General features: G+C 33.3%; 10 protein-coding genes and 2 pseudogenes across 22 annotated transcripts in view; 7 read left to right on the top strand and 5 right to left on the bottom strand.

Annotated features, from left to right (window-relative positions):
- The window catches only part of LOC114176665 (protein LIGHT-DEPENDENT SHORT HYPOCOTYLS 10 pseudogene), a 6,714-nt pseudogene extending 5,093 nt beyond the window's left edge, over positions 1-1,621 (top strand). Inside the window, exon 2 of one of the 2 annotated variants that reach the window (XR_014994061.1) lies at positions 1,332-1,621. The product of XR_014994061.1 is annotated as a protein LIGHT-DEPENDENT SHORT HYPOCOTYLS 10 pseudogene, transcript variant X1 (transcript). The other variant, XR_014994062.1, reaches the window with a different exon arrangement.
- A 7,034-nt stretch (positions 1,622-8,655) lies between these two features.
- On the bottom strand, positions 8,656-10,926 carry LOC114176623 (uncharacterized). Its single transcript, XM_028061719.2, has one exon. The coding sequence runs from the start codon at positions 10,608-10,610 to the stop codon at positions 10,092-10,094; it is 519 nt and encodes a 172-aa protein (XP_027917520.1). The 5' UTR covers positions 10,611-10,926; the 3' UTR covers positions 8,656-10,091.
- A 16,417-nt stretch (positions 10,927-27,343) lies between these two features.
- LOC114176928 (P34 probable thiol protease-like) lies at positions 27,344-28,958 on the bottom strand. Its single transcript, XM_028062131.2, has 4 exons — positions 28,433-28,958; positions 28,087-28,319; positions 27,820-27,972; positions 27,344-27,744 (listed from the first exon to the last, which is right to left on the bottom strand). Exons 1-4 carry the CDS (start codon positions 28,899-28,901, stop codon positions 27,487-27,489), a joined length of 1,113 nt encoding a protein of 370 aa, XP_027917932.1. The 5' UTR covers positions 28,902-28,958; the 3' UTR covers positions 27,344-27,486.
- A 2,161-nt stretch (positions 28,959-31,119) lies between these two features.
- LOC114176879 (P34 probable thiol protease-like) lies at positions 31,120-32,791 on the bottom strand. Its single transcript, XM_028062065.2, has 4 exons — positions 32,237-32,791; positions 31,897-32,129; positions 31,639-31,791; positions 31,120-31,574 (listed from the first exon to the last, which is right to left on the bottom strand). The coding sequence occupies exons 1-4, from the start codon at positions 32,736-32,738 to the stop codon at positions 31,299-31,301; spliced, it is 1,164 nt and encodes a 387-aa protein (XP_027917866.1). The 5' UTR covers positions 32,739-32,791; the 3' UTR covers positions 31,120-31,298.
- Positions 32,792-40,341: 7,550 nt separating this feature from the next.
- Positions 40,342-42,387, top strand: LOC114178443 (CBL-interacting serine/threonine-protein kinase 12 pseudogene; annotated as a pseudogene). The gene has a single exon (XR_014993914.1). The product of XR_014993914.1 is annotated as a CBL-interacting serine/threonine-protein kinase 12 pseudogene (transcript).
- A 6,427-nt stretch (positions 42,388-48,814) lies between these two features.
- LOC114178069 (protein MALE DISCOVERER 2) lies at positions 48,815-55,237 on the bottom strand. Of its 3 annotated transcripts, XM_028063758.2 has the most exons (15): positions 54,914-55,237; positions 54,538-54,679; positions 54,270-54,408; positions 54,024-54,156; positions 53,757-53,828; positions 52,950-53,093; positions 52,744-52,875; positions 51,503-51,601; positions 51,348-51,409; positions 50,837-51,256; positions 50,265-50,455; positions 50,016-50,148; positions 49,776-49,933; positions 49,504-49,692; positions 48,815-49,419 (listed from the first exon to the last, which is right to left on the bottom strand). In XM_028063758.2, exons 3-15 carry the CDS (start codon positions 54,367-54,369, stop codon positions 49,159-49,161), a joined length of 2,094 nt encoding a protein of 697 aa, XP_027919559.1. In that variant the 5' UTR covers positions 54,370-54,408; positions 54,538-54,679; positions 54,914-55,237; the 3' UTR covers positions 48,815-49,158. The 3 variants fall into 3 exon arrangements, with proteins under 3 accessions (XP_027919559.1, XP_027919560.1, XP_027919561.1); XM_028063759.2 differs by having other exon boundaries at positions 54,270-54,679; XM_028063760.2 differs by lacking the exon at positions 51,503-51,601 and having other exon boundaries at positions 54,270-54,679.
- A 13,500-nt stretch (positions 55,238-68,737) lies between these two features.
- On the top strand, positions 68,738-75,852 carry LOC114176684 (uncharacterized). 2 transcript variants are annotated; one of them, XM_028061796.2, is made up of 8 exons: positions 68,740-69,054; positions 69,377-69,444; positions 70,305-70,684; positions 70,884-70,960; positions 71,065-71,101; positions 74,232-74,421; positions 74,502-74,889; positions 74,993-75,852. In XM_028061796.2, exons 3-8 carry the CDS (start codon positions 70,369-70,371, stop codon positions 75,134-75,136), a joined length of 1,152 nt encoding a protein of 383 aa, XP_027917597.2. In that variant the 5' UTR covers positions 68,740-69,054; positions 69,377-69,444; positions 70,305-70,368; the 3' UTR covers positions 75,137-75,852. The 2 variants fall into 2 exon arrangements, with proteins under 2 accessions (XP_027917598.2, XP_027917597.2); XM_028061797.2 differs by lacking the exon at positions 69,377-69,444 and having other exon boundaries at positions 68,738-69,054.
- A 19,325-nt stretch (positions 75,853-95,177) lies between these two features.
- LOC114179764 (uncharacterized) lies at positions 95,178-98,810 on the bottom strand. Of its 3 annotated transcripts, XR_014993323.1 has the most exons (5): positions 98,474-98,810; positions 96,827-97,998; positions 95,821-96,753; positions 95,579-95,724; positions 95,178-95,457 (listed from the first exon to the last, which is right to left on the bottom strand). XR_014993323.1 is itself a non-coding variant. In XM_085670508.1 (4 exons), exons 2-4 carry the CDS (start codon positions 97,856-97,858, stop codon positions 95,686-95,688), a joined length of 2,004 nt encoding a protein of 667 aa, XP_085526634.1. In that variant the 5' UTR covers positions 97,859-97,998; positions 98,474-98,810; the 3' UTR covers positions 95,470-95,685. The 3 variants fall into 3 exon arrangements, 1 of the variants encoding a protein (XP_085526634.1); XR_014993324.1 differs by lacking the exon at positions 98,474-98,810 and having other exon boundaries at positions 96,827-98,443; XM_085670508.1 differs by lacking the exon at positions 95,178-95,457 and having other exon boundaries at positions 95,470-95,724.
- A 4,407-nt stretch (positions 98,811-103,217) lies between these two features.
- Positions 103,218-104,945, top strand: LOC114177061 (P34 probable thiol protease-like). The gene is made up of 4 exons (XM_028062292.2): positions 103,218-103,747; positions 103,885-104,108; positions 104,202-104,336; positions 104,519-104,945. The coding sequence occupies exons 1-4, from the start codon at positions 103,273-103,275 to the stop codon at positions 104,783-104,785; spliced, it is 1,101 nt and encodes a 366-aa protein (XP_027918093.2). The 5' UTR covers positions 103,218-103,272; the 3' UTR covers positions 104,786-104,945.
- A 2,365-nt stretch (positions 104,946-107,310) lies between these two features.
- Positions 107,311-110,681, top strand: LOC114179392 (calmodulin-binding receptor kinase CaMRLK-like). Its single transcript, XM_028065718.2, has 2 exons — positions 107,311-109,108; positions 109,806-110,681. The coding sequence occupies exons 1-2, from the start codon at positions 107,716-107,718 to the stop codon at positions 110,441-110,443; spliced, it is 2,031 nt and encodes a 676-aa protein (XP_027921519.2). The 5' UTR covers positions 107,311-107,715; the 3' UTR covers positions 110,444-110,681.
- A 17,327-nt stretch (positions 110,682-128,008) lies between these two features.
- On the top strand, positions 128,009-131,879 carry LOC114176260 (nucleobase-ascorbate transporter 2-like). 2 transcript variants are annotated; one of them, XM_028061238.2, is made up of 13 exons: positions 128,009-128,398; positions 128,512-128,609; positions 128,897-129,073; positions 129,435-129,535; positions 129,636-129,711; positions 129,826-129,885; positions 130,019-130,203; positions 130,339-130,435; positions 130,629-130,774; positions 130,858-130,949; positions 131,028-131,105; positions 131,183-131,343; positions 131,462-131,879. In XM_028061238.2, the coding sequence occupies exons 1-13, from the start codon at positions 128,308-128,310 to the stop codon at positions 131,672-131,674; spliced, it is 1,575 nt and encodes a 524-aa protein (XP_027917039.1). In that variant the 5' UTR covers positions 128,009-128,307; the 3' UTR covers positions 131,675-131,879. The 2 variants fall into 2 exon arrangements, with proteins under 2 accessions (XP_027917039.1, XP_027917038.1); XM_028061237.2 differs by having other exon boundaries at positions 129,826-129,894.
- Positions 131,880-137,301: 5,422 nt separating this feature from the next.
- On the top strand, positions 137,302-142,539 carry LOC114175207 (shaggy-related protein kinase eta-like). 4 transcript variants are annotated; one of them, XM_085671276.1, is made up of 13 exons: positions 137,302-137,489; positions 138,482-138,571; positions 138,739-138,798; positions 138,872-138,932; positions 139,023-139,144; positions 139,228-139,302; positions 139,399-139,455; positions 141,132-141,272; positions 141,381-141,431; positions 141,509-141,580; positions 141,666-141,749; positions 141,874-141,975; positions 142,128-142,539. In XM_085671276.1, the coding sequence occupies exons 2-13, from the start codon at positions 138,482-138,484 to the stop codon at positions 142,221-142,223; spliced, it is 1,011 nt and encodes a 336-aa protein (XP_085527402.1). In that variant the 5' UTR covers positions 137,302-137,489; the 3' UTR covers positions 142,224-142,539. The 4 variants fall into 4 exon arrangements, with proteins under 4 accessions (XP_085527402.1, XP_027915771.1, XP_027915773.1 ...); XM_028059970.1 differs by having other exon boundaries at positions 138,872-139,144; XM_028059972.1 differs by lacking the exon at positions 138,739-138,798 and having other exon boundaries at positions 137,308-137,489; positions 138,471-138,571; positions 138,845-139,144.
- The last annotated feature ends 1,640 nt before the right edge of the window (positions 142,540-144,179 follow it).

Here is a 144,179-nt window from a genome sequence, read left to right as displayed (position 1 = left end):
GGTTCTGATACCTGTGTTAGGTGTTTAGAGGAGAGAGGTTCACTGAGAAATATAACACTAGTAAACCTTGAGCTCAACCACATAAAGATTAGTATCACTCTCAACCCAAAACCTTAAATCGAAATTTATGGGTCTTCATCTTTATATGGTATTCCACTTTCTAATTTTTATCTAATGTGAAACTTAGACTCACATATAAATTATTAATATATATATATATATATATATATAATATAATATAATATAACAATTTATTCTACAGCCAATTTCATATAAAAAAAAACTACGATGCAAAATATAAAATATCAATGTTCAAGAATGTCAATCCTTTCTTATCTTCTTATACATGCGCTGTGTGATTTTCTAACAAAATTAATCTTCTTTCAAGATTTCTCTCTTCCTTCTCATTATTGCCTCCCTCAACACCACAACAAAAGTAAAATTCTCTGGTACTCAAACTAAGGTCCAAATATCCAAAATTAATAAATAAAATCCACATAGAAAAAATATCCAAAACTAAAAGAAGATCCACGTTCTATGATTCAAGAATTTCAACCTTTTTACCTATCACAAAGTGTTTGTATGTGTCTGTTGTTGTTTAAAATAATTAATAACCTCCACTTTTGTTTGCGTGTGTCTGAGCATGAATTCTGAGCACCTTTCTTTTTTGAATAAAATTGAAGGCTTTTCTCCATCTTGTTCACGTGTGTGTAGCTTGCAGTTTTAGCCTTTTTGTCATTCTAGTATGATCAGAATGGATCTGACGGCATTTTTCTGTTGTCAGAAATATAAAGTATCGGTGTGAGACTTAAAAAATGAATAATATTTGATGACACCATAGATCAACAAATAACAATTTTTTATTAAAATATGTCTTGTTTAACTTTAATATATATTAAGAAGTAAAATTAAAATCTAATTTAGCTTTATAAAATTAATTTATAAAATAAAATTTATATCACTTGTATATTATAAATTTATTATATTTTTAATTGATATAGATCTCCAATAATATTAAATATTGTTGTTTTTGATTTGTAATTGACCCACAAAAAATTCATTTTGAAATTTTATTTTGGAACTTGAAACAGCAGACCTTTCCATGTTGCTTTTAGAGTCTTTCCCCAAATTTTTACCTGTGATGTTAGAAAGGTTAATTATTTTGATGTTGGAACTTGAAACTTGAAACTTCAACTAGCATATGCATGAATCATGATAAGGGTAATAAAGGTATTGGAAATGGCTACGATTATGAAAGACATGTGGATAACAATATATTTTTGTTGCTTAACCATTTGACTTTGTTTTGAATTAATGTTGTTTGCATGCAGGGCCATAGGAAGAACAGATTTGGCACTTTGAAAACAGCATGCACGTCCTAAGTAAGAAGTATGATCTCTCTTGGACCAAAAATTATTACAGAAAATCGCTGTGATATTAACAGAATAATCATTTTTAGCAATCTTAAATATGTGTTAGAGATGTACAACCTTGTAACTTTTCTAACATTATGAGATCTCTTCCCCAAAATAGAAACTTAGAAAATGGATACCTTTATAGTGTTGCATTAGTTTTGAAATACCTGGAATTTGAACATTTGGATACTATGAACTTTCTTGGACTTCGAATACAGAAAACGCGAAATGTAACCTTAAGCAGAGTACAAAATGTGATGCTTTCAAACAAAGTGGTTAAGTTGAAACTTAGAACACCACAAACAATACAATTTGTCATTATGCATGAATGTAGGGTCAAATCTTTATTAAATCAGAAGTAAGACCTAGATGGTGCAGATATCAAATTTAATTTCACACTGAAATTTTTTGCAAATTAATGTTTATAAAATTTTATAAGCAATTGCATTATAATTAATATCTTTTAGCTTATTATATGCCAACTATAAACTTTTGCATATTTATGTATTGAATTTATCAAAAACTTAATTAATAAAAAATATATAAATAGTCAATTACATTCTTTCGTTATCATTTTAAGACAAATGCTTAAAACAAATGGAACATATGAATTGTAATTTTGAGAACAAGAAAATATATGAAGACAAGAAGAGATTAAAGGAAATGAAAAAGAAGAGAGATTTTTTTCTATGGATGAACAATAAATGCGCAAAAAATACAACACATTATCTTGTTAAAATTATAATCACTTGTGTTTTTTTTTATTATTCACTGGGATACCATATACAATTATGAATGTATTTTTCTTTCTTTCTGTTACTGTAATTTAAAAATAATATTAAAAATAATAATAAATAAATTATATTTCCCCTCTACCACTTTTAACATAAAACTTGGAATTCCTTGAACTCTTTGATGGATTTGGCTCTCTAATTTAGCTACACAATCAAAAAATTGTAAGTGCTAAATTCCATATTAGCATAACTATTTTTATTTTATTTTTAACTTTTTATTTTAATTCCATGTCTTAAAACGTTGTTTGCTTCAATTTTCGTGGGGAACGATATAAGAAAATAAAGTGGAGAAAATATATCAATTGGAATAATAGTCATCTTTTGCGAACCATTTTAACTCCTATTTACTCTTTGCCATTTTCTAGATCTTAAAGGATACAAATAGATTCAAATATATCAATTGTAATAATAGAAAGAAAAAAAAAAGATAATTGGACCAATAGAAAACAGCATAAGGTACAAAAACAATATATAATCTCTGGAATTCGTTGGTGTTTGAACTAATAATATCAAAGAATTATTAATTAGTGTGTTATTCGAATTGAAATAGATATTTCTGTAAAACAATAATAATCCAAATAGTTTCTTCATTTTTTTACTGGTGGTTTTTGGTGAAGATTAAATTTTGTTGGATATTTTTTAATAGAAAAAGCTTTTTGTTGGAATATTTTGGATAAAATAGTATCTTTATTTTTTTAATATGCACTTTATTTTACTTTAGTACAATGCATTTTTCTTGTAAATGAATTGATATACCCAAGTACACTCACGTCACTAATAAAAGAAAAATTCGCTACCTCTTCACTTCTTTCCTTTCTACAATTGTCATTTCACTGTTTAACAATCACAAAAAGAATCGAATTAACTTTTAAATACCCAGAGCAAATTTTACATTCTACTATCACAAATCCACATTATCATATACACATTCAAATTTTAACATTTAATTGATCCACGTAAAGCTATAAATTTTCACAAGGAAAAATGCAACAACATAAGGGTGTTGTATTCTAAATTTCCCAAAATTACAAACAATACACATATAACACATCTTATTTTCCACATTAATTTCTCTGTTCTCTAAATGTCTTATTGATTGCTTATATATATGTCTTAGGTAGTAGGTTGATGATCTCAAAGGTAAATCCTAGTTTAATAATTTACTTTACCACGTAAGAACATTCATAATTCAGTGTCTGTCAAAATTAGCTATTGATAACATTTATGCCGTGGGCTTTATTCAACAATTACTTACAAAATTGGAAAACACAGGTTGTCTCACTGTCCAAACTATTAATGCAAAATTCTCAAACAAGTTAATGATATCAATCAAGAATAATTGATCCACAAGATTGAAACTGTTTACAACAAGTTTTTGAATACTGAAAAAACAAGTTTTTTTTGTGTGTAAATTATATAATTCTTTTGGTGAATTTAAAATCATGGATGTTGGAAATCCTAAATCGACTAGAGATAAGATAATCTCATAATAAATGGATGGAAACTGCACTTTACAAGTCGGTTTTATATAGGATTGAGTTAAGCTTAAAGTCCATTCTTATCGTAGTTAATTTCACAGTCTTAGTTAATCTATGTAATGAGATTTGTGTTTTTCGGAAATATAATTTTATTATCAAACTTAAAATTAACTCTTAACAATTGATAAATTTTAAAATTTGGGAGCAAAACTTAAAAACATGTTTTTAAGGCACTTCATGTCTGTTGATACAGTTCTTCCATTTGAACTGACAATTATTTACTTTACTTCCAGGTTAGAGTCGAAGTAATCTACGTGGTTGGTGAAGATGATGATGAATGAGTTGGTGGTGGGAGTGAAATAAGTGATGCTGCAATGTGGGAAACTGTTATGATGATGAAATGGAAGTACTTGAAGATTTCAGAAAGGTTTGACATGAGCATCCATCACCATCACCAGTAGTTAATGATGAATCTAGTTAGCAGAAACATGTTGCCGTTCATGTTCATAATTCAGACACTGAAAATTGAAGATACGAGGAGGTTGTTTCAGAATTTGAGACACATTAACTTTTATACCAAAAATATTTATAACTATGTTTCTTACTAAATAATTACCCATCTTAATTATATAAAGTTCATACTATATATGAATTTTGCTTTCAATTCTTTAATATTTTCACTAATTATCTTGGACATTAGTTAGAATTGTTGTAACAAAATTTCCAATTATCCATTCATGTATACCTGTGTAATGCAAATCTCTCAACCATAGTTTATGATCAACCTTTTCTTTCTTTAACTTCACTCTTAGAGCATAAAATCATTCCATCAAAGCTTTTCAAAGCACAAATCTATATAATGTTAAAATAACATTAGTTTATTTTCTTATATATAAACCAAAGTGAAAGAGACAGAGAACTTTTAGGTTCCATCTTAATAATCATCAATGTAAAAGTGTGAGGCGCCGCTTGAATCTATGATTGCATTCTTTTTCTGCATTTTTCGATTCTTTTCCTTCATTACGCACCACAAAAAAGAAGAGGAAATTTTATATTTTTCAACTTTTCATATTATTTTTTAATTACAAGAATCCACTCAATCTTGATTAGTGGTCAGCCTCATTTATTTGAAAATATCTCCATATTGATTTTGTCCCGATCGATCTGGAAAAAGATAAAGACACATGAATTGTTATGAATACTATTCATCATTCTATTTTTAATTTTACTCTTTAATAAATATATTTTTTAAATTAAAAAAATTATTTTATTATTTTTATTTTTTAAGAAATCGTTTTGATAAATTTAATTATTTCATTTATTTAATTTTATTAAATTAATTATTTTTAAACTAAAATAAGTATTTTTAATAAATAAATTATCTATAAAATAAATAAAAAATTATCTATAATAAAATGTATTCGTTTTCAATAGTTCATATGAAAATGGATGTTTTAGTAATTAAATTTTGCATGATAAGTGAAATTTTACATGATAAGTTTAAGCAAAATTGAATTCCGAAGAAAGAAATTCCATTGATGGTACAATATTCGTAGTTTACTGATGGTGGTCGTCCTCTATTCCTCTAGCGATGTGGTGCTCCCAAGCTTAGGTGATGCTTTGCTGAGGTTGCATGTCTTGATCAAAAGGTTGTCGTCGTAGCTAGCTAAGGTTGTGGTGCCCCGAAGGTCGTGCGATGCTTCATTGTGGTTGTGGTGTGTTGGTTCGAAGGTTTTTTGTTGTGGTGTGATTTGTTGTCTCATTATTTGATGTTATTTTCCTTATTTATTGTATTCTAACTACATCTTTTGTTAGGTTTTATGAGAGGATTTCACTGGGGAGAACAACACCAATGAGATCTGAGCTTAATCACATAAGACACTAACACCACTCTCAACCCAAAATTTTAAGGGAATATGTTTATGGGTCTTGATTCTTATATAGTGTTCTACTTTCTCAATTCTGATCAATATATATTCCACAAATATTGAATAAATGACATTGAAATGAATTCCACAAATATTAAAATCAAAGTACTGATTAAACCAATATATTTTATATTATGTATGATATAAGAAACCTAAAGTACAAGGTTTTTTTTTTTTTTAAAGCACACATCTTTAAGTTTGTCTTTCACCTATCTTTAAAGTGGTTCATGTTATTTCTTTTAAGGCAATTTGTTATGCATTAAGGAGGTGACTTGGGCTAGAAAACCTAAATTATGAAAAATGTTAAATTATGTCTTTGGTCTCTTTTTCTGTGGAAAAATATCAGTTTGGTTTTTTTTTATTATTTGTCTCAATTTGGTCTTTATTTTGAAAAATTTAATACAATCAGGTCTTTTCCATCAGTAATGTACTAACAAAGAGGTGTTACATGTAAGTTCGTGGTTTTTTTGATTTTTTTTTAATTTTTTAATTTATAGAAAAAATAAAAATATGTCACATGTCAAACTAACGATGTGTCATGTGGTAATGATAGTGTGATGTGCCAGCAATAATGCCACATGTCACTGTCATACCATGTGTCATTATCTCAGTCTCACTTTGGTCTTGTATTTTTTTTTTCCAATTTAGTCCTAATTTTTTTTAAAATTGAACAATTTTGTCCCTTACCAAATTGAAAAAAAAAATTTGTATAAATGTTAAACAAATATTTTTATTAAAATTGATATTTTTATTGTATATTTTTAACAAAATTAAGTTTATTTAAATTTGCATTTCACATTCAACTTTATTTTAAAAAAATTCAAAATTCAAAATTATTTATTTTAAATTATTATAAAATTGTTTAAAATTATTTTGAATTTTACATTTAAATTTATATAATTGTTATTTTTAAACCAACTCAAACATTTGTATAGAAATTATTAAATTTTATATATTTTAAAAATATACAATTATTTGAAATATAAATTTAAATAGAAAAACAAAATTAAAGTATGATATAATAAAATATTAGTACAAATAAAGTTCAATGTAAAATATAAATTTAAAAAAATTGAAAATGTTGATAAATTTATTTTATTTTATGAAATGGAATTGATAAATAGGTGTAACATATTTGTTAGTTGAAATTAATTTTGATTTTTTTTTTCTATTAACATTACTACCTACTAACAACTTTAAAACAATTTAAAATAAAGTTAGATATAAAATATAAATGTAAGTAAATTTAATCTTATTAAAAATATTTAATAAAAATATTAATTTTAATAAAATTATTTGTATATCTTTTATATAAAAATTAAATTTGATGTTAATTTAAAAATGAGCGTAATTGTTTTTATAAACCTATAACTCTTCATTGTTTTTAATTGATTTTAAAAAGTAATTACATTCGTTTTTTTTATATTTCACTTTCACTCCAAAATTTCATTTTTTACATTAATATTCTAGAAAGACATTAATACTTTTTTAGTAAACTCCTCAACTAATAGTGAATTCGAGTGTAAACAAACGTATTTGTGAGTAGTTTTTCTAATGTTCTTAATTTTAATTTACATTTTATATAAAATTTAAATATTAATTATTTTTTATTTAATTGAGCTTTAGTGTCTCTAATTTAGTGTGACAAATTAATTTTGCCCTTATAGTTTTAGTTACTCAATAATTTAGTTATATATTTACTTGATTTCTTTTATAATTTCAATTACTCGATTTGGATCAACAAACATATTTCAAAAATAAATTTTTTTAGTGAAATTATTATTTTTAATTCACTATTTAACAAAAAAAAATCTGTTGTTAGTTAAAACTTATTAGAAATTTTTAAATCTGCATGTTATAAAAAAAATTTAATGTATGTTATATAGTTTTTTCTTATATGATATAGTTTTTTTATGCGTGGTTGTAAATACTTAGTATTTATATTTAACTTTATCAAAATTTGACTCTTTATACAAAAATGATAATCATCATAGTTGGGTAAAATATTGTTCAAAAGTCTCCAAGTTACTTAATAGAAATACAAAAAGATAAAATATAATAGAAGCAAGATATGACAAGGCAACAATTTACCTACTAAGTATTCTATTAAAGGAAATTCTGTCATTTGATGGTGTTTTCAAGAAGTTATTATATTATTTGTATGACTAGATTCTTTTATGATAGGTATTGAAATAAGATTCCTGTTAGCTGAATATAATATTTTAGTTCAATTTTTAAAGAACATCACGTAATTTGAAGATATGATAAAATTATAATGGTATAATAGCACTTAAAAAATGTGGAGCTAAAGTTCAATGATTTCATATATGTCTTAGCTTACAAACTCATTACCAAAAAAAGTAAGACAAAGGTACCCAATAGTTTATCATCAGACCACTGATACTAGAAATAACAAAGATACATCAGACCACTCATGTGTCTTTTAGTATGTATAAGTTTATTTCGTTAAATTATTTAAGTGTAAATTAAAGAGTATTTTAAACTTAAATTATTATATATTGATGTGAAAATTTTGTTTAAAAGAAGAAAATGTGATGTAAAACAGAAAACAAATAACAATATAAGAATTCTCTTATATCTATAAAGTCCTACACTTTCTTATATCACATTCCTTCATATTTTTATCCTTACCAAAAGAAAGATTCCTTTTAACGAGTCCTTTTGTTTTTTCTCTTTCTCTTTCCATTCTTAATCAAATCACATTAAAAAAAAAAAAACACACTTTTTCTCTCTAGTCTTTTTCACTCCTCAGAATCAAAGAAAGTGTTAATCAATGAGTCTCAACATGGTTACCAGTTATTTGTTCCCATGTCAATTCGTTTCCATATAAACAAAAGCACGATAATTTTCCCCATAAAATTTTAGGACAATAAATCCTGTGGTTAGGAGAGCAAAAAAATGGTTAGTTTTCATCCCCAAACCACCGATGACACTGACATATCACGAGATGAACAGAAAATTCTGTTAGTCCATAAAGATTTAGTTGTCGCACACCGATTTCCAACCAATAACAAAACAATTTAGGAACTTTATATTATTACTCTACTCTACACATCAACTTACACAACAACTCCAAAAAAAATAAACTTACTGCATAATAAAATAAGAATCAAAATTCAGAATCAGAACCAGAAACAAACTCGAATAGGCTTAGCTCAAGGCTCATTTCATGCAGCAAATCCTAGAAGTCAAACTCTACTGTGCTAATCACTTTTGCAGGATGCCTCTGCCACTAACCTAATCAGTTTTTAATCATACCCAAAAGAACAAAATGCTTAAACTAAAGCCATATCCTCTCCTTTATGCAAACTTAGCATAACAATGCATTATTAGAATATAATGGGAAACCAGAGTGGGGACTTTCAATTGTTTTTACCACAAATTTATCCCTTTCGACTTTTCTTGATCCAACCACACTTTTCCTTTTACTTCTTTTTCCACCCTCACTTGTAGTGGGGTGAAGTACAACATGGCTTTGCACTGCATAGACACTGATGATGATGAATGAATCTGTCCTCCCCCATTTGAGGGTCCAAAAGAATTTCTTTCTCTTTTTTCCCACTTCAGAAAAAAAAAAGAGAGGAGAAAAAGCTGTCAACGTGAATTTAATTCTGCCATGATAACAACTTAAAAATGTATAGAAAGTGATTGCATTTGCAGCATCATGTCACTGTCTTCCCTTAAAGGATGAGTGACACCGACGAACTACTGTGTCATTTTCCCCAGTGAAACCATAGGAATAGTGGTAAATAAAATACTCCACTGCTACTACCAAAAGCATAATATCTATCAAGTCGCAATCACCTTCCATTGTCATCCACTACAGAATTACACATGACACTGTCACACAGTAGAAGTAGGAATGTGGCATCGTTCATTCTGTATCTCAATCATAGTTTATCTTTGTTCCCCGCACTGTATTCTAAATTCCAAGCTTCAACAATTTAAACCCGTATAAAGTTCTACGTTTGCTTCACCTCTTTCCAGAAAATTACAAAATTATACCTCTGTTTGATCAATTCCATGCCCCCACCAACTGAAGCACAACCATGAAAAACTCAAAATTATACTATAAAAACTGAGATTACATGGTATCCTCAAATATTGCCAGAAAACTACAGATGAATACGGCCCACATAGGTGTAGAACAATTTGTATCGGAAATCTCGAAAACCTTTATGTTGTGTGACCCAAATCATGGTTTTTTAAAAGCTTGTACAAAACATACCCAATTATGGTCTAACATAACTTCAATTCTCGAACTCATTAACAATCCCCATATTAATATGGACAACCTATGTACACAGCAGCCTTTGCAGAAGCAAAGTAAAACACAAAAAAAGAGGAAGAAGAAGAAGAAGAAAATTATATATTTTTTTAAAGAAATTGGGTTGGAAGCCTGTAATACGAGAATTATAACTATATAGACATGACAAACATAAAGAAGAAGAGGTGTTACAGATCAGAAGGTGACTCAGAAATGCTCTCCAAGTGAGGTCTCCACACTGCAACACGCCCTCTTCTTCTGTCTCTCTGCGTTGACGCTTTCTCTGAGAGTATATCAGTCAAGTAGCGATCAGAGACAAGCAAACTAGTCATCGTCACGGAGACGTTGGCGTTGTTCCTACTTCTCTCTCTCTGTTCCTTCTTCTTCCTCCTTCTCTGCTGGTTCTTCTCCGGTGGAGGAGGAGAGGGAGGGAGCGGCATGAGGAAGTAAATCTTGCCACGTTGGAGGTCTGCATCGGGTGGCACCACCACGATCTTGTGGACAGCGGTGGCGTTGGCAGCGTCGGCGTCTGCGGCGGCGGAGCAGGGCTTCTTCAGGACGTGTTTGGGGTGTGCCTTCATGACATCCCTGGCCTTGACGGTGCCTGTGATTTCCTCAACTCGGCCATTGGAGTGCACTATGCGAATGACGTCGAGAGCCCCACATGGGAGGATGCAAGAGATGCAACACCTTATGCAGTTTAGCATGGCTTTCTCCCTCCCTTTTTTAGCATTGGTTTCTTCTCCACCCAGGAGATGCTACAAAGCGTAAATAATATACTGTGGGGGATGAAAACCGATTTCAGATTTTCTTTCCTCCTTTCTCCATTTCACCAAACCTTTAATAATTACACAAGGGGAATCAATTCTATACATGTATTGCCATCAAAATTCTCCTTTTCTCTGTCATCATCTTTTTACTACTCTTACATCAATGTATAGTTTAGTTTGTATGGAGAACTTATATACTTGGATCATGCTCTTACACTAGAATCTCATTATACTTTATGGTTAAAAGAATACGTAGAAATGAAAATATTGTAATCTAATAAATAAATAAGAATGGTGTATGTATATTAAATTAAAGATTTCCTACCTGTTTTGAAAATTTGTTAATTTTTGTTTGGCTGGTGTTGAATCGGTGAGAGAAATTCATGGGACGAATAATTGGATAACACCCTGTAGTTTGGCTTTTGACACATTATTTAGGGACCCTACCCTAATCCCTGGAGCTAACACTCTCTTCCCTTTATTAGTTCAATAATATTGGGTCGGGACTGAAAGATTGGGATACTAATGGTATATTGAGGGATGAGACTTAGGTTAGGACCCTTTTGGATGTGTGATGAAAGAAAAGACGTATGTTTTTGAATAAAAGGTTGACACATGTAACCTCTTGAATGAGTATTATTAATTAATTATTTGAGACTAAAGGTGGTTGAGAAGGGTGGTGAAGTAGGGTCAGTGGATGAGAGAAAGAGAATGTGTTATAAAGAGGAGTTTGATGATAGTTGAATATCCCGAAGCAAAAGCATGTGGATTGTGGTTTTCATTGGAAAGTGAAGTGAAGTGGGTTTTGGGTTTGTGAATTGTGAATTGTGAATTGTGAATTGTGAATTGTGAATTGTGAAGTGCTTTGACTATGGCCAATGTGTTTGTCTACTAGCCACAACTCCAAGAGCAACCCTTCCAAATGCTTTATCCTTTTCCATTTCTTTCTTTTCATACATGGAATTTCACCATTTTAGTCATCTATCATACATTATATACATTGAATTAAAGTCAAGTACCTCCACTTTTCCATTCTGTCCATTAGTAGCATATTGATGAGGTAATCATGGCAACGCATGAACATTATTAACACAGTACAAAACTCAACCGAACCTTCACTAGTAATTAATCACCACTTTCTTAGAGCTAATGAGATAATGATTGTTAAATTGTCCTATATTGACTCATATGGGATCCATGCAAAATTTAATGAGACAGCTCAAACCAAACAAAAACCGTAGTACTACCTACGTACCTCACAAAGATACCTAATACTATCGATACTAGTGGGCTATACGACAAGGGATCACGTTACTCTCATTTTCACTTCAAAATAACACATGCACAGTCACAAACACGTTATTTTGTGATGATGAATGGCACCAAAATTGTGATTGGGTGGTGTGGTTTTATTCCTTGTTATGTAGCGGTTGCTACAAAGTTCAAAGAGGGTTTAAGTAAAAAAGTAGAATTCAAAAGCAAGATAATGACATGGAAGAAAGTGATTTAGGGTGATTGATATGATTTAGTAGAGTATGTGGTGTTGAGGTTTTAATTTAATAGGGAAGGTAGGTTGTGAGATTTGGGAAAAAGAAGAAAGTAGTATTTAATTAGAGGTTAATTTGAGTTATGTCACATCCATAATGTGGGTCCAATATTTAATGTGTTAGTGGGAATCATGTGAAGCAGTGAGGGAGGGTCCAAAGAGGGGTTTGATATTCTATTTGCTCTGTTCGATGCCAAGTTAACTTCCTTTTATTCTGCGGATAAGACTCTCACTTCACAAATTTACATCTCATGATGCCAAAGTTATATTCCCCACTAGTCACTCGCAAATTTTTTTTTAATAATCCTTAAATATATAAATAAGTTACAATTTAGTTATTGAACAACCAAAAATTATAATTTAATTTCTGAATGTGTAAAACAGAATCACGTCTGATGTTAAGTTTCAATGAATTGCTTTATCAAAAAATGTGTGATTCAACCCCATAAAGTATAGAAATGCGATTTTTCATAAAAGTGATTCTTATCTACAATCAGAAAAAATCTTCTGTTTATTTATGCTACACAAAATTAACTCCTGTTATATATCAAGAACGTAGGTTGAGAATCCAAACAACTTAAGAGGAATATATAAAAGGTTAAAATACCTTTTTATCTCAATTTTCTTCAAGTTTTTTTAAATAAGTCTTAATTTTGATTTTGTGTTTAAATAGGTCTTAATTTTTGTCAATTTTATTTAATTGGGTCTTTTTTTTGCTAACACCGTTTAAATTATTAACGGCCATGAACAGTGACGGTCACGTGTCACTTCGTAATTTTTCTGAATTTTTTTATTTATTTTTCTTTTAAATTTTTTTTATTTTTAAAAATTTTTTTAAGTTTTTTTAAATTTTTTTAAAATGTACATGTGTCAACCCAGTAGTGTGCCACATGTCACTTCGTGTTTTTTTTTTAATTTTTTTTAATTTTTATTAAAAAAAAATTAAATGTCCACGTGTCAATCCAGTAGTGTGCCACGTGTCAAAGTCAATGTTTTATATTCAATTTGATCCCTATATTTGTTATTTTTGTTCAATTTAGTCCCAATTTTTGTTAACATTAACCAATTTGGTCCCTATCAAAGATGTGATCAAATTTATTTTTTATATCAAAGTTATAATGATGTGAATTTTAATATATTATATAAAAATATTTAATAAAAATGTGAATTTTAATATAAAAATTAAATTTAGTTTCTATTTGGTTTGGTGAGGGACCAAATAGGTTAATTTTAACAAAATTTGGGACTCAATTGAACAAAAATAACAAATATAGGGACCAAATTGAATATAAAACATTGACTTTGACACGTGGCACACTACTGGATTGACACGTGGACATTTTAAAAAAATTTTAAAAAAAATTCAAAAAAAAATAATAAAAAAATTCAAAAAAAACCACGAAGTGACACGTGGTACGCTACTGGGTTGACATGTACATTTAAAAAAAATTAAAAAATAAAAAAAATTAAAATAAAAATTTAAAAGAAATTCAAAAAAACCACAAAATGACACGTGGTTGTTCATGCCGTTAATGATTTAAACTATGTTAGCAAAAAAAGACCCAATTGAACAAAATTGATAAAAATTGAGACTTATTTGAACATGAAACCAAAATTAGGACTTATTTGAAAATATTTGACGAAAATTGGGACAAAAAAGTATTTTAACCTATATAAAAACAATTTAAAAGTAAAAATGGAATAGGACGTGAAATCAAGAATGCACTATAAAATAATACATTTTCTATTAGTGTAACGTCCCATTTAATTTATAAACGCAATTAAAGGAAACGCCACACATAAGATAGTATAACCACGTAGTCCTGGGGTTTCCAACATCACCCCTACAAAACTAGGCACACCACGATGCCAACAAAAGCAGAAAACTGTTCAACTAAGAGTTTACAATCTAATAACCACGAATACAGGGGCCATAGCCCTAAAGAAAACATGACAGAAAGAAGTCTAAGGTACAACCCAGATGGCTAGGTAGCAGAATCGCCGTTCCCTTGGTGACCACGAGAACCTCGCCCATCTGCTCCCATCAACCAAGTTGATGATCATCGCAAGGGAGAACAGCCACATACAACACAACCATGCAACGAAACGGGTAAGCTAGAGCCAACACATATTCATCATACAGTTAAATATATTTTCATCATTTCATATCCATATAACAACCAAACATGTTATGACTCTTCATTCAATACACTACGACTCGACTCGACTAATCCGGATACGTATAACTTAGTCGGATTCAGCGGATGCTTGCACTTGTGGTGGATACCCCTGCTCGACTCTGAGCTGCTCATCTCCGAGCTATGTGTTACATGTGTTACAATGAATCAAATCTCCCTCACCACAAGGTTAGCCCTTAATGAATTTCAGGCCTCCTGCTACTCTCACCACAGGAGTCTGTCTGCTCTAAGTGAGACTAACTGGCCCCTTAGAGTGTCAGGATGCAGTCCTTACCTTGAATCCTTACCTAGTTATACAGATAGGGCACCACCATGGGCACCCACTAACAGGGGCCATGGAATTACGTCCCGTCCACTGAAGCGCAACCCTGAAAGTCTCGCCTAAAGACCCCAAGGAATTTACACGCTAACACGGACCAACATTCATAACTCAGCAATAGGAGAACATTAAATCATGTTTACATTTCTATAGCAACCCTTGAGATTAATTCCTCATACGCATCATATTTCGAATCCATACCTCGGATCATCACCACCCCATGAATCTAGGGCCTCATCTCACATCAATAACGTGTTCCTTTAGTTCCAAACCTTTCATTCATTTCACATGCCAATAACATACCCAACCCGTCATATGCAATTCATAAATCATGCCAAACATACCTTATGCTCCATTATATACATATCACTCATCATACAATCATACTCAACCAAGACAGATCATTTAGGAATAGACCGACATCCAATCACAGCACTGTCTCGCCCAGTACCTCGCTCAGGCGAGGCAGTCTCGCTCAGGCGAGTTCCCCCTCCGCCTAGGCGAGGGCACAAAAAAACACGAGTATGGACAACGCGGGATCTCGCTTAGGCGAGACCCCTCTCGCCTGGGCGAGTTGTCTGCTCGCTCAAAAGTCGAGCTGATCGCCTGGGCGACCTTTCGCGCAAAAGCTCTGAGCGAGCTCCCTGTTCATCTCGCCTAGGCGAGTCTGGCTCGCTTGGGCGAGATTAACAGGTCTCGCCACTGTTTCACCTGCAGCAGCCAAGTTCTTCACCCAAACAGTTCATACAATATGCTCTCACGCATCAAAACGAAATATCACGCCATCAAATTAACAACCAACTCATACACGGTTCAGAAGCATGACCCGAAATTAAAACCCTAACTTCCCGTACCTGGAAAAGGGTTAACAGAACTTCGACGCGGGACCTCGGAGCATAGCAACTTGAAAGGCGGACTTGCAAAACTGGCGAAACAGTGGAGGACACAATTATATTCGGACTTTAATCGGTGGAAAACGAATGTAAAACTTTATAAGGTAAGTACAATAGGTTTAGAGTTACTTACGTGGAGTAGAAATCACTAGTTGAGCTCTTGGGATGGACTGGTTCGAGACAAGGACAAACCCTAGTAGAGCTCTAGTGTACCAGTTAGGGAAAACGGCTGTGGTTTCTGTGAATGCAAAGAAGTGAAGCGTTAGGGCAACTGAAACGGGTTTTTATCAGTTGGGCCAACTCTAGCCCAAGCACAAGGGCAGCCCTTTACTCTAAGACAGAAAAATAGTAAGCCAAAATTAATGGGCCTTACATTCTTCCCAACAAGAAAATTTTCGACCTCGAAAATAAAGACTCACCAGGTAAACAGATGTGGATGTGATTTTCTCATGTCCTCCTCTAACTCCCAAGTCTAGTCACCCGTCCTCCGATCCCAGATGACTTTAACAAGACTAACGGTCTTTTCACGACGTTCCTCAACCTTGCTATCCTCAAGAGCTATAGGTGGTACTTCCTCTGTGAGGTCCTCCCTGATCTGTATATCCTCAACTTCCAACACGTGGGCTGGGTCGAATACATATTTCCTCAGCTGTGACACATGAAACACCAGATGAAGGTTCGCCAACTACGGAGGTAAGGCTATCTCATAAGCCACTGGCCCAATTCTCCTCGTGATCTGATACGGGCCAAGGAATTTAGGAGAGAGCTTCCTTGAGCGGAGAGCCCTTCCCACGCCCGTGGTTCGGGTCACCCTCAAGAATACATGATCTCCCGCTGCAAACTCCAAAGGCCTCCTCCTACGATCAGCATAGGCCTTCTGCCTACTCTGAGAAGCCAGCATCCTATCTCTCACCATCCTCACCTTCTCGGTGGTCTGCTCTAACAACTCTGGTCCAACCAACACTGCCTCTCCATCCTGATACCAGCAAAGAGGAGTCCTACACCTTCTGCCATAAAGAGCCTCGTATGGCGCCATGCCAATGCTCGCATGAAAACTGTTGTTGTAGGTGAACTCAATCAAAGGCAATACTTCATCCCAAGCTCCCAGGTGGTCCAATATGCAAGTTCTCAACAAATCCTCTAACGACTGGATCGTCCTCTCAGACTGACCATCGGTCTGAAGGTGATAAGCTGAACTCATGGTGAGCTTACTACCCATAGCACCCTGCAGCGTCTGCCAAAACCGGGATGTGAATCGCGGGTCTCTGTCGGAAACTATGCTCGAGGGCACCCCATGAAGTCTTACTATCTCCCTAATGTACAACTGGGCCAGCTTGGCCATGGACATCCTCAAGTTCATCGCCAAAAAGTGAGCACTCTTGGTCAACCGATCCACTATCACCCAGATAGTGTCATGTCCTCTAAAAGTCCATGGAAGATGAGTCACGAAGTCCATGGAGATGTTGTCCCATTTCCACACCGGTACCTCCAACGACTGTAGAATGCCACCGGGCCTCTGATGCTCCACCTTCGCCTTCTGACATGTTAAACAAGCTGATACAAATCGAGCCACATCTTTCTTCATCCCCTGCCACCAGAAAGTTTCCTTGAGGTCCTGGTACATCTTAGTCATGCTAGGGTGCAAGCTAAGACGACTCTTGTGTCCTTCCTCAAGAATCAACTTTCTCACCTCTGCGTCATCAGGTACGCATACTCTGCCTCGAAACCTCAGTATGCCATCATCACTCACGGCAAAGTCTCTGGCTTCCTCTGATCCAAGTTGTTCCCTAACTCTATTCAGACTAGCATCCAACAACTGCCTCTCTCTGATCGAGCCCAAGAAGTCACTAGATATAGTAAGGGTACTACACCTAATGGACTCGGACCCCAACTCCACATGTATCCTCATGTCTCTGAATTTCTCTAGTAGTTCCACCTCCTTAATCATAAGGTGTGCAGTGTGTACCGTCTTCCTGCTCAGAGCATCTGCCACTACATTTGCCTTCCCCGGGTGGTATAGGAGCTCGAAGTCATAATCCTTGAGGAATTCCATCCACCTCCTCTGCCTCATGTTAAGCTCCTTCTGATCAAACAAGTACTTGAGGCTCTTATGGTCGCTGAACACTCGGAACTGAGCACCATACAGATAGTGCCTCCAGATCTTCAAGGCAAAAACTATCGCTGCTAACTCAAGGTCATGAGTGGGGTAGTTACGCTCATATACCTTAAGCTGTCGCGAAGCATACGCCACTGCCTTCTTTTCTTGCATCAAGACGCAACCCAGTCCAAGATGAGACGCGTCGCAGTAGACCTCAAACGGTTTCCCCACATCTGGAATTACCAATATAGGAGCACTCGTCAATCTCCTCTTTAGCTCTTGAAAGCTCTCCTCACACTTGTCTGTCCAAGTGAAAGATTGGTCCTTCCGAGTAAGCAAAGTCAGAGGCGCCACTATCTTGGAGAATCCCTCTATAAATTTCCTATAGTAGCCCGCTAAACCCACAAAGCTCCTGATCTCTATGGCCGACTTAGGACTTTCCCACTTTACCACTGCCTCGACCTTTGCCGGGTCCACTGCAATCCCCTGGGCGGATATCACATGCCCCAAAAACTAAACCTCATCCATCCAGAACTCGCACTTGGACAACTTGCCATACAACTGTATCTCTCTCAAAACACCAAGCACCAATCTAAGGTGTTCTGCATGTTCCTCCTGCGTCCGGGAGTAGATAAGGATGTCGTCTATGAAGACCACGACAAATTTATCTAGGAAAGGTCGGAAGATCCTGTTCATGTAGTCCATGAACACCGCTGGGGCGTTGGTCACGCCAAAAGGCATAACCACATACTCGTAGTGGCCATACCTGGATCTGAAGGCTGTCTTCTGTACATCATCAGCCTTTACCAAAATCTGGTGGTAACCTGATCGCAGATCTATCTTCGAGAACACTGATGACCCATGTAACTGATCCATCAAGTCGTCAATCCTCGGGAGCGGATACTTGTTCTTGATAGTCATCTTGTTCAGTTGCTTGTAATCCACACACAGGCGTGAACTCCCGTCCTTCTTCTTCACCAACAACACTGGTGCTCCCCAAGGTGAAGTGCTGGGTCGGATGAACTGTTTCTCCATCAGATCTTCTATCTATTTCTTGAGCTCTACCAACTCTACCGGAGCCATGCGATACGGGACCATCGAGACCGGGCCTGTTCCTGGGGCTAGATCAATAGAGAACTCCACCTCTCTACTGGGAGGCAACCCTGGTACCTCCTCCGGGAATACATCCCCAAAATCCTGCACAACTGGTATCACCGACGTCGCCTCTCCTCTCTCCACCTCCATATGTGTGAAGATCATGTAGCACTGCGCACCGTCCTGTAGTTCCCTCATAACACCCTGAGACGACACCAACTCAGGCTCCTCCGCATCGGGAAAAAGTAGCTTCTTCTCCCGACAATCTATCAGGATGCGATTGGCAGAGAGCCAATCCATCCCTAAGATCACCTCCAACTCCTGTAGAGGTAGGCAGATTAAGTTCACCCTGTACCTGCGCCCCTCTACCTCCACTGGAAGCCTAGCACACAAGGACGACGTCTTGACCAAACCCGACGCCGGAGTAGACACCGCAAGCTCACACTACAGCTCGCGCACCGGCAGACCCAACCGTTCCACACATGCATCTGACACAAAAGAGTGTGTCGCTCCAGAATCATATAGCACACAACATCTCATCCCATAAATCACACAATAACCCATAACAAGGTTACCTGAACCTGTAGCCTCTGCTCCGGTCATGGCATATACTCTGCCTGTCGCCTGAGGTCGGTTGCCTCTATCTCTCCGCTGGTGCTGGTTAGGAGTCTGAACTGGAGGGCGTGCTGATGCCCTAGCAAGGGTAGGACAATCCTTCCCAAAGTGGCCCTCCTTGCCACAGTTGTTGCATCTGTGGTAGCCCTCCATACGCGGACAAGCGTACCTCGGGTGGGGTCCTCCACATGTGTAACACTGCACTCGACCCTGCTGAGGAGGAAGACCCCTAGACCCCTGAGACTGATGGTGGGGCCTATCGTACGGTCTCCTCCGCTCCTCATGCCTGGGCTTGGACCCAGATGGTCCACCGATCCTCTGAGGCGGCTGTGGCTGCTGTGGGCGCTGGCCTTCCACCTCGCGCTTCATCTTCTCCATCACCCTGGCCTTCTCTACCAGAGCGGCAAAATCTTTGATGGACAAGGGTGCCACCATCAAGCGAATGTCTCCGCGGAGCCCATTCTCGAACTTCCTGCATCGCCACTCCTCATCGAGTGGTAGGGTGTAGAAACGGCTGAGGTGTTTGAACCTCTCAGCATACTCTGCCACTGTCTTCCCTCCCTGGGTCAACTGGAGGAATTCCACCTCCTTGGCGTACCGGATGTTGTCAGGAAAGTACTATGAGAGGAATCTCTCCCTGAAAGTCTCCCATGTCACTGGCTCATCCCTCTTCTCTAGGATGGATCTAGTGCTGCTCCACCAATGCTCTGCCTCCCCCGTGAGCATGTACACAGAGAACGCCAATCTGTTCTCTGTAGGGCACATCTTTGCATCATAGATGCGCTCCAGGTCCTTCAGCCATTGGTCTGCGGCATCAGGACTAGTCTTCCCGTCAAACTTCGCCGGGTGGTGCTTCAGAAAGTCCTCCAAGCTCCACTCCCTGACTGCAGGTCGTGGTTCAGGACCAAACACAGGGGCAGCCGCCCTGTTCTCCTCCAACTGGCGGAGGGCCTCCATGTGCTGTCGATGAGCATCCTCAGCAGCTACTCTCGCAGCCTCCATCTGCTGCATCACAGCCTGCTGCTGCTCAAGCGACGCCGCCTGTCGCTGCATGGATGCCTCATGCTGCTGCATCATCGCAGCACTCTACTGCGCCATAGCTGCTACCATCGCCTCTATGGCTCTGGCGATATCTGGTGTGTCCCCCTGGGATGATTGAGTAGCTCGACGAGGAGGTGCCATAGTCCACTGGCACACAGAAAATCACTTGGTTAGGTTCGATAAAGGCAAGAATTTAACTAAGAACACTCAGAAGACACACAGAGAAAGCTAAGCGGACATCCAAGTCCACAGACCTAAGGAATGACCGCTCTGATACCATAAATGTAACGTCCCATTTAATTTATAAACGCAATTAAAGGAAACGCAATTAAAGGAAACGCCACACATAAGATAGTATAACCACGTAGTTCTGGGGTTTCCAACATCACCCCTACAAAACTAGGCACACCACGATGCCAACAAAAGCAGAAAACTGTTCAACTAAGAGTTTACAATCTAATAACCACGAATACAGGGGCCATAGCCCTAAAGAAAACATGACAGAAAGAAGTCTAAGGTACAGCCCAGATGGCTAGGTAGCAGAATCGTCGTTCCCTTGGTGACCACGAGAACCTCGCCCATCTGCTCCCATCAACCAAGTTGATGATCATCGCAAGGGAGAACAGCCACATACAACACAACCATGCAACGAAACGGGTAAGCTAGAGCCAACACATATTCATCATACAATTAAATATATTTTCATCATTTCATATCCATATAACAACCAAACATGTTATGACTCTTCATTCAATACACTACGACTCGACTCGACTAATCCGGATACGTATAACTTAGTCCGATTCAGCGGATGCTTGCACTTGTGGTGGATACCCCTGCTCGACTCTGAGCTGCTCATCTCCGAGCTATGTGTTACATGTGTTACAATGAATCAAATCTCCCTCACCACAAGGTTAGCCCTTAATGAATTTCAGGCCTCCTGCTACTCTCACCACAGGAGTCTGTCTGCTCTAAGTGAGACTAACTGGCCTCTTAGAGTGTCAGGATGCAGTCCTTACCTTGAATCCTTACCTAGTTATACAGATGGGGCACCACCATGGGCACCCACTAACAGGGGCCATGGAATTACGTCCCGACCACTGAAGCGCAACCCTGAAAGTCTCGCCTAAAGACCCCAAGGAATTTACACGCTAACACGGACCAACATTCATAACTCAGCAATAGGAGAACATTAAATCATGTTTACATTTCTATAGCAACCCTTGAGATTAATTCCTCATACGCATCATATTTCAAATCCATACCTCGGATCATCACCACCCCATGAATCTAGGGCCTCATCTCACATCAATAACGTGTTCCTTTAGTTCCAAACCTTTCATTCATTTCACATGCCAATAACATACCCAACCCGTCATACGCAATTCATAAATCATGCCAAACATACCTTATGCTCCATTATATACATATCACTCATCATACAATCATACTCAACCAAGACAGATCATTTAGGAATAGACCGACATCCAATCACAGCACTGTCTCGCCCAGCACCTCGCTCAGGCGAGGCAGTCTCGCTCAGGCGAGTTCCCCCTCCGCCTAGGCGAGGGCACAAAAAAACACGAGTATGGACAACGCGGGATCTCGCTTAGGCGAGACCCCTCTCGCCTGGGCGAGTTGTCTGCTCACTCAAAAGTCGAGCTGATCGCCTGGGCGACCTTTCGCACAAAAGCTCTGGGCGAGCTCCCTGTTCATCTCACCTAGGCGAGTCTGGCTCGCTTGGGCGAGATTAACAGGTCTCGCCACTGTTTCACCTGCAGCAGCCAAGTTCTTCACCCAAACAGTTCATACAATATGCTCTCACGCATCAAAACGAAATATCACGCCATCAAATTAACAACCAACTCATACACGGTTCAGAAGCATGACCCGAAATTAAAACCCTAACTTCCCGTACCTGGAAAAGGGTTAACAGAACTTCGACGCGGGACCTCGGAGCATAGCAACTTGAAAGGCGGACTTGCAAAACTGGCGAAACAGCGGAGGACACGATTATATTCGGACTTTAATCGGTGGAAAACGAATGTAAAACGAATGTAAAACTTTATAAGGTAAGTACAGTAGGTTTAGAGTTACTTACGTGGAGTAGAAATCACTAGTTGAGCTCTTGGGATGGACTGGTTCGAGACAAGGACAAACCCTAGTAGAGCTCTAGTGTACCAGTTAGGGAAAACGGCTGTAGTTTCTGTGAATGCAAAGAAGTGAAGCATTAGGACAACTGAAACGGGTTTTTATCAGTTGGGCCAACTCTAGGCCCAAGCACAAAGGCAGCCTTTACTCTAAGACAGAAAAATAGTAAGCCAAAATTAATGGGCCTTACAATTAGTACTGTATTTTTAACAGTTATATTAAATTGTTAAAAGATAAAATCTTTTCTATCAATTATATTCAATGCTACAATTTTTATGGGATGGATTCAGTAACTTCTTTTTTCTATAATTTTAGTTTATTTTTTATATGTTCAATGACTCTAACTTCATTTTTTTACTAAAGAAAAATTAGTTAAAATTAAGTAAAGTTAATTACAGTGATGTAACTTTTTTCATCGTTTCCAAAGTTTATATTATTTAAATATTTTTATTTTAATAGTGTAAATACTATGTGATTTTGAATTTTGGATTATTTTTCAAAAGTTTTCAAATTTGCTTGGGATCAGAATTTAGGTCAGTTGTGTGATATTTTCTATTAAAGCAATTTCAAATATTGCAGCTAGGTGAGGAATTTCGAATTCGCTACACACTCCATATTGCAAAATAACTTTGAAATTGATTTGCAATAATTTGGGGGAGGAATTTCAAATTGGCTGCACACTCAAACTTGATAGTGATTCCGTGGTTTCTGATTTTCATGTTTATATAATTTTCTTTGTTGACCAGTGTCTCATAAGATACGTGACTAAGATATTCTCTTTCACTGAACCATAGTTTGTGTTCATCCCTGTTAATTATTGAATGAATCCCTTCACTTGCCTAAAATATATTTTAGGTATATTTTGGAAAATGAATAAAGTTCTCACATTCTTATTTTAATTTACATGTAAATTTGATTTAATGTTATTTTTTTGGAGACATTTTATCGGTAATAATGTGATGATTTTATATTTGACTAAATATTTTCATTTAATTACTTAAAAAAATCAAAGTAATAATTTATAGATTCTTACATTGTATGCGTTAAATGTTTTTGGTCCCTTAAATTTTAGTGAATTTTGGAATTAGTCCCTCTTCAAAACTTGATACCAATTAAGTCCTTTATCTTTAAAAAAATATGTGAATTTAATCATTTTTACCAAATTTTGTTAAGTTTATTTGACATTTTAAATGCATTTTATGATCATATTTAAGTTAATATTGAAGCAAAAGTGTGTTAAACGGGGTAAACAATTCAAATATTATCATGAAATGCGCTTGAAACGTCTGATAAACTTAATAAAATTTGGTAATAAGGATTAAATTCACACATTTATAAAGATAAAGGACTAAATTGATATCAAGTTTCGAAAAAGGACTAATTTCAAAATTCACTGAAACTTGAGGGACCAAAAACATATTTAGCCCTTTATTTATTAGATTGGTTATTCTAAAATAACTAATTATAATTATTATATGATACAATTAGGCTATTGATTTTTTCCAAAATGGTAAAATTATTAACACTATTATTATCGTCTCTTAAAATAGATAATTAAATTATTTATTATAAAACTTATGATACACAAATATTATACATGGATACATATTTAATACATCAATATGTTATTTGTCAATGTGTTTATTTTAAAAGTATTACAACACGATACATAATATATATGTATATTAAAAAAATATAAAATAATTATTAAAAACATGATAAATATGTAATTATTATTGTGTGAATTTAAATTAAAATCACATGTATTAAATGTTGTCAATATCAAAATTTATAAATTATTGTCATCATTCAAGTACTGCTGCTTTATAGATTAGATGTTTCATTGATAAGTATCGGTAAAATATCATAGAGTGTATCAGACACGGATATGTGATTCAAATTGAAGTATTCGTGCATCATAAAACTAATGACAAATAATTTTTATAATTTTAAAAATTAAAAAATATATATTGGAAATATTGTTGGTTTAAAACTTTTAATAGATGTTAAATGATAATAAAATATGACATATTTTTGTGACAATTTTTAATTATTAAAGTATTATATAATAAAATTAATTTTTGTGATATTTTTTAAATGCTAGTAAAAAAAAAAAATCTTTTTAATACCAGCATTTTTTCAAATTTTGTTAATTAAAACTTTTCCAAAATTTAATTGAAAGGTTTGTTAGGTTTCTTGGTCAATGATGGTCAATAATTATTATTTTTCATTTAGCAGGCCTTAGACTTTCAAAGTAGAGTATTTCTTTCTGCACTTTCATACTTTGTTCTACAGTTCCATAAGCAAAGTGAAAGGACAAGTTTGTCCTCATCTTCTTCCAACTCCTTCCTCCTTACACCACTGCACCTTCATAGTTTCTTCCACTGGCAGTGCTTCATGAAGGTTATTTCTCACCTCCCTCAATGCAACACTCATAATTGAAGATATTTAATTACAACCATCACTCCCCACTTTTTCTCAATGTCTTTCTTCTCCACTGCTTTCTTTCAAGTTTGGTCTTCAACTACATTCTTCCTTTCAATCTACTCATCATATAGCTCTCACGTGCCAATAACACCACATCTCTGCCATTTTATCCTAACACCTTTCACAAGATACGACTAACAACATTAATAAATGGGATAATTGTTCTTTGCATCAGGGATTGTATACACATTCTATAACATGAAATTTTTTTTTTTGTTATAAATTATGTAATGTAAATTTTTATTATGAATTGTATAATCAAAAATTTATTTTTTGTTTTATATTGCCTTTTAAATTTGTATTACAAATTCAGAATGTAAATTTATATTATAGATATAATTTGGAATGTAAATTTGAAAGACAATCAAAGATGTAAAGTAAATTTTAGATTTTATAATCTAAAATTATAACTGTAACAGAGATATAATTGAAATTTAAAAAAAAATAAGGAGTGTAGGATGAAAATACGAGAGTATACGAAGAAATTCCTTTCAAACCATTTAATAAAAAATAATGTTACCTACACTCCTTTTTTTCTATTAGGATACCTTTTTTTTTTTATTCTTTTTCTCTCTCTTATCAATGTCCTTCTTCCTACTAACATCACCTTCCTTTCTCCGTCAATGACAATCAAAGTACATAAATTGAAACAATTCATTTTCATCGAGAAAGTCAAAATTTTATTTTCACTAAGAAGGACATTGGAAATAGAGCGTTTGGATTTGGAACCTAACTTTGAGGGACTAAAATTCATCTAACAAATGGTCATAGTTTTAGAGAGGAGTGTCCTGATACTTGAAATTGAAAGAAAAATGAGAATGGTGTCTTTTTGGTGAGATTAACCTATAATAAGCTGCAAGAAATCTTTGAACATAAAGAGGACATAGTGTTTCAAATATACTCTAATTTAAATTAAAAAGAATTGAAAAACATGATTAATATATTATCACATTAATTTTAAATATGGGTTACTTTTTATTTAACGATTTTAATTTTTTTTTATTTCTTTATAAATTGTCATTCAACACTATTTAAATGGATTATTAGAACTTTGTTTGAATTTAAGTATTGTATTTTATTTAAATTAATAATTAAAATATATTGTTAAATATTTTAATTTTTTGTAAATACCTACGAATATTAGAAAAATATATAGATACTTTACCCACACAAATATAAAGATAAATACAAAATGAATATTTATTCAATAAATAGGATACGAAAGAGATATTACTCATACCTTGTCTGTCTCATTGACATCTCTACCCCTGCATACCAAATGAGAAAAAATTGATCCGTAGATGTATATATTCTTCCTTTTGTTTTCTCTCGGTGATTGATATGTGAACATCACAAACGTAATCGACAAACAATGGGAAATGAAAGAATATTTCTTTAAGGACAATGATATTTTAACTACTAAATTTTGACAACTTTCTCTTACAAGATAAGGTAGCATTTTCTAAGTTGTTTTGAAATATTAAGAATTAGAAAATAAAAAAATGGAAAACTACTTGGATGATGACACATAAGGTTGTAAGAGAGAGTGGTCAAAATTTAGCAGTAAAAAATCATTTTCCATTCTTTAATTTTGGAATGCACTTTTAGAATATGTGATAAGTTTTACCATAAAAAAAAATTTATACATTTTTATTGAGGAAGTCATTAACATAAATACATATCATATGATTATAGTACTTAAGAAAAGGTAAAATTACAATTACTATAAATATCTATCAAATAATATTCATAAATATAATAATAATTGTGCTCATAAATTAATTAAGAAAATATATCTCTTAATTAATAATAAAATAAAATAAATAGTCATAATTACAATATTTCAAAAATATATATAAAAAAAGTTGATAATTTTGTAATTTTAGTTTGTTCGATAACAAATGCATAAAAATGTTCGATTTTGGTCCAATTAATCAGTATACAAGTTATCATAATGCATTATTGGGAACACATTATTTATACCAGTGATTGATAACCAATTCATTCCCACCCCTATTTTTTAATCATAAAAATACTAATCCCTTGACTATGGCATCATAAATTTTAACTACAACAACACTATTTAACATTATTATTTGAAAGCATATTCTTTTATTTAAACTTGAACATCATTTAAACATAATTAAGGATGATTGAAATTTTTTTTTTACTATATATCATCACTGATATTAAATGAACTTAATCATCATTTTGAAAGCACATGCAATGATGCAACAAAGACACGCATGGTTCCATTTATTACTTTCATATTATTTGTGGAAAAACACTTAATTCATCGTCACACAGAATCATAGAGATGCGATGCTTCTCTGAAAGAAAACAAGGCTTCGTTGATTTGACCTTCATGGATCAGAGAGAAGAAGAATCCAGTCTTGGAGTTTCTGAATTCTCTTTGGTTGGGTAAGATGCGAAAAAGTTCATCCCACACACTCCTAATAGATTACCCGTGTTTCTTTGGATCCAAATGTAACCATCCATTCCCCAATCTTTTCCCCATGAATTTTTTGCTATCCAATAATCTACACCATCCACTGAACCATAACCCACAATTAACACAAAGTGGTTTACTCCATACGGACTTGAACAATTTCCTCCATCATATATACCCTGCACAAACCAATCAATTTATAATAAGATAACTTCCAAATACTAAGATATTAATTGGTCTTATATATTACTTACGCCACTGTAGAAATGAAAATCTTTTGCATCAATGGACACACTAATTGGTTGCTCAAGGGTGGCACACAACAATGCTTTCTCTGTCTCTGATTCTGTACTATCATTTGACAGTATTAGAGTTTCATACCCGTCTATCGTAACCGGTTCTTGTATCTAATTCCAGAAAAAGGTTCACAAAAGAAAGGGATCAAGAGAAGTTATTTATCAAAAGATGGTAGAAGAAAGAGAGAATGGATTATGGAATCACATATTAATTCACACACAGACCTTATTGGCTTTGCAGGTACCCTCTTTGGCTTTATAAGGATAATCATCTTCAGTGGCAATCCCACCATTATCTTTTACCCATTGGAATGACTGAAAGTGCCATCCATTGTAACAACCTTTACTTGCTTCGACACAATCTACGAGTTCTTGTTCGGAAAGGCTAACGAGGTTTCCTGTTGTTATTGCATGTATTGCTTCTATGGCTCCCGTGGCAGAAAATGCCCAACCACTTCCTATGCTTTCACTCTCCACAAGTCATTTTCGAAAAAAAATAGGACAATGATCATATTAATGTTACCAAGTACTACTAACTACTAATATGCACTAAAGATAACTAAGCACATACCACACTGCCCTTGGTACTTTACTTCTGTGATGACACCCTTTTTGCTCCAATCCCAGGATTCTGGTGCGTGATCACAAGAATGCTGTTCCTTCTTCATTTTGTTGTTGACCATGTTGATGGACTGTGACACATCCTTCGGATCTTGCAGGTACTTTTTGCTGAAATCTTCAGGACTGATGTCAGCAAAGTTGTTCAACCCCAAACGATGCGAATGGGGTGATTTTCTGTTTGCATTCATGTCCCTGATATAGTTCAAGTTATTCTTGAAAATCTCGAGTCTTTTTGCCTTTTCTTCTTTGTTCCTATAGACCCGTCCGTGCTCCTTCTTCCATAGTTGGAATAGTGAAGACACATGTTCCTGTGTGGTGTACTTGGCTAGGTCAAGGTCCAATATGGAACGTTCACTTGAGATCGCTGAACCAGAAGAGAGACCCAAGAGGGAGAAAAGAAGAAACACAAGAAAAGCCATAACTTGGAGAAATTTTTTGATGTGTTGTTGATTACGATGGTCACTTCACTTGAGTACCATCGCGTTTATATAGTAATACATAGTAATTAGTGAGCTATTAATGATCACTGAAATTTCCCACTTGGTTAATTTTTGTTGTCTGATTTAAACTGTTGTGTTCTCTTGACTATTAGTGGCATTTTTCAAATTACAGCATCATTAACCATGAAATATTTTGGTTCATGATGGCAAAAAAGACTTTATCTAGATTATTTGGCAGAGTAAGAAAAACAATAGCATACTGCAATAATGGATATACATATGAAAAATCAGAAAACCGTGGAATATTGCAAGCCTGCCACTGAAATGGTCCATATCGACACTGCATTGATAATGATGCGTATAATTGTGGCCGTTCGTTTACATAGAGAATCTGCACTGTTATTGTTGTGTAGTCAAAGCCATGTTTTAATCTGCGTACACGTGGAATCCTTCAAAATCAGCACATCACCCTCATCGGTGCCTAACGTGTTGTTATCATAACCATCCACATCTGCTACATGTGCTATAAAAATTATTATATTTTATACACTATAATAAGTATAAGTATCATATCGAAAAAGTTTCTGTCATTTAACAGCAATATCCCAAAAACATATATTTTTCAAATAAAGTTCGTAATTAGCTTTTATAACCAAATTAATGTTTACACAGTGATTCACTTAACATATTTTAATCTAAATTTTTACAATAAGTTTCAATAAATTATAGAATAACAGTATACTTTTACTTAATTTAAATATTCACAATCTTAATATTTTTGATAAATTATAAAACTCAACTAACCATAAAAAAATGAGTGTTAAGTTTTACTGTTTTATCCCGCAATTATGTTTGAATAATAAATATTTTAATCAACTTGTCGTAAAATAATTTTATGAAAGCGTCTCCCTTGCCTCCTTGCGCGAAAGAAGGCATAATTCTATTATTATCCTTTGATATAAATTTGAATTAATTATAATTTTAATTTTTTAAATATGATTAGGTAGTTTAACATTTACAAAGCGATATAACCATAAATCATATTGATTTCCAGGTTATATATAGATTTGCCCTTACCATCAACTCGTCTATAATCGAACATACTTTTCATTCTAAATTTTTACACTTACATGTTCTACGTATAAATCTTACATTTTTCAATATTACAATTTTTTTATTTTATAATAATAAGCAGTGAAATTACTTCATATATATTTATTTATAACTCGCACTACATCCAAGTCAATAGTTTCTAGTTGGAAAATAATACTTTAACACTCTTAAAAAAAATAGACTCACTTAACAACTCTCTTTAATAATATAATAATATATATTGAAAATTTTAAATTAGAAAATAAAATAAATATAATTAAAATATCATTATTTTGAGTTGTAACATATGTATTTTTTGTTTTGTTTTTAGTGATGTCACCTCATCACCAATCTTTCTCTCTAGTTATTGTAATTGAAATGGTATAAAAAGGGAGAGAGGGAAATGAGAATTGAGAAAAAGAAGGATAAAGATAGGAGAAAAAGAAAGAATATTATAAATAAGAATGAAAAAAATTATTTTAGATTGATTTTCATCCATAGTTAATTTGCTGATTTATTGGATTTGAAAATAGAAATGGATGAAATATTTATAATTTATCTCACACATAAATAGGAATTTTTTGTCAAATGTTTTGGATCAAGAGAGGTTATAAGCATTACAATACTACTTTTGTGTTAGGAGAGTTAAATTTTATTTGTGATGTGTTTTTTGAAATTATTTTTGTAGACAGATTGGTGTATCTTAACGTCTCATTCTTTTAGGTATATATATTCGTTAATGATGATAATAAAAAAACATTCTCATCTTTAATATATTGTGTAAAGATGTACCACGAGGCCTGCAAATGCAATATTAAATGATTTCTGGATTTTTCGTATGTGAGACAAAAGTGTTATCATGCAAGTAAATTAAGGATAACATAGTTTATACCTTATTTTTTATATATAAAAATAATAAACTATACATATGCATTATTGCAATTGATGCTAAGAATACTCACGAAACTTATCCGAAAGCAAAGAATAATATGTAAACCTGACTCGTACTATAGAATCAATGTGTAATGAAACACCTATTTAACATCTAAAATCATGGTACGAGTTTAACTAGATGACCTCAAAACTTCATACATAAAAGCAACAGTGCCAGAAATTGTTCCATTCCATTATTGACATTATTTAACATTCGAAGAAAAACAAGTTGTGTGTTTTATTTTTGCCTTTCACATTACAAGTAGAATGCGTAAGACTTATGGTCACACATTAAACATACGATGCTTGTTCTAAGAAAACAAGCACACTGATGAATACGAAGTTCATAGTTCAAAGAGGAGAGTAATCCAATCTTTTTTTATCAGGTTTAACGCGAATAGCTGGTTTCTCTTTGATTGGGAAAGCAACAAAAAAGTTGATCGCACAAACTCCCGCCTCATTGCCTGTATTTCTTTGAATCCAAATGTAACCATCCATTCCCCAATCTTTTCCCCATGAATTTTTCACGATCCAATAATCTACACCATCCACTGAATCATAACCCACAATTAAAACAAAGTGGTTTATCCCATATGGGCTTGAACAATTTCCTCCCTCATATATACCCTGCACAAATCAATGAAATTAATAACAATAACAACATTGAAACTATATTACTGTCACTACTTACGTCAGTGTAGAAAAAGAAATCCCTTCCGTCCATGGCCGCACTAATTGGTTGCTCAAAGGTGGCGCACAACAGTGCTTCGTCTGCCTCTGCTGCTGAACTATAATTTGTTATTAAATATCCGTCAAAACTGTCAATTGTAACCGCGTTTTGTGCCTACTTCCAGAAAAGATGCACAAACAAAAAGAGATGAAAGGGTAATTAATGGTTATATCAACACAATTTGTCAAAAGGTAAAAAATGATAATCACATTCAGAAACCTTATTGGATTTGCAGGTGCCATTTTCTGCCCTATAAGGATAATCAACTTCTGTGGCAATCCCACCATTTTCTATAACCCATTCGAATGCATGGAAGTGATATCCACCCTCACAACCGCTGGCTTTAGACACACAATCTATGATTTCTTGTTCAGAAACACTAACAAGGTTGCCTGTAACTATTGCGTTTGTTGCTTCTATGGCTCCAGTGGCAGAAAAGGCCCATCCACTTCCTATATCAACATGGTTTCGTACTCCAAAGTCATTTCAATGGAAAAAAAAAAATTAAAAAAATTGTTCTTTTAGAAATTAAAGTAAGGTAAGTTAATTAATTGCGTACCGCAGTGCGCTTGGTTCTTTACTTCTGTGATGACACCCTTGTTTCTCCAGTCCCATGATGCTGGTGCATCGTCACAAGAGAATTTATCCTTCTTCATTTTCTTGTTGGCCATGTTGACGTGCTGTGACACATCCTTGGGATCTTGCAAGTACATTTTGCTCAACTCTTCAGGAGTGATGTCAGCGAACTTGTTCAACCCCAAACGATGGGAATGGGTTGATTTTCTGTTTGCATTCACGTGCCTGATATAGTTCAAATTCTTATGGAAAACCTCAAACCTTTCTGCATCTTCTTCTTGGTTCTGGTAGACACGTCCATGCTCCTTCTTCCACAGTTGGAACAGTGTTGACACCTGTTCCTGTGTGGTAAACTTGGCTAGGTCAAGGTCCAATATGGAACTAGAAGAAGAGAGACCCAAGAGGGAGAAAAGAAGAAACACAAAGAAAGCCATGATCGACCTGGTTGAAAATTTCATGTTAGTGAAGAGGGTTACTTGCACCATCTCGTATATATAGAGGTTATATTGTAATGATGAAGTTCCTACTGGGTATATGTTTTTGGTTTGGATTTCTGATATTATTCAATGAATTGTGAGGCTTATACAAGCCAGAAAGGATTGACAGAGACCACATAACAAAGGATTATCTTTTAATAACTTTCTTTCTTTAGGATTTGGCTGTTTCTCTAGTTTTTGGTAATATGATAAACGTGTATAATTCTATGGTTGTGTACAAGTATACCGCGAATAATTAGATATTATACAATGCACCGGTAATTACAATACAACCCTTACGTTCTAATGGTGAGTTTATAAGTTTGTTAATAATTTTCAAAATTATTTCTAATTTACACTACTTCAATTCAAGCATATAGGTTAGTTTTGCTTGTCATTTTCTTTCTTCAATGTGACATATATATAAGTTTCTTATTAATTTATTTATTTTTAAAATGTGGATTTTTCACGGCGTGGCTTTTTTATGATAATGAACCGGAAAAAATTAGCATTGTTTGCTGATAGCGGAGACTTTCAAGACGTTGCAAATTTTAGATAAAATGAATCTGATAAATAAAGATAACGAAGAGTTTAATACCGAAACAACTAGCATTACAAAAATGTTTCAAATTAGTTGAAAAAAAATTCATCTCCATCAAATATGACGCTAATAGTGTCGGCCATACGTATTGTGTCTGCATCAAGTATTACTTAAGAAATACAATAAAAGTAAAGATGAAGATAATGAAGATGTGGTTTGTGTTCTTACTTCACCATTCGTGCACACATAGCTACGGTGTTCCTTGCCACATATTTTGAATACAATAATCTCCACGATTTTTGAATGTTAAATTATTTTCATATCTATCTATCCTTTTTCTAATTTTGGTATTGTCTGTTTCCCTGCATACATCCTTGTATTCTTGTTGAACTATGCTCTTACAAGGGGTTTAGATGTCAACAAGATCCTCCTCAGTCTTGTTGTCAATCTTGTAGTACGTGATGTGCTCGTTGTGATGTTAAGATGAGGTTGTTTGGTTTTGGCGAGATGTGATGCGGATGAAACATGTAAAGATATTTCCATCCTCAAGTCATTAATTGTCAAATATAATAATTATAAAAAATATACTACAACAATTAAATTTTGAAAACTTTTTTTACAACCGGCTGATATCCTCTAAATCATTTTCTATTTTCTTATTTCTCTACATTTCAAAATCATTAAAAGGATGTTCATGTTGTAAAAAAAAATTATCAAAATTAGTTGATATAGTAACATTTTCCAATAACTATAACAATAAATGAGTCAACATTTTTACTTGGGAAACAATATCTCATTTTTACACTTTGTCACATGGAATTATTTTTTGTCCTGAACGAGCATTTATTAAAGGATAATGATATTTTAATTCACTTTTTTTTATCTATGCTTAACCCACTACTTCAAACACCCTTAGATCATCACATTACACCACTACAAAAAATTAAAATAAATTGAAGGGTGTTTGAAGTGATGAGTTAAAAGTGAGTTAAAAAAAGTTGATCAAATTATCATTATCCTTTATTAAATCTAATATTGGGATACCTACTAATATTGGGATACCTACATAATTATCTGTTTAGAGTGTTTAATCTTCTGACTATCTTAATCATGTTTGATAATTGACCTTATCATGTTTTTTATTATATTTATTTTTATCTGTTATTGATATTTTTATTATTATATTTTTAAATGATTAAAGGTTTAGTTAATAAGTTTAGAAAAGATAAATTTTTTATCTTTCATTAGATAATTAAGATTTTATTAGATAATTTTTGAAAAGATAAGTATTTTATCTTTTATTAGATAATAAGATTTTATTAGATAATTTTGGAAATGATAAGTATTTGGATTTTATTTGTGAAATATTTTCTAGATAATAAGTGGAAATCTCATAAGATTTGAAGAATATATTCAAGAAATGAGAATCTCAAAAGATGAAAGATATATCAATTACAAGTTATTCAAGTACAAATTTCAGACCTAGTCTAATTTTGAAAAGTTTATGAATAGAAAGTTTTAAAAAGTTACAATTTATTCTTGAAATTCTTTGATGATCTTTGGAGGCAGAGGTGGTGCATTTTGGAGGCTGTGGAAGCATTCAACATTATTTTTTTGTTTTAATGCTTAGAATGTATAGGAGTAATTAACTTCCGTATTCACGAGGGTTGAAAATAATGTATCTTAACTATTTATGATTTTAGCTATTTAATATACTTATTTTCCATACTCTTGTATTCTATTCTCAATATTAACGACATGAGTTGATTAATTGCATATTTGTGGGTAGCTAATCATTAGACACGATATTAAAACCTAAACTAGAATCGAGCAACTAAATGATTGTGGTTGTGCATCTAGACATAGAGTACATTATTAGTCATTCTTAACATCTAATCTATATGACTAACGTGAACTTTTAATAAGAAAAAGATCTAAGGCATTAGGGTTCTTAATAATAAGTTTAGACTTGTCTATAAGACATTAGAACTTGTTAAATAGTGGTATGAATGCTAGAGTAGGAATTAGAAGTATATTGTTTACTCTTTTACATATTGATTTGATGCATGAAATTTAGCCCACTGAACTATTTACCACATAAGAACTTTCACCAATTTAATTCCTTGATAGATTTTAAAATTTTCCGAACATTCAATATTCAATATTTATTTTATCATTCAAAATTTTTGTCTAAATTAGTAAAGAATCATGGTTTTCTAAACAATTACTACTAAGTTTTTCTTCTAATGTTTCCTTGTTTTGTACGAGAGGTAAGATTCTTGTAGATCAATAATTATACAATCCTGAAATTGAAAGAACAATACAAGGGAACAACAATATACAAAGGATACTTTTCAAGGAAGCACGTGAAGTCCCATCAAGAGAAGCAGAAAGCATTTCATATTTTTCATATTTCTCTCATTCAACCATTAGATATGGCTAGAGCAAGTCAAGGACAATGTACTCTAGGAGAATATTCAACATTCACAGGCTATTAAATTTCAACAATATTGTCAAACCAATTGTGAATGTAACTAATATGAAGATGAGCCGCTCTTATTCAACTGGTGCAAAGTAATCAGTTTCATGGGTTATCTTATGAAAATCCACACACTCACTTGGTCACATTCTTGGAAATATACAGCATGGTCAAGATTAACCAGGTACCTGACAAACCTATTCGTCTAAATTTGTTTCCTTTTTCATTGGTAGGTAACGCAAAGTTGTGGTTACACTCTTTTCATGAGAATAGCTTAAATGTTTAGGATGATGTTGTTACAAAGTTTCTACACAATTTTTTTCCTCAAAGGTTAACCAATGGAAACAAGAAATATCTTCATCAATGACGATAAAAAGGAAGAACAACAACACAAAAGCAAAATTATGAATACTGAATATGGTTTTCCCTTCCATGAAATCAAAAGAAATGCTAAGAGGGTTGTGGCAGAGTATGAAATCACATAGTGGAATAGTAATTGCAACAATGAAGAAAGATCCTAAGAGAGAATGGATCGTAACAAATTCTTCTTTTTCCCCTTCCCCTCTCTCTTCTATCAATCTATATTTAGCCTACTTTTTTAGCCAATGAAAATCCTTCATTCTTGAATTAGTTATTTTAGGCCTTGAGCTCCTCCTTGGTTTCACTTGTCCCTGACTCACGTATGATGACTCTTTTACCCCTTCTAATATTGTTACATAATCCTAGTAAACCGAAGCTATTATATGTTTAAGGTTTTCAAGGATGATGAAGGGTTTAAAGTTGCATGGTTCACAACCAATATTTTGAGTTTGAAGGATGGTAAAGCATATGTGTATTACGCAACAAGAAAGAGACACAAAGCTGCTATGAGAGATTATGCTTCGTTTGTTGTGCACTTATGTTGTTGTAATTAGTAGGATTGTAAGGTTTAGAGAGGTTATATAAAGTTCAAAAACTGATTAGAGATTAAAATGTTGAAGTGAACATGAGTTTAGCTTTTGAACAAGTTTAGATAGGTTATAGGCCAATATGATTGACAATTTAACTAAACAACAACAAAAAAGAAATCCAATAGACATAGATCACAAAAGCAGGCTAGCTTGCGGGCTAGAATGTATGCGGCGGGCCAGATTTGAAGAAGAAGAAAAGGATAAAAAAAAAAGGTTTAGATTAAAATTCCCATAAGGTTAATTTGATATTTCATATATTTGATGGAGTGTGGGCTGAAATTTGAGAGAGTGCAAGAAGCAATTGCGGTTGGTTAAAAATGTTAAAAAGAGAGAAGTTAGATCAATGGGCTGGGCCTTGGAAATTGGACCGTATCACAATGATAGGTTGTTTCTTTCTGAAAGAAAATAAAGTAATTTTCTTTACTCATTCCCCGTTAGCACAGCGAATCAGAATCTTACTAACTATAATACCTCACCATTGATTTTTCTAAACCAATTGATCAGCATACTAATCATTATTACTTGTTATTAACTTTTTTATTATACTATTTTATTATATAAATAACTACTTTACCAATATATGAAACAGTTTATTCAAAATATTTAATAGTCCTATAGACTATATGTCCCAACAACCAGACAACAGACCTTTGAAAATGATTAGATTGGCTGTTGCGGTGTCGTTTAAACACATCTACAAACACAAAGAAAGGACAACTAGTAAATCTAGGTTAACACTCTTTTTATTCTATAAATAAATATACAGTACTGTTACATTAATTTTAAAATTAAAAAAATTTATTAAAGTGTTTAAAATATAATTTCTCAATTATCTTACCTCACTTTAAAGGTATATGTTAGGTTTAATTAATCGTAAGGTACCCAGTTTGGTACGAGTGTCAAATTGGTACCCGCTTTTAAAAAAGTGTCAATTGCATCCCAACTTTTGAAAATTGCTTCAATTAGGTCCCTTTCAGACAGAGTTGACTAACGTCGTTAGTCAACGTGCCACGTGTCAATCTGTGGTTTTTTTGATTTTTTAAAAAAAAAAATTTAATTTTTTTTTTTAATTTTAAATTTTTTTTTTAAATTTTTTTTTTAAATTTTTTTTTTAAATTTTTTTTTAAAAAAATAAAAAATGCCACGTGTCAAGTCCCTGTGTGTGACACATGGCATTGTCAGTGCCACGTGGCATTGTAATGCCACGTGTCAGTGTCACTATTAGATGTCATTGTGTTGATTTCGATTTGGTCCCCACATATGTCTTTTTTATTTCAATTTAGTACCTAAGTATGTGTATCTGATTCAATTTTGTCCCAATTTTTTTTTAATAATTAAAATATTTTTGTAATCCATTTTTTATAAGATTAAAAATAATTAAGTATAAATATTTTTACAAAATTAAGTACTAATATTTATAATGTTTCTCTCAATTTCAGACCAAATTTATTATTTGTATGAATGTTATGCTATTTATAAGTACTAAAATGACTTTTACCACTAAATTTTAATATAAATATCAAATACTTAATTTTTTTTAAACTTTTATACTTAATTATTTTTAATTTTATTAAAAAATATTTTAATTATTAAAAATTACTAGGTCAAAATTGAATCAAATACACATAAGTAGGTACTAAATTGAAACGAAAAAACATAAATGGGGACTAAATCGAAATCATCACAATGGCATCTGATAGTGACACTGACACGTGGCATTACTATGCCACGTGGCACACATAGGGACTTGACACGTGGCATTTTTAATTTTTTTTAAAAAAAAATTAAAAAAAAATTAAAAAATTAAAAAAAAATCAAAAAAACCACATATTGACACGTGGCACGTTGACTAACGGCGTTAGTCAACTCTGTCTGAAAGGGACCTAATTGAAGCAATTTTCAAAAGTTGGGATGCAATTGACACTCTTTTGAAAGCGGATACCAATTTGACACTCTAGTACCAAACTGGGTACCTTACGATTAATTAAACCTTTCAATATAGTTTAACCAATCCAATAGCCATCACAGTACCAGAAATATACCAACCTCGATTTCACCACAATCATCAATACTAATTAATCTCATACACAATAATAAAAATCCAACATTTCTAAGCAAGAAAATTTTAGACCTAAATTCCAAAATTTCATACATCACATATCATTCCATAACTCGGATACACAACAAATCACAATATACCATACAAGTTACTAATTCAGGATTTTTACAATTAAAAGCAGTGTAATTAGCTTATGTTATCTGACAAAGCGACTCCGCAAACCCAAACCGCTATAGGACCACAAAAAACGCTTCTAACTCCAGAGAATGCTTTATTTACACATAGAAACATCACAAAAACGATCTGATCACTAATTAGCAGAGACTCATAATGACGACTAAAAAGGTGCATGCAAGTGAAAGAAGGCTCACATGCCACGGTAAACATAAAGAGACCAAGAAATGAGGTTGAAACTCAACTTATGCAAACAGATAAATTAATCGATCCAAATTGAAGAGCTCACATTGAGGATCACTCTTATGATCTCAGATCTTCAATCATACGAGTTTAGAGAAAAAAATCCTTAAAAGTCAAAGAATTCTAGAGAAGTAATTTTTTAGAGAAATAATATATTTTAAAATAATGAAACGTTTATAACAATTTTATTTATATTAAAGCATGCCTTTTAATATTAAAATAATTGAATGTCACTATTTTTAAACCATTATCACTTCTAAAATATCATTTTTTAAAATTTTATATTTATTTTATTAAATCACGGGAAAATTAATTTCATTTATTAAATTAAAAAATACAGAAAAGACAAATATATATTTAAGTTAAAAGTTAAAGGAGATATGACTATCATTATTATTATTTTTTTTTAAAAGTAAGTGTTTATTTTAAAATTAGAAAAATATGAAGATAAGTAAATGCATTTATTCTTATACTATTTATGCTATTTTTCGATCTTTGGTCACTTATTATAAACTTAAATTAATAAGAAAATATCATTCAACGCCTGGATTTGAAATATCCATTCTATTAATTGTGAACTTGAAATACTTGTCAAACAAAAATATGTAAATGACTTGTTGTGAAGACCAACATTTAAGTATTTTTGTCCAATTTTAGACATTTGTTTAATTTAATTAAACTTTAGCTAATTTACCTAATAAAAATAAATTTTATTTTTTTCATTCATAAAACGAGCTTAAGAAATTTAAATAAAACTTAAGATAAAGGAAAAAATTGATTAGATAAAGTTTTGAAGACTAAAACTAGAGCATATTTGAAAAAAAAAACAAGTATTATAATTCTTTCTCTCAAGAAACTAAAATTGAATTTTTTTAATAATTAATATTGGTCGTGTTCTAATAGTATTTTGAATCTCTTAATGAATTACAATTTCTAGTGACATTACTTTATGTTTAAATAAGGAATAAAGTATATATGAAGGGATTATAAAGAAAATGTATTTTATATATTTTAGGGTTGAGCGTTTCTAAAATGATATTTCACCCTCTTTATAATTTGACCTACCTATCAGGTATCTGGAAGAAGCCTCAGCTGGAACCGTGCTGTTCGTTGGCAGGGTCAATGATTAAGAAACTACGTCACACACACAACCAAAAATATCAATTACTAAAATACATTATTTATTTACTTTAATTTTCCTACACACAACACAAAATTACCATGAAATGCAAGGAATTTAATAATAGAGAGCAGAACAAAGACTTGAGAGCTTCAATGGAGGTCCATCACTAAACAACACTTCCATTGTTTTGGCGATAGGATCAACGAACGCCATGGCAGAGCTCACTCCGAAGAAGGAAAACCCGAACCTTCTGCTGGGCCGGTTCGAGCTGGGAAAACTCCTGGGGCACGGAACCTTCGCGAAGGTTCACCACGCCAGGAACATCAAAACCGGGGAAGGAGTGGCCATCAAGATCATAAACAAGGAGAAGATCCTGAAGGGCGGTTTGGTGTCCCACATCAAGCGCGAGATCTCCATCCTCCGCCGCGTCCGCCACCCCAACATCGTCCAACTCTTCGAAGTCATGGCCACCAAAACCAAGATCTACTTCGTCATGGAGTTCGTGCGCGGCGGGGAGCTCTTCAACAAGGTCGCCAAGGGAAGGTTGAAGGAAGAAGTTGCCAGAAAGTACTTCCAGCAGCTGGTTTCCGCGGTGGAGTTTTGCCATGCGCGCGGGGTGTTCCACAGGGACATCAAGCCCGAGAATTTGCTGCTGGATGAGGATGGGAACCTTAAAGTCTCCGACTTCGGACTCAGTGCTGTGTCGGATCAGATTAGGCAGGACGGGCTATTCCACACGTTTTGTGGGACACCCGCGTATGTTGCTCCTGAGGTTTTGGCGCGGAAAGGGTACGATGGTGCCAAGGTTGATATTTGGTCTTGTGGGGTTGTTTTGTTTGTTTTGATGGCGGGGTATTTGCCTTTCCATGACCGTAATGTTATGGCCATGTATAAGAAGATTTACAGGGGCGAGTTTCGGTGTCCCAGGTGGTTCTCTCCTGAACTTACTAGACTTCTCTGTGGGCTTCTTGATACCAACCCTCAGACCAGGATTTCTATTCCTGAAATCATGGAAAATCGGTGGTTCAAGAAGGGTTTCAAGCAGATAAAGTTCTATGTGGAGGATGATAGAGTTTGTAGTTTTGATGATAAGTTGCAGTTCCATGATGGCGGTGGGGATGATGATTTGGCAACATCGGATTCTGAGGTTGAAATTAGGAGGAAGAATAGTCATAATCATAATGCTTCCTTGCCAAGGCCTGCTAGTTTGAATGCATTTGACATCATATCGTTTTCTCAGGGCTTTGATCTCTCTGGGTTGTTTGAGGAAAAAGGGGATGAGGCCAGGTTTGTTTCTTCTGCTCCAGTGTCTAAGATTATATCCAAATTGGAGGAGGTTGCTCAGTTGGTTAGCTTCACGGTGAGGAAGAAAGATTGCAGGGTGAGCTTGGAGGGCTCTAGAGAAGGCGTGAAGGGTCCTTTGACCATTGCAGCTGAGATTTTCGAGTTGACACCTTCCTTGGTGGTTGTGGAGGTCAAGAAAAAGGGAGGGGATAAGGCAGAGTATGATAGGTTTTGTAACTCTGAGTTGAGACCCGCTTTGGAGAATTTGGTTAAGGAGGAATCTGCTTCTTCGTCTCACCATTCTACACACATTGATTCTGAACTGCATCAACGAACATTCTCTGACTCTGCCCTTAACATTCTTTCAGACAGTGAAAGTTTGTATCGACGACAAGACTTGCCTGAAGTAGAAAAAACTAGTATCCGAAAACATGGTGAATCAATATTTGAAATCTCATAGAAAAAGATACTAACATTTAGTATCTGACTGTCTTTGGGAAGAGATTGTTTTTTAAGATTGAAACATGAGAGAAAAAAAAAATGTATGTTTGTATCAGCTAAGGTTTCCAGAAGAATGACAGATGATAATAGGATACTACTTTTTTTCTTGTAATTTTAGGTTGTGTGCATGTTTTAATTTTCTTCTTTTGCCTCAAGAATTGTCCATGTTCGTTTAGGTTTGCTCCTTGACTGGAGTATTAGATGCTACTGTATTTGTATGTCCAAATGTTATGTTGTATTGCAAAAAGCTAATTTGATTTACACACAGTGAATGAAAAAATGTACATGTTCACATGTCTTGCTACATTACTGTGTAATTTGTATGGACTTGTTTTATTTCTTTATTGCGAGCAATGAGAAAATAAGAATGCAGATTTCTTATGAACAAGAGAATAAGATTCCGAGCATAAAACAGAATGTCACAACAACACAGATACGCTGTGTTTTTTGCGTTTCGTCACATTGAACATATGAGAGAATGATTGACTCAACATGTTTGGGAAAGTGGGATTTTTGTGTTATAAACTAAATACATGAAACTTAATGAGGCTTAGATTTCAGAGATCTTTTCTCCCACAATTTACAGATGTAGAGAGAAATGAAAGTATACTAAGTTTTATTGTTTAAATTAGTGCCTATTTCCCCTGAATCATGCTGGTTTTCAGCAACTACATGTTGATATTACATTTTAAGCAAGGGGACTGATTATGCTACGGATGATATTCACTAAAATCTGGAAGCATTTCACATCATTGATAAACTGATAAATGCTCTGAAAAACCTATATACAAAAATAAGCTTGTTAATTTCACACTGGCCCTACACATACACAAGTGGTGCCTATTATTTGACCCAAAATGCTTCAGCAAAACAGACACCATAAGTTGTTTGGAGCGTGGTCCTAACACTGAACATATATTGGTGTTATGTCTACAGATTAAAAAGATGTAACAAAAACGTTTGTGGTTTTAGGTTCATTTTGAGTTGAACTTTGTTATTACATGGTGGATAGAGTTTTTAGGTGTAAATTGACTAGTTAGAAAATGTAATATTAAGTAGGTGTCAACATCTATGGTTTCTGGATCATTTGGTACTTTATGCCGATGCAACCAATTCGCAATTATCTATTCGTGTTTCAACGAGTAGGTTAAATTGTGACTTTGCTTTTTATTTTTTATAAGAAAATATCAATTTGGTTTTCTATTTCTGTTTTAATTTGGTTTTTATTTTGATACAATTAAGTTATTTTTGATAATATTATATTAATTTCACTATGTGTTATTTCGTAATTTTTTTTCCAATTTTTTAAAAAGAAATAAAATTTTGTCACCTATCAATATCAAAGTTAAGTTGCTTTATTTTTATTTTTATTTCAATTTAGTTTTAATTTTTTTTTAAATTATACAATTATATTCCTCTAAAAATTGAAATAAAAATGATTTTTTATATGAATATTATACAAATATTTTCATTAAAATTAATATTTTTATTCAAATTGATAATTTTAATGATATTAAGTTAATCCAAATTTATATTTTATAATGAATTTTATTTAAAATAGTTTTCAAAATTTAAATTTATTTATATTAAATTGTTATAATATTGTTTAAATTTATATTAAAATTTTATATTTGAATTTATATAATTGTTATTTTTAAAACAGCTCAAATATTTATATTAAAATTATTAAGTTATACACATTTTAAAAATATATAATTATTTAAAATATAAATTTTTTAAAAAATTATATTAAAGTATGGTGTGATCAAATATCAACACAAATAAAATATAAAGTTTAAAAGAATTAAAAAAGTTGATAAATTTTTTTTATTTTATGAAATGCGATAAAGAAGGTCAATATATTTGTTAAATTAATTTTTAATTTTTTCTATTAATATTACTTTCTATTAACTATTTTAAAATAATTTTAAATAAAGTTTAATGTAAAATATAAATTTAAATAAACTTTATCTTGTTAAAAAAATATTTAATAAGAATACTTATATATCATTTCTATAAAATTTAAATTTGGTTTCAATTTAGAGAAAAATAAAATTGTTCAATTTTTAAAATATTTATGATTGAATTGAGACAAAATAAAAATAGAGAGATCAAATTAAGATTAAGTTAATGACACCTGGTGTAACCGTGATACGTGACATTATCATTGTCACGTCACAGTTCCACTACCATGTGGTACAATGTCAGCTTGACAATGTGACAAATTTTTAAGGGTTAAGTATCTTTTTAGTCTTTGAACTTTTACCCAAAATTGTAATTCGTCCTTATCTGAAATTTCGATACATTTTGATCCCTAAAGTTTAAAACTGAATTAGTATAATCCTTTTAATCCAATTACATCAACTTTGTTTAACGTGTCAAACACGTTTCATGTTGGTATTGAAATTGTTTATACGGTTTTATACATTCCCGATTTAATATTTGTTAGAAAATGTGTTAGACATCTTAAAAAAAATTAACATAATTGGGTTAAAATAATTATATTTATTCATTTTAAAGTCTAGAAACTAAAATATATCAAAATTTAGAATAAAAACAAATGTCAAATGTAGATCAAAATTCAAAAAGCTAAAAATATACTTAAATAAAATTAACAAATTGACACGTCACATAACAAATTGACACGTCATATATTATTAACAAAAAAGGTCTCGTTACCTCAAATATCCTAAAATAAATACCAAATTAAAACACATAAAAAATACTAAATTAATATTTTTCAACAGGGACAACAAAAACATAATTTAACCTGTAAGCATAATATCTCATCCTTTACCCATTTCAAACCTTGTTCCTTTGTGTGGTTCAGAACAAATGGAAAAGAGTGGTTCTAAATAATTCAAATTGAAGGGGCCCCGGTGCCTAATGGTGACAACTGTTGGGGACTATTTCGATGTTCAAACACTTTTTGCTGTCTCTTTTTCTGCTCTGCCTTTTTATATATATATAAAATTAAAACCAACCTATGAAGTGGAAGGCTGAAAAAGATGCTTAATTTGGGATTTTTATTTATTTTCATCCGTAGGGAATCATCTCAAACATAAAATTTTCCCTGATTGATGAGGATTTGAATAAAGAAGAACAATATATGCCTAAATTATATAAATGATCTTTAATTTTTATCTTTTTTGTTTTTATTCTATTTATCTTTTATCTTTTAAAAGGTTCAAATATTTTGCTTTTTAAAAGTGATTCGCAAGTTCACATCTAAAATTAATTATTTATCCCATACTTCATTTTTCTTCACCACTCATTTTCTTCTTCCTTCGAATTTCAATTGCATTCTCTCCCTTTTCTACCGTATCACATTATTAGAAAAAATAACCTATTTTCTTTACTAGGATATTCTATATTACTTATATTACCGTAGAAAATGAAAGAATTTTTATATCGATTGTCGACCATATAGAATGTGGATATACCACATTGTTTGACTTCTAAAACTGATGTAATGCATTTCATGTTTGATTTAAATATATTGTAAAACGACATTTCTTTTTTAAAATTTGAAGTTAGCCAAAATCAATATAAAAAGTGGATATACCACATTCTTTGGTAGAGAACCAATGTGGTATATCATTTTTGTATCAGTCAAAATCTAATGTGAAAAATACATTTTTTAGTTTATCTTATATCACACTTGTGTAATTGTAAAAAGAATTAAATATAGCTGCACAGGATACCCAATATATATTATCCTCAATTATATCAATTCAAAAAATTCTCTTAAATCAATTCTAAAGAAACAAGTGTGATGAAATAATAAGTTAAGAAGAAGGTGTGTCTACGATAATTGTTCTAAAATCATGTAATTGAATCCTAAGAAAGACAAAACCAAAATTCACTCTCTAATAATAAAGAAAATTGCTCAATAAATCTGAAAAATAGAAATAAAAACTTGTAGAAAATGGTATTTTTTTTTTTAAGTTCGATTCCAATCCAATATTCCACTTCATGAATTGGACCCACATGGACTTTTTATACTATAAAACAAATATAATAGTCTTTTTTATAAAAGAAAAATTATAATACTTTCAAGTTTTTATTCAGTATTAATTATTTTCGTTGTATTTTTTTATCAAACTAAGTGATTCTAACGTCTATATTATTTGATTTTTAATTAGAGTAACATGTGTACAAAATATAAACTTAAGATCTTAATGTCGCTACAACATACAAAGCAAAACAACACTGAACCCTAATTCAACAAAAATAATGACATCAAAATACTCTCCGACTAACATAAACAAAAGAAAGAATCCTTATTTTTCGAACAGAGTTTTCTAGTTAAAATCTCCTCGCTGAGCCAAAGATTCTAACCATAATACTAAATTTCAGTTTTTCTAGTAAAGTATAAATTTTGTTGTTCTTTTTGTTAAAAATACAAGTGTGAGTATATAGTGTCAATGACTTGTGTAATTAGACTCAGATTTCATTTATGTTATATCTTTCCATTGAAATTTCATGTATAGATCCATTACTCTTAACTATTTAAAGTATATTTTCTTGTAATTGTTTCCCATTTGCGGTGCCTATGCTCCTTACATTTCAGCAATATTTTAATGTTTCTATTTTTATGGGATTTCTCTTTACAGTGGAGATTTACTGTAGCTATGAAAGGAAGGCGCAGAAAGGTTGTGTTTGTATTTAGTGATGTGAAAAAAAGAAAAATACAGCACAAAGATGATTTTTGGCACAACTTTAGTAACTAATGAAAAGTAAAATAAAGTTCCGCTGTAGATTTATATTTTACATATTTACCTACAATACAACCTCATAAATTGATTATGTTTAATTATTATATTGTATAATACAATAAAGTAACAATACTAAAAATAAACAATAATTATAATGATAATTATAGTAATAAATAAGTTCATATAATAATAATAAATAATAACTTAAATACTCTTTTAATCATTTAGTTTGGTCGTATTTATTTAGTTGATTCTCCTTTAATTTAAGTGTTCAATTGGATCTTAATTATATATTTTTTGTGCATGAGTTTTGTTCGATCCTTTCATTTTTTTTGTTATTATTTTTTAATTTTAATAATAATTTTCGTGAGATAACAAATTATTAGAATGCTTTTATATATCGGTCTAACCGAAGATGTTATAGTACATAATAATGTTTATCATAACTTATAAATGACAAATAACACTTAGTACTTGCACAAAAGAAAAATGACACATAAGATATTGAAAACAATAATAATCTTTTTATAGTAGTGTTCATAAATTTTGTGTAAATAATATACTTGGTAGTTGGATATTCTCTTAGCATTTTCTTTTTCTCATCAAACGTGGGTTGCTTGAATAATTAATTTAGTACTTGTTCGATAAAATCTTATTATACAAGAGTTTGTGATTAGTTGTAGAGCTTATAATGAACATGGTAACCTAGACATTTGAACTTATCGTCACATCCACCATTTTTATTTTTTTATTTTTTCCTTCTGAGAATAAAGTTAATGGTGGATGTTATTGGAAACGGGTAGAGAATGAATTATAATAGCTTCAAATGAGGATTATAAATTAAAATTACGCTTAAATTGAATGTATTATTTTGATCCCAAAATTATTAATATATATTATATTTTACTATTTTTGGCTGGTATTATCTGATAATGAAGGAGATTGTCGTTTGAATTGTTCAAACTTTTTTCATCAATTGGGTTGACGAGTTGAATGAGTTATTGAAAACGTCATCACTATCTTTGTGCATTTCGTATATATTTTCCCACTTTGTAAATTAACTGTGATGCTTGAAAGCACACGGATTTTTAATGACATATGTGAAAAGGTCAACAAAAGTTAAAATAAAATGTGATAAATTAAGAATTAAAGTTTCAAATTCAAAGTGACCATCCATGGCATCGATTACATAATAAACAAAGTGACAAGACAACACTAAATATTTTAAGGTGGGTTCAGCAGAATATCTCTTGAAGCAACCAAATTGCTTATTATATACTACAAGTGGTTTTTTCTTACTGTTAAATAATTTAGTCAGTACCAGAAAAAAATACACAACTGTAAACTGATTTTATTTTATTTTTAATTTAATTAAACAATACTATTTTTTTTCAAATAATATTAAGCATATAAATACATATAAGTTAGTGCACAATTTGTTCTATAGAAGAGTTGTACAATTTGAAAATTCACCAAACTAAAACAATTTAAAGTTGAAAGATGAAAATTGTCCGGGCATACTAAATATATATGCGTAAACAAAAGTATATTATAATAAATTTTGGGCTTAGTATAATAAATTTTGGGCTTAGTAGTAAACATAAACTGAAAAAAAAAAAATTCATTAGTGATTGACCTCATTAACTTAATTTGAACTAACAAAGCAAATTCAACTGACGGTCCAATTTAACTTTGTGTTGGAAGTCCCACATATATTATAGATAAGGTTAATTTATAATATACAATCCAATTTTGTGTGGTTGAATTATATTCAAAATTCATTTCTTAACATTGTATCAGAAGTTATCCTAACAAAGTTTGTTATTTATTAAGTTTATTGTTTCATCCGTTATTAGATCACTCGTTAATGTCTAGTACACATTTGAGATATATATGTCTTGATGTGAGATATTATATTATATGTCCCATATATACTAGACATAAAATCAATTTACAATATATATAAGTAGATACAAACTTCACCTTACAAACTGATTTGGTAGACTTTCTAAATCAAGGAACAGAAACAAGTTTGATTGATAATTGTATATTTGTATAGAACTTGCATGTTCATTGCGACTTGGATATTAATATTGCCAACACTCTTTACATCCCAATCTTCATCAACAAAGTACAATTTACAACAACCCACCTTCAAAATGACAACACTATTCCATTGGGACAAGAATTGCTATGGTATTAATCATAAGAACTTATAAAAGAACAAATAGAATTAAAGAATTTGAGCAGCAAATACCACATAGCATTATCTGAAAGACTTGCTCTGGTAGCAGCATGTTAAAGGTTGGCGAGAGAGACTTGGCATGCAACACAGAGATGAGAGTGAGGTACAACTTTTAAGAGGTCTCCAATGATAAGATCTCCAGTTCAGCCCACCAGAGAGGAGAGAGTCTTGGAACAGCTTGCTCAGGTGATACATGAAGCACTTCCCTCAATCTGGGAGCTAGGTCCTTCATCGTTGGTCTTAGTCTTGCATCAGATTGAAGACATTCTTTGATCACCTCGCATATCACATCAAGTTCTTCTTCTTTGAACGACTCCAGCGAGGGATCAATCAGATTGCTCACGCTTTGCTTATTATTCAAGTGCTCACCAGCCTGAAAGGTTTATCAGGATTTATCTTTTAAGTCTCACATACATGAGAACTTGAAACTACTAGGAACCACAAATTTCAAACTTACCCAGTCAGTAATGTTGCCATGTTCTTCAGAGTAGGGTAGTTTTCCAGAAATGATTTCAAGCAACAACACTCCAAAGTTGTAGACATCGGTTTCAGGATCAGCATGGGGTGGCAAGTCACCTTTCTGTGACTCATGTCCAGGTGTGTTGGCTTGTGATGATACATTCTTGCCAAAAGCTATTTCTGATATCTGATAGCAATAAAATGGAGATATGTTACTTGATTGATACCTAAAACATTAAAAGGAAAGAAGGAATAGAAATGTGCATATACCTTAGCAGCAAAGTCATCTGTCAATAATATAGCAATTGAATTGAGGTTGGAATGAGCCACTGGTGGATTCAGATCATGGTGCATATACTGAAGACAATATGCTGTGCCCATAATAACTCTCATTCTTGCGCTCCAATCAAGATGTTCAACTTCCTTAACTGAAAAGAAACAAATACACAAAACTTAGCATTTGTTTTTTGTAAAGAGAACTTAAGCCTTCAATCAGATTCGCTGTGTTACCATGCAGATGCTCAAATAAGCTTCCATTCGGAGCATACTCAAATACCATCATCCTGGTGAATGGTTCTTCTTCATCACAGTACCCAATAAGATTGGTAAAGTTCTTGTGGTTAACACGGGATAATGTGGCAATCTGAAGAATACAAGGGACAAAATTAGCAACAGGTAATTAAGAATTGAAAGTCACTCAATTAAGTTGGGACTCTCAATTCAACTTTTTCCTCTGCATTGACTTGGAAAAGAGAAAACCTTTTTGCGATAGGCCGTCTCCATTGTCTTTGACCAATCACGCGCCGACTTAACAATAGTTGAATCAACAGCAATCTCGACTCCACTGGATAGTGTTCCCTTATATATGGTGCATTCATCAAAAGTATTAATAATATTGCTGAAATCTTCACAGGCTGTCTCCAGCTCTGCCTGATTCAACTTGGGGACCCCTACATTACATACAAGGACAAAACACAGTCAACATATGATAACATTAATTTTGGATTGACCTAATAACTTAAGGAAGAGATTAGACATAATTGATTCATAGTTTGACACTTCGCATTATTACATACTAAAGAACATACACGAGGGAAGTATGAGGCGTTTAAAATTTGGTAAGCTGACAATAGCCAAGTTAAACCTTCCTTTTCAAATCAATAATTTATTTCCGCCAAGTTCATTTAAGGAATCTCAAATTCTTTGGTGCATACTAATAATGCTGTTCTAAGTTGTGCTCAAAAAATTAAACATGCCCTAGCTTCCCTTGAACAGGGTTAAAGAATGAAGTGAAACCAAGATAAATTAGGCTTACAAAACTGATATATTACCTGTTATAAATGCTTTCTGCAGCTGTCCACTTATTCCTGTTTTCCATGGCTTTATTACTTTTGCTGCTCGTTTTCGCCAAATGCAAAGCATGATAAAAATAATAATGACCAAGACAGCTACACCTGCTATTATAATAATATACTCCCATAATTTTCCAGAAGCAACATTAGCTGAAGTTGGTTGACTTGGTTGATCTGTAGAAGGTGAAGGCAATTGTGCAGGTGAGTGATTTTGATTCTTATTGGTGTCTGGGTAGGCTGGAAAAGCTCCACTGCTCTGGGTAATTGGAATAGAACTGATCTGTATAGTAGGTCCATTGAAAGGTGCAGCTGCAAGGTTACTGGACTCATCAAGCAACTTCCGCCGTGCTGAATTGACTAGATTTTCTACATTTTGGTCAATCTCTGAATCATCAGAGCCTACATGAGGGAAGGTATGTCTTCAAAGTCAGTTAAAATCATAGATATCAATTTCTCACAGGCCATAAATCAATCAAGGATCTCCACTCACCACTCAGAATGCCACACCATTTCTCTACATAGGCATGAGGGGTGGCCTTTACTAGCTTGAGCCTTCAAATAACAGCACACTATTTTAGTAACATGATGCAAGAACAAAATATAAGTAAATATTCAGATTGAGAAGGTAGAAAGTTATCTACACACAGTGGCAGTGCCACAGCAAGGACAGCATTGGCGTATTTTTTTAGCGCTACTTTAAGTGGAATAAAAGATGAATCTGCCTCATTCCATTGCTTATAATTTCTGTGACATAAACTTTTCACATCATGTTATTGTATACTTTTCAGATCATGCATCGAAATGTCAAAAAAAAAACAGAAACTCATCCCTTCTTGTTAAACATAAAGGATGAAGCAAATTAGGAATACGATGCCGTAGGATGGTACTGTTAAAGTTTGATACTGCAAAATCTAATCTTACCAGCATAAAACAGAGCCATAAGACGACACTAAAATTTCAGTTGCTCATATAACAATAAAATAACCATGGTGTTCAAATTTAAGAAAATCAAATAAAATAAAACCACTCAACACATGTAATTCTGCAAGTCTCTCTTGAGTTTATATGCTAAAGTACACCGAGAATTTCCAATAGACAACAAAATGATTAAAAGTTTTCTTTTGACCAACCATTAGGATATCAAATGACAAATGATAAAGAGGTTGCTTTTATTGTTTGTTAGATGAATTTTAATCTTTGCAGCACATGCAATTTCACAAGAGCCAATCATAACTAAAGATAGTGTGACTCCTGCTATCAACATGTAACCAGAAACAAAGTAAAAAACTGGGTTTTTAGGAGTTAAAACAATAAATTAAAAAACTGAAAAAACAAACACATTTCAGTTTGTCTTTACCAACCATAGACCTCCATTCAAGAAAGAATATACACTGTCACTCTGTTGATGCATAACAGATCAATGAGATGCACCATGAGAAGTTCAGAATGAATATTTGTATTTGTATCCACTGAAGACAATATACAGAAACTCTATGTGAACAGAATTAATTATTTGAATTATGACAATTGAGATCTCAGATTGATTATTGGAACATCTTAAACCAATAAAATAATGGCATCATAAAGAAATCATCACTATGCCCCATCGTTCATATATTTCTAAAGGATGCCTGGAAAAAGGATATGCACATGAAGAGTTTGGCTAACTACGTGGAATATATTTCATATAATGCCTGACCTTGTGGAAATAATTTTGCAGTGATTGTCAAAAAGGATTCATTGTTGGCAAAAGAATAAAATTTGTAACACAAAGGTTGTTATGACTCAATAACTTGCCCTACCTTTAAGTGAAGCTAAAGGAAAGAAAGCATGCCATGAAATTACTAGGGTCACTAGATCAGGGATAAAAATGAAGATACAGTTACCTGGGTGCAACCTTTCGGTTCTTTCCAAGTGATAAAGTTGTCAAAGGAGTTGAACGACTGATACTACAGAGCAATCTGACCTTTCCAACCTCTTTAGAATCACTGCCTTCACATTTCTTGTCACAAATTAACCTAGGGAAAAATTAAATTCATTGTAGGTAACCCACAAATGTAACCAAATAGAAAAAAAAATAGAGTTAACCTACAATTGTTCTGACAACAACAAATGGCCAATTTCTGCTGGGACACATCCAGTCATGTTATTCCCCCTTAGATCAAATAACTCCAGCTTGTTTAGATCACCAAGTTCTTCGGGAATAGTACCAGCAAAACTGTTCTTGTATAATATACTATTTCAAAGAAACAACGGTTTATCTGAATGAGAAATGTATTTTAATATAAATTACAATATTAAGTAAAATGAACTGTTGGATTTTTAAACTTTTGGAGAAATGGCCCATAGTTTAGTCTTCCAGTAAGACACACATTTAAAAACAACATAAAATTAAGTTACAACATAACAAGAGGTAAAATAATCATACAGAAGGGCTCATCATAATCTGTCCAACAGAGGCAAAGAATCACGATGGACACTAACATGGCCTAATAATGCAGCTGAGAGGAAACTAACTGCAAATACTTGAGAATATAGTCACTTTCAGAGTTTTTTATGGAAAGCGAAGTACTATCTTGAAGGCAAGCTTACAAAATTAACATTGCATAGAAGATGGGAGAAGAAAAGAAAAGAGTGATAAAAATCATACACAGAGAGACAGAACATTTATTGCTACCAGTCTCTTGAATTATTGGATGCATTCCAGACAATAACAACATACAAGTATCATCATTTCATTCTTCAAGCATATCCTGAAATTTAAGAATGACCTCTCTATATGACAAATATTGAGCTCTTAGATTAAGGTACATTATTACAAGATAAAGTTCAATCAGCGCTTTTACCAGTATAACGTGTTTTACTTTTGACATAATGGTAACATGGCAAGAACCCTTACAGGGATTTTAGATGACTAAGTTTCCCAAGCTCAGGAGCCAATGTGCCTTCCAAAGATAGTTCAGGTAGGACCCTACGAGAAACATTGGAACGTACAAAGGCGTATAAGCATAAAAATTCTGCACTCACGTCAATCAAAATGGTTGTTTTCTTTAGGCGTCAAGAACAGTTATATCATTATATGTATTATAGTTTGCCTTGGCAAAATAAAAGTAAAAATAATACAGCTCAATGGAAGATTAGAAAGAGGAAACGAAAAGGAACTTACAGCTTTCGCACTTTACCACCTACACAACGAACACCAAACCACTGGCAAGGGTTACAATCATTTGGATTCCAATTTGCCAGAGCATGAAAAGGATCAGAAGTTATTCTTCCCCGAAATTCCAACAAGGACAATCCTGTAATGTCCATTCCAAATGCAACAACAAAAATCAAACACCAAGATACAAGGAATCCATTAAACGATTGTCTGCAAATTAGGGAGACTAAAAGAACAATCCATGCAAATCACCTTCATCGTTTAGAGACAAACACAGTTGAGTTCCCCATAGAGAAATCAATCCAACATAAATTCTGAGCCACAATCCATATGGGCCCCATATGCTTTCCATTGCTATATGAAGGCAATGTCGCTTTGGTAGAGACAAGACCTATATTTCGTTACGAGCAATACATATCATTTGTACAAAATAGGAAGGTTTTTTCTGACATAGAAACTCTTCCACCTATGTGGATGAAGCTGAGGAAATTTCACTAACTAGAAAAAACTTGTATATTACAATCAAAAGCTCTTGGGTCCAAAGGTCACTGGAGGGTCTCCCATTTTCTGTTCAATCTTTTCCTCACAACCCTTTGCTCAATAACGGCATACCCGGCTCATGATCTTCCTGGCAAATGATTTCCCAGCAATGTGGGCTGGGGCTGTAAGAAATTACATCCAAGGAAACAAAAAAAAAAAAGTTTTTATTCCAACAATAAAAGAATCAATGAAAAATGACAAAGTTGACAGACAATCAAAACCATAATAAAGAAGAAACAAGGAATAACCCCATCAGCAAGCAAACTTTGTGGGTGTCTGGCATCTCACCAATGTTAAAAAAAAAAAAAAAAAAAAAAAAAAAAAAAAAAAAGAGGGTTAAAAGGGCATTGAATTACCATGCAGATGGGAGAAAAGGGTGTAGGAAAAGATGCCCTTTGTTGGATGTAAGCGAACGATCAAGAATGGTTGATGATGAAATCCAATGCAAGTTGGTGGTGATAGGTGGGGGGGGTTAAACTGAGACAGGGAATCTGATAAAGGCAGCAAAAGATTCAACGATTTGATGTATGGAATATGGAATGTTTCGCTCAATTGCTACCTTTGAGAGGAGTCTCAGATGACCCTCTCTCCGACCACCTTCATCCTCTTACAATGTTGAGGTTGTTTTGTCTCTTGTCTCAGTTTCTCTCTCATCACCCCCCACCACCCACACACACAATCCCCCCCTCTCATATTTTCCTTTTTCCTAAAATTCGCTGTAGGCCCCATTGGCCACCACTTCCGAATTACTCGCACGCGCTTTTTGTTTCTGCCGGTTCACTATTAATGATAAATGTATCTGTTTTTCCATTTTCTGTTATCCAAGTTTATATTTTTACAATATCATCAAAATTATCTTTGAATAGATTGTCTTCTTAATATGTGCAATGTATTCTTCTGTTATTAAAAAATAGATACTATTATCAACAAAATCAGAATAAATTAAAATGGTCCAGGAATTGCTTGTCACGATCTGTAGCAGAGACAAATCAACAAAAACATAATATTGGTGTCTGACTAGTAGATTGGTGTCTGACTATGAAAAATTGACCTCTTACCAACATTTCTGAAATCATAAATGTCTTGCTATTGGTTGCATTTTGGTCATGCTATTTATTCCTTTTCAGGCTGTGTCCAAACTTCAATAAGAAAATTAAAAAAATTAGCTAATGTACTATATGTATATAAAATAATAAATACGAAAAGAAACTTTAGTTAACCGTGTAAACTTATTGCTAACATTTTTTTACAAAATATTTTTTCTTTTGATCCTATATTTATTTACAAAACTTAAGTTTTATACTAATTTAACAGTTTCCTTTTAGATGGAGAGGAACAATTTGAAATACACATAGACTATCTTCATACCTTTTTAAAATAAACCATAATATGTACATATTTTGAGACATGTTCGTAAAAATAAAAATAATAGAAGATAATAAATCATTTCAACAAAAGTGATATATCATATGACTGTTTAAATCAATAATAAATATTTTTGAGACATAAAATATTTTGAAGTCTTAACTAATTACCACTCGCATGTTCTTTCTGATGACTAGTGAGTGAAGGTGTTGGAATCTTTAGCGTGAGTTAGGGAAACACGACAAGGATCTTAGATGGAATTTATACGTCTTTTTTTCTTCAACATTATTCACAAAAACTGCCAAAAACTCTCTTTACTAAGCTCTGCAAACGAATATACTTTGCCCTGAAAAAGATGAACATTTTTTAGGACTAAGGTCATATCTTAAAGGTAAAATATAAATTTAATTTATTAATTCACAAAACAGTTTGTAAAATAACTTTTGTTGTATTTATTTATATATTTGACATTATTATTAATTAGATTTGTCATTGCACATAATCATAAAAACCATTAAACAAAGTGTTATAGATGTAGAAGTTAGTGTTTCTTAAGAATGTGAGAGGGTTGTTCACTGTTACATTGTTGCCATGAAAGGAGGAAGAAGTTTATACAATCTTTATGATGTATGATGTTCTGATTAGTTTCTTTTGTTGGTGTCAATTGATTCGTTGTAATGCTCTTAATATGTAATAATCTGAGAAGACAGAGTCATATATTTTTCCTAAGAAATCCGTGAACGTGCATCCCATTTTGCATTGAAGTGGATACTCAAGATAAATAATAAAAAGAAGAAGAAGAAGAAGAAAATTTTGGAAAGTGATATAATGAAATAAAAAGAAATAAAGGTGGCAACATATTCTTTTTAAATATTTTATCATTCTAGATTGAAAATATAAAACAGAGTAAATGATAATTTTTCAAATAAGACTTAAACCTCATTTTTTGTTTTCCAAAATTCTATCCAAATGTCTATCTATTTTAAAATATTGCATCATCATTCATTTTTATATTACACATATTTCTCGTTAAATTTTAATATAATTATATTTTTTATACTGAAAAACAAAATATATTAAATGGTTAATTCATTACATAGCACAATATTAGTTAATTAATCATTATTCTCGTTTTTTTTAGTCAGTTTTTATTATGCACATAAATTATACTTTTTTCTGAAAGATATATTTAGTTAAATATATTATGTACGTATTTAATAGTATAAAATTTAAATAGATGTACTATATATAATGACTTATAAATGAAATATTTTAAATTACTGTTATTATATTTAATATATAACTAATCATTTTATTCAATAATATTTTTAAGGCTTAATTACTCGGATCATACCCATTTTGGTTCGAAAATTTCAAAATGGTACCCACTTTGAACTTTGTCTCAATTTAGTACCCAATTTTGATTATTGCATCAATGTAGTACCTTCCGTTAAGTCTTCATAAACGTCGTTAACTACCTTGTCACGTGTCAGTCTTTGGATTTTTTAATTTTTTATAATTTTTATAATTTTTTTTAATTTTTTTTTTTGAATTTTTTTTTTGAATTTTTTTTTTGAATTTTTTTTGCCACGTGTCAAATCCTTGATGTGACACGTGCCACTGTCTGTGACACGTGGCAAGGTATCGCCATGTGGCAAGATACTTGTTGTCTTCATTTCAACTTAGTCCCCATATATGTCTATTTGTTTCAATTTAGTACCCATATATGTTTATTTGTTTCAATTTAGTACCCAATTTATTTGTTTGAATTTTATTCAAATATATATTTTTTTTTAAATGGAGAAATATTGTATCTCTTTTAAGACAAAATTTATTATTTATACAAATGTTATATTGATATTTGTTACTAAAAATGAGTTATAAAATTAAGTATTGAAATTTATATTAAAGTTAATGGTAAAAGTCATGAATAACATATTTGTAAGTCATTTTTAATAACAAATATAAATATAACATTTATATAAATAATAAATTTGATCTTAAGGGAGACACAATATTTCTCTATTTTGTAAAAAAATACTCAGACAAAATTGAAACAAATAATTTGGGTACTAAATTGAAACCAATAAACATATATGGGTACTAAATTGAAACAAATAGACACATGTGTGGACTAAGTTGAAATGAAGACCATAACTCTTGCCAGGTACCTTGCCACGTGGCGATACCTTGTCACATGTCACATCAAAAATAAAAATAAAAATTTAAAAAAATTAAAAAAATTAAAAAAATTAAAAAAATTAAAAAAATTAAAAAAAAATAAAAAAAAATAAATAAATCCAGAGTTTGACACGTGATAAGGTAGTTAACGCCGTTTGTGAAGACTTAACGGAGGGTCCTACATTAATGCAATAATCAAAATTGGATACTAAATTGAGACAAAGTTCAAAATGGGTACCATTTTGAAATTTTCGAACCAAAATGGGTATGATCCGAGTAATTAAGCCTATTTTTAAATTAAGACAAAAACCCAAAATTAATATAGTCCAAACGGCTTTAAAATGGAATAGACTAAAACAACACCGGACGATGAATTAAGAAAATAAAAATTAGTGAGCGGAATGATTTTTCGTATAAACCAATCAAATTCAACTACAACGAAACTATTTTAGTATACGACACCGAAGCATGATAAAAAAATCAAATTCTAAATTAAATTCATAATTATCTAAATTTAATATTTAAATAGATTATTTTAAATGTATATTATTTTTGGATTTTAAATCTAATTTATTTAATTAGATTTGAATCATATCGGATATTTTTTAAAATTCTGAAAATTCAAATTTAAAGGGTATCTATGTCAAGTCAATTTAGACACAGATAAATCAGAGTTGATCAAGATCTAAATTTGAGTTTAGTCCGTTTGATTCTAAGGTCTACTTGAGTTGACCCATGTTAAAGGTCAAGTGAAGTCAGTTTAGACCTAGCACTAACACCAAAAAGGTTTTAACCTTTACTATTTTAGACTTTTGACATCAGTTGAAGGTCCGTTGTCAGTCGTCATAATAAGAGACATTAAATTGACGTATATTGTAGAGACAATAAATGTCAATTTGACAATTTTTTTCTAATTTTTCGTAATATTTTCCTCCACTGAAACCAAGAAAAAAATTAATATACAATTCAAGAATACACCACAAAAATTTGTAGAATTTTCTAAGTCATGTAAGTATCTCAAATAAAGTTATAAAGTATGAAAAAATTGATGAAAAATACTACGAAAATAAAAAAACATACTTTAGAATTTGTGACTAATTTGAAGTTTTTCACCCCAAATCTTTATGACTATGAATCTGTGAACAATATCTTAGATCTAAATACTCTATATTTGAATACAAAATAATTGAGTCAAAATGCAAAATTTCGAGGAGTGTTAGGTTTTTAGAGGGAGGGGAGGTGGTTCATTTGAGAGATAGAACATTAATGAGACATGAGCCTAACTACATAATATTAACAACACTCTCAACCCAAAACCTTAAAGTAATGAGTTTATGGGTCTTCGTCCTTATATGGTATTCCACTCTCTCATTTCTATCCAAGTAGGGTTTAGACTCACACTTGAATTCCCAATAAGGATAATAAAAGCTTGAATTCAAACGAGTACCACAACAATAAGATGGAGTGAAAACAAAAAGATGGAGTGAAATAGGTCGAAGAAATTCCTCCTACAAATTTGTCATTATGACTACATCTTGGAGATGTTTGCAAATAAGAAAGAGAAAGGAGAAGTCAGTGATGCTATTTTTTAAAATTTTAAAATAAATAAAAAAATATAATTGAGTTATAAATTGATCATTAAATTATTTATCATAAAAAATATTAATGAACACTTCAAACTATATATTTATATTCATTCAATTTATTGATTACAGTTAATGAATTAATTCTCCTTTTTTCATACAGTTCGAAATTGAAATGAGATGAAACATAATACAATATTAAAAAAAAGATAATTATTAATAGTTTTCTTTTCAATATTTCATTCTAAATTTATTAATAGTAACTATATACACAATATATGTTCATATCTTTTATCTGTATATTATTTATTTTACGAAGTGATCAAATTGAAAATATTGAGGAGAAAAACATAAATATAATAAGATTTTGATTTTTATTAGAATTGTTTCTGAAATTATTTATATTTGAATTATATTTAAATGTATGTTTTAAACTATTAATTTGAACTTACATTTTAACTTTTATTTAGCTATTCTTCGAATTTATATTTTTTGGTTGTAGTAATTTTATTTAGATCAAATTTTAAAAACTTGCAAATATATATATATATATATATATATATATATATATATATATTATTTATTTTTCCTTTTTTTAAATTTTGGATACCCATAAGTACCAATAAATTTTAAAAAAAAACTTGGAATTTTATTAACATTCTTCACTCAAATTTTAATTAATATTTTCTAAAATGTAATTGAATGCATAAAAAATACTAATCTTCATTATTTAGTACCTTACATACTTCCAGATTTAAGTAAAAATTGTGCAACAAATTCTTCTCTCACTTAAATAACTCATTCTTCAAGTTAGTCTCAACTATTTGATTTAGCATTGAAGAATTGATTTCAGTTAAATCAAATCAATTTTTTAACACAAAAATAAAAATGAGTTGTTTCTTAACATAAATTTTTATTATTTAATTGATTCTGAAAATCAAACTCATATTAATTTTACGTTATAAAATCAATTTTAATCAATTTTACTAAGTAACCAAACACGCACTCAAACCCAAAATTTACCCGCCATTCAACTACTTTCTTAAACTCCTCATCTTTCTCTTCAAATATCAGAAGAAACCACTGTACCTGACTTCAAAGCTTTTACGAACAAACTTTTCAAACCATTTACATTCATTTTCCTTCTTCCCTAATCCTCAAATCTCTCTCTCCACCATTCCACACACTTTCAACTGGGATCAATCAAATATGTTTTATTTTATTTTTCTTTATTCTATCTCTTCTTCAGCTAGAATTGAAATTGTAAGAGTTACTGGTTAGCATTTTACGAGTACTTGGCTTAATTTGTCAACTGTTTCGAAACAGTTCACGCAACCAATCATAAAATTTCTTATTTAGGTAAAATTGTTTGCTTTTTATTATCTTGTTATAGAGCAATCAAAGCTGGGTTTAACTAAACAGCTACATGAGCAATGTTACGTAATTAATTAATAATTTTTTGAAAATTTTAGTCAAGGAGTTAGTTGAACACACAGTAAAAGAGTTTAAATTGATGCAGGATATTCAATAATTGTTGGCAGCAGCAATCTCTCTTTAATATTGGTGAATGTAAGCGTATCAATTTAAATTCTCACTAGATCTGTCTGTTTCTCTCAAGGAGGTATATATCTTTTAAAAACCAATAAGATATTTTACCAAAGAGACTTTGAATTGAGTTGTTTATATGTAACCTGAAAATACATTATAAATCAAACAAATCAAAAGTTAAAAAACAAAAAAAAAAAATATTCTGGACAGAATAATCTTGAAAGTTTTAATAGACTAAGTGATTTAAAAAAGTCAACCAAGTTAAAGCAATCTAAAATGTATTGTATTTTTTAGTGGATTTGTATGAAGAACATTAGACCATTAGGCTATTTTAGTGGATTTCCATGTTATCTATCTGGGTACATTCACAAGGGAACTTGTGTACATTTTTCATCTCATGGAATGTGTATTGCACTACTGCAAGTACATGCACACCGTCCCTTAACCCCTCTTTATGTTGTGTTTTCATGCACAATTGAATAACCAATATATATTGTCGAGATCATGTTGCAACTTAATTGTTCACAAAAATTTAAGTACAATTTTTTGTTTAAAGAAAAGTCAACCGTACGCAAGGTTAGTATTCCGGTACACCTAATAAAGTCTTACATCATTTAGGATTCGAGGTCAAACGCAGTTTAAATACTCCTACCTCCCTCCACTCTCTGAGGTGTCTGTCGTCATCATCCAAGAAAAATTTTGCATCCAAACAATATAAAATAAAGACTGCGAAAATCTTGGTGTTATCACGATTGTGTGTTCACATGTTTTACTTTTTGTAGAAAGTTAAGATCAATAAAAAATATATAATTAATTTTTAAAATAGTTGTTAAATGTAAAATTAAAAAAAATAAAATATGTATATAAAAAAGGTTTTTAAAATAATTGTTAAAGACAAAAGATGCTTTTAGAATAAACTTATGCGTAAAATAATTAATTTTTAAAATAATAATTAGAGGTAAAACTGAAATAATGTGGAGATAAAAAATGATATATCTTTATATATTGTTATAACTTAAAAGTATTTTGAGGTAGTTTGATCTTGCTCTTGGACTTAAGATGAACTTTTCTGAAAGCAAATTAGGTGGAGTGAGAGTAGTTGTAAACATGATATTGAGATATGCAAAAATGTTAAATTGCAAGGTTATGAATATGTCGTCACTACTAGAAATTTTTATATTACATGAGATTTTTCTTCCAAATTTGTTAAAAAAATTTGCAAGAAAAGATTTTTTTGTCATTTTTTCTAATTGGCAGGTAATTCCTTTGTGAGGAATCATTTCTTACGAAATTATAAAATTTGCAAGTATTTCCTACAAAATTTGTTGCGAAAAGTGTTTTATACAAAATATTTTGCAAGAAAATTGGTAGCAATTTCTTGCAAATTTTTTTTCTCAACAAAATTTATAAATATTTCCTATTAAAAAATTTTCAAAATAAAATTGGCAGAAAATATAAATTTTTTTAGTAGTGCGTTTACTTACTTGAAAATGGTGAAAATGGTTATAAACACTAGAAGGTATAATATGTGAAAAGGGGTAATGAATAAAGTATCACACTCATTACTAAGTATTTTAAAATTGAAAGCAAGAACTAAACCAATTAGATAAATATTCTAATCAATAAATAAAAAGAACGTACATACTACAAAAACAAGATGACAGAAAAAAAAAATCATTAAATTAAAGACGAAAGAATATATTAGTTAAAACACTTGAGCATCCATATACTCACATTTAGTCATTTATAATTATAATAGATTTAGTCTCTAACAATTGAAAGTTAATTTTGAAATTATTTTTATTTTAATTAAAATTAATTGATTTTTTTTTATTTTATTTTATAACAGATAGAATAGTTGTTTTCGAAGTTATACGATCTCATTAGGAGGAATCCGAACAATCCCATTCTCTTTTGTATTAACATCCTTAAATTTTTTCCGAAAGGACTTAGACAAAATGTCGGCATAAGAACTAAGTAATTTTAGTAAAAAGTTCCATTTATGTTATGATATATTAGTACACAATAATGTTTTCAATTACATTTGTTAGTTAAAAGTTATAATAATTTATGTGTTTGTTTGAATATCTTCAATGCCTTCCAACAATAATGGGTTGTGCATTCTTACTAATGACCCAACGTTAGGTTGAGTATGAATTTGTGTGGTTGTAAGAGAGTTCAATATAATGTTATGTACTTTAGGAAGCTATATTATTCAATTAAGTATGAAATAAAAGGTTCACGTGAATTTAATTATAATTTAAAAAATACACTTTCACTTGCCAGGTCAGTGACTTTAAAGTGGTTTATGGTGAAGGGAAAAACATGTGATTTATAAAGAATAGGAATTAAATATAAAATTTTTAAAATATATTTATGGTGACTAATTTTTTATAATATAGAGACCCCAACCATTTTTTCCATTTAAATATAATCTTCCAATTATCCATACTTATTTTACTAATTAAAACAAAGGAACAAACAGTTGTCTCTAATAGATGCATGACACGCCTCTTACAATCAAAGGTATCCATGCATTTTTTTGTTTTAGGATTAAATATATTATTTTATCCTTCAACTTTCAGTGAAAATTAGAATCAGCTCTCAATTTTGTAAATGTGTGAATTTAATCATTTTAATTAAATTTGTTTAAATTTGACGTTTCAAGATGTGTTTAAAACGTCAACTAAACTTTAAAAAAATTGATTTAAATGATTAAATCGACCCATTCTTAAAAATAAATGACTAAATTGATTTTCAAGATTTATAAGAAGGATTAATTCTAATTTTCACTACAAGTTAAAGAATATAAACATATTTAAACATTTTTTTTAATCTAAAATTGAAAAGGAGAAACCTAGAAAAAACTTACAACATACCCAACCATCTTCACAAAAGTAAGCAATTATATTAATCAAATAACACCACACACACAAAAAAAATGCACAAAAGCTAGATTTAAAGTCTTTAAACGTGTATATATACACAATCTGAATTTCACTATACGAAGGCCTTTAAAGTTTGCATAAAGTACAATTTAAAATTGATTTTCATACTACACATTAATTTCAATTGGTAATTTTATCCTATTTTTCTCTATATTCATTTTACTTGACTCTACATCAAGTCCAATTTACTCTAATAAGAAAAACTAAATGGTTTTCTAAAATTCGGGAAACCAAAATTAGATGTACTTTAGATTCTAAGAATTAAAATCATAAGTTAACATTGAAAAATGATATGCCCGTGTGGAACTTCTGTAAACTATTATCCCCCATTTTATTTATAAGTTGTTTTGTGTCATGAAATATTTTCTTAAAATTAAATTCCACCAAAACCAAAACTAACCCTAAAGGCGTATTTATGGATTTAAGAGCTGAGGACTAATCCAACTAAATCCAAAAAATAAAATAAAATAATACACGTTTCTTTATAAAACAAATACCTTAAAAGGTTTTGAGTTAGAAAACTCCCAGATTGAACCGTAAAAGTATATACCTCACTTTTCGACGGTTTCTTTTAAATATTGATTATTCAGATAAAAACATAAAACAGAGATAAGATGGAAAGTATACTCTAAAAATCAAATATATAAAGTTGATTTTTTTTTGACCCCATATAATAAAATAACGTTGATTGAAATGTTTAAATTTTTTTGTGTACATTTCAATCTCCTTAATTAACATGTGCTTGAAACTACCAAGGGACCGCCATAATTGTAGTTACTTGCCATACTTACAAGTTTCAACAACTATATAGTTGGATTTATTCGAAACACAATGCTTTTAAGAAGAACTTTCTTCACCAATATAAATTATTGCAAAATAACTAGTAGACTTCTGTATTTTTATAAAATGTACTCTTAACAATTCACTTAAGATTAATAAACAAAATGATCTCTTCCTTTATGCATCATTGAATACTATTAGAAACACTAATTTAATGATCTTGCAAGTTATTTTTTTATGGATATGGTTTAAAATAAAAAGATAAAAAATTTAAATTACAGAAAGAGTTGATATACGTCGGAAGTTTCACATCGACTAGAGATAAGACCAAATTAAAATATAAAAATAAGCACAAATATCATATTACAAGTCAGTTTTGTAAAATTGAATTAGGTTTAAAATCTAATTCTCATAATATATTTTAACAGCCTTTTTCAATTAACTATTTGCCAAATTAACAAATTTCGATATAAAAATTCAAGGAGTGAGTTTAACTATTAAATAATATAGATTATCTCAATCTATGTGTATATATATGCCATGTGTGGATTTAAATATTTGTAAAATTGATCTCAATAGCAAGTAATAATAAGTCTAACTTTGATAAGATAAAATATAATATTAGAAGAGAGTTTAAACTTAATTAATCCTTCGATGATTTTCTTGCATTGTGACTAACGTGCTTTCACCATGGTTTCTAAATTGATCATCCGTTATTATTAGTAAAGTAGAGGTGTTTGGAAGTTAGGGCTAAAATAATTTCATTATTTTGACTACAGATTCTGAAGATGAATGCGCAGCAGCATGATGCAAGATATATAGCAGAAGAAGGGATAATTGATATATAAAAGTGTTTTTTCTGTGGCTGTTACAAGACATGATTCTCCTTTATGGGTGAATCAAGAAATGCTTAATATGATGAAGTATTTTATAGTTGTGGATGGTGAGGTATGTCAGTGTATTATGTATATAATAATAATGTAATGCTAGGTTGGACGTCCTCATCCATGAAATGGTATAAAAATAGGTCTAATTCTTTGAAAGATTCTTATCATGTTTAATATATCATCAAATGTCAACTCTCATGCAAACGTGAGGACAAAACCAACCCAATGCTTTAAAATTTCTTAATCTCTATTCATAGGTTTTCCTGTTTCTCGTCTTTCCACGTAATTTTGTCTCTGCCAAACTCTTTACTTTAATTCTTCGAATATCTGTCATCACTCTTTCCTCTCTCCAACACTCTCACTGTGAGCACTGGGCTCAAATATTATATCTATGCACATGCCACGGAAAACGAGCTTTGGACGCTATCTAGCTAAACCTAATTTCCCTGCTGATTCCAACGTTGTCTCAATCTACATGCCCTCTTTGTCCTTTTGGGACACAGACTCATCAAAATTTGTGCCCTTATGATCAGCACATCTTATGGGAGAGACATGTTTTCTTTGTTTGCTTTCTGATTTCGGACACTGCCATTCCTCATTTTTTTCATCTACCAAACTTCACTGCCTTCTTCATCTCAGTTGTTAACCAGGGATTATTGATCCTTTTTTAATTGTACAGTGAAATGATATTTTTTTTCAGTGATTAAATTACTCATCCTGACTCATTATTTACTTCAATCTATTAGTTCGATTGAGTAATTCATTCATACACATTACACTGAGGAAAAAAGAAAATATGAACATGAAACGTTATTCTCTTAACATAACTTAAAAGTAGTTTAATTCTCTATAGATGAATATTACCGAAAATCAAATCTTTATTCATTAATATTTATTTCTAAAGAGACCTTCAATATCCATTAATTTATTTGACGAACGCACTTATGTTAGACATTTTAGTCCTAAAACATATAAGTAACATTTTATTATTACTGGTTAAAGTTTACAGAAAAACATGAAATTATAGTTATAGTGAATTTCACTCTAATGGATACTGTTTATGATTTATACTGTTTGCTAAACCTTAGCTAAATGAATGAGTTTGTAGAAAATATATATATATTACAATGGTACATAATGTATATATAAAAGTGGAGCACGTGAGATGATATGTATAATAATCACAACCAATTCAACATTGAAACAGTTACTCTTGATACTAACCAAATATACTGACAGATTGTATCTGCACATCTTTTTTCTTTCTGAAATTCAGGCAGCAAAAGTACATAAATAGTGCTGTATGAAAATTTATACAATACTAAAGTGTGAATTTGTGTGTGTAATTTATACAATATATAGTAATTGGTTGTGAGAGGATAGATAAGAAGAATTGGCAATGTGAGTTTTTGAGTTGTGATCTCATGGAAGTTAGAGTAGTTTTTGAACATTGAACAAAAAACCTGGAGTAGGAAAATTGGTGTTAATAGTAATAATAGTAATGGTATATGGGATTGATAAAGACGTGACTAAGTTAAACCACACATATGTGGTTGCGGTATTCAACAAATTAAAAGAGTTGGGTGCATCAGAAGTCAATAAAGTTGATATAAATTTCAACTTCCCCTTACAGCTTCTAGATTTCCTTTAGAAGAAAGCTCAATTGTCAAATATTTTGCTAACAAATCCTCTTTTTCCTACAGATTCTCTGAACAACAATAAATTACTATATTGGTTAAAAAGTGGGATCTTAGATGCTTAAAAATTACCTCGGCTATTGCTATGTTGAGTTCAAGTGTTAGTTTATTTGGATTACAATATATCTATATAGTGCTTGGACTTTGGACTTCTTTATTTCAATATTGAGTAAATTGAGAAACACCTATTGTCTTTTCTTTTCCTTTCCCATGCATGGAACTATTCAAAGTTAAGAGTCAAGATTCCAGTCATATAGTTCATGCATGCACTTAGAAAAGTAAATTATACAATTGGTCAAATATTGCAATATTATGAAATCAATATTTTGGCATCAGTTACTCTGGCCTAAAAAATAAACTATAGTACATGTCATTGAAATATTTTTTCACATTCCCCACCAAATTTGACTATTTATATATAATCACACTCCCATTACAACATCACTGCATTATATTAAGGTTGTCCAGTGTCTAATTCTATACAGAAAATTAGACGTCACATTTGCACACACAAAGCAAAGAAGTCTGTGGAAAACATATGGCATTTAAAAAAAAGAAAAGAAAAGAGAGAGATATATTTTAAAAATAATATATGAAGGAAGGGATTGAGAAAATGCACATTATTGGGACAGAAAAATAGTGGTATTGAAATGGGAACAAAGTCTTAGTTTAGGTGGGAAGAAAACGAAAGGTGGATTAAAAATGGGGTCCACAACATACATGCACCTATATTAAGAATATGGAGCTACCATGGTCAATTAAACTTACATTTTTATAAGGAAGAAAGAGTGAAAAAAAAAAAAAAAAACATTGTTCCTTTCTACTTTGTGTGTGATAAACCTGAGGTGTAAAATAAATTTACAGAAAATAAAGAGTAATGAAAGAAGATTATTGTGTGTGAGAGAGAATTAACATAAAAGTGAGAAGTCCCTAGCACAGGTGAAACAATTAAGATAATCACGAGCTATGAGGAGCTAGTTAGAGACAGACAGAGAGGTAGATTGATTTTTACAACTGTCAAGGAAGGGAGAGAAAAAAAGGTTAGGAATTGTCACATGATTTGCAACAGTGGAAAAGGGACCAGCAACATCTGTATCCATTATGTAGGTTTATTACAATTTAAGGAGAACAAGTAGCCTGTCCGAATATTGTTGATTCTAAATTTTCTTTTTTCTTTCTTTTTCTTTCCTCCCATAAAACCCTATCTAATATCTTCAACTTATGACTCTAATTCTGCTGCTGAATTATATGCCAAAAACAAACACCACTTCTCTCTCTCTCTCTCTCTCTCCTTCTTTCCCCCTCCAAACACCATCATCCAATACCAACACTCAATTCAGTTCAATCTTTCCATGGCCACACACATGTCTCTCACTCAATATATGTTGGGAATTTCGATGTAAGAGCAGCTTCATATATCATCAAAAAGGCTTTGCAAAAGAAACAATTCAGACTCATTTATAGAGGGCACATCAGCATCGTGAATGGAACTACTTTAGGGAAAAAAGGTGAAACACTCAAAATCCAACTATTCTTTTCTCTTTTCTTTTCTTGATTCCTTGGGCAAACAATCGACGATACCAGTTTATATATATAATCCACCCTTTTCATGCCTTTCTTTCTCCTTCTCCTTTTTCTGCGGACTTAGGATCATCAATATATACCTTTCTCTTTGTTTCTTATGATTATATATATATATGAATACTATTTCTTTCACTTTGCTTCTAATCATTACTTCCCGAAAATTGTCATTATCTTATGAAACATCTTGAATTCATTCATACTCAATCTGTTGAGGATTTCTAAGTCGATCATGTTTCTATTTCGCAGAAAAAATTTCAGCACAGGATACTTCCTTCTGAACCGCATTTCCCTAACTGAGATGTGTTTTGTTCCTGGTGATTAGCAGTGCTTTTCAATTTATCTTTCATAAGGGGCAAAACATAACCCTTTCTCTTCATATCCTACATCTTTTCTTAATATCTAGAACCATGGTTCTTATTTCAAGATACAAGTGTCGCACTTTGTTCTTGTCCTAAAAACCATTTTTCACGAGATATCCTAAAACGTTTGTATAGATAAATTAATGGAGACAAATTGATTATAAAATGTTAATTTTAACTCGGAATGAACAAATTCTCTCTCTTCCTCTATATCCTGGTTTTCTTTATTCACTGCCCAATGTTTATACGCATGAATATTTGTGAGTTCATGGATATAATCATGTGAGTGTGTTTTGTAAATCTCCTGAACTCGTAATATATATAGGAACCTTTTGAAATTTATTGTTTCAGTGATTAAATTAAAACGACATATTTATCGTTATATTTCCTGAGTAGGAAATGAGATGACCTAAAGCAAACTAAAGCAAGCGTGTGTTCATACAATTTACATCTTTTTAGTAGCACTAAATTTCTTCGTCTACCCCTTCAGTTATAATTCCTTTCAACTTAAATATGCAGATCTGAACTTGGCATATCCTCATAAATTTTACTCACAGCTTCACGGTAAACAAGTTGGTTGCACTTTAACACTAAAATTCTTGAATTTTGACCTACTACAGCTATATGTGCCATAACTTCTCACTGTTCATTACTCTCTGATTTTCTTTTCTTGTAATATAATAATATTATATGAGTTTTAAAGCTTCGTAAATGTTGTAGAGAAACTACGTACGTGTCACAATTCTGTTATTCTTTATTTTGCCAACTTTGATCTGTACATTTAAAAATATATAAAGATTTTGTGTTTGTTTCAGAATGCCTTGTACACAATAAATAATTGAAGTGGTGAATTTGATTCCTGAGCAACAACAAACGAATATGTCGGATGAATATGAGATGAGTGATGAACAGGTTGATGACAGTTCAATTGGATCATCGCAAAAGTGTTCATCCTTTGATCTGAACGAAGAAGCTAGTAGTGAAGATAATAGCAATGGCAATGATAAGAGGTACGAGGAAGCTAAGGATGAAGGTACTTCAACAAATAAAAGTAGCAGCATAACAAGGGAAGGAAATAGTGAACGAAGAGGTGGTGTGAGACAATATGTTAGATCGAAGATGCCTAGGCTTCGTTGGACACCAGAACTTCATCTTTCCTTTGTGCATGCTGTTGAAAGGCTTGGAGGTCAAGAGAGTAAGTAATCTAATGTTGATAAAGATCAGATTGTTAACTTGATTTAGTTAAGGTCAAGTGTTGTTTATTTGTTCTTCTTTTTCTATGATGTTGTTAAGATTTTTGCAATAGGGTTAGAGCAGTATTTGTATTCTTTATTAACAAATTTTTACTACTAAAAGAATTGTTTGACGTAAAATGTTTGCATCAATTGTTGCAGGAGCAACACCGAAGTTGGTGCTTCAGCTAATGAATGTGAGAGGACTCAGCATTGCTCATGTCAAGAGTCATTTGCAGGTAGCAACAAAACTTGGTTTTGATACGATTGCAGTTTTTCCTGGAAACATATTTGATGTTTAATTACCATAATAACAATTTATATTATGCAATTTTCATTTTAGATGTACCGGAGCAAGAAACTCGACGAGGCCGGGCAAGGTAAGATCTATTCTAAATCTTGCAAAACGTGCTTAATGCAATTTAGTCCTCTTTTTTTTATTCATCACATTAGAATCTTTTTTAGGTAATATTAATATATTTATTTATCTGACTTTTCAAGTTTTTAATTATATTTCGATAAGCTTGGGATATAATTTAATTACGATGTTCTTTTGTATGTCTCTCTCTCATATTTTGTTAGATACCGTATTCAAAATTCACAACTCATACAATGACCATGTTAATCACACTTGTTAGTCTCATAATAAGTTAAATAAAGGCTTGATATAGTATTTTGAATTTTAAGTTAAGACTGATCTTTCGCTTAATAATCAATATTTTGCACTGGATTCTTTATACTTAAATTTAAATAGATATTCTTATGTTTAGAATTAAACTACAGAAATAACTATTTTATGCTTAATTATAAGGTGTGATATCAAATACTTTTTTTTTCCTTAGAGAGAAAACATATTTTTTTTTTTTAAAAAGAAGAAGGCTAAACTAAAGCACAAGAATTAAACAATCTGCTTAAAAGATCTCTTATAAAATAAGAACAATACGCAATAATAGATGTTAAGAATTTATTAAAAAATACCAACCTTTTAGAGAAAGTAAACATGTTAAGAATTTCACGTCCATTAAAATAAATAAAAAATGGAATATGATTCTTAATCCTTAAGACTTTTATATCCAAATGCACTAGCTGTTGTTTAGGTTGGTTTGTTTGTTCTTCTTACAAAGTCACTTCGATCACCTTAGAATTACAATTAATGAGAATAATGTCACATATTCTCGGGCTTTATCATGCTCACTACTAATTCCATTTCAATTATCATTAAACTTGGTTAAATAATCCTATTATAATCAGTACATTCAATTATCAAATATAATACTCAACAATTGTTTAATAATTAGAAGTTTTCACCAACAATGTGTGATTTGGAAAAGGGATTCCCACTTGTTGGTCCATTAATCTTAAAGCCTCAGAATGGATGCTACTCAACAAAACTATTTTAACATGCATAGTAGCTAATCATTGTTTGTTAATTTGTTAATTTGTTGTGTCTTCAAAAAATAGGCCAATTATGATGTATTAAAAAAATTATTAATATATTTCAAAATATTAAAATATATTTTAAAGTTATAACATAAAAACAGAATACAAATTATGATAAAGAATACAAATTCCAAATTAACACCCTCCTCTATAAAATATAAATAAGGGTGATAAAAAACGGAGAACATGGAAACAATATTCACTCAGTTTAGATATCTCACCTTCATTGATGGGTTAAAACAAACTAAATACATTATTGATAAATTGGACATATATTGAAAAATATAATTGTTAAAAACATCAAGGAATTAAACGCACGATACATAGAAAAGTTAGTATGGAATTAATATTCATGAACTAAGTTTATATAGATAATTGTTCACTGTGAAGAAAATGTTTACTACTGATAGTACTCAATTTTCCAACACTATAGTTTTCGTTATTTTGAAATTGAAATGGATGCAAATTTGACCATTTTCATTATTCAAACAAAGAAAATTGAAGTGTGATTTAGATCGAACCATTATCTGCATTGAACTTAACAAATTGTTATGGACAGGGTGTCATATTTTGTATTCTTTTTATATTTTATTATATTAACTTAGCAACTAGGATATGGAATAACTAAACATTGGTGTCATCGAAGTTGGAACTACTGGTCTATCGAGGAAAAATCAACTAGAGCATTTAAATAAAGTAATGCATGTTTGTCCACTCAAACTGTGTTTTTTTTTTTTTTTTTGAGGGAAAGAGAAAAAGAGTTAGTATAAACTCTTTATCACTTTTCACTGGGAATGCATTTACCACAAATCTATCTAATTTGCACTCTTTATCACCTTTCGTCACCTCCAAAAAAACAAGTCACTTATTCTTTAATCTTTGTTTTCCAATCATCTTTAATAGTGAATTCACCTAAAAGAACACGGTGTAAAAATTAGTCTTTTTAGATTTCTTAATTTTTTTATCAGCAATTTTTTTTTATACATGAAATACTTGGATGCTTAAACAATGTCATATAATTGTTTACTAATTTGTCCCTATCCAAAATACATTCCAAATAATTTGGTTAGAAAAAGGAAAAATAAACTTTCTTTTTTAAATTATGCAAAAACTTGCGGATACTATATAAGTGTATAAAACTTTATATAAATTAGTAACTTTTAATTCTTTATTTTAACATAAAATGTTTTTTCAATATGTAGGAAATGTGACTTTCATAAAATTGCGTAGTTAACTATAAATATTTAAATTATCTAAAATTTAATATACGTCATGAAAGTAAATCATACTTATATCTGTTAAATTTATATTCTACAAAAGTTATTATTTAATTAGAGTTAAACTTGGTCATTAAGTAAGTGAATATATTTCTTGAGAAATAAAGCTAATCCTTAGGCTTGTTTTCTTAACTTATAAGTATAATCTTTACTAGGAAATAAATAGAAACGGTGGTTTAAACAATATCTGAAACTATTTTATGCAGACAACGTATATCTCAATATTTCCTATTCAAAACTATATTAATTTAACTAAGCAGAATGTTTATATTAAGAATCCAAATTTGCTTTAAAAATATCATACTTAGGGAAACCGATGATCATATTTTCATTATCCGTGTGATTTTTCATAATACGCCATGCTTTTTAACAAGCTCAAAAAGGTATTCAAAAGAAATTATTGAACAAAGTGATTTCAAGTATAATGTTGTCCAATTTATTTTAGGTCTCTCTTTTCTTAAAAAGAGCAGTTGAATCAAACAAAGTTGCAAGGTAAATGTCTTACATAATTATTTTTAATGGAGAAAGTTTTAATTTTGAAAAAAAGGCAGTTTTAGAATATTTTGATATCTGTTTATCTCTATCTATTTCAAATTTTAAGATTAAAAGCAATCGTAGCACTGGAATTATAAGTTTTTTTTTATCCGAACATGAGATTTCTCTTCTCACAATGATGCCATTAGTGTGATTTTGCTGATAGTGTTGGAAATTATTGTTAGTCAGATTCTGGGTATGTTTTAGGTAATGTTAGTTGATCTTTTGTACTATATATTCATCCACATTCTCTTTGCAGTATTAAGTGAAACATACAAATCAACCCACGAACTTGGTCGTATTTCTCATGTGAGCCATCCTCGTCAACATTTTAAGATGGGAAATGGTGGAATTATTCTGGCAAGTGATTACACCGATCACAGTTATTTCCATGGCCTCTTGCATCCTTCAAACCTATCACACCCACATTCAAAAGCCATCGATTCAAGGTAACCATGCAAACATTTTAAGTCCATTATTCATTCCAAATGTTTTCCAATTTAATCATCTGCAATAAATCTATCACCAGACACCAACAATGGTTCTTCAACAATCATCAACCTTTTAGAAAACCAAGTTACTTTAGCAACGAAGTTGGGTCAGCAACCTTACAAACGCAAGGAAGATCAATGTCTTCAAACCAAATTCAAGTAATGGATGTTACCAGCATTGCACCCATGAGACCAAGCCAATTTCTTGAAGAGAAAAGATGGCCTCCATTAGAAATCATGAACAATCACCCCTGGAAGAAAAGGTTACCTACTAATACTGACTCACAATCTCTTCTACTTCATCAATTTGGCTCCACAACTTCACCAAACAAAACAAGAATCAGGGAACATCTATCTAACTCCGATGAGCACCGCAGCTATTCCAACACTTTCAAGCTAGAATTTGAACCTCCATTTCGGATTAAGGTAACATCATCAGGGCTTAGTAAGAAATGAATAGTATAAGCATTTTTTTTTCTTACTAAATTTGATTTCTAATATAAGAATTTGCTTTCATCAAATAATGCAGTCGAATCAAGAAAAAATGCAGGACGAGAAGCAGTGGGTGCCTGATCTGCGACTGAGTTTAAGTCAGAGAGATGGGAACAGTGATGGGAAGAATGATCATTGCAGAGAAACCCAAGAAATCAACACGAAACTTTCACTTTCATAGAATCTATATAGCCATGTGAATGTATAATGCAAATACCACAGCCTAGCCGTTCATACAGTGTGAGTGAAGATATATATATCGATACTATAACAAAATTACAGAATTATATATCGCTACAACACTAAATTGTGTGGGCTGGCCAGTACATAGGGTTTCTCCTCACACCCAGAGAAAAAACAATAAAAAATGGGATTTGAGTGTAAAATGAATATGGTGGTTGGTCGTGATTACGAGTGGGTTTGTAAGAGAGTTTTTTTCTTGTGCAATATTTGGTTTGATTAGGCACAAAGTAAAATGAAAGAGAGAGAAGAAAACAAGAAATATTGCAACATGTTTTTGCTTTAAGTTTTGTGTGAATATAGATGCAGTGAATGAGATCTTTAATGCAAGAGCTAGCTACTTGTACCTACCGAGAAGAAGTTTTAAGTAGGAAGATGCATGGATTTAAGTTTAGATATTGAGTTGCACACAAGCTGAGTTTTATGATGAGCGTGGAATTTTTTCTCCTTAGTACTGCGTTGTGTTTTTTAGTTTGATGAATGATTCTGTGTAGCATTCTTTTGAGGGTGAATATTACTGTGTAATTGAATTCTGTATACAAACCAGTAGAAGACCGCGCATACGTTTTACTGTTTTTTTTTTATATATTTCAAAACTAAATATTATTGTTGTAATATTTAAATGGACAATTTATTTGAATAATTATATTTAAGTGAGTTAATTATTTTGTGTATGAGATTGAGAGCTATCAAACTAACTAAATCAGAATTTTTAACTGTAAGTTGTCTATGTCAAGTAACTAGACATGACTATAAACAAGTTGAATACAAATCAAATATCACAAAATATATTATCTAAATATATTATCTAGTATCACCATCCAACGACAACATTAAAACACGTGTACATAAAAATCAAAATTAAAGAGAACCACAAGTCAAATATCATTTGTAATTGACATTGATTTTCATCAATACGTATTTAAAAAAAAAAAACTGGTTTTTTGATTATACTAACAATAACTCTATTATTAATATTAATAATATTAATGCTAATATAATAACAATAATAATAAAAAAAATTATGGACATTATAATAATAATAATAATAATAATAATAATAATAATAACGTAAATTAATATTAATAATAGAATAATAATTGTAATAAGATTGTCTTTTTGATATATAGTATAGGTAACATTAAACTCTAATGGTTGAACACGGATTCTTAAAACGAAATGTATACCTAAAAGTGGATGTTAATAAATAAAAGTCAAATAATGATGAATTTATATCACATGTGTAAGGATCCTAAAATCATATACATTAATTTCAGTTTCAGTTTAAATATTCACAACTTATATCATATATACAATAATATTAGTTTCGACTTTTAAACATCGACTGTAGCTATTTTCAATTTAACTCACAAATTCATAATTAATTTTCAACTTGATTTTTAATCAAAACAATTTAATGTTGGTCATATTAATGGAAATACATTATTATTTTAAAATTTATTTTAAATTATCAAATTATATTGGTTAAACCTATATGTTAATTTAAATAAATATTAAAAGATATATTACATTAATATTATTCTAATTGATGCAAACTTAAATAAATAATAAAATTAGTATTTATCTAGTTAGTATTAACTTAAATAAATATAAATAATAAAATTAAATAACGTTATGTTACATCAATTAGGTTATTATTAATTTTATTTACTTTTAATTTATTTTAGTTAATGTCTAAAGTAAAAAATTTGATGTTAAAGATAGTTTCCGTCGCTTGGTAAACGATCTATAAAAATTGTTATGTTATTAAAATAGAAACATAAAATTTGTAGTTGATTTAAATCCATCAAAATAAAAAAAAAAATAATGTAAAAATTGTTAGATACCATGTTAGAAGTGAACTTTAAGTTTAATTTAATCTCATAAAATTGGCTTGTAACATACTATGAAATTATTTCATCTCTAGTTCCAACATACCCTCCTCAAACCAAGACGTGCATGGGACCACAAATGGATGATCCGATAGTGACCCGATATAGCGGGTGGAACAGAATGTCTAAGAAATCTCATTAAGATAATTTTTTTTAAACAATGGCTCAGATTTCATGGTAACAACCGAATCGAACCGGACTGAACCGGACCAAATCGAACTAAATCAGACCAAACCGAATATGACCCAACCGAACCAGACCGGATCAAACCGAAGCAGACCGAACCAAACCGTACCGAACCCAATCCAATCGGACTCGACTAGGCTGAAATGGTATGAACTGGACCAGATAGAACCAAACCAGATCAGAACAAATAGAACCAGACCGAACCGAACTGGACCGCACCGAACTGAATTGGACTGCACCGAACCAAACCAAACCGCTTCGAACTAGACCGAACCGGAGCAGACTGGACCGAACCCTACCGGACCGCACCGAACCAAACCTGACCAGACCAGACCGAAACGAATCAGATCGAACTGAACCAGACCGAATCAGACCAAATTGAACCAGATCGAATCGGATGAGACCGAATCAAACCAAACTGAATCGAACCGCACTGAACCATAGCAGACCAAAGCAAACCAAATCGAACAAAACCGCTCTGAACCACACTAAACCGAACCGCACCAGACCGAATCAAACTAAACCGTTCCAAACCGAACCAAACCGCTCTGAACCAGACTAGATCGAACCAGACCAGACCGAACCAGACCAGACCGAACCAGACTAGACCGAACTGAACCAGATCGAACCGAACCAGACCGAATCGAACCAAACCTCTTTGAACCAAACCGAACCGGACCAGACCAAACTAGACTGGACCGAACCAGATCGGACCAAACTAGATAGAACCAAACTGGATTGCACTGAACCGAACAAAACTTCTCTTAATAGAATCCAACCGGATAAGATGAAATCGAAACATACCGGACTAGACCGGACTAAACTAGACCGAATATTACCGAATCGAACCAGACCGAAATGAACCGAATCAGACTGAACCGAACCAGACCGAATCACGCCAGACCAAACCGCACCAGACCGAATCGAACCAAACCGTTCCAAACCGAACCAAACCGCTTTGAACCAGATCGGACCGAACCAGACCAGAGCAAACCAGACCAGACCGAACCAGACCAGACCGAACCGAACCATAACGAATCGAATCAAACCTCTTTTGAACCAAACCGAACCGAACCAGACCAAACCAGACTGGACCGGACAAGAAAGAACCAAACTGGACCGCACTAAACTGAACAAAACTGCTCTTAACAGAATCCAACCAGACAAGATCAAATCAAATCGGATCGGACCATACCAGACTGAACCGGACCGAACCGAACCAGACCAAACTTGACCAGACCGAACCAGACTAGACCGAATCGAACTAGATCGAACCGAACCAGACCGAATCAAACCAAACCTCTTTAAACCAAACCGAACCGAACCGGACTAAACCAGACTAGACCAAACCAGACTGGACAGGACCAGACAAAACCAAACTGGACCGCACTTAACTGAACAAAACTGCTCTTAACAGAATCCAACCGGACAAGATCAAATCGAATCGGACCGAACCAAATCGAACTGAACCGGACCAAACCGAACCGAACTAGACCGAACCTGACTAGAACGAACTGGACCGAATCAGACCGAACCAAACAAGACCGAACCGCACTAGACCGAATCGCACCAGACCGAATTGAACCAAACCGTTCCTAACCAAACCAAATGGCTCTGAACCAGACCAAACCAGACCAGACCGAACCAGACTAGACCAAACCGAACCAGATCAAACAGAACCAGACCGAGTCGAACCAAACCTCTTTGAACCAGACCGAACAAGATCAGACCGAATCGAACCAAACTCGCATTGAACCTGACTAGACCGAAACGTACCGAACCCCACCAAACAGGACCAAACTGGATCAAACCAGACCGAATCGTATTACACTAAACTGTAGTCGACCAAAATGGACCAAAATAAACTTGATCGAAACGGACCAAATCAGACCGAACCGAACCAGACTAAACTAGACCAGACAGAATCGAACTGGACCTCTTCGAATCGGAAGGGACCAAATCAAAGTACACCATATCGAACCGCAACAGACCGAATCAAACCAAAGTGCTCTGAATCGGACCGTACCGAACAAGACCAGACTGAACCGAACCAAACCGAACCACACCAGACCAAACCACGCCAGACTGAATCGAACCAGACCAGACTAAACCAAACCGCTCTAAACCAGACCGTATCGAACCAGACCAGACCAAACCAGACAAGACCAAACTAGTCCAACCAGACCGAACCGAACAATATCGAACCAAACCAAACCAAATCGAACCAAAACTCTTTGAACTAAACCGAACCAGACCGGACCAAACCAGACTAGATCGAAAAGATCGGACCAGAAAGAACCAAACTGGACCGCACTGAACTGAACAAAACTTAACAAAATCCAACTAGACAAGATCAATTTGAATTGGACCAGACCAGACCAGACTGAACCGGACCGAACCGAACCAAACTGAACCAAACCAGACCGAACTTGACCAGACTGAACCAGACCGAATCAGACCGAAATGAACCAGACCGAACCACGCCAGACCGATCCGCACCAGACCGAATCGAATCAAACCGTTCCAATCCGAACCAAACTGCTCTGAACCAGACCAGACCAAACTAAAACAGATTGAACCAGACTAGACCGAATCGAACAAGATCGAACCGAACCAGACCGAATTGAACCAAACCTCTTTGAACCAAACCAAACCGGACAAGACCAAACCAGACTGGACCGAACCATACCAGACCAGACCAGATAGAACCACATTAGACCGCACTGATCCGAACAAAATTGCTCTTAGCAGAATCCAATCGAACAAGATCAAATCGAATCTTACCAGACAAGACCGAACTGAACTAGACCAAATCATACCGAACCGAACCCGATCGAACTTGACCAGACCGAATTGGACCGAATTAGACCGAACCAAACCTGACCAAACCGCGCCACACTGAACCGTACTAGAACAAACCACACCAGACTGAATCAAACCAAACCATTCCAAACCGAAATAAACCGCTCTGAACCAGACCGGACCAAACCAGACCAGATCGAACCAGACCAGACCGAACCAGACCAGACCAAACTAGACCAGACAGAACCAGACTAGATCGAATCGAACCAGATTGAATCGAAAAAGACCAAATCGAACCAAACCTCTTCGAACCAAACCGAACCGAACCGGACCAAACCAGACTTGACCTCACAGACCGAATCGGACCAGAAAGAACCAAACTGGACCGCACTGGACTGAACAAAACTGCTCTTAACAGAATCCAACCAGACAAGATCAAACTGAATCGGACCATATCGGACTGAACCGGACCGAACCAGACCAGACCGAACTAGACCAGACCGAACCAGACTAGACCGAATCGCACTAGATCGAACCGAACCAGATCGAATCAAACCAAACCTCTTTGAACCAAACCGAACCGGACCAGAGTAAACCAGACTAGACCAAACTAGACTGGACAGGACCAGACATAACCAAACTGGACCGCACTTAACTGTACAAAACTGCTCTTAACAGAATCCAACCGGACAAGATCAAACCGAATCGGACCGGACCAGACCAGACCGAATCATATCGAACCGAACCAAACCAGATTGAATTGGACCAGACCGAATCGAACCAAACCGCTATTAACCAAATCGAACCAGATCAGACCAAACCCACCAGATCAATCCGAAATGAACAAGATCAGATCGAATCAAACCAAACCCGCACTGAATCGTACTAGACCGGAACGTATCGAACCACACCGAACAAGACCAGATCAAACCATAACAGATCAGACCAAACCGGATCGGACCAGACCGAGTCGTATTACACCAAACTATAGTGGACCAAAATGGATCAAAATAAATTGGATCGAAAGGGGCCAAATCAGACCGAATCGAACCAGACTAAACTAGACCAGACAAAATTGAACTAGACCGCACCGAATCGAACCAAAGTGCTTCGAATCGGAATGGACCAAATCGGATCGAATCAGACGTAACTGAACTTGACCGAACTGAACCAGATCGAACTACGCCATACCGAACCGCAGCTAGCCGAATCGAACCAAAGCGCTCTGAATCGGAGAGTACCGAACATGACCAGACTGAACCGGACCAGACCGAACCGGACCAGATCGAACCGAACCAGACTAAACCATACCAGACTGAATCAAACAAAACCGCTCTGAACCGAAATAAACCGCTTTGAACCAAACCGAACCGGACCAGATAAAACCAAACTAGACAAAACTGGACCGTACTAAATCGGATCAGACCGAATCGAGTCAAACAGCTCCGAACCGGAATGTATCAAATCGGACCAGAGCAGATCATACAGGAACATGTCGTACCAAACTGGATTGGACCAGACAAAATCGAACCACACTGAACCATAGTGGACCAAAACGGACCAAACTAGATTGGATCGAAACGGACCAAACTAAATTGGATCGAAACGGACCAAATCAGACCGAACTAAACTAGACAGAACCGAACTGGATGGCACCGAATCGAACCAAAACACTTCGAACCGGAATGGACCAAACCAGACCGGACTGTATCAAACTGAACCAAACTAGACCTAATCGAACCAGACCGAACCGCACCGGACTGAATTGAACCAAACTGCTCCAAAACGAACCAAATCGATTGAACTAGACAAGACTGATACGGACCAGACCGAATCGAACCAAACCACTTTGAATCGAACCAAACCGCTCCACACCAGAATGGACTGAACCAGATCGGACCAGACCAGATCGAAGCGGACCAAACTAGACAAGACAAGACCAAACCGAATCAGACCAGATCAAATGACCAGAACAGACCTAACCACACCAAATCAGACCGAACCTTACCAGACAACTCATACCCAAACGAACCAAACCGCTTTGAACCAAAGTTAAATGGACCGGACCGAACCGAACTGGACCGAATCGGATCAGATCGAATCGAGTCGAACCACTCTGAACCGAACCAAACTGTTCCCAAGCGGACCGAACCGGACCATATCGAACAGGAACAGATCGGACCAAACTGGACTGGACTAGACCGAATCGAACCGCACCAAACCGTAGTGGACCAAAACGGACCACACTAAACTGGATCAAAACGGACCAAATCAGACTTTACCGAACCAGACCGAACTAGACAAGACAGAACTGATCTAGACCACACCGAATCAAACCAAACTACTCTGAACCGAACCAAAATAGTCTAAATCGGAACAGATCGAATCAGACCGAACCAAACCAGACCGAATAACACCAGATCGGATCGAACCAAACCGCTCTAAACCGAACCGAACCAAACCAAACCAGACCGAATTGAACCAAACCGCTCTAAACTGAACCAAATTGCTCTAAACCAGAACGGACCATATCAAACCGGAACAAACTAGACCAGATTGAACCAGATCAAATCGCCAGAATAGACCTAACCGGGCCAAATCAGACCGAACTGAATCAAATCGAATCAAACCACACTGACTCATACCCAAGCGAACCAGATCGAATTAGACCAAATTAGACCAGACTGAACTAGACCAAATTGAATCGCAACGAACCAGACTGGACCAAAATGGAGCAAATTGAATTGGATCGAAACAGATCGAATCAGTTTGAATTGAACCAAACCGAATTGGACCACACCGAACCAAACCAAGATGCTCAGAACTTAACCAAACTAGACCGGTTTGAACCAAACCAAACTGGACCGAATTGAAATGAACCATACTGGACCAAACCGAACTGGGTCGAATCGAGTCAGACCAAACTGAACCAGATCGAATCGGACCAAACCAAGTTGAACCGCATCGAATTGAACAAGGCCAAATCGAACCGCACTGAAATGGATCGAACCATACCAGATCTAACTGAATTGAACCAGATTGGACCGAATCATATTGACCCGAACCATACAGAAACGGGCTAGACCGAATCATATGGCACCGAACCAGACTGAACCGAACTAGACCACACCGAATAGGACCGTACCGGGACCAGATCAAATTGAACTACATCGTACTGAATAGCACCAAACCAGACCACACTGAATAGGACCGTACCGGACCAGATCGAACTGAACCGCACCGTACTGAATAGCACCAAATCAAACTGACCCAGACCGGACCAAACCGTATTGAATTGGACTGGACTAAACCGGACCAGACCAGACTGTATTGAACCGAATCAAACCGAACCGGATCGGACCGGACCGAACCGAACAAGAATAATCGAATCGTACTGAACCGAACTGAACCAAATTGAACTGAAATGAACCGAACTGAATCGAACTAAACCTATAAGCTCTTGGTCAAGGATTAATCTTTCTAACATATAATTCTCTTAATCTTATTGTCTATGTTGATGTTAATTGTTGGAGAAGTTGCGTAGACAAAAAAAAGTCAACTAAGTTTTATGTTTTCTAAGAAATGCTTTATTATTGAGGAAGTCAAAGAAACAATCTATTATATCTTTATCGTAGCATTCTGGTTCAAATTTCCTCCACCACTATACTTTTATGTAAATATCAGTGAATTTTCTATCTTCATCTAATCATACTCATCATCATGAACATTCAAAACATGTTCTCATCAACCATTACTTCATCACAATATTGATTCAATCTAAACTCATCACTGACCTTTTCACTAAGGCATTGATGTAAAACCCGTGAAAATTAATTAATTAAATAATTAATTAATTAATAAATGCGGGTAGAAAGTGTAAGGCCATTAAAAATCGGCTTCCTTTTCTACCCTAATGTCTAAGGGCTGGCCTTGATCCGTTGGGCCTAAAGGCTGGCCCATAAAGTGTAGAGGCCCTAAAGCTGTTAGGGTTCCCCCTTTCAGCCTCACTTGACAATCTGAACCTAACGCTGCCTCCTTTCCTTTCCAAAGCTCTGCTAGGGTTAGCTGCCAATCTCCAAGGGAACTCCGACCAGAACTCCACTTCACTTCATTAATCCACTCTAGACGTCATTGCGTTCACTATTTGTGCCTAGGGATCCAACTACTAACTTGTTTTCCAGGTAAGGAAAGCTAGAACTGCTTTGTATGGTGTGATTGGACTTGTATCATTGTTGTTCGTTGTTCTATTGAGCTTGTGTACTGTTATGGGCGTTTGGACTGGCTAGAAATATCTGTTGGGCGTGTGTATGCGTTGTGCAAGTGCGAACAGTGGAGGACACTGATAGTCTCGCCCAAGCGAGCTTGCCTCGCCCAGGCAAGATGTGCAGAGGTTCGCCCAGGGTTTTCTGCGCGAGTGGTCGCCCAGGCGACCAAAGTGTGTTTTTGAGCGAGCAAACAACTCGCCCAGGCGAGAGGGGTCTCGCTTAAGCGAGATCCCGCGTTGTTTCCTGCCCCTTTCTCGAGCCCTCGCCTAGGCGAAGGGGGAGCTCGCTTGAGCGAGCACGTCTCGCTTGAGCGAAACCCCTCAGCCTGAGCGAGGTGTTGGGCGAGACAGTGCTGTGTTGAGATGTTTGTTTATTTCTGGATGATCTGTTTTGGTTGGGTATGAATGTTATGATGTGGGACATGTATATAATGGAGCATGATGTATACGTAACATGATTCATGAAATTTAAATGATGGGTTTGGTATGAGTTTTGGCATGTGAACTAAATGAGATTGGTATTATTGAAGTGGCATGAAAATGAAATGAGTGGGACTCTATGTACATGAATGGGCTATGATGAGTTGGAACGAGTTGGACCTGGAAATGTGAAAGGTAACGGCTTTAAAGGTTGACATAATGAATGTACCCTTGCATGGTGAATATTATTTGACTGTATGATCGTATTTTTGTCTACGTCAGTGCATAATTCCTTGAGGTCTCTAGGTGAGACTTTCAAGGTCGCGCTTCAGTGGTCGGGACGTAATTCCATGGCCCCTGGTAGTGGGTGTCCATGGTGGTGCCCCATCGGTATAACTAGGTAAGGATTCAAGGTAAGGTTGCATCCTGACACTCTAAGGGGTCAGTTAGTCTCACCTAGAGCGGACTGACTCTTGTGGTGAGAGTAGCAGGAGGCCCGAAATTCATTAAGGGCTAACCTTGTGGTAAGGGAAAATTGATCCATCGTAACACTTGTAACACATAGCTCGAGGGTGAGCAGCTCGGGGGTGAGCAGAGGTATCCACCACAAGTGCGGGCTGAGTCGGATGAGTCGAGTAAGGTCGTAATGTATTGATTGAAGAGTCATAACATGCTTGGCTGTTGTAAGGATATTGGATGGTGAAAGTATATTTGACTATATGATGAAAATATTGTTGGCTCTAGCTTATCCTGTTTGTTGTATGGTTGTCTTGTATGTGGTTCTTCTTTCTTGCGATGATCATCAATTTGATTGATGGGAGTAGATGGACGAGGTTCTCGTGGTCAGCAAGGAAACAGTGACTCCGCTCCTTAGCCTTTTGGGCTGGATTTATCTTATTCCTGATTTCTTTAGGGCTATGGCCCATGTATCGCTTTATACATTGCTACTCTACTCTATTTGTTATACTGGTTTCTGGTTTCCCGTTGGCATCATGGTGTTCCCAGGTTGTAGGGGTTGTGTTTAGGACCCCCAGACTACTCCATATTACTATTTTGTGTGACATGTCTTTTAATTTCGCTTAATAATTAAATGGGACGTTACAGAAAGCGCCTTTATGGCATTACTTATTGTTTAGTGTGATGTGGAAAAGTGCTAGCTCAAATGGTTGAGAGTACTTTAATTGTGTGAAAGGACTTGGGTTCGAGTCCTATGTATGCCAATTATGTGTTGTTGTTTTATTATTGATTTTAAGGATATGTATGAGGATATGATTGGTGTTGTAAACTTATGTTGATTTGTGTATATCACTAAATCTGAATTGGCATAATGGTTGTGCTTTGGCTTGATGAGTGGAAGGTCACGGGTTCAAACCTTGTTGGGTATAAAGAAGGCTTTATTTTTGCTAATTCTAGCTTAGAGTGGAGTTGAAAGGGCAAAGGTAAAAATCAGAGGGAGGAGTAGCCAAAGGGCTGAAAAACCCTAGTGAACAATGAATAAGAAATTAAAACATAATTAAACCCATTTTTTCGTTTTACCCTTTAAACCCTTAATTAAGACACCTATAAAAGGCCATTTTAAGGGAAAAGAAGGGTTTTGGCTTACAATTCTCGCCCAAGCGACTACATCTCGCCTAAGCGAGAGTTGCAGAGTCTCGTCTTTGGTCCTGGTTCGTGTTACTCGCCCAGGCGACCTTGAATGGGGTTAAGCGACTTAGTCTCTCGCTCAGGCGATAACCACTCGCCTAGGTGAGGTCGCGAGGAAACCTGAACCATTTTGAGCGTGATATCTCGCCCAGGCGAGAGGTTTTGGAGTTTTGAGCGACTGACACTCTCGCCTAGGCGAGAGTGGCTCGCCTAAGCAAGTCTTCGAGGGGTGTTCTTGTGTGTGGTTAGTTACTCGTCTAGGCGAGGTTTGGGTGTGGTTTTGGGCGAATGTGTGGCTCGCCCAAGCGAGGGGATCTCGCCTAAGCGAGATAACGTAATGTTGTGGCTGTGTTAAGCTCGCCCAAGCGAGGTGAACTAGCCTAAGCGAAACAGAGGGCTTAGCTTGGGCGAGAGGCTATGGCTTGAGCGAGTTTATGTGGATTGCTCATGTTTGAATGATCTTGTGTGTGTGGAATGACTACTTTTCTTAAATATGGGAAGTATGTACATGTGTTGTGGTGTGTGGGCTTGAAGGACTAAGTCCAATAGAAGTTTGGGATGTGCTTGGTGGTTGGACACATGATGGGCATGGAACTGGTTGAGTTCCCGTCGGCTACTAATGGGCGAGGAGTCCTTAGTATGGTGATTGCATGTGTCGGGCGCACGATGGGCAAGGGACTGTGATGTTCCCGTCGGCTACTATTGGGCGAGGAGTCCATAGTATGGTGATTGCGTGCGTGCCAGGGTCCAAGTATGAGGCTTGGATGTTTTTACTACAAGCGAGGAGTCTGTAGGGCAGGACTATGAGCAGGATAGGCTCATAGGGTTGGACCACGAATGAGTTAGTTTCGTAGGAGCACAGGGAAGTCCCAAGACCTAGTTCATGCATGTGAGTCATGAAGGATTATGAGATCATGGTTGGGTGATTTGAAAAGTATGAGAATTTTAATTGTGTTATTTGGGTTGGGGAAACATATTTATATTCTTGTATCAGTTTTATATATTATGCATAGCTTACCCTTTCTGTGTGTGTGTGACGATGATCGGATAACTCGTTATCCGGGAGCAGCTGATTTAACAGGTGAGCCAGGAGACGCATGAACTCGGATCGGGGGCTAGCTTAGGAATTTTTGTATATATATATATATATATATATATATATATATATATATATATATATATATAATATTGAATTTTAGTTTTGAGATAATTATGTAATCATTTCAGGAGCCATTGAACTTTATTTCAGTTTTAAGAGTATGGACTCTTGGTTTATGATAGTTATATTAAAGTTTTAAATTTCCCCTGTTCTTGGGAAATGGTTTTATTAAATGCGTTCATTATTTTATCTTGGATTTTATTTATTAAATTTTCGTAATATTCCTTAGGGATGTTACAATTGGTATCAGAGCAAATGTTTTGAAAATATTTTTTTTAAAATATTTTGGGGCTTTTGGGAAGTGAGCTTATCATTTGATTGTGTGTGTGATTTAGTTGTATGTAAGAAAGATATTAGTGGTTTTGTTTAACTATGTGAATTGGTTTTAACAGTTGTAATGTGGCGTATCCAGGCTATGACTGCTAACAGGAGGAGGAGGAATAGTGGTGCTGATGACATCGCAGAGGCCATTCATCGGATGGTGGATGCGATGTAAACACCGATGGCAGCGCAGCCTAGGGCGGCAATTGCACCAGTTAGGGTGCCAACTGTGGAGGACTTCCTGCGCCACAATCCAGCTGAGTTCACTGGCAAAGCATCTCCTGATGAAGCGGAGGCCTGGCTTCGCAAGTGTGAGAAGATATTCACGGTGATGAGCTGCGTAAATGAGCAGAAACTCCTTTTTGCCACCTACCTCCTGAATGGTGATGCTGAGTATTGGTGGGCGGGTATGCAACAGCAGATGCAGACCCGAGATGAACAGGTGGAGTGGACTAGCTTCATGACGCGTTTCCTGGAGAAATATTTCCCCGACATCGCCGGACAAGATAGGGAGGCAGAGTTCCTCTTACTGCAGCAGGGAGACATGACAGTGCAGGAGTACGTGAATAAGTTTGAGCATCTGGCGAGATTTTCTTCACAAAATATGACAGAAGAGTGGAGATGTTTGAAGTTTGAGCGAGGACTCAAACATGAGCTTAAGAAGGTGGTGACTCCTTTACGAGAAAGGAGATTTACCAGTCTTGGTGGAATAGGCCAAGAGTGTCGAGCATCTGGAGAAGGGCCCTGGCCCAGTGGCGAGTAGACATCAGAAGAATGTCGCAGAGGCGCGGCAAATGAAGAAGTCGTACAGTCGGCCACAGACATCTGGGGGTCCCACTTGCTATTAGTGTGATGGACCTCATTTGAAGAGAAATTATCCACAGTTGACCGGTGGAGTAAGGGGGATCCGGTGACCGATGCAAGTGCTTCATCTGCGACAAACCGGGTCATTTCGCTAACAACTGCCCTGAGAAGAAGAGCCCTGGTGCGAAGAAACCAGCAGTAGCCTCGTCAGCAGAACGAGCTCGAGCAGTTGGAAGGGTTTTTGCCATGACATCTACTGAGGCGACTCAGTCAGGTAATCTTATACTTGAACCTTGTTTATTATTGGGTCATTTGGTGTTAGTGTTGTTCGATTCTGAAGCAACACACTCATTCATATCTAATGCATGTGTGGGGAGATTGAGCTTAGAGAAACGTGACTTGGGGTGTGAGTTGCTTGTTTCAACTCCCTCATCGGGTCAGGTGGCTACCAGTTCAGTCTGCATCGGGTGTTCAATGGAAGTGGCAGGTCGCAAATTCAAGGTGAACTTGGTGTGCTTGCCTTTGGAGGGACTGGACATGATACTGGGGATGGACTGGCTGTCTAACAACCACATCATGATTGATTGTGGACGGTGCAGTTTGGTATTCCCAGAAAATGCAGGGTTGGAGTTGATATCGACTCAACAAGTGTTGAAAGAACTACAAGGAGGGGTCGTGTGTTTTATGGTGGTGGCCAAGCCAGAAAAGAAAAGTGTTGTAGAGGTGATCCAATCTATACCGGTGGCTAACGAATATGCATATGTGTTTCCAGATGAAGTGTCAGGGTTGCCGCCGAGTCGAGACATTGACTTCACCATTGATCTCATTCCTGGTGCAGGTCCAGTGTCTATGGCTCCATACAGAATGGCACCGGCTGAGCTTGCAGAACTCAAGAAGCAAATTGAGGAATTATTGGAGAAGCAATTCATTCGACCGAGTGCATCACCTTGGGGAGCTCCAGTCTTGTTAGTGAAGAAGAAGGACGGGAGCTCGCCACTATGTGTGGATTATAGGCAGCTGAATAAGCTGACTATTAAAAACAAATATCCACTGCCAAGGATAGACGACTTACTAGACCAGTTGAAGGGCGCGTGGGTGTTCTCTAAAATCGACTTGAGGTCGGGATACCACCAGATTCTGGTGCGGCCAGAGGATGTGCAAAAGACAGCATTCAGATCACGATACGGTCACTACGAATATGTGGTGATGCCATTTGGAGTGACGAATGCACCGGCAGTATTCATGGATTACATGAATAGAATTTTCTGACCTTGGTTGGATAAGTTTGTTGTCGTCTTCATTGATGACATTCTTATCTACTCGAGGACATGGGAAGAACATGCTGATCACTTGAGGGTTGTATTGCAGATACTTAGAGATCACCAGTTGTATGGGAAGTTGTCCAAGTGCGAATTTTGGCTAGAGGAGGTACAATTGCTTGGGCATGTCATTTCAGCTAAGGGAATTGCAGTAGACCCGGCTAAGATTGAGACGGTGCTTAACTGGGAAAGGTCTAAGACAGTGACGGAGGTGCGAAGTTTCTTGGGCCTAGCAGGTTACTACAGGAGGGTTATGGAGGGATTCTCAAAGAAGGTGAACCCATTGACACAGCTGACAAGAAAAGATCAGTCGTTCTCTTGGACCGAGCAGTGTGAAGAGTGCTTTGAGGAAATGAAGAAGTGTTTGACTACCGCTCTGGTGCTGGTGATTTCGGATACTGAGAAGGTGTTTGAGGTGTACTTTGATACATCATATCAAGGTCTGGGGTGTGTATTGATGCAAGAAAAGAGAGTCGTGGCATATGCTTCTCGTCAATTGAAGGTGCATGAGAAGAATTACCCGACTCATGACTTGGAGCTAGCCGCCATTGTGTTTGCTCTAAAGTCTTGGAGGCATTATCTATACGGCTCCCAATTCCGGGTATTCAGCGACCACAAAAGTTTGAAGTACTTGTTTGACCAGAAGGAGCTGAATATGAGGCAGCGTAGATGGATGGAGTATTTGAAAGACTATGACTTTGAATTGCTCTACCATCCGGGCAAGGAAAACGTTGTAGCCGATGCTCTGAGTCGAAAGAAGATGCATGTATCTTGCATGATGATAAAGAAGTTAGAGTTGATTGAGAAACTCTGAGATATGAATCTGGGGATGCAGTTTGGGCAAGACTCGATACAGTGTAGTTTGCTAAGAGTTACTAATGAATTTTTGAGTGAAATTCATGTGGCTCAGGGACACGATTTGGAATTGCAGCAGTTTGTGGGGTGGTTAGGTACTGACAAAGGGAAGGATTATCAGATGGGAGAGGACGGTATTCTACGGTTTAAAGGTAGAGTGTGTGTACCAGGAGGGCCTCATTTCAGGAGACAGATACTGAAGGAGGGTCACCAAAGTCGTCTCAGCATACATCCAGGTATGACCAAGATGTATAAGGATTTGAAGGAGTCCTTTTGGTGGAATGGTATGAATGCAGATGTAGCAAACTTTGTTGCTCAGTGTTTGGTATGTCAAAAGGCCAAAATTGAACACCAAAGGCCGGGAGGTACACTACAACCACTGGATGTACCTCAGTGGAAGTGGGATAGTATCTCTATGGATTTTGTGACACATCTTCCGAGGTCGACGAAGGGCCATGACTCAGTTTGGGTAATAGTAGACAGACTGACAAAATGTGCACATTTCTTGCCTATGAATCAGAAGTGGTCGATGGACAAGTTAGGAGAGTTGTATGTGCGAGAGGTGGTGAGATTGCATGGGGTACCCGAAAGTATAGTGTCAGACCGGGATCCTAGATTCACATCACGGTTTTGGCAATCATTGCAGGCGGCCTTGGGGTACACAGTTGAGGATGAGTTCAGCGTATCATCCTCAGACGGATGAGCAGTCTGAGCGAACTATCCAATCTCTAGAGGACTTATTGAGGTCTTGTGTGCTGGATCACATGGGAAACTGGAATGATGTGCTACCTTTGGTGGAGTTCACCTACAATAATAGCTACCACTCCAGTATTGGTATGGCGCCCTATGAAGCATTGTATGGAAGGAGGTGTAGAACCCCATTGTGCTGGTATCAGGATGGTGAAGCCTTTGTGCTTGGTCCTGAATTTCTGCAACAGACAACTAGTAAGGTCAAGTTAATCCAAGATCGGATGAGAGCAACTCAGAGTAGGCAAAGGTCCTATGCGGATAAGAGGAGACGACCACTTGAGTTTGAGGAAGGAGACCATGTATTTCTCCGGGTTACGCCAACCACGGGTATCAGAAGGGTTCTTAAATCAAGGAAGTTAACTCCGAGATTTATAGGGCCTTATCAGATTACACGGAGAATAGGAACAGCGACATATGAGATCACTCTACCACCTCACCTATCCAACTTGCATAATGTGTTTCACGTCTCACAGTTGAGGAAATACATTGCAAGTCCAGATCATGTTTTGGAGTCAGATGAGGTGCAAGTACGCGAGGATCTAACTATGTTAGTTGGACCGATGCGCATATTGGATACTCAGGTCAAGCAATTGAGAGGTAAGGAGTTGAAGACGGTGAAGGTTCTTTGGGACGAGGCAACCGAAGAGATGACTTGGGAGATGGAGGATCTCATGAGGAAGTCTTATCCTCACCTCTTTGCTGGTAAGTCCTATTTTCGAGGACGAAAACTTTTAAAGGTGGGAGAATTGTAAGACCCGTAAAAATTAATTAATTAAATATTTAATTAATTAATAAATGCGGGTAGAAAGCGCCTTTATGACACTACTTATTGTTTAATGTGATGTGGAAAAGTGTTAGCTCAAATGGTTGAGAGTACTTTAATTGTGTGAAAGGACTTGGGTTTGAGTCTTATGTATGCCAATTATGTGATGTTGTTTTATTATTGATTTTAAGGATATGTATGAGGATATGATTGGTGTTGTAAACTTATGTTGATTTGTGTATATCACTAAATATGAATTGGCATAATGGTTGTGCTTTGACTTGATGAGTGGAAGGTTACAGGTTCAAATCTTGTTGGGCATAAAGAAGGCTTTATTTTTGCTAATTCTAGCTTAGAGTGGAGTTGAAAGGGCAAAGGTAAAAATCAGAGGGAGGAGTAGCCAAAGGGCTGAAAAACCTTAGTGAACAACGAATAAGAAATTAAAAACATAATTAAACCCATTTTTTCGTTTTAACCTTTAAACCCTTAATTAAGACACCTATAAAAGGCCATTTTAAGGGAAAAGAAGGGTTTAAGCAGTGCTGGGAATTGGCTTTTGAGAGAAGCACAGGTTTGAGAGGGTGAATTGAGTTTTGGGTGTGCAAGGGCTGAAGCAAGAAGGGATTTTGAATCAAGGGGGTCCTGTCTTCACAATTTTTGAGCACTCATTCCAGGTTAGGGGTGCTGAAACTATGTGTATTCCACTATTGTCTGTGTTTATGCATTCTGTTCTCAAATTTGAATTTATGTGGTTTGGTTTTGGTGTGGTATGCACTGTAATTTGAGAATTTGTGAATGGAAAGGGGGTACAAAGCCTTTTTGGGTGTTTATAATAATTGGATGAGGGTGTGGGTACCATTCTTGTTATGTTTTGTCAAATTGTGTTATTTGGGAAATCCAATGATGTTTACAGTGTGTTTTATGGTTTAATGGATGAAATGGACTGAATGAAATCGAGTACATTGTAAATTGGTATGATTTTGGTATTGGTTGGTGCACTGTGCGCGTGATTAGACTCGAAACCCTACAATTCTCGCCCAAGCGACTACATCTCGCCTAAGCGAGAGTTGCAGAGTCTCGTCTTTGGTCCTGGTTCGTGTTACTCGCCCAGGCGACCTTGAATGGGGTTAAGCGACTTAGTCTCTCGCTTAGGCGATAGCCACTCGCCTAGGTGAGGTCGCGAGGAAACCTGAACCATTTTGAGCGCGATATCTCGCCCAGGCGAGAGGTTCTGGAGTTTTGAGCGACTGACACTCTCGCCTAGGCGAGAGTGGCTCGCCTAAGCAAGTCTTCGAGGGGTGTTCTTGTGTGTGGTTAGTTACTCGTCTAGGCGAGGTTTGGGTGTGGTTTTGGGCGAATGTGTGGCTCGCCCAAGCGAGGGGATCTCGCCTAAGCGAGATAACGTAATGTTGTGGCTGTGTTAAGCTCGCCCAAGCGAGGTGAACTAGCCTAAGCGAAACAGAGGGCTTAGCTTGGGCGAGAGGCTATGGCTTGAGCGAGTTTATGTGGATTGCTCATGTTTGAATGATCTTGTGTGTGTGGAATGACTACTTTTCTTAAATATGGGAAGTATGTACATGTGTTGTGGTGTGTGGGCTTGAAGGACTAAGTCCAATAGAGGTCTGGGATGTGCTCGGTGGTTGGACACATGATGGGCATGGAACTGGTTGAGTTCCCGTCGGCTATTAATGGGCGAGGAGTCCTTAGTATGGTGATTGCATGTGTCGGGCGCACGATGGGCAAGGGACTGTGATGTTCCCGTCGGCTACTATTGGGCGAGGAGTCCATAGTATGGTGATTGCGTCCGTGTCAGGGTCCAAGTATGAGGCTTGGATGTTTTTACTACAGGCGAGGAGTCTGTAGGGCAGGACTATGAGCAGGATAGGCTCATAGGGTTGGACCACGAATGAGTTAGTTTCGTAGGAGCACAGGGAAGTCCCAAGACCTAGTTCATGCATGTGAGTCATGAAGGATTATGAGGTCATGGTTGGGTGATTTGAAAAGTATGAGAATTTTAATTGTGTTATTTGGGTTGGGGAAACATATTTATATTCTTGTATCAGTTTTATATATTATGCATAGCTCACCCTTTCTGTGTGTGGCGATGATCAGATAACTCTTTATCCGGGAGCAGCTGATTTGACAGGTGAGCCAGGAGACGCATAGACTCGAAGCGGGGCTAGCTTGGGAATTTTTGTATATATATATATATATATATATATATATATATATATATATATATATATATATATATTTAATATTTTAGTTTTGAGATAATTATGTAATCATTTCAGAAGCCATTGAACTTTATTTCAGTTTTAAGAGTATGGATTCCTGGTTTATGATAGTTATATTAAAGTTTTAAATTTCCCGTATTCTTGGAAAATGGTTTTATTAGATGCGTTCATTATTTTATCTTGAATTTTATTTATTAAATTTTCGTAATATTTTTTAGGGATGTTACATGACTTCAGAATTTTTCACTCTCACGAACAAATGGAAAATATACAAAACCACATATTTTCTCCCGCTTGAAGAATGGTATTATAAATTATAATTTTTTATTGTTTGTTAAATATCTGTTACAAACTAGCTGCAATTGAATAGTATTAAGTACCATTTCTTTTCTATATAAACATATCTCTTGTACTAGTATTTTCAATTAGTTTTGCCTTTTAACTTATTATACATAATGAAGCTTGTGATATGTATTCTAGCTCCCTAAATCTGAAATACTTTCATTTCATACTTGGACATGAGTTTATGAAACCGAAAGAAAAGACAGATTAAATGCTAAGAAGAATTTTGCATGAAATGTTGTATGTAAAGAAGAAACAATTCAACATCAATAATAGCAATGACTAATGTAGTTTATATATACATTCGCTTATATAAAATACCGATACCTTAAGATTAGATCAGATAAAAAAAACAAAGGTTCACAAGGAAGACACTATAATAGTGCGAATGAACCTCCGGAGGTTGCTTATGAAATTTTGAATTCACCTAAAGTACCACTAGTCCAAAGAAGCTTTGTTTGCTTTTATTTATCACCAAAAGTTATATTCATTCCTGTGTAAAATCTGATATCAAGAAAATGAAAAGGGTGTGAGGAATCAAGTTTAACAAGTCAACAAATGGAAACAAAATTCAAAAGAAGATGAGAACTAAAATATGGAAGTTTATAAGAGACCACAATCTAACCTATAACAAGCAATAGGTGGAGGAGAACCAAATCCCATGAGGCTGAAAAAATAAAGGACATAAAAAGCTTTGGATCATAGCATGGTATAAACGCCAGCCTTCCATGTCTAAGATTTCGAATGCTGAGATCTATACACGACTAGTTCCTGTAGAGAAAAGTTAAATGTGAGTTTTCATTCTTTTGGTAATTCAACCATTGATTAAGGCCAAAAAAACAAGACTAGAGGGATTAAAGAGTTTACCTTAGAACAGCTTATTTGATCATGATTCACGTTCGAAGATTTCACTATTGTTTCCCACTTAGTATAACTTGATGCTCTACTAAAACCCTGTCTTTTAGACTTGGATTGTGTACCTTGATTTTTATGAGGGAATGAATTCTTAGAAGAAACCAGAGGCAGGGCACGACAAAGCCAGGACTCAGAAGGTGACTTTGGCAATGGTGGAGCAAGAGGATGTAGAACATATTCAGTGCCAACTTTTCGTTGATCATCAATTACTACAATTTGTTGGTTGTTGATCTCTGCATCTTTGTCAAATGAACTTGGCACAAGTTGCAAGGACGTGGATTCTTGATTAATTTCTTGATCAGCTTTATCTTCTTTGGCCATGAGATATACCATGCTTGGTAAAGTTGAAGAATTGACATCCACAGAATTCAAATCTTGAGAACCCAAATTCTCGTCCAAAGCATGTAGGTGTTTGATATCTCGAAAAGAATCTAGTAAGGAATTTCTTTCTTTTCCTGCCACTGTTGCGCTTCCTAATGAACGTGAACTAGAGCATGACGATTTTACAGTACTCGCAGTATCTATGTACAGTGTCTTTTCAATAGTAAAGCTCCCGGAACTTGAGCTTCTTTTGGCTCCATGTGATAGCATCTCTTGAATACTTGCAGATCCTCTGCTAGGAAATTTCAATTTGCCCGAAAGATTATTGTGAGCTTGTTTGGAATCACCAGGAAAGAGAGGTTGAGATTTACTTGGAAAAGGAGACATGCCAGCACCAGCACCAGCAGTTCTTGAACGACGAAAGGGAGAGAGCCTACCCAGCTGCTTCATTTCACCAGAGTAAGTATACCTGCTTGATTCACTAGTCCATTTTTTCCTTAGATCCTGCTTCTCTGGTGATGCAGCTCTTGAGCTTGATTTCCTCATATTAATAGCATCCCAAGCCTGCAGCAAAAAAAGTTCATGATTCAATTGACTACAATGCATGAATAGGGAATAAGTGTTATTTAGTTCATACCTTCTTTATAACTGGAGCTGGTCGGTGAGAGCGAATATGAGAACTTTTATCAGGTTTTCCAACCTCATAGGCAGAATACAATGATAACTGATTCCCCATTTTTGTCCCAGTCACTGGATTTAGCATGCACAATGAATTTCTAACACATAATCTAGGAAGCAATCCGCAACCTTTAGCTGAAATATTTGCATAATCATTAGTTTCATCTCCACTTTCCTCTTCTTCATCTTCTTGACATTGACCATTATATGGTACAATGTCGGTGATATATCTATTAACAAATGACTTCTTTTGCTCAGGAACCAATTTGATAAACTCCCTAGGTTGTTCTTGCAGAACAGATTGTTTTCTAGAAGAAACATATTGAGGAGGCTGGATTGTCATAGCCTTTGCTGCATGTAAAAACCGGCTCATCATGAAATCATGAGCTTGTTTATCAGTAGACGAGGCTCCACACATATTTGAATCCAGGTTATCTAAGCCACTAACACCACTTAAACTACAATTCATGGACAATGGTTCCGTAGGTGAGAGTGTCTCAAGGGCATCAGAAAAAACATCACCATCATCATCATCATAGTCATCGTTCTCTTCCACCTTTTCTGTTTTCACATCTTTGCGTTCTCTGTCACGGTCTATTTTCTCACTAAAAGAATTTGATGTGGTTGGGCATCTAAAGTTATTTGCAACATTAGTGTCCTTTTCCAATGGTTGTTTGGTATGATTTGTGGACTTTCCAGGGGGAAGAGTTGGGGTTGGGGCAATTGAAGCTTGTATAGGAGGTTGAGTTTCAGATCCATCATAATCCTTCGGCCTTCCAGGGATATGCTCCCAATTGAAAGGCACTGCAACAGGGTCTGTTACCTGATCCAAAGTGGTGTCTGATTCACAGTGTGGAAGTGTTTGTGGCTTCTCTAACATCCTTCTATTTGTTTCAGTTAAGGATGGAGGTGTACCAAAAGACCGTCTCACCGACATAAGAGGAGCATCAATGTTCAACTTCCTTTCATCCATCATGTTCCACACCAACATCAACTCAACTCTTTCTTTCTTTCTTTCTTTTATGCAATCACTCTCATTAGTAAGTTCAAGAATCACGGGAATATCACATGCTACTAATTTCAGCGTAAAAAGGATGCGATATCCAAATCCTTCTATTCAATCAAGAAAATCTGGAAAATAGAAGATGAAAGAACCAGATGATTACAATTTAAACAGAAAATTCTCTGCTTCAAATTTGCATCCAACGGGACTCAAATAACTTTCCATCTTCTCAGCCTTTAACCAGAGAAAGAAAAATTCCGTAATGGTCGGTCTATTGAGAAAATGAGACGGGAAAAACAAACATTCCACTGATTCTAGTTATATAAATTTTGATTTTTATTGCTCAAGAAACCAAAGACTAAAGCATAGGACAATAAAACTCCTATAAAAACCCCACTTTCCTCTTCTCAATAAGCCAAAGATACAAATATTTAACAGGCGCAATTCTTTAAAAACAACAGAGGCAACTAAGTATGGTTAATAAACTAAACAGACAAAGCAAGACAATCTTGATGGATCATTATATCATAACAAGCTTACCTTAAGGTCCCACTAGAGTAATAATTGAAGTGCAAGAGAAAAAGCAATGAAGAAAAATGATACCTATTTAATAACAGCATGAAACATGGGACATGGTCATCCCAGGAAATTTCATTGTAAGCCAAATTGAAGAAAGTGTGTGTGGTGTGATTTTTGTCTTGGTCATGTGGCATTATGCATCTGAATTGGCCATATAAAACTGAAGAAATGGATAGCAGGGAATGATCAAATAAGTAGAGAGTGAACATCACTTGGTGAGAGAGTTCAGTCCCACGAAAGATGAAATGAGTGAGTGAGTGGGGGGAATGAGTAAGCACAAAGGAAAGCAGAGATAAAGACAGAAAGATTGGGTATTTGCTCTTCTTTTGCTTTCTGCGTAATTTCGGATTTTACAATGTGTCTGTAAGATACTGACCAAGATAACGTTCAAGAATGGACTAAATATTCCACTCCAATGCTGTTACACTTTTTTTCACTGTTCAAACCACGCGCTTCCTTTTTCAACTACTTTCTTTCTGGTTCGTCATTTGCAATTTAATTTTTATTTTGTTTAAGTAAGTTTTTCCATGTCGCTTTCATGCAACACACTACACGTGGCTTCAACGTTAAGCTGAAGAATCCCCTAAAGTAAGTTTATTTTAAAAATCAATGATTAGGCATGTCTATAATTTTAAATATATCATAATTTTATTACAGAAAAAAAATATTTTTCATTTTTATCCACCAGCACTTTATATATGCCATTGTACCTGCTATCTATATTTAGCAATTTGAATCATAAAATTTTGTTAGTTTTTTAACGTTTCTTACATCAAGCTATTTCTTTTTGTCCTCTAACCAAAATATCCTTGGATTAAGGATTTACAAATTGAAGTTTAAAATAAAAATAATAAAAATGACTAATATAAATAAGCTAAGGTTACTAATTAATGAATAATTTTATGATAATATTTTAGAATTTTTGTAATTGTCATTGATAGAGTGATGGAGACTAAATTATGATAAATGAGATGACTTTAGATTGATCACGTGTGACTACTTCTGTAGGCATCTTCGTTATTAAATCTAATGGTCACTACACTTTTAAAGTTAGTAACACTATACTTTTTAAACACTTTCGTATTGTTTTAATATTATTTTCTCACGTTTTACATATTTATAAATTTTATTAGTTTTTAGTTTCGTGCGTTTTAACTTTAAAGGGTATTATATTTTTCAAAAGGCTCTCTCACTATATTACAGACAAAGTTTTTGATGACGCTTAAAAGAAATGTGTAAACACGATTTCAAACTCATCGTTTGTTTATAACTAGGGATCGTAAAAATATTTGTGCCCACAAATATCCGCGAATAAAATTCGCGACGGATAGTTACTATCCGCGAGTATTATTATCCGCGGATAGCGGGTAGTGGGTATTTTAATACCCGGTTATAAACGGGTCGGGTACGGGTATCATATTATCCGTACCCGCGGATACCTGTTACCCGCAAAAAATTAAAATTAAAATTTAATTTATATTTTATTAAGTTAAATTTAATTAAAATTAGAAGTAACAGTATATTTTATTATGTCAAATTTAATTATAATTATAATTTAATTTAATTTATATTTTATTTTTATAATTTTATATTAAAAAATTTATAAAATACATATTTTTTTAAATATTTGCGGGTATTGGGTATCCACGGGTACCCGCGGGTTTTAAAAATATCCGCGGGTATTTTTTAAGCGGATACCCAGCGGGTAAACGGGCGGGTAACAAGCGGATTTTTTTTTAGTGGGTCGGGTACGAGTATCATACTATTCGTGCCCGACCCGACCCGTTGTCATCCCTATTTATAACGTTGTTTAAGGTAAGAAGCAATAATGACGTTCAACAAATCATTTGTTTGTATATATAATTACGACAGTTTGGAAAACTGTCATTTAAATTTGTCTGAAACTATAAAGAAAACACAATATAATGATGGCTAGTGTTAATAACACCATTATAACTTATCTTTATAAAAAAATTGAAATTAATATACCATGACGATATTGTCATAATCGTCGTTGAATATTGTGATATAACAACGCTTATGGTTAAAATTGTCATTATATGTTATTTTTTTTTAAATGTGTTTGAAATTATGAATTAACTCAAAACTTTTCATATTTTCATTCACAACTTTAGCTAAGGTCTCTGCTTCAACATCACTGATAATGTTCTTTAATCCACCTTTCATTGTCGAGTACACAAATTCAAATGTTTCAACCACACCTAGAGTGTCTACCAATTCACCATGCCACATTCATATTGTATAATTCTTGTTGGCCACCCGTGTCGGACTTCCATGACAGACAAAACATGTGACCGACGCACATACGATACTATGTCAAATATGTTCTATTGGGCCAAAAACGACCTTTTTTAGGGACCCACTGGAGAAATATGGCATAGCCCGTGAAGGCGTCAAAGTTGAAACCATGGATGGAGTCGCGGTGGTTTCCAATTGGGTATTAGAAGTAAAAGAAACTCGTGAAGACGCCAGCAAAGCCTATGGTAACGAAAATCCCAAACTTTTCGAATAGGGTAGCGAGAATTGCCTAGAGTGTGCAACATTTATAATTGTAATATTGTTTTAAACTTTGTTCTTTTATAACAATAACGACCATTGTTGCTAGCGACGACTTTGCCTAGAAGACATGGTGTAAAGGCAGCACATACTATTGTTTCTTTTTTGTCACGAAGAAGATAAAGAAGAAGAAAAAGTGATATGATCCTATTCAGGAAAGAGTACTATCGTTTCTGAATTTGAATCTTCTAAAAACACAATGAGAATAAATCAGAAAAGAACACAAAATAAGACAGAGATGGAAGACGCCACAATCTAGCAGATGATAAGTCAAGTGAAGATTCGTCACAAAGATGTAATCTTTGATAAGAACCAGAGGCTTAAGCCAAGAACAAAGAGAGAACAAAGAGAATCCTCACTTTAATGAAATCAAATTCAATATATCACTAAAAAGTGTCTACATTAATTTTTGGTACCTCTATATATAGGCACATAAGTTTAAGAAAATTTGGGAACCCTACAAGAAGGCCTAACCCAAAGAACATAAATACATAAACTAATTTATAAAAGAAAGTCCAAAGTCTAAAAACATAAATTAATCTTCCTACAAACTATTATTCAAATGTGCTCCAAGTCATGATCTTCATATCTTTAAATTTTTTATTGCTTGTAGAATCAGAAGCATTGAATAGATTTGATCTTCCAATCTTTTGCTCCTTGCCCTTCTCATAGGTCCTTTAAATTGTAAAGGTTCATTTTCAAGTTCTTTTTGTATGAAATCTTAGGATAGTCATCTATCATTCCCTCCTTTTTAAAGAGAATTTGTTCTCAAATTTGTACCACTTGAAATTTAGGAGATAGTCCTCTATTATACCCTCCTTCTTAAAGAAAAGTTGTCCTTAAATTCATTTCACTTGAAGATTCCTTATCAAAAAGAGTTGAAAGCTTGTAGTTTTTTTTAATAAATTAATAATTTATTATATTATTTAATATTCTGAATTTTTATCCCATAGAAATACTATTCATCAATCAGAAATCTATGCTTTATTTAAATTTTTTGTTCATTTATTATAATTGTTCATCTAATAAAGTATCAATTATTTTCAATAAAATTATTTAAATATCAATTTATTTATTTTTCATATTTTTATATTATTTAAATATATTTATTTAAAATTTATAATTAATATAGTTTTTCTAAATATTAATTAATATATTTTTTATATATTTTTTAAATATATTTGTTTAGTTTTTTTTATTTATGTAGTTATTTAAATATTAATCAATATATTATTTAGATTTATATACTATTTAAATATTGGTATTTAAATTTTTTTATTAATATAGTTAGTTAAAAAAAATTATACATATTGACGTATTCGTATCCTTATTTGTACAGTTTAACCGTATTCTCATATCAGTGTTTCCGTTCGTACCCATATCCGTAATTGGGCTTCAAAACTCACAACACATATCTACTTAATTCTCTATCACATTCTTGTGACAATAACTTGATTGTTGCCACTTGAAATACCTTTCATTGCTATTTATTTGATGCTCAGAATATCTGACTTCTCATTCACGGGTTTGGCCGTATAGTAATGTACTCGGAGAAACGCCACCCACTCTATACCTTTTCTCTTCTTTATCTGCAGGAAAATATCACTTAAAAACTAAGTTTTCATATATCATGAAAATTTTACTTTAATAATGAAATATTATATCTAAACCAGTCATCAAAGACACCAAGAAATATGTTATTTAAGATTTTGAATAAATTATATAATGATTATATAAGATAGGTTGATTGTGAAAATATCATAACTCTTTTCTCTGCAATTATTTGCAAAAGAACGCACATGATCAAGGAAGTGATCGAGCGATGACAACCAGGAGGTGGGCTTGGAAGCAGCCATCCTTTGAAGAAAGCGTAATAGCTCACTGGTCTAGCTCCATGGCACCGAAAATTTTGTGCACTGTGTTCAACGTTTTTTTTATCACCACTATATAATATCATTTGGAGCCTCGCTAGAACGAAAAGATAAGATGACATGAGATTTGTGGGAATAAAACTACATATATGACAATTTTGGTGGTATATGAGAAGAATGATAAAAAATGCGTACGTCTTCATTCACACAATTGGATTGGACCACCTAAAAATCCATAAAAAAAAACAAACGAATTAAACGTGGGGATCAATAATTCACCAAGATGTCACATGAAGCAATCTCATCACGACTCAATACATATGTTACTGAAGAAGTGCATAATTCAACACAGTTGGTTACTGGTTTGTGCAAGTGATGAGTTCGAAGATGACCAAGTTGTTTCTTCTTTTCCTCGTCCTGGTTTCCTTCACATGTCTCTCCTTTGCTTTGCCGAGTGCGTACTCCATTCATGGGCGTGACAAGTTGGACAAGTTTTCTTCGGAGGAAGAAGTGTTGCAACTGTTCCAAGTGTGGCAGAAGGAGCACGGTCGTGAATACAGCAACCCAGAGGAGAAGGCAAAAAGGTTCCGCATTTTCCAGAGGAATCTGAGGTATATCAATGAGATGAATGTAAAGAAAAAGTCATTGACGCAGCACCGTTTGGGTCTGAACAAGTTTGCTGATATGAGTCCTGAGGAGTTCGCGGAAACCTACTTGAAACAAATAGAGATGCCCTCCAACATGGAGAGTAGGAAGGTTCAGGATGATGACGACTGTCAAAACCTTCCTGAGTCTGTAGATTGGAGGGAGAAGGGTGCTGTGACCGAAGTTAGAGATCAAGGGGAATGCCGTAAGACTCATTTTGAGAAAAAGCATATAGTTATTGTATTTCCATAGACTTTTATCTCTTCTTCAATATTTTCATTATGCAGCATAAACAACATACATAATTTTGTACTGATTTATCATGTTACACTCTGTTATCAGAGAGCCACTGGGCTTTCAGCGTGACCGGGGCCATTGAAGGAATAAACAAAATAGTTACCGGGGATCTTGTCACCCTCTCTGCACAAGAACTCGTGGACTGTGACCCTGCCAGCCATGGCTGTGCTGGAGGCTTTTACTTCAATGCATTTGGGTACGTTATCGACAATGGTGGCATTGACACAGAAGAAAATTACCCTTACACGGCCAAAAACGGTTCTTGCAGGGTCTGCTTTACACTTTATTTCTCCTGGCAACTCTAAATTTATATGGAGACATTATCTTTGTCGTTAATTTAAGGTTTTGGTTTTTTCTTACAGGTAAATGCAAACAAGGTTGTTAGCATTGATAACCTTCTGGTTGTGGATGGGACAGAAGAAGGTCTCTTGTGCCGTGTTAGTAAGCAGCCTGTTAGTGTGAGCATAGATGCAACCGGGCTTCAATTTTACAGTGGTGTAAGAATATTTCTTTCTCGTAATGGTTGAATATATATATATATATATATATATATATATATATATATATATATATATATATATATATATATATATATATATGTTGTATAAGTTGTCCAGAAAGATTATGCGAATTTAAAAATTTTGTTGTGGTAGGTATAACTTGTGAATGATTGTGACAGGGAGTGTATGGTGGTGATAACTGCTCGAAGAATTCAAGGTCTGCAACTCTTGTGTGTTTAATAGTGGGTTATGGTTCAGTGGGTGGAGAAGAGTATTGGATTGTGAAGAACTCGTGGGGTAAAGAATGGGGAGAAAATGGTTACCTCTTGATCAAGAGAAATGTTAGTGACGAGTGGCCTTATGGTGTATGTGCCATCAATGCTGCGGCTGGTTATCCAATCAAAGAGGTTTCATCATCTTCACCTCTCTTATCTGCAGACATATAGTACTATCCATCCTTTTCAAACCAATAGGTTTTCTCTAAAGCACAAAACCTTTGTGTATGGGCATATTACTACTTAAGTATTTGCCTTCAAAATAATAAGCTTTGTGTGCTAATTTGGGTTAAGGTGCTTTAATAAAACAATGGATGGTAGTTCAACTATAGTTGCCTTTGGTTTTTATTTTTTTGCTCTTTTATTTATTTTCTTTTCGATAAGCAAAGATTTGGTAATAAAAATTTTAAGCTATGTTCGACTAGCAACGTCAATATATTTTGTAACACGTCAATAAAATAAGAAGGAATCCTATCCTCTATCATTTAGAACGTTGATGACCTTTTAAATAGTAAAATTTGTTAATATTAGCATTTCTTGTAACTTTCTTTTTCATAAATAATTTCATAGTAATTAGTGTTTGGTAGCGTTGTGAAAATGGATTGTTGTATACACCCAACCTAGCACATATCACATTCAAGTTAAGCTCCATAAAAAGTTTCAAATTCTATTGAACCCATTGAAGACCGGATTGGGCCTGGTGCATCTCACAGGTAGTGATGTTAAAAGAATTGATACTCCCAAGCATATGCAGGTAAAATCTACAATATATGCTAAATATATATATATATATATATATATATATATATATATATATATATATATATATATATATATATATATTCCTAATAGAATAGATATTTGCGAGCAATGAGTATATATATTTAAATTATCTGTTTAGTAATGAAGTGATCCATGAATGCTTCATAACTGATAAATGGACTAGAAGGCTATGTATTGGTAGGCCCAATGCACAGGTTTTACAATTAGACTTAAAGATTTTAGAATTTGGTAAAATCTGGATAATTTAAATATCAAAAGAGTTTTCAATAACTTATACAGAAGAAATGAAATTCATCACCAAACAAGAATTATTCTCTTCACATAAAAAATTTATGTAAATTAGGAACAATCGCCCCCCTCGAAACACCCTCCCGAACCAGTCCTGCATATTGTGAAACTTCCAAATATCGTATCAATCAAGCACTGTTTTTGCAGACTAGAATAAAAAACAAATGAAAAAGAAAACGCAACTCACATCAACAAATTCCAAAACTTCATGTCACACTCACAATTACTCAATTTTAAGATATTTTTGTTGATTTGACCGGTAATTTTTATCTCAAGGTTCTTAATGGAAATAAAAACGTGAATACATTTTATATTGTTGAAAATTTTGGTTGAACTAATCTTGCAAACATTTAATAAAACCTTAAGCTTCAAAGATAGTCCCCTCTTCAGAAAAAAAAAAAAAGTAAGTAAAAAAACGGGGTGTTAATAGCAATTCCTTTTTGTCATATATCCTTGCCCTGCTAGGCCCACTTTCCCTTGAGGAGCACAGCCCAGAAGCAAGAGCCACCGTGATTAATCATGAATCGCAGCACGGGGTTATGTAGGTATTAGGTAGATTTATTAATTACAATAACAGTGATATTTTATAATTAAACGAGCATAGAAGTGTATAATCATTACATTTATTATATTAATTATATGAGGATGAAGTATAAGTGTGAAACTTGTAGGGTGATAGCTTCATCTACTTAACTTACCATCCAAAACGATTCCAAGTTCATTAAGAATCACTACATACAGAGGCAAAAGGAAGAAGCCAAGATCACGTGCCAGAGATGACATTTAGCACCTGGAATTTTTGAACCGAACTACTCGTCAACTCACGGATCAATGGATACTTTTAAACCACTCTCTATGCCTCTTTCTTTTGGCCTTAATTTCATTACAATACCATCGCTTTGCAATTTGTCATTTTCTGAAAGAGGAATTTCTTTCAATCTCCTAATATCAATTTTCTTTTTATCTCATGTAAATTATTTCACATGTATTTAGATATTTAATAATTGATTTGGATTGGTTACTTAGAGCTATCTTTCTTACTACATATTCTTGTTAACGTGTTGGAATAAATTACGTCGGGAACCTTGCCAATTAAAATCACTAAGGAGGGACCAAAAAGCTTTCGTAACTGAGGTGAGGACTAATTTAGTGGAAGACCCAGAATTATTGAGTCAAGTCTTTTGTAATTTAGTATTTGCATCTGACTAGTTTTAGAGAATAGTTGCAATTGCTGTTTGACCCTTCTCCATAGTACCCATAGTACCCAATGGAGTTTTATTTATTTTTCTTATGTGTCCAAATAATCAACCCTTGCTCATAGTCCAAACAGACACGTCACTCTTGGTTTTTCAAAAACATGAATCATTGTATCAAACTATAATTATTCTGCGGTGATTACTCTGATTAATGGAGCCATTATTAAACTACAGGAACACGTTAATACATCAAATAATTTGATTTTACGTTACATGAGGTTGGCTAACATGGATATGTGTTCCTCCTTATATTCATGGTACGAAGTATTGTCAACTCTTTCAGATTGAAGATCATAATTTCAATTTTACATTCTAAATCAATTCTCACACTTCCCCTTCAATCAAACCATATCCAACAACAAAACATCCCATATTCCATACCAGCTTTGTCCCCGTAAATCTCAGAACTTCACGCTCGCCAATTACGTCATGGCCCCAAACACTTTAAAAAAAATCGACAAGTCAAAAATAAAATAAAATAAAATAATTCGCAATCACCCACTGAAACTTATTTTTAGTTTTTTAAAAGACTATCCATCCCTCTCTCTTTTCAATTTCCGTTAAATTAAATTATCTGTCAAGTTTCACCTTCCGAGTCATGTTCAATCGCCGTTAACTCTCTTTAAAACATGACGCCGTTGCTTCCTTCCCACTTCCTCTATATTTACTAGCCGCGAACCTTAACAACATTAGAGCAAACAAACCAAGCTCTGTTTTTTTTTTTTTTTTCCTTTCTTTCATGCTAGAACAGGAAAACCAAAGCAGTGACGCAAAATGAAGCCCCTTTGCAGATTCTTGATTCTCTTATCGCTATTTGCTCTGGTGGAATCGTCATGCAGCAGTGAAGAAGAGCACGTTTTGGTGTCAAAGGCTTTCAAATCAGTCTCTGGCTTCGACGCTCACTCCTGGTTTCGAACCAACTGTTCACAAGCTCACATCACCAGAATAGTACTTCCATCCCAAAACCTCACCGGCACAATCTCCTGGGGCTACCTCAGGAACATGTCCAACCTTAAGGTTTTCGATCTCTCAGGAAATTCCTTACAGGGCCACGTGCCAAGCTGGTTTTGGTCAACTTCATCCTTGTTGGAAATAAACCTCTCCGGTAACAGGTTCGGAGGGAGCATCATTATCCACTCCTCCAAACCCACAACACAAAACACCTCGTTTTCAATTTCATCCGTTCAAACGCTGAATCTCTCCCACAACAGGTTCACCAATTCAATCCAACTTTCTTCCTTCCACAACCTTAAAATCCTCGACCTTTCCAACAACAACCTGCGAACACTCCCCACCGGACTCCAAAACCTCTCCAGGCTTCATCACCTCGATCTCTCAAGCTGTAATCTCCATAGCGACGTAAAGCCAGTTTCCTCTCTTCACTCACTTCGCTACTTGGACTTATCGAACAACACCTTCACGGGAAATTTCCCTTTTGATTTCCCTCCACTCGCCACCCTCGAATTCCTCAACATCTCCTATAACAACTTCACCTCATCAACTAGCCTAACCAAGTTCAACAGTTTCGGTAAATCAGCTTTTATCCACGCTGGCAACAACTTCACCTACGACAGCACCGCGTCCAAAACGACCAACAACAGTAAAAACTCAGCGCAATCCACCCACAAGAAACAACGGAAGCGAAAATCCAAAACGCTGATTGCTGCAGCGTCGTCTGCGGGATTAGCAGTTCTCCTAATTCTGTTGTCCATTTGGGTACTCCGCATTGTTATTCGGAAGAGGAAGCAACGTGCCAAGAGGAGCAAGTGGGCGATTTCGATGCCGGTTCCACTTGGGATGAACGTGGTGACTAGCAGAGTGGAGAAATCAGGGCCGTTCGCTTTCGAGACTGAATCGGGGTCAACGTGGGTGGCTGACCTGAAGGAACCGTCTTCTGCGGCGGTGGTGATGTTTGAGAAGCCGTTGATGAACCTTACTTTCAAGGACCTCATTGTCGCCACGTCACACTTCGGGAAAGACTCGCTGCTGGCGGAGGGAAGGTGTGGACCCGTTTACAGAGCCGTGCTGCCGGGGGACCTCCACGTGGCGATCAAGGTCCTGGAACACGCTAGAGACGTTGATCCTGATGATTCGGTCGCCACGTTCGTTGACCTCTCAAGACTCAAGCACCCCAACTTGTTGCCCCTCTCCGGCTACTGCATTGCTGGTAAGCGTGCCGTACTGCACACTCTGTTTCAAAATGTTTTCTTTTTTCAATTTTCTTGGCTCTGCGCTCATTAATGGCTTTCACGGGTTTTAATTTTCTAATGTCCTTGTCTGTTCTGTTCCATAACATGTTGCCTTCTGTTGTGTCATTCTTTCCTTTCTTTCTTCTCCAAATATAAAATCTATCGTCTCTGGTTATGATTGCGCGTGGTAATTCGTGCGCACTGTACTTTCCGCAGGTTTAAATTTTGAGTTCCCACAATTGCCACATTCGTAATGTATTTACCATAAACTTTCTTCTTGTCATCCAAAAATATATTGTCTAATTAGGTTGTGTTGTCTCAATGGACCCATTAAGTTTGAGCTGAATTTTTAGTTTGAATCCACGTATGAACAGCTCGCCAAATTTTAGTTTGTTTCTTATCTAGCTGAAGGAACATGACCTAATTTATAAGGGAAAGGGAGATGTCAAGCTACCAGTTATAGTACTGGCACACATTAGTACGCATTCCTTTTCAATTGAGAAAATTAGTTATTATTATCATTTTTGCATACTCATAGAAGAAATTTAAGTATTCTATATATAAAAACACAAACACGACAAAAAAAGAAGTTACCTTTTCTAATCAGAAAATATAAGCATATTTATGTATTTAATTGAATAGTTATATTTATTATTATTTTGGTGAAATTTTCAGGTAAGGAGAAACTGGTACTGTACGAGTACATGGCGAACGGCGACCTTGGAAGGTGGCTACACGAGCTTCCAACTGGGGACACCAATGTAGAGGATTGGACAAGCGACACGTGGGAGATACAAAACGGCGCCGTCGACGACGGATCCCCCGAAAAGATGGGGTGGCTGACACGACATCGTATCGCGGTTGGGATAGCGCGTGGTCTCGCGTACCTTCACCACGCGCGTTCGAAGCCCGTGGTGCACGGCCACTTCGTCACCTCCAACATTTTACTCGCAGACGATTTCGAGCCCCGGATCTCCGATTTCGGGTTGCGACATGACCGGAACCCGAACGGAGGCACAGAGGCCGACGTGTACTGCTTCGGGGCAGCGCTGATGGAGCTCCTAACGGGGAGGGAGAGCACGGCGGAGACGGTGGCCGCGGCGAGGAAGGCAGTGAGGGAGGGGCAGGGCGTTAGGGTTCTGGACGAGAGGCTCCTGGTGGGTGGTGACTCGGTGGTGAGTGAGATGGTGGAGACTCTCCGAGTGGCGTTTTTGTGTACGGCGGAACACCCTTGGAAGAGGCCCACAATGCAGCAGGTTTTGGGTTTGGTGAAAGACATTCGTCCTCATGAACAGCAACTCGTGACGAGTTGACTCGTCAACCCTAAATTTATTTTATTTAATTTTTGGGCGAAAAGAAAAAGTTGAAAAGGACAAAAAGATGGGCATGAAGAAGGGGAAGCGGAGAGAGTAGTTTACTCTTTTTTCTGGGGAGGGGGCAAAGGAGCAGGGAATCCCACTCAGGAGTTTCCATAATTTATTCGTTTTCTTCTTTTCTTTATGTGCTCTCTTCACTTTTAAAATATACATATTTTTTACTTTTTGGATTTTATTTTGTCTTACCCCCTCTTTTGTTTTTGCTTTATTCTGTTGTTGTTGATTTATTTATCTTTAGCTAAGATTAGGAATGTCCCTCGGGTAGTTACGTGTTTTGGTCGTTGAATGAAGGGGACCATGGACGAAAACATACGTAGAAACTTCATGAGGTGCTTTCATTCTTGATTTGTCAATACGAGGGGCTGATTTATGGTGGTGCTGGTCATTGTCCAAGGAATTACGTAGGGGCCTGAGTTTTCGTTTTTCAATGATTTTTCATGGAAAATTTTATGGGAGGACATTTATTATGTCCGTTAGTCAGAATATTTTGTGTCCATGCATGAAAGTAGAAAACTCTATGAATGATTGCAAAATTACGTTCTCAATCAATTAAATATCAATAATGTGATGATTTTTAAGATAATCAATGTCCATCTAACGTCATGCTAACCAATTGCTGAACCATCAAATTGTAAACTAACAACTTGCTACTTTTTTTTTGTTTGAATGCTGAGCAAATAAAGCTTCAGATTAATTAATTACCCATTAGCCTTTGTAATGAGTCCATCTTTTATAGAATGAGTAAAATACCAATTAATAATAATAATTGAAAAATGCACAACTGAACATTATCTATAAGGGTTGTAAGAAGACCAATATATTGAGATATACACCTATCTTAATATTTAGTTTATTTATTGATAATCATTTTATTATTTAGAATATTCCTAGTTGTAAAAGAAACATTATCTAATAACAATATTTCACATCCATGATTGATAAAATAAATTCATTGTATATTATAACCATCAACTATCAAGAATGAAACCAAATAATCGTAATAAGATATTTTACGTGTTGTCATCATCTTAGTATTATTTGGGTTAGTCATTAACTAATAATAATCTAACTAAAAACATTTGGGATATGTTTTTATAGTATCTTTAGTCCATCTACAATCCCTAATAGAATATGATCATTTCTACCCATCGGTTAAAAGTAGATTCAACAAAAATTTAGATTAAGCGTGTGTTTAAATATATCTAACTTTTTTATAAGAAGATTATGTTTAATAACCAATAATGATCGAATTATGTTCCATTTCAATGCTAAATAGGATAAAACGACTTGATTGTTTTTGTGAATATTTATGTTAAGCAATCCTACAATAATTTTTTTTAGTAGTCAAAATTTAATTTGTAGAACAATCCCATTTCACAAAATTATTTGAATTTGAACCCTAAGAGGTTTTATACAATAAATATTGTGTAACACCATTTATATAGGTAACAAAGTATAAATTCCTTTTACATCATTAAAGATACAAGTTAACTATAAAGGAGAGATTCACTAAAATCTAATATCTTTTTCCATAATAGATCGTCCAACAAACAATAACAACATAAAATTTTATACCATTTTATCCACAACTTCATAGGTAATAAAAGTTTATATTTTTTATTAGAAGACGAGAAAGTATATTCATAATCTTGAGAGGTCTTGATGAGGATTTCGAAAAAGTTCAAAAGCAGTGAAGCAGAACAAAGATTGTTCAAATGTGACTTGAAACAATGATCGATAAGGAGGAGTGAGAGAGTTTCTCAATACCCCTAGCAACCTCCAAGAGGCTCTCCAAGTACCCAAAAATGTTTTTCTATTGTGCAAAATGAGGAATGGTCCAAACTCTCGCGAGAAACAAGTTTAAAAACTCATTTTTTGACATGTCAACGACGTCACCACTCAGTCTTGTCTCAGCCGCGCTCAACGCCAGGTTTTACGAATTAAATGACGCTCAGCCCCACTTTTTGCCGCTCGGCCTTGTGGCGCACACCGCTCAACCTTGGACAGTTTGACAGCATTCTGTATTTAAAGTACTGGGCGTGATTCCAGTGGCGCCCGACGCGGGTATTTGCTTCAAAATCAATCTTTTCTTGTCCAATCATGCTCCCTTGAGTTCTTGCTTGTTTTCCTCCACCACAAATGCTTCCTATTAACTTATTTAACACACTTAGAAGAGATTAGAGGCAAAACATAAAACAACTAAAACACAAAAGAATACAAAACACACTAAACTTGAGGATATAACAAGATAAAAGCTAGAAAAAAGTTGATTTATTCATGACAATAAACACACAAAAAGAGGTAAAAATAGACATTATCATGAATATGTGGATCATTATGTCGATAAGTTAACTAATTTATCTTTGATTCATAGAGAGAAATATAAGTAGTTTAATGTTTTACCTCCATATATTTATTTAGACTTTTTTTCATAATAGGTATAATTTGCCTATGTTTCGTGAAGTGTAATTTTTATCATGGGTTCGGTGTGGTCTCCCATGTTTGTATGCCTTCAATTTATTTTTTCTTTTTAATAAATTTTCATGTAATGATAAATGATTCAGATAAGTTAACTAATTTATCTTTGATTCATAGAGAGAAATATAAGTGGTTTAATGTTTTACTTCTATGTATTTATTTATTTATTTTTTCATAAATTAAGTTTGCCTATGTTTGGTGAAACCTAATTTTTATGATGGGTTTAGTATGGTGCCCCCGTGTGTTTTATATGCTTTCAATTTATTTTTTTTTAATAAATTTTCATGTAATGACAAATGATTGATGAGCTTTGAAGTATCATTATAGCTTAGATGTCAAAATTCATAGTGATCTCTAACATGACCTTATTTGGAATAATAACTAAATATCAACTATGTTTGTTTAAATGACATCAATAAACTCAATGTTATTTGATTTAATATTAAAAAAATCAAAAAGTAATATGAAACAACTGAAACACATGTGTGTCTTTTTACGTTAAGTTGACCAAAGTCAGTCCCAAATATAAGTCAAGCCAAGTCGACTACGTTCCAAGATTGGGTTGAGTGTACCAGATCATGATCAACATAAATTAGTCTGATTTTAGGTCAAGTTAATTCAGTTCAACACATATTTAATAGCCTTAATAGTGATATATTATATCCAACTCAAAAATAAATTTAATTTAGTTGACAAAATGAATTGAATCTAAATTTAATTCAGTTTATATTAATTGAAAAAAATTCAAATTTAGTTTTTGATTATAAAACCAATTTATTTATTAAATATAGATCGAATATTTTGAAAAATCCAACCTAACCTCCATTCTTAAGGGGTTATTATTTTTATGACATATTTCTAGTTATATATATTATTGTCAAAATTTATATATATATATATACATATATATATATATATATATATATATATATATATATATGAAAAGGGTGTATTACATAGTAATTTAATATTTTTTAATAAATGATCAAATAGTGGTAAAATTTTATAAAGCTTTGTGTACGTAATCAATACTGTGAGAACTTTTGATATGACCCATGGATCGGTTAAAAATTATTATGTGAAAAAAAAAAACTCTCGTAAAAGCTAAAATAAAGTGACTTTGTTCCTCTTTCTATATATATTCTTTTTCTTCCATCATCATGCATTAAACTGAGACAGAGAGAGAAATCGCACGTAAAGATCCCTAAAAAATTCTACCTCTTTGGTGAAGATAAATGTAGAATCTAGATTTTTTACCGGTTTTTTTTCCTCAGTTAAGCATTAAGCATTAAAAATATATTATATTAATATTTTAAATATCTTTTTAATATATTTTAAAACATTAAAATTAGTGGTAATCAATATTATGAAGACACAGTAAAAATATAGTAAAAAAAATTCAACCAAAAATCTAAATTCATAAATATAAGGAAGTAAAATATCAATTTTGTTCATCTATCGGTTTCTTATATTATTTAAAGCATACAAAATTAATTTAATATATATAGACCAAAGAAAATAATATTAATTATTTTTCTTCCTTTTTATTTATATACTTCCTTCTCTATTTCTTTTTCTCAAATTTACTCCCATTTATTTTTCAAGAAATCAATCAAAACATAAAAGCAATTGACATGCATGTTTGAAAAGGTACGAAGTGCTTCACATATGGAAAACAACTAGTTACAGTACGCTGTTGTGTCGTGACCTCGTTCGTACTCTTGTGTTTACTACTTTTTAGCTTTTGTTGTCTTTGTAATGTTCTTTTCCTTGCAACTGAGAAGTGGTATTCAAAAATTTTCATTGACGATGTTGAAGATCGCACCATATAAATAAACTGTTATAATATATACTTAAGATTTAATTTTTGTCTCATAAATTAGTTTTATAAAAGTGAATGAGACTTAAACGTTGAAAATTTTTACCATCCATTATCATTTACCTTAAACTCAATTCGTGGCAAAGTACAGAAGAGAAACAAATATGAGCAATTTCATGAACGTTTCAAACCTATGAGTTTCTATAGAATACAATCCAACAACACATGATACTCCTTCAAAAAGAAAAAGTCACAGCAAGTATAATATTCGATAATTCTTTAACCGATGCGTTTCTGCAACTGTTTTAATGAATCACAAAAACAAGATTCCATCTTTTTAAAAGATATAGCAATGTCTGAGTTTTTTTTACGAAAGATACACCATTGGCTGACACATTAAAGTGAACTTCAGTTATAGATTTTTCACTTTTTCTTTATATACACATCTACATGTTTCCAAATAGCTACACAATCTGAATCATTCTGATAATTTTACATTACCTTCATGAATGAATAAAGTAGTTCCACAAAGATCAGATTTGCTTTCTTCATCTCTCATCATTTTGAGTGCCAATTCCATCACCTCAGTGGAGGTTTCTCTTTCAAATCGGATCAAAGTTAAATTAAACGTGTTATGATTCATATTTAAGTTAAAACTTGTTAAAAATCTTAGGGATAATGTCAATAATTTTACTTTACATTCAAATGATGAATTTAAAACTCTAACGTCAAATCACACATGCATTCATCTTTTAAGTTGTTGGAAGTGGGCACTGCGACAATGTTAAATCCAGTGACTCTGAATAAAGGTTACATAACACTAACACAAATTGATCTGAATTCTATAACTGGAAGGCATACGTAGCAGAACCATAAAAATCACTGTATTCATTTTTCTTTTCACATTAAAGTTTGAGCTGGGCCACTGAACATGCTTGATGATGACTCGGGTTTCTTGCACATGTTCTCGAAGAATCCATGTTACTGAATATGGTAAACAGTGGATGTAAATATTTGAGTGCGGATTTTATTTTAAGATACGTTTCGTATTGTAGAATTCTTTTTGTTTTTCATTTTCAAGTATCATGACTTTTAGGAATTATAAATTTTGTTAACTAATTATAATTTGTAAAAATGACTGGATTTTGTTTGATTGGTTTTCTTCAAAAATCCAAACGAATGCAAATATTTTTACTAAATAAATGTGTGATTAAGTTATTGCCTAAAAAAATGTTTTAATTTAGAAAGTTAGATTTCTAACTTTTTTTTTTATTACAAGTTTCCTTTGGAAAACCTATTCAAAATCCATTTCGAGAACCATACTTTTAAAAGAATGTTACTTTTTTAAATTAGCCAACACGATCTCTCTCTCTCTCTCTCTCTCTCTCTCTCTCTCTCTCTCTCTCTCTCTCTCTCTCTATATATATATATATATATATATATATATATATATATATATATATATATATATATATATATATATATATTCCCAACTTCGTATTCCCGAAAAAAGAAAAAGAGAATTCTTCTACCAAATGTTTCAGATGTGTAAAGACACAACATGAAATAAGACTGCATAAGATAAACTGATAATTTATTTTTTTGGGATAAGATAATTACATAGATTAAACTCTTTAACAGTAACTGCAGCCCAAAATAGACACCATCCATGAAACAGGAAAATGAAAAAGAAATTGGAGTATTAAAAAATCAGTTGGCTTAAGAAAAGGATTTCCAGTTTTGAATTTTTTTTTTGTCTGCTTTCAAAAGCTTGAATTTATATTAATTGTAGTAAGAAATTAGAATTATAAATTTTATATGAAACATCTTAGATTTTCAATAAAAAAATTACCATCTTAAATTTTTTTAACCAAACACAAAATTATAAAATATTAAAAATAGAATGCATAGAAATAAAAAAAAAAATTTAAAAAGACATTTTTTGAAATGTCATTCAATATCGGCTACCTGAAAATCAATGTAATATATATGTGAGACCAAAGTTGATTTGTAATGTTGATAATAGTGGAACCGGTCTAAAAGGAAAAGGAAAATTATATATCAATTGTGTGAGAATATAACAGAGTTTTTCGATATTTCTTAGGATATTTAGAATACTAAGTTTAGAACAAAAGTTTAGAAAACTAATACTAGATATTTACAGATTAATTTGTATACGAGCTCATTTTGATTTATGAACTAGTGGGCCAGCTCTCAAGTGCATCAATGGCAGGGCAGGATGACACATTCAACCCGTTTTTTACGAACCAGCAATTAATCAGGCTAAAATGGATCGGTTGACCCATTTCATCACCCCCTATACACACTATGAACATCATCTTCTTCCCCTTTTTCCCAACTCTTCTTCCCCACACACAAATTACTACCCACAACTCCATCTTCTTGTTTACATCCTATTCTCTTCTCCATATCTTCTTCTCCTCATTATGGTTTTAGCCACACCAACCCAACAAAGTTCTGATAGGAGTTGATGTTGATTTGTGTTCCCAAATCTATTTTTCAGATGGTTTGTGTTTTTCCTTCTTTTTTTATGATTTTTGTGAATGAAAACATATGAATGAGTGTAAAAATGAGTTAACTTAGAGTATATAGGTTGGCTCAACTCAGTTCACTTGGTTAAAATTTGTGTAATCTAACTCGTCGAACTATGAGTTCATAGGTAAGTGGGTTGACCCACTTAAAATTATTTTGTTCTTCTAAATTATTTTATATATTTATGACAATACAATCAAAATTATTGACTTGACTCATTATTTTATAACATACATTCAAAATATTCAAATATATTATCAAATATTATTATAAAGATGCTACTTAAAAATTAAAGTGTCAACTTACATAATTTGATAAACAAATAAATTAAACATTCAAACATTATTGAATATAATTTTAGTATTTAAAAAATTAAATTGTCAACCTACAAAATTAAAAATAATAAATAATTATGATACAAAATTTGTGAAAATTATCAAAAAGTATTAAAGGGTTGTTGATGGTGGATTATGGATCAATTTATTTTCAACTTGATTCAAACTCGTTTAATTCATAGATCAAATAATACGAATCGAAATTGATCTACGTTTAAAAAAGAAAAACTAGATTTTATTCGACTCAAATGCGTAATAAACCACATTAATTCACAGGTTCAAGTTCATTTTCATCTCTACGTACTTACGAATAGCTTTTAATTGTTTACACTGGATCTAGAGGTGAGGGATGCGGTTAAGTTTTTGAAAATAATTTAGATGCAAAGCAACCTTCTAAACAAATTTTGAGGTTTCGTGTAAGGATTCATAACCATTGGTTTTAATGTACATTTTTGTGGAGTCACGCTGGAAAATATTTCGGTATAACATGTCAAAATTATTAGCACATTAAATCACTATTACGTTATTTAAGATATATATATATATATATATATATATATATATATATATATATATATATATATATATATATATATATATATATATATATTTATTGTCTCACTTTGTATCTATTATCTATAGAATGTGTATGTGTGGTGCAAATGGAAGAGGAAAGAATGATTTTTTTTAGATGAGAGATTTATTTTAAACAAAGCATTATAACCCCAATCAGCCTCATACTACTTCAATCATTTCTCCAATGGGCTTCACTCCGCTACTTAGAATGGGCCTGCTGCGATGATTTTAATTACTTGGCCCACATTCTTCATATTCATCCACGCTATTTCTATTTCTCTCCTTCTGTATTGTAAGAAAAAAAACACATACTTTCACTTATAAGTTGGGATATCCATCATGTTATGCATCTTACTAACATGATATCCAATGTTCATCTACAAATAAAAAAGTAACGAAAAGAAAAAGAAAAAAAAATCTTCATATTTTTTTGAAACATTCCCCGATGTTATTAACGGAACTATCCTGAAAAGTTTTTTTTTTTTTAATTGTTTTGGAATGACAAAACAATGAAACCAATTTTATCTCTGTACATAAAAAATGAAGAACATGATAAAAGTATTTATGGAAACGACTAAATTCAATAAAATTGCAACAAAACAAAATCAAGGTATTTCTCTTTACCTTCAACAGAGAGAAGATAAAGTTGGTAAGGATTAAGAGAGCAACCATGATAGAGGATAAATAACGAAAATGATATTTTGAGAAATATTTTATTGACAAAGTTAATAAAGTAAAGTAATTATTTAGTTTTTATGTATTTTACAAAAAAAAAAAAGTAATAAAGTTTTTAAAAAAATTATTAAAAATAAGATTTATAATTTTTGTAGAGGTATGTTAAAAAGGGAAGGGGAATGCAAATAGAAATTAGGGGATGGTAAATAGTAAAAACTTGTCCTCTGTGGTCAACAATGCTGGGCTTGTTATCCATAGTCAATTTTCTTTATGTATATATTTTGTTGGTTGCTAATCACAGACATATTTTTGGTGGGGTTCTAATGACTCAAATTAGGGTGCTTCTTCCAACACCTCCATAGTTTTTTCCTTGCATCTCCATAGGTCAAGTTCAAAGACCATTTCACCAGCTGGAAATTGTTCCATCAGCACTTTAGCATAGTCACTGTTATGGGTTTTGTCAATGAGCCTAAGCTTTCTCCTTGAATCCTCTTGAAAACGATCCCAGAATGAGCTACAATGTGTTGTGCCTGTGGCTTTAGCACCTAATCCTAGATTTGCATGGTATAATCCGTAACGTAATCTACATTTCAGACTTATTATTCAAATTTGCATTATGAATAGCATAATCTGAAATGTAATTTTACACTTTAGATTGTATAATGCAAAATGTAATTTTTGTTATGGTTGCATTTTAAATTTATCTTGTGAGTTATACGATCCAAAATGTAATTTGTATTTAGATTTATTTTCTAAATTTGTATTACAAATTATATAATTCAAGGTGTAAATTTGTCTTATAAATTATACAATTCAAAATATTTATAAATTTTACTGATCCAAAACTACATTTACAGTACAAATATAATTGAAATTTAAAAACATATGGGTGCAGAAAGAAAACATCGGGGCCGCAGGAAGAAATTCACTCAAATTACTGGTAAATTCTTAAATCTTGATTCATTGCATGTCTGTCTATTCAAGGCTACTAGATCAGTTAATTGTTTAAGTTCAAGTTCAAGTTCATACTCCCAATTCATCAGTGCGTTTATCTATAGTTTTACAAACCTGCATTAATATATATATATATATATATATATATATATATATATATATATATATATATATATATATATTATGATTTGGTGTGGTCTCCATGTTATGCAATAACTATCGTTGGATTTTGAAATATAAACATAATTAAAATGTCCAAGTTTCAGTTATATTTAATACAAATTTATTTAAAAATAAAAGAAAGTATGTTTTGAATATTTATTTAGCGGTAAGTTTTTGTGCAATGATTTAATAGTGTTGATTAATACATAATTTAATACTACACAAATAAAGTGTTGTTTATAAATTGAATGCAATTAAAATAAAATTAGCAATGACACCCTTTATTACAATAGACTCATATGTGCTTACTCGATTACTAATAACATATTTGGTGAGCATTCACATGCAACTCCACGAAATTAGTCACCCAGTGCTTTTCTTTATTTTAAGTTTCTTTCTTTTCCTAAACCCTAAACCCAAAAGGACAAAAAGCTAAAGTATGTTGGTGTAATCTTTAATGACTGGATCATTCTTTCTTGTCGACTGGAATATACGTAGGAATTGTGCTTTTACACTTTAGAGATAACTTGGGCCACTCTTCTTTAATAACACAAAACAGAAAAATTGTTCAACATAAATATTAAAGTGTATTATTTAAGTACATGAAAGGAATGTGGTGTAGGAGTAAATAATTTTTTATCAAAAAAAAGTCTAACTTGGGAGTTTCATTTTGCTTTTCTCCCTACCTTTTGGTCCCATACACTACCCTTACTACACTTTTTTTCCCATCACTTTTCTCTATGACATGGAAATGCATCATAGTTACCAGGAGATGGTTGCTTATCTTCCTAAGCTTCACCCTTTAATCTAAATTTCTTTTTTCTTTCCTTTTATAAAGCATATATATATATAGCATATATATATATATATATGCAATTTTATATTCATTATCTTTAAAGTATAAGAATTAAAATATAATAAAATTTGAAAAATAGAAAATTTTAAGGATGTGTTCTTTTCTACATAGTTATTTTAGTAAGGAGATAGAGAGTGATGATCTACGAGTATTATGAGTGTTCGTTTTCGATAAAAGAAAACGAATCAAAAGCGACGATTTGCGAGATTATGTTACATTTTGGATCCTGCTAGTTTGAACAGATTTGAGAGAGAACTTTGACATTTCACCATTCTGTCCAAGCTTTGGCATAACAGTAGAGATGTTCATAGCATGCACAAGCTTTGCAGCATTCCACCATTTTTGTTCCTTCATGGAGATAGTAGTCATTTGTGTGATTATGAAGAAGTAATGGAAAGGATAGATTCTACTTGTATCCAATTCTAATTTTCTAGCTTTTTCTTGATTTACCTGGTTCTATTTACCATTTATCCGGTTATATTTATCATGTACCAGATTCCAATATACTTTATTTTTTATCCAGATCCATTTAGGGTGTATCCTATTCTAACATTTTTTTTTTCAATTAATAAATAACATTAATATTTTTTTATAAAAAAAAAATTCAAAATTAATTATAACTTATCTGATTATCATTTTATACTACATTAACACTAAAACCAATTTCATAATCTAATTTTTTCATAAATTAAATTTTATTTTTTATTCAAGACATCAATCAAATCGTACACAAATTTTCATAAAATTTATTCTCAAACTTATTCTAATATCATCTTCAAATCACTTAAAAAAATATATAAATTTCATTGTCAAATTCACTTAAATAAATGTTCTTCCTCTTTCATAAATCCTCCCGCTAAAAAAAACACAGCCTAACAGTATAAATATATTTAAAGAGAAACAGTGATGCATGCCGCGGGTAGATCGTTGAGTTGAAATGGAAGCTTTGAACATAGTTGATTATGTAGCTTTAGAAAGTGAGAGTGTACATCATCAATGTCACTTCATGGGTTTAATTAGGTACACCTACCTTTACAACAGACAACAAAAATACAATACCTTTACACCTAGGCGCGTGAATACAAACACAAGGGCATAAGTGGAATATCTCATTCTCAGCTCTAAAAGGATGGATAGAAATAAATTAGTAGAATAAAAATAACTAAAAGTAAAAATCAAAGATATTTTATTAAAGAAAAATAAGTTAACAATAAAATAAATATAATTGTTTCTATCTTCATAATTCTAACCAAAGTTGTCATTGAAACTCGCAAAAAAATTCAGAAGCTGGGTCCAGTGAGGAAGATTGGTTCACACAAAATGATATCATCGTTCCAAAAAGAGGCTTTTTCTTAATACTTGTTTATTAGAATTATAAATTATAATATTATTAATTATTAAATTTTAGATCAAAATTTTATAAAGTAGTAACACCACATGATTCTTTTTTTTTCACATATGTATATTGGCATTATTAAGGATGACTGTATGGTTACGGTCTGCTTACCTTTTCGTTAATATCATATGTTTATATCATAGGGTAAAACTTAAAACTTAACACTTAAAGGCTAAATTACCTTTTTGGTCCTTCTATTTGTCATGAAATTTCATTTTGGTCCTCGAGTTTTTCGTTGTCTCAATTTGGTCCTCATATTCTTAAAAATGACTCAATTTGGTCCTCACCGTTAACTTTGACCAGACGGTGTTAAAGTCAACGCCACGTGTCAATTTCTGGTTTTTTTAATTTTTTTAATTTTAATTTTTTTAATTTTTTTTTATTTTTTAAAATTTTTTTTGAAATTTTTTCTTTTTGACACGTGTCACTTCATAGTCGTGCCACGTGTCAAAGTGACTCAATTTGGTCCCTATATTTGTTTTTAGTTTCAATTTAGTCCCAATTTTTGTAAAAATGAAGCAATATTGTCCCTCCTTAGATTGAGACTCAATTTAATCTTTATATACAACTTATGATGATATTCTTAATAAAATTGACATTTTTATTAAATATTTATAGAAATATTTTTAAAAATCAAATAACTTGTCACACATAAATTTAGGAACTAAATTTCAAGTTCAAAACAAAATCAAAGTCTAATGTTTTGTGTAGAATTTAAAGTTAATTTAAAATATTTATAGAAATATTTAATAAAAATGTTAATTTTAGTAAGAATATCACCATAAAATTTATAAAAAAGTAAATTTAGTGTCAATTTGAGAAAGGACAATATTGCTTCATTTTTACAAAAATTGGGACTAAATTGAAACTAAAAACAAATATAGGGACCAAATTGAGTCACTTTGACACGTGGCACGACTATGAAGTGACACGTGTCAAAAAGAAAAAAAATTTTAAAAAATTTTAAAAAAAAATTTAAAAAATTAAAAAAAAATTTAAAAAATTAAAATTAAAAAAATTAAAAAAACCAGAAATTGACACGTGGCGTTGACTTTAACACCGTCTGGTCAAAGTTAACGGTGAGGACCAAATTGAGTCATTTTTAAGAATATGAGGACCAAATTGAGACAACGAAAAACTCGAGGACCAAAATGAAATTTCATGACAAATAGAGGGACCAAAAGGGTAATTTAGCCAAACTTAAACTTATATTTATATATGCAATAAATTAGTTTTTCTAATCAAAATTTGTTTGTTAAATTTATTTAATATTTTAAATACATTCAATTCAAATAATATAAAAGACGTTTGAAATATTAAATAAATTTAACAAAATTTTGTTAAAATAATTAAATTTATATATTTTTAAAATTTAAAAACTAAATTGAACTAAAATTTTGAAAATAAAAATTTAATTTAATTTTTACTTAAATTATGGGAAAAAATATATTAATTTCCAAATTTAAAATACTCGTCAAAAAGATTATTTAAAATGATAGATGCACGACACGAAGATTTGGATTACATAAGAAGTTTCTAAGAATATGATTGAAAATATAAGTTGAATTGCGCTAAATTTAGCCTAAATCAATTTTTATGTATTGACAATGTGAGAAGTTAGCGAATAGTTTGATTCGGTGCGTTAACTTGATTCGATTATGAATTATAAATATTTTTATTTTTTTATTTAATAATATTAGTTAAAAAATGTCAATTGTATGAATTTAACAACATATATATATAGAAATAGATGGAAAAATATATATTTGCACAATGTTTAAAATAATTCTTACACTATCGACAACGAAGAATAATTTAACTACAGATTCGTATTAGCAACGAGATTTATGATAGAATAGCCGAGAAAAATGTAAACATTAAACTTTTTGAGTGAGGTGTCAGAGTTTCTTTATAAATTTGAGAATATTTATAAATTAATTTTTTTATGAAAAGAATTGTTAATTTATTAAGTATTTACAATTTTATATTTTTTTAATTGAATTTTTATCATTTAATTTTTCGTAGTTGTTATTTTAGTTACATGACTGTTATTTTATTTTATTATTTGATTAAATTTTTTCATGTTAGAAAATAGATATAGTGACTACATAAAATGATATTACAAATTATTTTTATTAAAATTACATTGGATAAGATTTTCATGTTTATAATGATTTTAACACCATCACCTATAATGATTAAGAATCTGTATCGATACCATCTTGGAGTTCGTTATATTTTTTTTGTCTTCCGAAATATCCTCACCATTTTATATTCACTTATTCTTTTATGAGTCATGAAATCACATTTTATTAACCTGTAGAAACAGTCCAGAGAAATAATAAAATAAGATAACATTCACAGAAAAATAAAACAGTAAAAATTTAATGTTCAATGAATAAAAAATATTGAACTTTGTGAGTGAATTGAATCCTTATTAAACCTGTTTTAAGGATTTGATGAGTTGGAGAAGAGAAAGTGATGACACTGCATAAACGTTGGAGAAGAAGGTTTAAAGATCTGGGCTCTAATATCAATGCTAGTTGTCTTCACATAGGAAATGAGAGACGTCGGAGATTATTACTGCTACCTTCCTTCTTTACTGCATTTCATTTCATACAAACTAACTATTATAAGCCTCCATATATAAAGCTTCCTCATAAGAAAATGACTTAAACGATGACTCCCCATTCTCTATTAACTTTTTTTGTGCTGCGTTTTTTTAGGGTTAAATATATTTTTGTCTCTTAAGTTTCAGAAAAATTTGATAATAATTTTTCTTCAAAAGTTTTGACCAATTTAATTCTTCATCTTTAAAAATGTATGAATTTAGTCCTTTTAACCAAATGTTATTAAGTTTATCTGACATGTCAAGGCGCATTTCATAATAGTATTTTAATTATTTACATCATTTGACACATTTTGTTTTAATGTTAACTCAAATATTATAATAAAATGTGTTTAAAATGTCAAATAAACTTAACAAAATTCAGTAAGAAGTACTAAATTCACGCATTTCTAAAGATAAAAGACTAAATTTGTATAAAATTTTGAAGATTGACTAATTCTAAAATTTACAAATTCACTGAAACTTGAGAGACAAAAACATATTTAACTATTTTTTTAATATTAAAAATATATTATATTTTATTCTAAATACTGACACGGCAAAGTAACAATACAGAATTAGAATTAGTAAAGAATTTAAATTTCCCGATAATTAAAACAATCAAATTTTCTTATTTATATATAAAATTAACATGCTAACTATCACTACACAATTACAAGAAACATGGTTAAATAAAAATAAAAAGAATAAATAAAGGGAGCCTATAAAAATAAATTATTAAGGAAGACGTAAAAGAGCTTCAATGGGGCATGACATTATAGAATATAAAATTTTTCTGTAAAGTTTGAAAGAATAAAGTTAAAAATTTATCTTTTCGAACTCTCGAATGTGTGGAACAAAGTTTTGACTTCGATTGTCTTTCAGAGTTTGTTAAATGAAGCATATAAGAGGAACTTTGAGGTCGTCTATCATTAAGAATTCCTCAGACAAAGTGCGTCAAATGAAGTTTTGAATTTATTGTCATTTGCATAAACTAAGGTATACAAAGCTTTAAATTCATAGGTCCTTCAAAAGTGCGTCAAATAAATCCTAAACAAAGTCTTTTTATATCATGTGACATATATATATATATATATTCAAATCATCTAACAATAACAACATGCTTTAAAACATTGTTCTAAAAAAGTATTATTTTATAAATGTACACGATTACATTTTTTAATTATTAATGTCATCTTATTTAAAAGTATTGTTTGATTTCAAATTAAGTAATTTTATCACCTTTCTTCCCAAAAAAAACACACTTCACAATTAAGGAAAGAAATTGTTTACAACTAATCAATAATTTTAATCTTTAAACGATATGAAATAAAAAACAAACAAATATATATATATATATATATATATATTTAAATTTTAAATTATTATTTTATGATTAATATTTTTTACACTAATAATTTTATTTGATCATTTGAATTTAAAAAAGATATTAAACTAAAATTCACCAACAATTATTAGCAGTGTATTCTACATGTTCGAGATTATCTCGATTACCCAATCTGAGATGATTTCGACTCATACTACTGAATACCTAACATCACCTGAGATCATGCCTAGATGACCAAGATCTCTATCAAACTATGTATAAGACTTTGCGAATCTGGAGATAAACTAATAAATTGAAGTGATTATCCATGTGGGTTAGTCTCATATAGGTAAACAAACCATAAATATAATATAAATAAGATAGTTCACGAGATAAATTAATTATGTCTATTATTATACCATATATTGTTTAGCACATTCTTAACTTGAGCGTCAGAGTTTCTTTTGCAGGCACATCTCCTCTTGCGATTTGGAATCATAGTTTTGAAATATTTCAGCTTGAAGATTTAAGAGTACTTGCGGAGTATTTTCGATTCAATAAGAATATGATAAATAATAGATATTCACACATAAGATAACAAACAAATAATTAAATACTCATACCTATTATATATTAGTATCCACTAAGAAGTGGGTTAGAAATGAGTGATTGGAATAATGAGTTAAAAATGGAAAAAAGAAATAGTTAAAATATCATTACCCTATTAAAAATAGGGTTAAATATGTTTTAGTCCCTCAAGTTTCAGTAAAATTTGAAATTGGTCCATCTTCGAAACTTTTAACCAATTTAGTCATTCTGTATGGATTTAGTCCTTTTAACCAGATTTTGTTAAGTTTATCTAACGTTTCAAACGCATTTCATAATAGTATTTGAATGGTTCACATCGTTTGACCCATTTTTGCTTAAATGCTAACTCAAATATTATCATAAAACGTGTTTGAAACTTTAAATAAACTTAACAAAATTTGATTAAAAGGACTAAATTCACGTATTTCTAAAGATGAAAGACTAAATTGGTCAAAAATTTCGATAAGAGACTAATTTCATATTTCATTGAAACTTAAGGGACCAAAAACATCTTTAACCCTTAAAAATATCTATTTAGTATCTAATATATTTTACCAACCAAAAATATGCCCATAAGAATTGTGTTGTCATCTATTTGAATCTCATTTATTTTATAATAATCTCGACCATTTTTTGAGTAACACATATGTACATTTCCAAATTTAAAATGAAATCATTAATATTTAATTATGCTTTATATAAAAATGTGTCGGAACCGTATATAAATGGTGATTAATAATTTCTTAGAAAGTTGAGATGAAAAGTTTTAATTTCCAATACAAATCGACAAGAGTTGCTATTATGGTTACGACATCCGAGATAGGGACAATAAATGCGTGTTCATTTAAAAATGCGTTAAACATCATTCATATTTATACTTTAAATATTACTTTTAAATTTATTTAACATGTTTACGTTAAAACTTTCACCTTTATCCTAACCTCTAAGGAAACTCAGATTAACATTTGCCACTGTTATGTTTCTATCTGAGACCCTTTAGCATCAGGTTACATCCAAAAAATAATTAGTTGTAAAGTTTAATGGGAACAGTGAAGCAACGGTAACATTTGAGTTCAGTTTTTTGGAAGTTCCTTAAGGGGCAATATAGGAATATTGAAAAGTTAACGGAACCCTTTGATATATATAACGTAAATAAACCAAAAGCAGACATAGAAAGATAACAACTGCTAACAAAGTTGAAGAAGAAAAGGCCTTAGTGCTCAGTGCCAGTGAACTTTTTTCTCTTTTCATCTCTTACTTCTATGATTTGTTGTGTGCTTCTTAACATCATACATTGACTCTATCAGTTTCATTCCTGAATCAATTAGTTTCCTCACTTTCACTTTCTATCAAGGAGGATCAAAGTGAGTCTTTGTGTGTTTTTGTCCTCTTGGGTTGTTTCTACTTCTTCTTGTGTGCTTCAAAAGCAGAAGGATTTGGAAACAAGAAAAGAGTTACAAAGTGGGTAGTGATCATGGCAGCTATAAAGCCTGAGGAGATAACCCACCCACCAATGGACCAACTTCAAGGCTTAGAGTATTGTATAGATTCAAACCCATCTTGGGGTATGCAAAACCAGCTTCAACCTTTTCTCAAACTGCATTGTTTCTGTTTTGTTTCGTAGTTAGTAGTAGTTGCTCTTCACTGTGAGTGATATATTGTGTTAAACTGTTTGCAGCTGAGACAATAGCTTTGGGTTTCCAGCATTACATTTTGGCCTTAGGAACTGCAGTGATGATCCCTTCGTTTCTGGTGCCTGTGATGGGGGGAAGTGATGTAAGTTGTTTCTATGTTCAACTGTTCAAGTCCTTTTAACTGCTTGAGTTTGTTTTTGTTGTTTTGATTGATAGATACTTTTGAAATTCTTTTGATGTGTTGCTAGCAAATCCACACCGAGGAATAGTTATGAAGTTTTGATTGAATGGTTTTGTTTTATGTATTTGATTTTGTTATGCAGTAAAATGAAGTGGGTGGATCCCACATAAATGAAGTTAGTTGGCCCTGAAATGAAATTGGCAATATAGAGAGAGAATTGACATTCATATATTGACTTGTTTGTTCAGGATGATAAAGTGAGGGTGGTACAGACCCTCCTTTTTGTTGAAGGAATTAATACACTACTGCAGACACTCTTTGGAACAAGATTACCAACAGTGGTGGGAGGATCATATGCATTCATGGTCCCCGTTATATCTATAATTCGTGATCCGTCTTTTGCAATGATAGAGGACCCACATTTGGTCAGTGCATTTCTGTAATCTCTCTTTCATGTTTTGTCTCAATTGTTAAGTTGAAGTTCACATTACCTTTCAAGGATTTAACAATATCAAAGTTTAATTAAGCTTATTCAGTATTACCTAACTAGAAAGAAGATCTTTACAGAGTAGAGAGGTATACACTTTTAGTACACCACCACTATATTTACTGTTAAGCTTATGACAGGACGTGGGATCCGTACATGGTGATGAAATTTGTCTTCTTTACTAGCCATTATTGCAGGAAAAATAAACAAAGTTTACAATAATAATATGCAGGATAAAACACAAAATCGTCTTAAATTTGTTATCTTGCTTAAACTAATGCCTTTCCGTTCATCTTCAGAGATTTCTCAGCACAATGAGAGCAGTCCAAGGAGCTTTAATAGTAGCTTCAAGCATACAAATAATTTTGGGATTTAGCCAAATATGGGCTATTTGTTCCAGGTAAGAAGATACAAGTACATTTTTAAAGTAAAATATGGGCTATTAGTGTGAAACTTGATCGATATATCTGATAATGTATGTCCTTTTGGTTTATCTTCAGATTTTTCAGCCCACTTGGAATGGTTCCAGTAATTGCCCTAGTTGGTTTTGGATTATTTGACAGAGGCTTCCTTGTGGTATGACACCGAACCACATGTTGCTAGTACTATTTTTCAGGATATCTTAATTTGAAATTTAATACCATTTTTCATGACTCATAGTTTATCATATTGCTGTATGTCCTTTCACAGGTGGGGACTTGTGTTGAAATTGGAATTCCCATGCTAATCCTATTTATAGCCTTATCTCAGGTGCAAAATGTATTTACTGCATTTATCTCATCTCACACAAGTAAAACATTGGATGTTTAAAGATAGCAAGAGTAGAAAATAGAGTGTGAGTATGCAGAGTCACTGACCTAATCACTCTATGTGTTGTGTGCAGTACTTGAAAAATTTTCAGATAAGACAAATACCTATACTAGAGAGATTTGCTCTACTAATTTGCACAACAGTGATATGGGCATATGCACATTTATTAACAGCAAGTGGAGCATACAAACACCGTCCAGACTTAACCCAACATAGTTGCAGGACAGACAGGGCCAACCTCATTTCTTCTGCTCCATGGTTGGTACTACTGCCAAGAGCATCGGTGTTCAACATCTGCAAACACACACTTTTACTGTTAGAAAATAACCATGTTCATGAATGCAGCAAAGAACATGTTTAATGTTGACTCTTGAACGTGTTGTGTTGTGGCAGGATAAAGATTCCATACCCTCTTGAGTGGGGTGCTCCTACATTTGATGCTGGTCATGCTTTTGGAATGATGGCTGCTGTGTTAGTCTCATTAGTTGAGGTATTGAGCCCACGTGATAAAATATAAAGTCTTGTTTACGTTTTACAATTTATAAAATAAAAGCAAATAGAGTTTAGTTTCTATGTACTTAGATTATTATCATCAGATTAAAATAACACGCATTATACTAATCTATAGGTGAATGAACATGCACTATTTACACAAATAAAAAAGAGTTTTTTTGTTTTTTCAGTCAACTGGGGCATACAAAGCTGCATCACGTCTAGCAAGTGCGACACCACCTCCTGCTCACGTGCTGAGTCGTGGTATTGGTTGGCAGGGAATTGGAATTTTGTTGAATGGCCTTTTTGGAACACTCACTGGTTCTACAGTTTCTGTGTAAGTGCTATTCTGCATGAAGTGAATCATGCTTTTCTTTCACTTTTTTGGGGCACAAATTGATTCTTGTAGGACTGTGACAGAGAGAATGTGGGGCTTCTAGGAAGCAATCGCATCGGCAGTAGAAGGGTCATTCAAGTTTCAGCTGGCTTTATGATATTCTTCTCAATGTTAGGTCAGTGGAAAACAACACAAAATGTTCAAATTTATTTCATCATTTCACTTAAAATTCATATTTTGCTTCTTTCTTCAGGAAAATTTGGAGCTCTATTTGCATCAATACCATTCCCCATGTTTGCTGCTGTGTACTGTGTTTTGTTTGGTATTGTAGGTGAGTACTTTCTAAATTTACTGTCGGATTCCTTCCTCAGCTTTTGTTAGTGACAATTGTTAATTTTGTTTTTACAGCATCTGTGGGGCTATCATTTTTGCAATTCACCAACATGAACTCAATGAGGAACCTCTTTATCTGTGGTGTTTCCCTCTTCTTAGGTTTATCCATTCCTGAGTATTTCAGAGAATACACTATCAGGGCCTTTCATGGCCCTGCTCATACCAATGCCGGATGGGTGAGTTCATTATATCAGTTTCTCCTGCATAATTGCATAATGACATTTTATGTTTTTATTTCAAGATGTTCTTGAACATGCAAGTTAACAATAAGTTATTGTTTTTTGGTTTTTGCAGTTCAATGATTTCCTTAATACTATATTCTTTTCTTCTCCAACGGTGGCATTGATTGTTGCTGTGTTTTTGGACAACACTCTTGACTACAAGGACAGTGCGAAAGATAGGGGAATGCCATGGTGGGCTAAGTTCAGAACATTTAAAGGAGATAGCAGAAATGAAGAGTTCTACACCCTCCCTTTCAACCTCAACCGTTTCTTCCCTCCATCCTAAGCCTATAGAGGAAAAAGCATCATTTCCCAAATAAGGGTTTGGGAGTGAAAAGCTACAAAAAAAATGTTCATGTATGTATCTATGTATTTTCTGAGAGCAGAAGAGTGGTTCTTGCGCTTTCGGTTTATTTATTTTTAGTATAGTTTGAATTGGGTTAGTTAAGTTCAATTTTTTTCATATTAATACAAGAGAACTTATTTGTTCATTCATTCTTTGACATATTTCTCTTTTGAAACTCAGTTATTATCGGTAATTATTATCCATGCAGAAATATGTGACATATCAACTAGTGGATGCTGAATAATTATCAGAAGATTGATAACAGGTCACACGTTGCTTAATGGTCAAACTATTTTTTTTAAAATTAAATAGACTCACTCTGTTTACAACAGTATAAGGATGAATCAATATTTGTGTTTAATTTTATATTATAGGATTTGGATCTTAAATAATTTGTATTTAAATGTATACTTTGGACTTTGTATACAATTTAATATAAGAAGATTCTTGTAAGAAAGAGTGTTGAAGAAGTGTAAACAAAAGGGAAAGTGATATTTTTTTTTTCTTTAAGTAAAAGAAAAATGAATGTGAAGTTGTAGAAAAGTTTAGGGAGAGAGAGTATGAATCTGGTTTGGGAGTTAGGTGCTACATTTTGAATACTCCTCTTTGGTCTAAGTTGGGTGTGTTTGGTTAGCTACTGTTTGGTACCACCACATGGAGATAGCCCTAAAAAATTTTATGTAATGTGTTTTTAATTATTTTTTACTTAATTTCTTTTGTGCGCTTGTGGTGTTGCCTTACTTTCAGGGCAATACTCTTCGAGTGCTTTAATTTTATTGACCAAAACAAAACATTGAGTTCATTTTACAATTTCAAACAATTCTTTCACAGTCAAAATTATATTCACCGGTTCACACCTTTAATTTTTGAAACTTTTATTAATTACATAATCATGTGGATCTGAAAAGTATTTTAACCGAAAAATGAATAAATATTATTGGTTCTTAAAACATAAATAAGGTCGTTAAAAAAGTGTTTAATTAAAATACTCATAAATTAGTTATTAAAAATCCACAAATTTGTTAGAACATCCGATAATTATAAAATATTTCTATTTTTCTGAATTCTTACAAGTCAAGTATTAAGTAATAAAGAGGACATGGGATAGAAGAGTATATACACAAATACATCCTGTTATTAGAGTCCTTTCACATGTAATAAGTCTTTCAAAATGCATGTTATTAAAATTCTTCGAAACATGAAATAGGACTAATAATTCATACTAATAGGTATATCAATTTGGCCGACCTACAGGGTTTGGCTCTGGTTCATGTGGGCTAGGGCAAAAAAGTACACATTAAACAAAAACCTTATCAAAGAAGTCTACAGAGTCAAAATCTTCATTAAAGTCTTTTGGGTCAGGGCCAACCCATAGGCTTTAATCTTCAACATGAAAAATATATTACTTTTTAAAATATATTATTAAACTTTTTGGCGACTTAGATGTGCTTAACGAGCCAAACAGGTCAGGCGGGGTTGACGACTCGGACAGGCCCAACGATCTGGACGGGCCCGACGACAGAGACAATACTAACTAACGATCCAAACGGACCCAATGACCTAGATGAGCCAAACAACTCGGACAAGCTCTACAACCCAGACTGGACCTACAACTAGACAGGTCCGACAACCCAGACTGGACCTATGATCCGAACGACCTGGACGGGCTCGACAACTAGGATGAGCCTGACAACCTAAATGGGCTCGATGAGCCGAACATGCACGACGATCTAGACGGACCTAACGACCCCAATGACCTAGATGGTTTCGATGAGTCGGGCGGGCCTGACGGGTCGGACGAGCCTGACTATCTGATCGGCCCCGACAATTCAAACAGGTCAAACGACCCAGACAAGCATGACGACCCGGACACGCATGACGACTCGTCTAGGTCATCGTTCCCTTCTGAATCATTGGCTCGTTCGTGTCGTCGAGTTCGTCCGGGTTTTCGGGTCTGTTCGTGTTGTCGGGCCCGTCCAGATTATCGAGCTCGTCCGGATTGTCGGGCCCGTCCAGGTCTTCGTGCTTGTTAGGGTCATCAGGCACGTTTAGGTCTTTGGGCGCATCCGGTTTGTTGGGCCAATCCGAGTTGTCGGGCATGTCCAGGTCGTTAGACCCATCTAGGCCTTCAGACTTGTCTGAGTGATCGAGCTCATCTAGCTCGTCGAGCTTGTCTAGGTCTTCGGACTCGTCTGAGTCGCTCGGCTTGATCTTTGACTATAACTTAATGTAGATTATTTGGGGGCCTAACCCACCTTAGCCCTGGCCCTAACCCACTAGAGAGGGGGCTTTGGGGGCTGAGGCTTTTATTTTGGGCCCTTCATTTGCCCCCCCCCCCCCCCCCCTAAAAGGGGGCTTAATGAAGGGTGGGCCAGGGCTGACCCGTGGGTTAGGGGTCAAATTGACACCTTTAGGTATATTTATGCACATCTCTTCCAACATAACTCATCTCAATGCCCTCAGCTTATTGCCTAGCACCATCACCACCTACAACATCATATGCTCAAGTTATAGAAGTGATCATTGCAAAAGAGAGACCACAACAAACAAACAAACAAACAAAGGAAGGTAAACTAATGATAACTATGAGAAATCATAACAATTCAAACAAATTATAAAATAACACCCTCAATCATGTATTCTGCAATTAAACACACATTCTTAAAAAAGTAACTCTAGACTCAATTTATCCAGATTTATGTACTGAAATATTGAAATGAGATGTTGAATTAAGATTTTATTAAGTGATGTGAGTAGTATTTTTTAGTTCAATATATAAGTTTGGTCGAATTGGTTCATGGTACCATATTTTAGAATTGGAATGTATTCATTATGATCTGAAACACAGACAAAAACACCAATTAGAACCAATGGAACAAACTGATATATATGGCAAACTTTCTAAATTATGCAAACTCGTTGGATAAGCCACATACTCACTTAATGAAATTCAAAATCTAGAGAGTTTAGGACGCTTTGCTTGTTGGATGGGACTTTTTAATAAGGCTCTTAGGGTTTGGATCACTAGACAACTAAAATGCATGCTAAGAAAAATTCATTTTTATCAAAAACTAGATATTTAAAGGTGGTTTGATAGTTGTACGAGTTTGATCTCATTAAGTGAATTATTTTGGAAAAAACTTCCAATACTTGGTTGAGTCCATCTCTTCAGTGAGAAAAAAAAATATTTTGTTAAAAGTTAGAGAGTTCAAAGGGATTAACCATTGAACAAGCCATTGTGATGATATTTGAACATAGTTATTTCTAATGATGAAATATTATGTTGAAAGATATTAGGTAGTGTATTGGATTTGAGATTTTAAAAGAAATGATTGTAAATATACTAATATTGGATTCACATAGAGGAAAGTATTAGGTGGTAAAAGTCAATAAAAGATTCTTATGACCTAGTATGCAATGTTCAAAAGAATTGTGTCTGATATCTTGTAGTCATATGAGAAGACTTAGTTTTCTCGATGTAGCTTTAATGTCAGTGCAGACACTATCATACACACATATCTTTGAGTCTATTTCAATGGAAAAATCTTTCAAAAAAAGAGTCAAGTATTTATGATAATATGAGGTTTATTCTTTATGACATAAAAGACAATTAGTTGGACAACTAATTTTATTTGATGTGACGTAATTAAATAAATAAATTAACCTTTAATATCCATTAAAAGAAATCTAACTTACCCTACTGTTTTTTGTTGAGTTGTTTTTCACTTTATAATGACATTAAATTATATACAACCAGAAAATGATAGTTTAAACGGAAAGACTTAACGATGATAAACTGAAAAAAAAATGTATTAATATATATACAATGTGTGTTAACGATAAACTGAGAAAAATAAATAATTTTGTATTAATATATATACGGTATTTTAACCCTTATCCCTAATTTCACAATTTATAACTTCCACATTTTAACATGAAATTATTTCTTCAACCTAATACAAAAGCCGTTATAAGATATCTAACTCATCTTTTAAATTTTTAAGTTAGTCCAAATCGATATTTCTACCTTAACTCTAATATTTATCTATTAATAAAATGTTAATTAGACAGTTGTATTTCAACGACAAAACTTTCGGATAACTCATATAATTCATATCATATCAAATATTTATAAGGATTTATATTATATATATATATATATATATATATATATATATATATATATATATATATATAAAAATTAAAGTCTTTCATAAGAATTTAAAAACTCATAATCCAAACTATGAAATAATTTTCTAACTTCACACAATGCAAATTCTCATTTCATTTAATTTGGTTTAAAGTTACATAGTTTTCTCTTTTTCATTGTAAGTTGGGTTTTCTTTTATAAATATTGATCCCACTAACTACAATTGAGTTTGGTCCCCTCTAATTAAATTATCAATAAATATTGTACTCTCTCTTTTGTTCCTTTTTACTTGTTTTTCTAATGAAATTATGTTTCTTTTTATATGTCATTTTTAAATTTTCAATCTTTTATTCTAGTCTAAGGATAATTTAGTTAATATGGAAGGAGAAAAATTGATTATAGTATGACAGCGCATAAACTTAATTTGAAATAAGAAACTAAAAGGGGTTCAATAAGTAAGTATAACTTACTTAAAATGCATTAAAGTAAAAAATTAAGTATCTACATTGCTTTGGGTGAAAAAAAAAAAAACTTCAACAAATTATAAAACAATAGAATGAACAATAAATCAGGATGACTAAAATGCTTAAAAAATAAACTAACCTAAAACATATGACACAAATCATCTTATCTTACACATTAAAATTAAGTTCAAACATTTATGTAAACTAATAAATGCGTCTGGATTAAAACACCACTAATTCATTCCAATACACTCATTTCATTTTACTATTGTATATATCCAAGACATTATATTTTTTTTTAAATATTTATGAATAATATCTTATAATATGAAGTGAAATTAAAAAAATTAATAAAGTTTCATTTTAATCTCTAATTTGTTACTTATTTAAAAACAAATGTAAATAAATTTATAAAAGTCATAAATTATTCTCGTATAGTACCAAAGTAAAATTATAAAAATACTTGTTTTTACAATTTTAAGAATCAAATTTTACTAGATAAGAAAAAATTAAAATTATATATATATATATATATATATATATATTTTTTTTTTCTTCTAGGTATACGACTGAGGCAAATTGTCTTTATTTTATTTTACTTTATTTTTTTTATGCAGCTTTGTGTGATATAAGTCTCTATTGTTGACATGAACTTTCCTAGAATTCAATATTTTTAGAAAAAAAAAATCATAAAAGGAATTAAAATTAAAATTAACTTGAAAAAGGTAAAAAATAGATTAAATATTTTTTTTGGTAAAAAAAAAATAGACCAAGTAAACAAATATTGTGTTATAAAAAACAGAAAAATAAAATAATAATAAATATTCGCAAATTCCCTTCTTCTTTTTTTTACCGAACACAATATTTAAAAAAAAAAAAACATTTCGTACCAAAAACAACTATCGAAAAGAGAAGAAATGAGCTTAGACGGTGTTATACAAAAGTACGTGGACAGATATTTTTTTGTAAAAGTGAAAAGCGGTTAAATATCTTGTTCAGCAGGGCGGTGGCCGGTACACAACACCAGTAGCTATAAAGGCCAACTCTGAAGACTCTCCTCTCTAGCATCTTCTTCCCTTTTCCACCATCTCACAACCTTTTAACGTTCTCTTACTTCATCTCAGATCATAGCCACAACAAGGTGCTTGCCTTTCCCCCTTCTTTTTCGTATCTAATTGGATTATCCTTTTTGTGCTTAGAAAGTTTATTGACACCTGAAGAAAAGACCTTCTAAGTATGATAATTAGGGATGACAAAAACAGTTAAAGAGTTATATGGGTTTTCAATTTTTTGTTACCAAATTTTTCTTCTTTGATCCTTTTCCCTTCTTCACCTGGCCTGACTCGGTGACTGTTTAGGTTTTCTTTTGTGTAGAAAAGTGGGTGGTTCCCTTACTTAAGATTTTGGTCCTTGGGCTTAAAAGAGAAGACCCATTTGGCTCTGTTTCATCTTCATTTTTTTTTATGTAATGTTTGGTATTTATTTGAGTCCCCGGAGAGTTCTGCACTGGGTGTGTAATGATAAAGATTTCTCGTGATTTGATCTTGACTTTATTTTGATGATCTTTGATTATTTAATGGATCTTCTTGATTCCTTTGCAGCTCATTACTCTATTTTCTGGTTAATTTATTAAGATTCAATGATGTTCTACTTTTGCCGCTGACTATTAATGTTGTATTAAGTTGTTTAAACGGCAAATTTGTGCATTCCCACTTAATTTCAATTTCAACAATTGTTGCAAGTCTCTTGTCCTAGGAGTCTGGTGCTGTGATGTTTCTTGTCTTCAACCTTTTTATCAGCTTGTTTCCTTAATTTCTCAAATCTAATATCATTCTTGCGCTGTTTACCTATTTTTTTTTTTAACTTTCTTTATGAAAACATCATGGGGGTTAGATATTAAATAATCCTTTTTTATTGTTGACAAGATTTTGAATAATTGAATTGCAATATGATCCTGTCAGCACTCTGTAATATGTTGGTCCGTGTCTACTGACTATTGACTGTATAATGTTTTTTAATTACTGTAGTTTCATGCTTAATCTTCCTTTAAATGACATCATTTTCAAAATACATGCAAAACATTGAAATTGCAATATTTCTTATATCTTGTTACTAAATGTAGCAATTTGACAGATGTCCACTTCTGTTGTCAATGTGAATGAGTCCGTGACTGGTCACATCATATCCACTACAGTAAAAGAAAAAAATGGGAAGCCCAAACAGGTACTTTCGCAGTGAACCCCATCTTTCCTGTAACTGCATTAAGATTTTCTCACCAGATTATGAGTTTTTTAAAAAGGTAATTTGTAAATGTAGTGGCATTTAGAAGATTTCATCTTTGATCCATGCTAAAACTTTGAAAATTTAATGTCTGTTGATTATTCTTGTAGACTAGAACTTACCTGGCAGAACGCATTGTGGGGAGTGGGTCATTTGGAATTGTCTTCCTGGTATGCCAATGCTATATTCATATCTGTTACTATCTTCATATATCAGGCACACGGTGATAAATATTCCTCTTAGGCTAAATGCGTGGAAACTGGGGAGCTAGTGGCCATTAAGAAGGTTTTACAGGACAGAAAATGTAAGAGTCGTGAGCTAAAGTTAATGCGCATGATGGACCATCCAAATGTGATCTCTCTGAAGGACCGATTCTTTTCCACTACTGGTGCAGATGAACTTTTTCTTAATTTGGTGATGGAATATGTTCCAGACTCTATGCATCGAGTCTCAAAGTTCTATAGCAACACTAATCAGAGCATGCCACTTATCTTTGTGAAACTTTACATGCACCAGGTAAGCCTCAGATTTTCTATTGATTGAGAAGGTTCTGTTTTTATGTTTTCACATTCTGATACAGGTCTGTGGTTCACGTATAGATTTTCCGGGGTCTGGCTTATATCCACACTGTCCCTGGAGTTTGCCACAGAGATTTGAAGCCTCAAAATATACTGGTTTGTTTACATTTTTAGCAGAATGCAATATTGACTTTCTTTCTGAAAAAATAAGGAATTATTTCCTGATCTGATTTCATTTTGTGTACTCTCTAGGTTGATCCTCTTACACACCAGGTTAAGATATGTGATTTTGGAAGTGCAAAAGTGCTGGTATGTTGATTTCATTCTCAGTCCATCAACATTTGTTTGTTGCATGATCATCCTCATTATTATATGTAATAAATATGCCTAGATTCCCCTTTGATTTAATTAAAATCTCAACCAAGTATTATTATTAAATATCATCACTGATAAGAAATTTGAGAGAGACACACAACAAAAAGCTAAGTGTTGTAGTTGGAGAAATTTGGAATTCAATAATTACAGCGTTGGAAAACCTCATACCTTCCCATTGGATCCTAACAATCACCTAATGATGAAGATGACAAGGGTGTTGCAACTGTAATTGTAGCTAGGAGGCGGTAAAAAGAAAATAGAGATTTTTAATTATTTTTTTTTATAAATTGATGATTTGTTCACCAAGATGTGAAAAATCCTTTTTATTAACTTTTTCTGTGAAAATCAACCTAGGTTAAGGAGTTGGTTGTGCATGGTTAATGGTGGAAATAAATATCACTGTACCCACCATACATTAAAAATGGTTACTTCGAAAATAATTGTGAAATTATTAATATTTTTTTTTGGCTTAATTAAGTTTCAAGCTTGTGTATTTTCAACCGAGTTTCTATTAAACTTTTTTATGTTTATGTTTATTAGGTACTCAAACTTTTTTATATTTTTCAATTTTTTCATATTTTTCAATTGATTCCTTACCTTTGAATATTTTTTTGTTAATTCAATGATGTGACTCTTAATAAGAGACAATAAAACAAGATAAGAGGACAAGATAAAAGTCACATAATTCTAATTAGCAAGATAGGAGGACAAGGTAAAAGTCACGTAATTCTAATTAGCAAAAAAAGTTAAACGGCAGATATTTAATTAAAAAATATAAATTTTTGAATATCGAAGAGAGGAAAAATTTAATTGAGATTCAATTAGAAATACACAAATTTACCATGGACTTTAAATTTAATTTTTATAATATTTGTTTTAACCCAAAGACAAAACAAGAAATTGAATAGAAAACAAGGAAATTATTTTTTAGATCCATTTTAAATAGATATTCCGATGTATCCCTCCATGTAAACAAGGAACTCAAAGCTATGCCATTTGTACTTGCTCCGCGATGTCATAGTCATGTTCAATTATTTTCGGGAGCTTCTTCTGCTTTCATTTCCCTCTTTTTCTCATCTTCGATAATTGCCACATTTGAGTCATCCTCCCGGAATAACTATATTTGTAACTAGTTCACCCTTTATACACTGATCACTGGTTTCACACCTTGTAGAACTTCCCACTATTTCTACTATTGTTTTCGACAGAAAATGGCACTGATGATCACCACCTTGTAGGTGGCTGATTGATGGGAGGGACAAGGAGTACAAAGTGCTCCACCACATGAACCTCTCAAATGTAGGGTGCTGATCTATTGACCCGCTCAACCCCTTGTCTCTGGGATATGATTGTAACCTTTTTATGCCGTTTTTTGTTTTGGCCTTTTGGATAGAGCAGGCAGTTTTTGGTTTTTGATATTGCTTTGTTTAGGGCCTTTTTGGTAACCATCCAATGTTGTGTTTCTTCGAGATTTCTGGACGAATTTAATGCATTAAACTTATCTGTTCATGAGCTTTTAAATTGTGACTCCTTTTACGATATGCTGGATAATATTTTTCTGTGTTATTCCAACGGATGTTTCTTGCTTACTTGGGATTTTATGTAATCAGGTTAAAGGTGAAGCTAATTTATCACACATATGTTCACTTTTCTATCGGGCACCCGAACTAATCTTTGGTGCCACTGAGTACACAACTTCAATTGATATTTGGTCAGCTGGATGTGTCCTTGCTGAACTGCTTTTGGGCAAGGTTTATTATATCATTGCTTTCTTTTATTGTTAAAATTATGCAAATAGTCTCATTCAATAATATTCACTATCTACATGCCATCTGACACAAAAAATGGAACTTTTGAAGCCATTATTTCCCGGCGACAACGCAGTGGACCAACTTGTAGAGATTATCAAGGTGCGACTGATGTTACAACATGTTAAGTTTTTAAGGTTGTATCATAAGAAGTCAGGTCAATAAATTCCGTATTTCAGGTTCTTGGCACACCCTCCCAAGAGGAAGTTTGCTGTTCAAATTCAAACAACAATGATTTCAAGTTTCCACAGGTTTGGGCACATCCATGTCACAACTACTGCATTTTTTTTTATCTTCTGCCACTTGCTTTTTTCAGATTATCAATTTTGAGTGTAGATATTCCACCAAAAAACGCCTCCAGAAGCAATTGATCTTACTTCCCGGCTCCTGCAGTATTCCCCAACCCTTCGTTGTACTGCGGTGAGTGTGATTGCTTCAATTATGATTTATTTCTCAGTGTGCAAATCATACTTATAAATCTTTATCATTCAGTGACTGCTACATGTAGCAATTTGAGGATTTTTTTTTTTTTTGTGTCATGCAGCTAGAAGCATGTGCACACCCATTCTTTGATGAACTCCGTGAACCCAATGCTCAATTGCCAGATGGTAGGCCATTTCCCCCTCTATTCAACTTTAAGCAAGAGGTGAGTATGGTGCATCATCTTAGTAGCTATGAATGAAGGTTACAAAAATCTAAATGACCTACCCAACAAAAATCTTCATATCCATGATCTGATATTCAGTAAGTTCCTTGTTCAGGGTCTATATATTAAATGTTCTTGTTGTCTGTTTACAGTTATCCGGAGCTTCTCCAGAGCTTATTGATAAGTTAATACCTGATCATGCGAAGCGGAAGATAGAGCTACAACATACCCATTTTGATGGAACATGACTTAACATGTGCAAAGTGTATTCTAATGGATGGAAGTTAAAAGAGACTTGAGGTTCTGGATTGCAGCCACCATCTCCAAATTAAAGCTGTATAAATACCCAAACATGGGCAGGACAATGTTTATGCAATTGTACTTGTAGATATCAATATGTGATGTGAGGTTTTTTGAGGATAATGCGAGAGATTCAACAGTAATAAGTTCTGAACGAAGTCCATAATTCAGAATCTTAAGCCGGTATGTTTATAGATTGTTTTATTTGTATATTGTTTATTTTTATGAAACTTCTAATGAATCTTTTGTAATCTTTTTTACTTACACTATTTCTTTTCAAGTACGGATATCTTAATGATCTTTTGTGATATCATAACAATTTTACTATAAGAAATTATATTTCTTCTTCAAGCTATCTTTCTCCACTAAAAGTATACTCGGCACTCTTTAATTCCATGTGCATTCCATGGAATTGGTTAAAAGACCAAACTGCTTTTTTGCTATTGCCATCTTGTTCTTGTCATCACTTTACCATTTTCGTCCTCTTGTCTTGCCATCACCGCTCTCTTACCCTTGTCAATACTTTTGTTTACGTATTTTGTCTGTTTGTGTATTTTGTCATCAAAGTGTTTTAGATTACATAATTTAAGTTATTTTTATTTTAAATTACAAAGTTTGAAAGTTAAAAGAATTTCTGAATAATATAATGCAAAAGTAAAAAAAAATAAAAAGTGAATAAATTACACAATTTTAATGTTAAAATAATTTTTGGATTATATGTAACAATCCAAAATTTCTAAACAAATTCTTGGGTTGTTATTTTATGTCATCCGATTTCAATAACACATAAATACGTCTAGTGATAATTAAAATCCCTTAAATTCAAGTCAAACAACATTTCATTATAGTCAGAGTATTTTAAAATAACAAAATATTTTAATATATTTCTTCACAAGTAGATAATTATCGTATCTAGTATGATTTACTACTCTAGATTTTCGATAACCTTAGCCCAATTCTTGTGCTTCTAACATCATATGTGTTCATGAATTAATATATAATTATTGCATAACGATATAACTAAAACAAAATCAAAGAAAGAAAAAAAGATTAATGCATTTAAAAGAATAAACCTACTACTAAAAACATAATAATATTATAAATACTTTCAAGTTTGTATAACTCAACCATTAACTTAGTCTTTCTCGTTCTATCCGATTGATATCACAAAATAATTTATTCAACGAACATTCTATATCAAATTCAATCTTCAATGTTCAAATAATTTAATTAGTTCAAATCTACTATCTCACTTTAATCCACCAAGATTTAAGATAAATCTTAAGCAAATTCAGTCCAAAAATAACTTAGATAAATAAATATTTCTAAACGCTGCTTTCGAAAGGTATGTATTGAATAGGTGAGTCTCTACATCAGTCATACTTATTACCAATTTCTTCTTGTTGAAACCATATAAAAAACTAATGTTCTTCATCAAGTCATGATATAATTAACTTCATTAGCTTTCTAAGTATGATTCTCTTTCATATCCTATCGTTTATCATGTGAAGTTTCATTCGACTCTCACCACCTATCTTTCTCTATATGAGTTGAATACTAGTAGAGTCAAGATAGTCTCACTCGTAGAATCTCCTTCAATACACTTTGACACATAATTACTAATAGTATTTTCTCCTTGAAAATAACTACATAGGTTCATAACTCAACACTATTACAAGATTACGTATTTTCAAGCCATAGTCATTAACAAAATCGGCAAGTGCAACAGATCCACCAACCCACACCATAAAATAGATAGCTCTATGTGTTAATTATGCCCAACGGTACATAAGGACTACCTACACAACTAAGACAATGACTCATAGTCAAAATTGCACCTAATGGTATCTATATTTTACCCAACTCCATTTTCCATTAGAGCTTTTTGCAATTTTTATTTGTTT

The sequence above is a fragment of the Vigna unguiculata genome, chromosome 3, assembly GCF_037176805.1.
Source record: "Vigna unguiculata cultivar grain cowpea cultivar isolate G323 ecotype 2 chromosome 3, ASM3717680v1, whole genome shotgun sequence".
Lineage (NCBI taxonomy): Eukaryota > Viridiplantae > Streptophyta > Magnoliopsida > Fabales > Fabaceae > Vigna > Vigna unguiculata.
Note: the sequence above shows the minus strand (reverse complement) of the source record. Positions and strands in the feature narration are given on the sequence as shown.

What these genes read in the sequence shown, in the direction of transcription:
- LOC114176623 (XM_028061719.2), bottom strand. Translation starts at nt 10,610, where the DNA reads ATGCTAAACTGCATAAGGTGTTGCATCTCTTGCATCCTCCCATGTGGG.
- LOC114176928 (XM_028062131.2), bottom strand. Translation starts at nt 28,901, where the DNA reads ATGGCTTTTCTTGTGTTTCTTCTTTTCTCCCTCTTGGGTCTCTCTTCT. An exon ending in AAAGTACCAAGGGCAGTGTG is followed by an intron (nt 28,320 to 28,432) that starts GTATGTGCTTAG and finishes GTGAAAGCATAG; the next exon opens with GAAGTGGTTGGGCATTTTCT. An exon ending in ATTTTCATTTCTACAGTGGC is followed by an intron (nt 27,745 to 27,819) that starts GTAAGTAATATA and finishes TGGTTTGTGCAG; the next exon opens with GGTATATATGATGGAGGAAA.
- LOC114176879 (XM_028062065.2), bottom strand. Translation starts at nt 32,738, where the DNA reads ATGGTGCAAGTAACCCTCTTCACTAACATGAAATTTTCAACCAGGTCG. An exon ending in AAAGAACCAAGCGCACTGCG is followed by an intron (nt 32,130 to 32,236) that starts GTACGCAATTAA and finishes ATGTTGATATAG; the next exon opens with GAAGTGGATGGGCCTTTTCT. An exon ending in ATTTCTTTTTCTACACTGAC is followed by an intron (nt 31,575 to 31,638) that starts GTAAGTAGTGAC and finishes TGATTTGTGCAG; the next exon opens with GGTATATATGAGGGAGGAAA.
- LOC114178069 (XM_028063759.2), bottom strand. Translation starts at nt 54,369, where the DNA reads ATGGAAAGCATATGGGGCCCATATGGATTGTGGCTCAGAATTTATGTT. An exon ending in ATGGTGTGGCATTCTGAGTG is followed by an intron (nt 51,257 to 51,347) that starts GTGAGTGGAGAT and finishes TCCCTCATGTAG; the next exon opens with GCTCTGATGATTCAGAGATT. An exon ending in ATGGCAACATTACTGACTGG is followed by an intron (nt 49,420 to 49,503) that starts GTAAGTTTGAAA and finishes TAAACCTTTCAG; the next exon opens with GCTGGTGAGCACTTGAATAA.
- LOC114176684 (XM_028061797.2), top strand. Translation starts at nt 70,369, where the DNA reads ATGTCGGATGAATATGAGATGAGTGATGAACAGGTTGATGACAGTTCA. An exon ending in ATGTCAAGAGTCATTTGCAG is followed by an intron (nt 70,961 to 71,064) that starts GTAGCAACAAAA and finishes TTTTCATTTTAG; the next exon opens with ATGTACCGGAGCAAGAAACT. An exon ending in AACCTCCATTTCGGATTAAG is followed by an intron (nt 74,890 to 74,992) that starts GTAACATCATCA and finishes CAAATAATGCAG; the next exon opens with TCGAATCAAGAAAAAATGCA.
- LOC114179764 (XM_085670508.1), bottom strand. Translation starts at nt 97,858, where the DNA reads ATGTTGGTGTGGAACATGATGGATGAAAGGAAGTTGAACATTGATGCT. An exon ending in CAGCTCCAGTTATAAAGAAG is followed by an intron (nt 96,754 to 96,826) that starts GTATGAACTAAA and finishes TTTTTGCTGCAG; the next exon opens with GCTTGGGATGCTATTAATAT. An exon ending in ATCAAATAAGCTGTTCTAAG is followed by an intron (nt 95,725 to 95,820) that starts GTAAACTCTTTA and finishes TTTTCTCTACAG; the next exon opens with GAACTAGTCGTGTATAGATC.
- LOC114177061 (XM_028062292.2), top strand. Translation starts at nt 103,273, where the DNA reads ATGAGTTCGAAGATGACCAAGTTGTTTCTTCTTTTCCTCGTCCTGGTT. An exon ending in CCAAAAACGGTTCTTGCAGG is followed by an intron (nt 104,109 to 104,201) that starts GTCTGCTTTACA and finishes TTTTTCTTACAG; the next exon opens with GTAAATGCAAACAAGGTTGT. An exon ending in GGCTTCAATTTTACAGTGGT is followed by an intron (nt 104,337 to 104,518) that starts GTAAGAATATTT and finishes TGATTGTGACAG; the next exon opens with GGAGTGTATGGTGGTGATAA.
- LOC114179392 (XM_028065718.2), top strand. Translation starts at nt 107,716, where the DNA reads ATGAAGCCCCTTTGCAGATTCTTGATTCTCTTATCGCTATTTGCTCTG. An exon ending in CTCCGGCTACTGCATTGCTG is followed by an intron (nt 109,109 to 109,805) that starts GTAAGCGTGCCG and finishes TGAAATTTTCAG; the next exon opens with GTAAGGAGAAACTGGTACTG.
- LOC114176260 (XM_028061237.2), top strand. Translation starts at nt 128,308, where the DNA reads ATGGCAGCTATAAAGCCTGAGGAGATAACCCACCCACCAATGGACCAA. An exon ending in CCTTATCTCAGGTGCAAAAT is followed by an intron (nt 129,895 to 130,018) that starts GTATTTACTGCA and finishes TGTTGTGTGCAG; the next exon opens with TACTTGAAAAATTTTCAGAT. An exon ending in CTCATTTCTTCTGCTCCATG is followed by an intron (nt 130,204 to 130,338) that starts GTTGGTACTACT and finishes GTGTTGTGGCAG; the next exon opens with GATAAAGATTCCATACCCTC.
- LOC114175207 (XM_028059970.1), top strand. Translation starts at nt 138,482, where the DNA reads ATGTCCACTTCTGTTGTCAATGTGAATGAGTCCGTGACTGGTCACATC. An exon ending in AAAATGGGAAGCCCAAACAG is followed by an intron (nt 138,572 to 138,738) that starts GTACTTTCGCAG and finishes TTATTCTTGTAG; the next exon opens with ACTAGAACTTACCTGGCAGA. An exon ending in AACTTGTAGAGATTATCAAG is followed by an intron (nt 141,432 to 141,508) that starts GTGCGACTGATG and finishes TCCGTATTTCAG; the next exon opens with GTTCTTGGCACACCCTCCCA.